Here is a 142914-nt window from a genome sequence, read left to right on the forward strand (position 1 = left end):
TCATCTTGAAAATATGAATAGGAGGGGCGCCTGGGTGGCTCCGTCTGTTAAGTGTCCCACTTTTGGTTTCGGCTCAGGTCATGACCTCAAGGCCATGAGATGGAGCCCCTCATCAGGCTCTGCCCTCGGAGGGGAGTCTGCTTATCTCTCTCTCTCCCTCTCTCCCTCTCCCAAGCCCCTCCCCCACTTGTGCACATACTCGCTCACTCTCTCTAATAAATAAATCAATCGCAAAAAACAAAGAAAATAAGAATAGAAAAATCTCTCTCTGAGGTTTAGTGAAACTGGGGACTTTGAGACACTGGAAATGTTCCTGCCCTCCTACCTGTAAAAAGATGCCCCTCCTACATGTTGTGTGATATACTTTTTATCACAGTATTGAAGTATCCTTAGAGATTGAACAGGCCATCCTCCACTTTTTTGAAATGATCTATCACAATCCTGAGAAATGTGATGACCTGCCCAAGACCATGCATCCAGCCAGGGATTGAACCCAAACCCTCCACAGCAGTGCTTTCCTCAGTGAGTGGGTAGTGTTTGTTGTTCTCCTTCATCATGGATTTGGTTGGGTAAATACTCAGAGAGATAGACTAATAATCCATTAACTACAGGGAAAAACCAATATATACCCCTATAGCTTTGATCCAACTTCTATTAATGCAAGGATCCCTGACTTCCGATGGGCTTACATCAGAGGACAATGACCTCAGGAACTAACTTGTTTTCACCCTTCTCGGTGCGGGCATTGGCCTCATGGGTGGGTGCTTCCAAGTGAGGCCTCTGCTGTGCTGGGTAGTAGAAAGGCCCAGGACTTCTAGCTGGGTAGGCCTGCTGAATGGAATCTGTCACTAACTGTGACTTCAGGCACAGGTACAATTTATTTTCTCCAATACTCAGTTCCCTCTTCAATAAAAATGGGGACATGTATATTGTCTAGGACTCAATGAGATCACATGTGATACATGCTCTGTCAATTTTAAGTCTTAATAGTTGGTAATCTTTTCCTCCTCTTCCTCCTCCTTCTCCTTCTCCTTCTTTTTGGTTAAAAAGTATTTATGCCTATTAATGGCGTTGGGTGAAGGGCTTAGAGAACTCACTACAAGTTATTTAAACTTTTTTTCTCATTAAAAGGATATGATCAAAGCAATTCATGCACATTACAGAAGAATCAAAAAGACAGAAAGTGAAAAAGATGACAATATTCCATTGCATGTTAGTAGTTGATGGATATCTTTCTAGACTTCCTTCTATGCACATATAATATACATGTTATATACAGATAACATCATACTGAGTTACTATATTGTAACTTGCTTTTAAAGTCCAATAATAGATCATGAACATCTTAACATATAAATGAACCCGTTTGCACAACTTAATTTTTAATTACTACACAGTAGTCCGTTGACAGTGGATTCAGTTATCCAAACCAATTCTCTTTGATGGATATGCAGAGTGTTTCCAATTTTCTGCTGTTATGAACATGCTACAGTTAACATTTTTGTGGGTAAGGCTTTGTCCGCACCCTTAATTATTTTCTTAGTACAAATGCCTAGAAATGGAATTACTGGATGAAGGCATTTCCTAATGTGAAAGGGTTTTAAGGACTTGGTTCTCATCAAGATCATTGAAGGTAGCAGTGATGAAAGGCCCCAGCTTCTTCAGGATACCCATGTCACCAGGGTCAGAGGCAGAAGAATGGACTTGCATGTCCATCCATCCTAATGGGGTTCCAGCTCATGTCTGTGGGCTCTAGCCTGCTTCCCACCCCCCCCCCACTTCACAATTGATCTTCTGTTCTTGAACACCTGCCCCATGGACTTCAGGCTCCAGTAGCAGATATGAACACAGTCTTACAGGGACTATTTATTCAGTCCCCTCAAGAAGGGAGGGGGGGACATAATTGCATAAGCCCATTCCCTGTAATACCTCCCACTGATTCCGTTCCTCTGGTTGAACCCTGACAGATACAATCATGAACAAAGAAGACCTATTGGAGGTGACGCTGCTGCAGAGACAGAAGTGACCGTGCATACATACAGAGAGGAAGGGATGGATCTGAGATCTATTAAAGATTGAGGAAGTCAAGACTTGGTGACCTATCAAATATGGCAGTGAGGAGGAGAGAGGGGTCAGAAATGCGCCCAGAGGTTTTAGGTGAGGTGACTTGGTGGAGGGATTTTGGATGGGGATGGGGGTTAGGGAGAGCTGGAGACCCACATTTAAGACTGTTAAATCGGAGAGGCTTGACAAATCTCTAAGTGGAGATTTGTAAGAGGTGTTGGATACATGGAACTGCAGCTTGTAGGGGATGAACAGGACCATCATCAGTACCACATGAAGGCTAACACCATGGGAGTGGGTGAGCTCCCTCTGGGAAAGCAGGTAAGGTAAGAAGAATCTGAGATTGAGAGGCTGTAGAGGAGAAAGCCAGATTCTCTGGATGAGGGAAGATTGAATTCAGAAAAGAAAGGGGGGTGGTCAGAGGGTCAGATGCCTCTTTAGAGAGCTTGAACCAAAAAAAGGGCTAAATATGGGTCCACTGGATTCAGTACCCAGGAGGTCCCTGGTGACCATTGCTGATAGAAGTTTCAGTGGGGTGGTGGGGGTAGAAGCCAAATTGCAGAAAAAAAAAAGATGGGACTTCAAGAAGTTGAGACAGGACCACTATCTTTAAAGTCTTGGCTGTAAATAGAAAAAAGTAATACATGAGGAAGAGGAATACAGGATTGAGGAAGGACTTTTTCAGAAATGGAAAAGATTTGAGTAGGTTTGCTGAGGGTACGGGCCCATTTGAGAGGGATGATTAGAAAGAGAGCAGAAGAGGGAAACTATGGAAGAAGACCACTCCATCGGTTGACTTTGTGGATTAATTTGTCAGGAGGAGCATTCAAAGTGAGGAGAGTGGAGAAGAAACTCCCTGGGATGCTTTGGAGATGGCTGGAGGAGATGGAGACAGAGAACAAACTCCACATGGGAGGTATACCAGGCATACCAAATGGGAGGGATATCACAGCCTCATGGAGAGAAGAAATCGTATAAGAAGGAGAAACAAACCAGTGCATCCGTGGTTTTGGCAAATAAGGAGGTTACTGACCACCTTTGTCCAGAGTAATTTCATTATATTGGTGTGAACCCCAGCCAAAGTATAGTGGATTGAGATGTGATAGAAATGTGATCAATTATCTTTTATTTACCAAGGCAGATATAAGTTAGCGCTTTGTGGGAGATCATGGCGACTGATGGCAGAAGGTCCATAAGTGGGCACTCTGGTGTCTTGGCAGTGCAATTTGGTAAACTCTGTTTGGAAAGCAATTTGACAGTAAATGCCAATAACCTTCAAATATTCATATTTTGGAGTACTCTATTTCTAAGACTCTACCCTTAGAAGGTATTCATAAATACTGGAAAATTTTATGCCTAATAATATTTATCGTCAGGCCACTTATAACTGCGAAAAGGTGGGAACCACCTAAACTTCGGCCAAGAGAGAAGAGTTTAAGTAAACTATGGTATGTTCGTTTGCTGAAATCCTGACTAGTTATCACAAATGACGTTTGTGAGTCCTATAACATAGAAAGATGTTTATGCTATAATGTTAAATTACAAAGCTGGATAGACCATCGAAACTACAGGGTAATTATATGGTGTTTATAAAGCATCTCTATGGCGGAGGCAGGGGGGTCACATGAATACAATACAGAAAAATGTGACTAGTCCCAGTGTCAGAGATACAGGACTATGTATAGGAGATCCCTATTTTTATTCTTTCAGTTTTCAGTATGTCCCGAATTCTCTTTAGTGAACATGTAACATTTTTAAAAAATTTAAATAAGCATTTTTTATTTTATTTTATTTTTTTAAAGATTTTTTTATTTATTTGAGAGAGAGAGAACGAGAGAGAAAGAACACATGAGAGGGGATAGGGTCAGAGGGTGAAGCAGACTCCCTGCCAAGCAGGGAGCCTGATGCAGGACTCGATCCAGGGACTCGATCCAGGGACTCGATCCAGGGACTCCAGGATCATGACCTGAGCCGAAGGCAGTCGCTTAACCAACTGAGCCACCCAGGCGCCCCTAAATAAGCATTTTTTAAAAAGAGGTTTGGTGGTAGGGGCGCCTGGGTGGCTCAGTCGGTTAAGTGTCTGCCTTTGGCTCAGGTCATGATCCCCGGGTCCTGGGATCAAGCCCCGTGTCAGGCTCCCTGCTCAGCGGAGAGCCTGCTTCTCCCTCCCCCTCTGCCTGCCACTCTGCCTACTTGTGCTCTCTATCTCTCTGTCAAATAAATACATAGAATCTTTAAAAAAAAAAAAAAAAAAAGAGGTTTGGTGGTAAAGGGAAGGGGAGGGATAGGGGAGTGGCTTGAGAGAGGGGAGTGGGTTTTTAGGATGGGGATTATCTGAAAGGATTTATGGTCAGGGGAAAGGGTGAGGCTGATTCAGGAGAAAAAAAGACTCCAGGAAGGACACAGTAATCACGGATGGGGTGGGGGAGGTGGTGGTGGGGTTGGGAGAGTAGCTTGAGAGAGGGGAAAGACATCTGTTTTGAGCAAGAGAGGAGGTAAGAACGGGCAACTCTGGAGATGTACTGGAGGGAAGTGGAGGGACTTTTCACCAGGGAACATTTATTTTATTTGGAAACTAGGAATCTCAATCCGTTGAGAGCCAAGATGTGGGAGGGAAGTGGTGTCATTTACCATGTGTCATCTCAACAAAGATTCTTATTTAAGCCTTTCTAAGGACAAGGCACCATTCTATGCAGGCTGAAGAATAAGAGGGTGAATTAAAATGAACCAGACAATCTGAGACATGCAAACAAATAGCCACAAAATAGAATAGAAAGGGCTCTGTGCCATAAAATAGGTCCAGAAAAGGGTGGGGCTTTTAAGCTGGGGCTTAGGGAAGGCTTTTTGAAGAAGAGGCTATTGGAGATGGGTCTTGGAATAGCACTTAGACATATGGTTTGGGGGCGTTGGGGAGAAGACAGGGAGTAGCATGAGGTGGTACAGGAATAAGAAATCCCAGGGTCTATTCAGATGAGATCTAGTAGCTGAATTTGGTTAGAACATAGTATATACAGGAAATAGGATATAGAAGGTGAGGGAGCCGATTTTGTAAGGACTTGAATGCCCAGGTAAGGAATCTAGACTTTATTCCATGCATTAGGGGTTTCTAAATTTTTTTAATCATGCACCCTATTAGTAATAAAATGTTAGAATATGTTTCCCTGATATATGTATGACTATTTATTATATGTGTTTATATCAATAATTAATATATTAAATATTAGCAGAGCTTAATTTCTTTCTTTGTAAGTAAAAACAAATAAAAACAGATGCCTTTAAGAAAATGAGAAAGCAAGTCACAGACTGGGAGAAAACATTTGCAAAAGATAAATCTAATAAAGGACTTTATCCAAAACATTCAGAGAACTCTTAAAAGTCAAGAGTAAAATAAACAACCTGATTTAAAAATGGCAGGAGCACCTGGGTGGCTCAGTCAGATGAACGTTGGACTCTTGATTTTGGCTCAGGTCATGATCTCAGGGTTGTGAGATGGAGCCCCGCATTGCATGGGCTCCATGCTCAGCGGGAAGTCTGCTTCTCTCCCTCTCTCCCTACCCCTCTTCCTCCTGCTCGGTGTGTGCACGTGTGCTCTCTCTTTCCCTAAAATGAATAAATAAATCATTAAAAATATATAAATAAATAAATAAAAATAAAAAAGGGCAAAGACCTGAGCCTCAACAAAGAAGATGTACAGATGGGCAAATAAGCATATAAAAAGGTGCCTCACATCATACGGCAATAGGGAATGCAAACTAAAACAACAATGAGATATCACCACACACCTTTTAGAATGCCAAAATCCAAAATACTGGTGAGGGTGTGCAGCAACAGGAATGCTCATTTTTGCTGGTGGGAATGCAAAATGGTACAGTCACTTTGGAAGACAGTTTGGTGGTTTCTTACAAAACTAAACATACTCTTACCATACAAACAATCCAGCAGGCATGTTCCTTGGTATTTACCCAAATGAAGCAAAAACAACATACACACAAAAACCTGTACATGGATGTTTACAGCAGCTTTATTCATAATTTCCAACACTTGGAAGCAACCAAGATGTCCTTCCACAGGTGAATGGACAGATAAACCGTGGCCCATCCAGACAATGGAATATTACTCAGAGCTAAAAGGAAATGAGCTATCACACCATGAAAACACATGGAGAAATTGTACATGCATACTGTTAAGTGAAAAAAGCTAATGTGAAAAGGCTACATACTGTATGATTTCAACTATATGACATTGCAGAAAAAGCGTAACTGTGGAGACAGTAAAAAGATCAGTGGTTGCTGGACGGTGGAGGGGAGAGAGGACTTTCAAGGCAGTGAAATGTATGTGTGATACCATAATGGTAGATACATGTCATCATGCACACGTCCAAGCCTATGGAATGTGCGACACCAAGAGTAAACCCTAATGTGAACTGTGGACTTGGGGTGAAAATAATGTGTTGACTTAGGTTCATAGATTACAACAAATGTAATACTCTAGTCAAGGATGTTGATAGTGGGGAAGGCTGTGCCCATGTGGGGACAGAGGCAGATGGGTATGCTCTGTACTTTTTGCTCAGTTTGGCCGTGACCCTAAAACTGCTCCAAAAAATAAAGTTTGTTTAAAAGGAAAAGTCACTGTCATATGACCAAATGTACACAGCCAATAAATATAGTAAAATATTAAAAACCAGAGAAATCGATTTCTGATCCTTTCCCCCCACAAGCAAATGATTTATCTTGTGCATTCCTGGGGGTTTGCACCCCCTACTTTGGAGACCTGTGGTCATATGAATCCTCCTTTGGCAGGGGAGTGCTGCAACCTGGTCTTCGTGCATAAGCCCCTGGAGCCCAGTATGAGACTGCTGGAAGGAGGCAAGATTGGTTAGGAGGTCAGACTTTTTTTACTTACTCATTGAGTTCTTCCTCTAGGCAATGCCCCCAGAGGAGGCAAAGTAAACAAAAAGGAATACAATGGAGGAGGCTGTAGAGATGATGAACACATTATTGCCCAGTCCAGTTACACTGGGGCTTGTCTCAGTGAGGACCAAAGGCTACAGAGCCATGGATGAACTTTGGGTAAGGTGAGACTGGGGGAGGAGGGCATGGCAGTGGCCTAGTGAGGAAAAGGCCTTGCATCCACCAGAGATAGCTGCTGTTTCTTGTATTGAAGGCCTGGAAGTGAACTCATCCCATGGCCTGCCCCTGCATCACCAAACTACTGCCTACGCATTCCCCACACTGATCCTTGCAGGACCCACATGCCCCCAACAGAACCCCTTTTGCTGTCTGTCCCCTCTTGGCACTGTCATCTTCTTTGTGCTATGGCCTCTCCTGCCAACTGATATACCATCAAGCATCCCTCTTTTGCCCAAATCTTTCTTTCCACTGTGCCTTCTGAAATTCCCTTTCCTTAGTAAATAAAGCTACCTATGTTATTAACCTCGTCAATTCCTGGGCTCAACCGAAGGCACAGCTGCTCCATAAAAACTGTGGAAGAGATGCTTCCATCTGGTAACATTTCCAGTGCTATTTCCAGGATGGTTAGGCCTCTCTGCTTGCATAAACCCTGTTTCTTTGAGAGTCATGCCACGTAGTTGCCTCAGCCTCCTGCTTCCGGTCACTGTCATCTTCTGACCTTCTGGTCACTCTCTCTCTGCTGGAAAGCCTTTAGCTCTTGCTTACACTCCTGCCCTCCACCCTCACCCTGCTATTGTTCAGACAAATTCATCATCCCCATGGCAACAGTCTAGCTTCTTTCTTACCTGACCACTCTGACTCTAGAGACCAGCAGCACCCAACTCCACATGGAATCACCCTGGCTCTAGGAACACCTAGAGTTTTTTTCCTCCCAATTCCATTTCTCTTTTTCTAAGACACTACGACCTGAGGGCCAGATGCAGCTCACTGTTAACTTTGTAAATAAAGTTTTATTGGGACACAGCCATGCCTCTGTGTTTAGGTACTGTCTATGGCTATTTCTTGCTACAATAGCAGAGTCAAGTAGCTGAGACAGACACCATATGACCCACAAAGCCTAAAATATTTATGACCTGGCTTGATAGAAGAAGTTTGCTAACCCCCATTCTAAGCACACAAAATAAAATAAAAATCTTTTTCTATAAAATTAATACCCAAGTATTATAGAAAGTTTAGAAAATACAGAAAAGGATACAATAAAGAAAAACAACTCGTTATTCCATAACTTAGATACAATCACTATTAATATTTTAGTGTTTTTCTTTCTGTTATCTTGTAGTTTTCATGCCTGAGTGTGTGTAAATATAAATATGCCTATATACAAAATTAGGATCATAATTTTAAAACCTGCTTTGTGATTTCAAAATATATTATGAATATTTTCCTATATGAATTATTATGTTTTTGTAACATGATTTAAACTTTCTGTGTAGTAGTCCATGGAATGGATGTAACAAAATTTAGTCAGTCATCATTGCAGAAAATTTATGATGTTTACAATTTCTGCTCTTTTAAATAATGCTGTGATGAACATTGTGAACATTCTTAGCTCTGGAAGGTCATGAGAGGAGGGTTAGAGTCATCACCTACAGAATGGACATTTTGTTTTCTCTCTCTCTCTCTCTCTCTCTCTCTCTCTCTCTATATATATATATAGTGATAAGAATGCTAGTAAGTCAGCATTGTATTTCACATATTCCTAGTGGTCCTTGGGGGTGTGGGGGCCTGGGTAGGGGGTGGGTAGGGAAAGGGCTGGAGGCAGGAGAAACAGTATACACTAGCACCAGCAGTATTTTATGAAAGCAATTAACTGGGAAACAATGTTAAGAGTGCTATATTATATAGGTTACATATTCTTGCTTTAAATCTTAAAGACAAAAAAAATAGAATTTTCTTTGTGATGAATAAAATTTTAATTGTTGGGTGACTGGGTGTTATGAACCAAACTGGGCAAGATGCAGGGATGGGAGTCAGTTGGGAAGACAAATGGACCACTTGAGGTTTGCACATACATATATCTTATGATAGTGACATTTTAAATAGTGGGATATTAAAATAGCAATAAAGTCTCACCTTATACACAAAATTAGAAACAACTTGAATTCCCCCAATTTTAAAAATTAGCCAAAGATTGGGGCACCTGGGTGGTTCAGTCTGTTAAATGTCTGACTCTTGATTTCGGCTCAGGTCATGATCTCAGGGTCCTGAGATTGAGCCCTGCATCAGGCTCTGTGCTGGGCATGGAACCTGCTTAAGATTCTGTCTCTCCCTCTCCCTCTGTCCTTCCCCGCACCCCCTATCCCCAGCTCATGCACACGCATGCTCAATCTCTCTCTCTCAAAAAAGAAATTTTTTTTTAAAGATTTTATTTATTTATTCATGAGAGACAGAGAGAGAGAGAGAGGCAGAGGGAGAAGCAGGCTCCCAAGGAGCAGGGAGCCCGATGCGGGACTCGATCCCAGGATGCTGGGATCTTGACCTGAGCCGAAGGCAGACGCCTAACCATCTGAGCCACCCAGGCGCCCCACAAAAAAAAAATTTTTTTTAAAGATACAATTAGCCAAAGATTGAGTATTTTTTAAGTAAGTACATTGTAAGCCTTATTTATGACATTGCTGTATGACTGTCCCATGGAAGGGAAATACCCAGCACCCTTTGTCAGTATCATGGGGATCACACTTTTTTTTCATGAGCAGCAAAATTTTGATGAGTGATTTTGATGACCGCTATTCCATTATTCTAATGTTCGATGTTATCATAGTTGCAAATATTAGTATCATCCTGACATTCATCAAACATTGTTAATTCATGGTGGTGTTACAAGTACTGAAAAATACACCTGAAATTCAATAACCTTGGAACATGAGTTAGATGTGATTAAAAAGCCACTAAGATGGCAAGTAAGTGAGACACATGCAATGATATTTATTTAGGAGAGAGCAGTCTGAAAAACATTAAAGAAGATGCTTAGAAAATATAGAGTAGTATTAATGCAAAAAATGTGCTATAATAGCAGGAGACTTAACAGCTCCATAATTCATCCTCTCTAACTTATGTTTATTCTTGTGAAGACAATTTTCTAGGATATGCACATTTTGAATAATGTTGAGTCTTCAGGTATGTATCTCTTAGATAAAATAAATCATATAGGAAATTGTTCTAGGTAAATTCAAGTGAGGAAATCCTAGAGACATTTGGAAATGCAATGTTGGAATTCAAAAAAGAGACCCAAACTGGAGCTGTAAAGATGGATGTTATCTGTGCAAGACTGAGAGTTTAAATCATGAGACTTGCTAAGGAGAGAGTACACATTTAAGAGAAGGTCAAGAACACAGTCTTCTGAAGCCACCAAAATCAGAGGACAGGAAGCAGAGAGGGAGGATACTTCCTGAGAACCTAGCACGTGTCAAGAAAGTTCCAAGCATATACTTCTAGCATCTCATTGAATCCTCGCTGTCGCCCTGCCAGGCTGCTGCCCACACCTGGTTGTAGAATGAGGGCAATGAGACGTGAGAGGTAAAGCAGCTTGGCCCAGGTCAGTCAGGTCTGTTGGATTCACTGCTTCCTTGAGAGGCATGAGATCAAGGCATGGGTAAGCCTGACATAGAAAAATCAACTGCAGGGGCGCCTGGGGGGCTCAGTCAGTTAAGCGGCCAACTCTTGATTTCGACTTAGGTCACGTTATCACTGTCCTGGGATGGAGTCCCACATCAGGTTCTGCACTCAGGGCTCAGGGGGGAGTCTGCTTGAGATTCTGTCTCTCTTTCTCTCCCTCTACCCCTTCCCCACTTGAGTGCATGCACTCTCTCTACAATAAATAAATAAATCTTTTTAAAAAAAAGAAAAGAAAAATCAACTGCACAATTTCAAGACAGAGAGGAGAGAAGGTGAGGTAACTCAAATGAAATGATCCAGTGCCCTCTGCCTCCGTGAATGGCACCACCATCTACCCAGTCTGCAAAGTCATAAATCCAGGAGTTATCTTTCACTTCCCTCTGTCTCACCCCTATATCAAACCTGTCAGGAGCTCCTAGGATATCTACCTGAAAATTATATCCTGGCTTCACCACATCTCCTGCCCACCACCTTACCCTAAGGTACACACTCCTCTCTCCCCTAGAAAGCTCTAGTCCTCTTCTTATCCCAGCTACAACCCATTTTCCCTACAACAAAAAACAAATGAATACCATTGAGATTTGGGGCATTAGCTAATCATTATTCATTGTTGGGGCTTCATTACTGGGGCTGACCTGTCCATTTCAGAGTGCGTAGCATCCTTGGCCTCTGTCCAGTAGCCCCCCAAGTGAGCGCCTCCACTGACTTTCAAACATCCCTCTGGGGAAAGGTGATACTGCTCAGCCCCACCTCACCCATCCCCAGGTTGAGATCCACGGAAGCTGGGTGATCATTTAATGTAAATCAGATTATGTCACTTACAACCTTTAGTGGTTTCCCATTTTACTGAGAATAACACCCCAGTTCCTTCCAAGGTTGGCAAAGCTGTTCATGACCTGGCCCCATCTACTTCTTTAACCTCACCTTCTAGAACCCTCCTCCTTCTCCTCTTACGTGCTTCGGTCCAGCTTCCTTTCTCATCCTTGGCCACGTCAACCTATCTCCTGCCTCTAGGCCTTTGTGCCTGTTAGTCCCCTGGAATAGCTTCTCCTTTGGTTCTTCTGGATTGGCCCTTCTCTCTTCCTTCAGGCTTAGGCACCGATGCTGATGTAGGTGTGAGGCTGCCAGTGGCCATCCTGGCTAAGACTGAAGGCAGGCCTTGCTGAGAGATGGAGGCCGGGGAGAGACGGTATCCTTTGAACTCCTGGATCCTGCTGCGCCTTAGGCAGGACTCGTCCATTTGAATTCCCAAATTCACAGAGCAGTAACATTCCCCTTTTACTTATGTTGGGTCGGGTATCTACCACCTGCCCTCGAACACTGGCACTAATACTCCATGTGTCCCCTCACGGCAACTCCTGTGTGTAGCAAGGGTGGAAAGCACATGAGTCTCTTTTAGTACCGGGTGAAAGTTGCCTTTTCAGGGTCTTCTTTCAAGTTCCCTTAAGGAAGAACCAGAGGTGCTCAAACCCTCCCGTTCCCAGGTCTCTACCAAATTCTCTCTCCCAGCATCCTGCCCCATTATCTCCTCTCTCTTTCTTCTTCCATCTCTTCTCATCTTTTGCCCTAAATATGCTTAAAAATCCTCTTTCCAGAAAAGGAAATCTTCCCTCGACCCAGTTATCCTTTTGGATTCCATCTTATCTCTCGCACCATTCACCATCAAACTGCGTGAAAGAGAACGCATGAGTCTCTCCATTTCCTCATCATCTACAACCAGTTGATCCCCTGCAAGTAGCCTTTACACTCATCCTCCCAGTGAAACTACATCTGCCATGACCTCCAAATCAGTCAGCTAACCCATGGATTTTTCTTGGTCCTATTCTCATTGCTCTTTCTGCAGCATTTAGCCCAGCCAACCATACCTTCCTCATCTTCCCTGGCTTCTGAAATACGTAGTGGTTTTCCTACCTTCTGGTTACTGGAATATTGGCAAAATCTCTAGGAAACAGTAATAAGGTATCAACACTTGATCCGGTCTCTTTGGTTCAAGTGAACCCACTCAACTGGTTGTTAGTCTCACTTCTTTAAAATTCTGTCTGAAAGGGCCTATCCTTTACATTGCTCAGAACAACTTAATGCTAGGAGGCAAAACAGTGAAATTGTCCAGTTACCATTCTATACTATACGAGTATCCCTCCTCTATTCATACTATAAACCAGAGCTTTAACTTAAGGTGTTAAAATGGATTGGCTAGAAAGACCAATCCTCTGTTATGAAATGAAGTGTATACAGTATAATCAACAGTTATTTTAAACATAAATAATGAAGAGGTATAATTAAAGTGAGGCTCCTGTGTTAATTACCAATTTTAATCCCCCCTTACCTGGACATTGGGAAAAACCACTGGTTGGTTTGTACAAAGTTCAGGCACTCTGTCCTCCTTTAACAGTATTTTCTGACCCTCATGAAATGAAAACAATGATTTTTCTCATAAGGAAATGGGCTCATTCTATGGCTTGTGAGCAGGTCCTGGTCTCATTTTTTTTCCCTGTGTATAGTAATACTGCTGATTTTTGTTCCGTTTTATTTCTATTTTCACTTAGATTTTGCCTAGGGACATTTGTGATATGGTTATTTTGAAGGTAGGTCACATGTGAGCTTGGAGGGAATAAGCAATAATCATAACCACATTTCAGCTTAGAACCTTCTTTACTAAGGAAGGTCCTTCAGTCGCTTTTATTAACAAGAAAATATGAGGTTGGCAAGAGCACCCCTCAAAGTCCCAGTTCCAGTTGTTTTTTTGAGGTCAAAGAAGGCAGAGAACACGATGGTGGTGACTTAGCATCAAAACAATGACCATCAAGTTGCCAGCCTTATACCTTCCGTGAGACCTAACATTGCCCCTCTGCTTCCATCCCCTGAAGAATGAAGAGAAGTTGGGATTGAAGACTTGATATTAATCTAGACGTGTGTAGCACCTGCTTTGAAGGCAAACAAGACCCCCTCCCATACCCAGACTTGGAGAAAATGGTGGCTATCTATGTTCCTGGGCCAAACCTTCTCATCTCTGACCTACATCTACACCTTGTAATATCTGATTCTCCCTGGGCAAGGACGGACCACTGGACCAGGACCAACAACAATACCAGGCTGCACCACCTTGGGGGCCTTGCCCACATGGAATGCTTCTCCTGAGGTGGACTCCACAGAGGCCACCCCCATGAAGGCATGGCGCAGGTCATAGTGTGTGCGGTGCCCTGGCAGAAGCGCCTCGGGAACTGCCACCACCATGGGTCCCACCACCAGGTCGGCTGCCGGCAGGTCAGCCAGGGAAGGTGCAGGCATCGCTGGGTCTTCCACGGGGGTGGGGTTCACCGCATCGGGGCTGTCTGGTTGGGGCTGCGGGAGCAAAGACTGGAGAGAGGACCACGTCCAGGTTAGCTACCTCTCTGCTCACAAGCAAGGCCACTCATGCTTCTGGGTGAACCCCACCCAATTCTCTCCCAGTAATAATTTTTATTGGCAAGGAATCTGACCAAAAAGAACTACCTAGGTGCAAAGGATTGTCATCAGAGCCAGAAGGAAGGGGTAACTGGCCTGTGGTAGCCCCTTTCTCACCAATTGTCTTGGGCTTGGTGGACTTATACATATATCCCACGAGCAAAAGCACCCCGCTTTATAGCTTCTACCAGCAGCGTCACCTGCTTGTCACCTACACCTGCAGCCACGGGGGGCAGCCAGGCAGATCTGGCCACCTGTGCAACTCAGAGTACCACCCCCACCCCCTGTGAATGGAAAGATGGACTTGTTAACCTCACACGAGCATTGGCCCTGTCCCGCAGTCACTAGTTTGCTGGAGGGGAAGGCATGGTGGAAGTATCCTTTCATTCGTTGACAATTCCATATACCCAGAGCTATTTAAGATTGTGGGGCTCACAAGGACAGGGCCCAAATGCCCTGTCCTTACTAACATTGCATATATGTTAAAGGATCATTGTATTCTGAGGATGAGGGCCAGTATACCCATGATGCCCTTACCTGTGGTTGGAACACGGTGCAGGTCACGGCCACATCTTCTCCACCAAACTTCTCCGTGAGTGTAGCCTTACAGAAGCCATATTGCTGCACGCAGAAAGAGAAGAGTTATTTGAACTGGTTTTAAGAAGTGGATTTTCTCCCCCAGTTTCGCTGATCCTCCAGGTTGAAGGAAAAAAACCTTCAATTCTTAACTCCTTAAAAAAAAATTTTCCCCTAAAAGTTTCCAGTTTCTGCTTATCGAAGATATACAATATGTAATTCTAAATAGAAGGCAGAAAATCCAGGTATGCTTTGAGATTGTAAGAGATCACCCATAAGGGGCGCCTGGGTGGCGCAGTCAGTTAAGTGTCCGACTCTTGCTTTCGGCTCAGGTTGTGATCTCAGGGTCATGGGATAGAGCCCCTCATTGGGCTCCATGCTCAGTGCAGAGTCTGCTTGAGATTCTCTCCCTTTCCCTCCCCACTGCCCCTCCTGCTCATGCTCTCTCTCTCTCTCAAATAAATAAATAAATAAATAAATCTTAAAAAAAAAAAAGAGATCACCCATCATCCCAGAAATTGTGGTGACCCAGGAAAACTTTTGTCAACATACATGTATTTCTTTTTTATTTTTAAACATATTAAAAATCATTTAAAAATTGGGATCATTGTGACTATACCATTTTGTACCCTGTGTTTTTCACTCACTATAATATGATAACATTTTCTTTTTTTTTTAAAGATTTTATTTATTTATTTGACAGAGAGAGACACAGCGAGAGAGGGAACATAAGCAGGGGGAGTGGGGGAGGGAGAAGCAGGCTTCCCGCAGAGCAGGGAGCCCGATGTGGGGCTCGATCCCAGGACCCTGGGATCATGACCTGAGCCGAAGGCAGACGCTTAACGACTGAGCCACCCAGGCGCCCGATAACATTTTCTTATATCACTCATTATTCTCTCAAAACCTAATTTTTAGGGTCTGTATAATTTTCTATTTATTGATGTACCATATTGTATTCAATGATGCCCTCCTGTTGGACACTCGGGTCTCTTTTGGGCCATTTTGAATCCATGATCAATCATCTCATTAGATAGATTTTGTCAAACATCTCTGATGATCTCTTTAGGCTAGATTCCTAGAAGTGGACATTACGGCATCAAGGACTTCAAAGATTTCATCTTAGTGGTGTATCTAGAAAATCTACAACGCACTCCTGGAAGCCGGGTATGACTTGGCCCAGTTAGGAAACAGCCTCTGTCTTTCTCTGAACCCCAGGGGCCTTCAGTGGGGCGATGACTTGGTGACAGCTCTTCAGCGGGGAGGTGACACCACGGAGGAAGGCCTGGCATAACCCAGCCCCACGGGGAGTGGGCATTTTTAACTGTTCTCTCTGAGGCCCCAAGATACTAACTCGATGTGAGGACGCTCTGTTCTACTGCTGGTTTTGCCGTCCGCACGGCGTGGCCCGCTCACCTTCTCTGCCAGCAGGTTGCACTTGGCTGGATCGGTGGTCTCTTGAGCAGCGCAGTCCGTGGCAGCCACGGCAAACTCCACATACGTAGAAGGTGGAAGAGGCTGAGGAGGATAAAGGAAAATGCTTAGGAGGCAACACGACTTCACGAAAAGGCAGGAAGGAGAGGCTGGAGGGGAGGAGCAAGGGCACTGGGGTTGCACGCTCGCCGAGAACACACTGAGTGGCCAGCAAACATGGCCCCCGTGGCCACGACAGGTCAGTTATTGGGGCTCTGTGTTCTGAAGGGCTTGTATACAGAGGTGAAGGAGGTAAAGGTAGCCACTGCCCATCATTCAGGGCAGAGATGAGTTTCCAGAATGCCCACCTTAACTGACCTGAGTGGGAGCCCAGGGCCCTCCCCTCCCTTGGCCTTTCCTCTTTTTAAAAAAAATTGTTTTAAAATTCCAGTTATTTAACATAGAGTATAATGTTAGTTTCAGGTGTACAATATAGTGATTCACAGCCTTCCCTCTTGGGGCTGCACTTGGAGCCCTAAGATTCAGGTTACTCTAAGATGGGGTGGGAAAGTGAAGAGATTAACACCTCTCCCACCTATCCTATCATAGAGAGCAGGATCCAGTGAAAAATCTAAAGAAAAGTAGAGAAGACACTTGTGCTTTTCTTTCTTGTAGCATTTGGATGCTTACAACAATAAAATATCTGTTATTTGGTGGTATCGTCTGGGGTGGGGGTTTCTGAGAATCACATGTTCTGGTTCATCAGAATCACCACCTATATGTAGAATGCATTTCCAAGTATGCCATGGCTGGTATCCAGAAGACCAGTTTTCTTAAATATTAGAATTCTGTTGCAATCAAATGTGCTCAATACTCCACTATACAATTAAATTTTTGTTTCGGTGATTCAAAAGGCACTTTAGGATCCTGCCATCTATATGCCTATCTGTGTAAGTAGGTTCACGCCTTTATAAGTATCAGTTATGAGAGTGCTGACGACCAGTGGTGATGGGTGACAAACACGTGCAAACCCGTGAACTTACAGCGCGTGCTTCTGGATAATGCCGGAACTCGCACCTGCTGCCCAGCAAGCCCTGGTGGTAACCAGAGCTGAGGAACCTGGGACAGGCAGCGGCTGGCTGTTTTATGTTAGGGTGACTCCCCATGGGTGAGGTGCTGAAGGTCCTCTCTGGATCCTCGTGACACTCGGTGTCCTCATACCGCTCATACCCCTAAGGACCCCATCTTTCCCTTTTCTCCTACCACCAGCCTTGCCTTCCTGTCGCTGCCCCTGCCCCTGCCCCTGCTCTGTCCCTCACCGCTGTTTTACCACCTACATTCCCTCAGTGCCGCCAGACTGCCCAAAGGCCTGTCCAAAGGTCTCAGTCTTACCACAAGTTGAGCCCGAGAGACTTCCACCAGCTGAAAATAGGAACCATTACTCTGAGCGTTGAAGGCGGTCAGCGCAACATCCACGGCGTGCACTACCTTGGTGTCGTTAAGCGGGGCCAGCAGGGGGCAGTCTGGGCACACCTTGTGCACGTCCTCGGCTGAGTCTACGCACCGAGAAGAAACCAGTATGGGTTGGAATTCTCCAGGGCATTCGCCCCGGCTCTAGCTTATTTTGAAAGGCCTAGGACATGCTCCAGATGGCTTCAGCTGCTTTCTCTGCTTCTTACTCAGCCTTCAGGTGGCTCCTGTCCTGCTGGCGTTTCTGCAGGAGCCCCTCTCGTCAAGGGGAATTTTCACCGCCAAGGACAACAACTCCTTAAACAAAGTTTTACGATTCCAGATCCCAGGAAATTGGGCTCCTTCTTTTCCTCACCAACAAAGTGGCTAAAACTGCTTACACTGAAAGCAATTCAGGTCCCTTCCTCACTCTCTCCACAAGGTAAAAATAAGAATAATCATCATTATCTCTACCTGGACTGGAATCGCATTTGGCAAACAACACGGAAAACTGGCCATCCTGTTTCAGCACCCGGAAATCACAGTCCCCTTCCACAGCCTGGAGAAATAAACCCACAGTGAGGGCTGGGGAGGGGAGCTGGCCTTTCATTTCTCACTGGGAGTCCGGGGGTGGGGGGTGGGGTGGTCCCTCAGACATGATGTCAAAGATGAGCCTCATGAAATCACCTCGACTGAGTGATATTCAAACATGATGCTCTCTGGTTTCAGAAAGGGCTACAAGAAAGTTGAGCTGTTGTAAAAATCCGCCCCAGGGCAGGAAGCATTAAATGGTCATTTTAGCAACTGCACGCTGGCTAGCCATGAAGAGAGCCTGGGAAGCTGGGTAAAATGGGCCTTCAATTTGCAGAACCACCGGGGAACTGGCTGGGGCACCACCTGCAGTCACCCTAGGAGGGGCACTCACATGCTCCACCACGGGCCTCACGGTGCAGTTGACCAGGGGGGTGGGGTCCAGTACGTGGCAGGTGGTTTCCAGCGTGTCTATTTCAAGCTCAAACACCTCTCCCATTGGCCGCTGTGGAGACACAGAATGAAGCGGTGAGCAGCCTATTCCTCTGATCCCGTTGAGCGGACCAAAGTGTGAGCCCCCATTGGGCTTGAAGTTAGCCCTGTCGGAGAGGTGAGGGAAAAGTCATTCCTGTTAGTCAGCACCTCCCCCCAGCTCTGCCCTGGCCTGTGGACAGGACAATGGCCAGGGCTTCTCAGGTCTTCTCCTGTTGGCTGGGCAAGCTCTTAGATGGTGTTTGCAAGGAAGAAAGGGCCATGGGCTTGGGCAGGTCGATGGAACCACAGTCATCACTCTGAGCTCTATTTGGAAGCTAAAAATGAGCATTGATACTTAATTTTTAAAATTTCACCCTTCAAGCAGTGCTTTGCAAAAATCAGCTTTGGACTTTTTTCAATCAAGTGGCAAAGTAGGGTGGCATAGGATTATATCTTAGTGTTTCTTCGTCTTTTCCACCCCTCCCTCTACTTCTTTCCGCCTTCCCTCTCATCGTCTCCTTTCCCTCCTTCCCCATTTTCTTTTCCTTCCCAAAGGAAAAGTTGTCCTTGGCTTTTGTCTTTGGGCTTGTAGATGCCTGGATGCGAAGTTGCTGCTCTCTACTGCCCCCTGCTGGGGATGAGGGGGCAGAGCGAGCCTCCCTCTGAGTTGAAACTGTAAGTCACTAGTAGAGTTGGGAAGGAGTAACAGTGAAGGCAGAGATAGGGGAGCTTGGGAAATCCTTGTAGTTGTTCAAAATATCATTTGAGGGCTTTTATTGTCTCACACACCTCCTCACCCCCTGTCCAGCCCCCTCCTGAGACCCTTGACTACAACCCAGAATGTCTCCTCTTTGTTCCCTGCCCCACCAACCCCTGCTCCTCCCCACCCCCGCTCCCTCCCTTGCTCCTGGGAAGAAACCAGAGAGTTTGCCCCTCTGCAGGTTCCTCGTGCTAGCAGATGTGATCTTTGAGGCACCCAGTGGAGCTCCACACGCAGCTTCTTTGGGCTCAGACACAGCAGGGTCACTTACCCGAGGCCACAGCCTGACTTTGTCAATCTGGTTCAAGATGTGCTTGTAGCCTCGAAGCACGTGGCTATTGATGTAGTCCACGGCCGCCAGCGCTGCTTGCTCTGTTTCCGGGTCATCACAGTTCGGTTCGTTATAAGCCAGAGTTGGCCCCACTGGGACAGAATGGCAGCCCCAGAGCTGAGCGAGGCAAAGGAGCAGGGCGAGGGACCTCATGGCTGCTCCGGAGAGGCCCTAACAGCTGAGTGGATGGCTGGAAGCTTCAGGAACCAACCCAGGTGCTCTGCTCCAAAAAGTAGGCCGGTGGAGGGCCGAGGGCTTTATTTATCTGTCGGAGCCTGCTGGAGGAGTTGCATAAGGACGTGGGATGACTTCTGTTCCGGTTCCAAGTAAACCCCTGCAAACATCAGCTCTGGAAAGGCAAACAGGTTAGGACATCACTGGTCCCCCAGAAATCTGCCAAAGTCAATGCTGCTGGGGGCAGGCAGAGGTGGGGAGGGTAGGGAGATGCTCCAAAGTCGGCTTGGAACATGGAGGGGGTGAGCTGTGCACCAAGGTGAGGAGGGGCCTGCACAGCCAGCCCTGTCATGCTCGTGGAGTGTCCCTTGCTGGGATCAGGGCCTGCCATGGGGTCTGTGAGGGGAAAGTGGGGATAGGCAGCAATTTGATAAAATCCTCTAATGTCAGAAAGAATGAGCACTGGGTGTTACACGCAACTAATGAATTCCTGGACACTACAACAAAAACTTACGGTGTACTATATGATGGCTAATTGAATATAATGAAAAAAAAATTTTTAAAAGAAAGAAAGAAAGAATGATCTCCTCCTGGAGGGAAAACAAGGCCCGCAGATGTAGCAAAGATACAGATGGTCTAGAGCGAGCAGGAAGAGCTACTGGAGATGCTAAGATCTTGGGTGAGAGCCTTGGAGAAAAGAAGGAAGGAAGGGAGTGATTTCTGCCTGAAGTGTGGAACAGGGGTGAGAGGAGGAGTTTCCCGAGGCAGGGTTGGGTGGGCTGCTTTGCTCCCTCAGACCACGCTGCCAGGGCCCTGCGCAGATGGGCACCAACCTGGGTGTGGTCAGTGCCCCCCCCCCCAGTGCAGCAGAGGGGCGCCCTGGTCTAACAGCCACTCCCTTGGCAAAGCTCTGGTTTTGAGTCCTTCCCTGCAGGCTGAGATGCTTTGGGGGCAGCTAAGAATACAGATGCCTCTGTAATGCCCTTCGAGGCCTAAGCAGAATTAGAGTCAGTCTTTATGGCCAGAGCACGGGGCCAGAGTGCTGGTTCCAGGCATTGCTTGTAAGTGGCCCTTGACAATCCCAGGTGTGGCCTACAGGAGTGTGGGCAGGATAGTGAGAGGCTTGGAAAAAATCATAGAAGGACCTGGCTTGGTTTAGCCTGGAGCAGAGAAGCCCTAACATGAAGTCCCACCTGTTCTTCAAATATTTAGAGGTCACCATTAAGCGTAGATGGATTTGTTCTGTTCTCTGATATTGAGAATAATATTTCCTCTTGAAAAAAGACAGAAGCTTTCTACAAAGGAGCGTAATCCTATTGATTTGCTGGGAGCTGAAAGGTAAGCAAGGGGGAAGTGCGATGAGGCCAAGGAGGTAGATGTAAGGACTGTTTTCATATTTACTTCCAGGTACTCCTATGGTCATATGGAATCTTAATGACCGAGGCTCAGAAGCTGTGGTTGGGGCTCCAGGTTCTCTCTGAGAGTGAGGTCCTGGCTCTTCGGGACACAGAAGCTCTGGTCATCTAGCAGGATGATCTTCAGGACCAAGGGTGACTTTCCATCCACCTTATGCAACTTTGTGTGGATGCAATGCTTTTCTTTTAAGTAATCTTTTAAGATATAAAATATGGTCATTACTAAAAATTTGAAAGTCACAAAAATATATGCAAGGAGTACATACTTCATAGGTCATAAGCTCAGGTGTATGAAATACAACTTTATTTTCCACACACACTTGAATTTCTGAGTCTGAGCCGTCTTTTGTGAAATTTAACCTAGTCACTTATAGGTAACCTTATCTCCCAGATGCTTGGTAGCAATCCAGTCCCATTTAGGTTGACCCCTTATGCTTTTTCTGCCCCCTAGGGTTAGAAGGAAGCCTGAGTGGGGAGGGGGAGACTTATGCAAATACCACTTTAGTGTATTTAGTGGGGCAGAGAGAGGCGCCCACCTCTGCCTGTGCAGCTGGGGTTTGCGCTGGCCCTTTCTGCCAGGTAACCATCTCTGCTGGTGCTCAGGTACATCCACCTGACATGTCCCCCCCCACACAAGCTAATGTCTCACTTGCCCCCATTTAGTCCATAGTAAGACATCCCTCCTGCATCCTCTGATCAGGGGTCCCTTTATCTCAGCCCTGGGACCCTTTCTATACCAAAAAAGGCCTTTTCTCAGCTAAGTACCACTCCCTTCTTTAACCTTGCGAAAATTTGGCTCTCGTGCCCACCCCTGGCATGGGGGGCTTCATGAAGCTGCATTCAAGCCCATCTGCCCAGACACTGAAAACATGGCCCCACCACCGTGCTCTGGTGCTATCCCGCCACACAGGAGACTTCTCCCCGTGATGTGATGTCTCCCCATGCTACCCATGCGCCCCTCCCCTGCCCCCCACCCCTGAAGCGAGATTCACCTCTCCTCTGCTTTGGGACTCCCACACTGGTCTTGGGGTGGTTCTGCTGCCACCCCAACCTGAGGGTGGGGAGGGGGGAGAAAAAAGTTCCCTTTGATCATTCTTTTTGATCATTTTTCTTTTGGTATCTTTGGTATTAGATCTTCCATGGGTGACAGTTTCTAAAGCATGAGGTATTGTTTTATTTCACTGATACTAGAAACACAAAGCCTGTAGTAAAGAGTAATTGATACCTCACCTGTCACCCTATCAGATATAAACAGCACTCGTCCACAATCTCATCATCCAGAGGTCAACAGTGCCCATGTTTCTTTTTCTTTCCTTCTTTTTTAATGGTGTCAATGGTCTGTCATATAGTCTTTTTTTCCATCTTGTCTTTTTTTTTCTATGCAAAGAATTGTTTTATATATAATTGAAATCATATGGCACATACAACTTTGTCTTCTTTTTTTCATTAACATTGTAACTTGAATATATTCCCATGTCATTAATGACTGCCTATGATTCTCTCGTGTGTGTCATAATGTATGTAACCACTTGCTTATTGCTGAGCACTTACCTTGTTCTCAGCTGATCATTATCATGTACAAGCTGCAATGAACTTTTGTATTTAGGAATCTTTGGCTATCTAGTTCTTTTTGCAGGATGGATTCTTACTAGAGGAATCATCGATTCAAATAATTTAGACATTTTTAAAGCTCTAGGTTTTTCTGGCCAAATCACTAACTGTGATCAGAAAGAATGTGCCGATTTATGTCTCTATCATTCAGCTGGTGTAGGTCACGTTGGGTATTGTCTCTTTTCCTCTGCTATTGTTTCCATGATGACTTTTGTGGGAATCACATATGGGAAAATCACCAGAACTCTTTTTAAATGTATTTCATGAGTATCTTTGGTTATATCTCAACTCTCCATATGTCTAATACTTACAAACTGAAATACCTGTAGAGTCAAGCTTAATAAAATGGTCCCTTAAATTTTTTTTCAGTTTCCTTAGGTAAAAATGTTGCCATTTACCTACGGACAATGAAGAAGAAAATAGATGATATTTTGGTATGTTTTCCAAGATACTTATAGCAAAGGGTGTCCAAGGGAGGCTACGGGTACTCACTGTGCCTGATGGCACCAATTTCAAACTGGGGAAGATTTTCACATGCTGAATGCATGCACTTATAAGTTATCTTGGGTTAGTTTCATCCACCTGGCTCCGACTTCTTTGCATGCCAGCAGGAGGTAGGTATTTACTTCATTTTCTGCTCATTAGTCTCATTATTTTATTACTTTTCTGTGCATTAATCTCTGAGGCCCACATCACTGTACTAAAACAATAATTTCCATTGACACTACGTCTGAGCATATTGAGGCTATCAGAGGTTTGTTCAAGTTGGTTGAGGAGACCAGGCCCAAGGGCCTGAGGGCCAGAGAGGGTCAACAACCTGCAGGGCATGGCAGCAGGGCACTGGGCAGAGCTTGCTGGCTGGATCCCCCGTGCGGCTGGTGGCGGGGTTCTCAAGATGGCGGCTGAGGATGGCACCAGGTCTTCTGAAGTCAAAAGTAGGGCTCTCTCCTAGGGCGGCGATGCATTTGAACTCTTCCGAGGCTGCCTCTGTGTTTATAATTACCAATCAGAAGCCAAGACGAGAAGGACTGTGGCAAGCTGGGGTCGGAGCTGCCGGGCGTCGGTTGTGTCGGGGGCCCTGCAGGCAGACGCGGGTCTCAGAGGGGAAGGGTAGAGCTAGAAGGGGCTGCAATACCAAGTCACGCTTTGAGAACAGAGGTGAAAGCTAGAAACCCAGCCTCTCACAAAGCAGAGCATGACAAGTGGACGTCAGCAGAAGCCAGAGGGACGATTGGTTTTCACAGGGAGGAAGTCACAGTGGTTGGTGCTTTAATCGCTGGGCTGGATTTCTGGCTCTGCCCTTTTTGGTACTTAAAGGGCCTAGCCCTGAGAGGCTGAGCATTAATTTCTGATAAGCCTGGTGTTTCTTCATTCATATGGGCATTGAACAAATGTTTATTGAACACCCACTACCTGTGATGTCAGGTGCCTGGACGCAGAGTGACAAGAAGACACCATCTGCCCTAAAGGAGCTCACCTGGACTCATGTGGCCCAGCAATGTCTGATCAGCCAAGAACTACAAACTATTATACAAAATTATCATAACGTTTGTCTTGTGGAGACAGACTGGAATTTATTTCTTCAATGTAAAACATCAGTCAGTGGAATGCAAATTACCCCTGTCCAAGGACCCATCAGGTTTTTTGTGAAGGTAACTTAGCACAGTTGCCCTGGGAGTAATCTGGAAAAGCCCTTTGTACTCAGTGCCAACACACCAAAATTGGGAGATGTGGGCAAAAATTATTAAAATTATTAAATTAAATTATTAAATCACAGTGACCAGTGGTGATTAAATTATTCCCTTTCTTTTGGTGGAGAGACGGTTCTACAAGCTCCCCACCAATCCTGCCCTCATAACCATGACCAGGTTCTGCAGATCTAAACCCCGAAAAGGAACTGCATTTGAGGGTATCAGTGGGGGGAGGAGTAAGGCCTGGATTAAGGTGGGACAAGGGAGAGGGTGAAGGTGCACAATTTAAGGAGGTGCTCATCCTCAGGGTTGCATCTCCTTAAATTTTATGCCCTAGGCTTAGCCTGTGTCACACTTTAGTCCCAGCCCTGGGGAAGAGGCTTTATCTAAACCCAGGACAGAAAGAAAAGTTTGCACTTCATCACATCTTTCTACTCTTTCAGGTAAAGTTCTTATATCCTTTGGGCTGGTGATGCTATGCGTGAAATCCGCCTCAAGCACACAGTGATCCTTGCAATAAGCTTTTCATTATCACAAAAGAATCTATGGGGAACTTGCCATTCTCTTTTGTTTGAAGGAAGACTTCCTACTATTCTTACTGTTCACTGTGGTCTTGACACCCATGCAAACATCCTGTCTCGCAAAAGACAGGGTTAACCACTGTAGGGTTAAAGAAAGGGTGGGGAAATTGGCCTTTCTGAGGCTGGAATAGCTCCTCCTCAGGGAAATGTCATCATCCTCACTAATGTTAGTGACTCCTTATTCTGTGGAAAGCGTGCTTTAATCGTCATAACTCCCTGGGAACTGTACTATCCTCATCTTTCCTCCTTTACAGGAAGAAACAGGGGCTCAGAGAGGTTCTGCAACTTGACCACATTACACAGCGATGAAGTCTGGATTTAGCCCAATCATTTTTTTTCTCTATTAACCCCAAACCAAAAGAGTAGAGGGCCCAAAGAGAGCTGAGAAGGTTGACTGCTGTGTATTGTCTATAAGGGAACAAATCATTATTCTTAATAGTAAAAAACATGGCTATGTGCTATAGTTGAAGAAAAGTGAAAAAAAGAGAAATGTACTAGTTTGGTTAACAATGAAAAGAATAAATAAATTAGCTTATTCACATAATTTCAGTCAGTGGAAAATATCTGGAAATCAATTTTGCAGAAGAGACTTTGACCTATTGACTTAAGTGATGACTCAGCTGGTGTTGAAATTATCTTGACTTCAGGTTTGGAAGGTAAATAAAAGGTAAGTTATTACATTATTTCTGGTTAAATGTTTTCCAGGGGAATGGGAGTCAATGCAGAAAATCACATCCATCTCTTCTGCTGGTTTCTGTCATCAACTTTTGATATCTTCAAAACAAGATGAGTGGTACTTTCAGACAAGAAGGAAGATGAGAGGTGAAATGGTCATCTTCTAACGGGCCCCGTGGTGTGCTTTCTGGGGCTCTCGGACAAGGAGACATTCAGAAGAGCTGTGCTTTACCATTGGAGGGTCAGATGGTTATAGTGAGGCCACTGAAGTCAAGTAACTCATTGCACCTTAGAAAATCGGGGTACTTCTTTATCTGGGTTTGGAATGGGTCCCTTCAACAGTGAGTGAATATTTTAGATTCTGTGGATCCATTTGTTGCCTTGTATTGAGTATTCTCTGGACACACATTCATTAACTTCAAAGCGATTTCTTGGACACTTACAGTGTGCGAGGTGCTAAAGGATGCACAGATGGGAGATACAGTTCTTGTCCTCAGATGGTCAGCAATGGATCTGGCTCTACAGCACTATGTTGGTTATTATGAACACACAAGAGAAGTGTTAGCTGTTCCTGCCCTCAGCCTGCATTAAATCCTGAGGAACATAATCCCTGAGTTGGAAGCGTTCTCACAGGACAGCAGTGTCTAAGTCATTTTTAATCTTCTATCCCCGGCACCTGCCTCTTGCCAAGTGCAGATCGGGCTCCCATACATGATCGCTGACCAAGAGGCACTAGGCAGCTTCCCACTCAGAGGCACCCTCCACTGTGTGGTGTCTGCTTGAAGACATTTAGATTCAGGAATCTCTCCACCCCGCTGGTAGTCCATTCCATTGCAGAATTGCTCTAGTTATCAGGAAACCTTGATATCAGGAAATATTGAGTCAACACCTACCTACCTTGTAACCTCACCAATGGCCCCAGATTCTCCCCTCAGGATCTACATAGACTAAGTCAATTCTCTGGTCTACATGTTGGACTTTAGGTATTTAGAGTTGTATCCCGCTACCCTTCTCTGACCTTCATCATCTCTTTCTTCAGGTACTTCTCAGGTGACTTAGTTTTGAGACCACCTCATCATCTTATTGAATAGGCAAGTCTGGCACCAGTGGTTAAAAATAAGATGGGGGCGACTGGGTGGCTCAGTCGTTGAGCGTCTGCCTTCGGCTCAGGTCATGATCCCAGGGTCTTGGGATCGAGCCCTGCATCGGGCTCCCTGTTCCACGGGAAGCCTGCTTCTCCCTCTCCCACCAACCCCCTCTCCCCCCGGCTTGTGTTTCCTCTCTCACTGTGTCTCTCTCTGTCAAATAAATAAATAAAATCTTTAAAAAAAATAGGATGAGTCATCCTGTGATTGGGGGTCAAATGAATTTCATAGAGATCTGAGTGGGGGTGGACTTGTGCATGCACCTGTGTGCACAGGTGAAGGACAATTCAGCAATTAGTAGGCAAAGAGATAGGCCACTTGCCACTCATAGGACAGGAGGATTTCTCCTGGTTTCCAGGGACTTATCCTGACTCTCAAAAAGAGTTACCATGAGACCAAGAGACAGAGAGGCCATTTTTCTCCATAGATTGCCTTGATTAGACTTCTTGAAAATTGAGAGGGGAAAATGTATGAGGTTAGTTAATGGAAGACCTCTAAGAGGGGAACAAATTTCCATTCATCTTAAATCTGACAAAGCTCTCAGCTGGTAGCATGTCTTCACTACTCGCTATCCGATCTCTAGAAGTTTGTGGTGATACAGAACGTCATTGCTTCTGGCGTTCTTGGTAGGACATTAGGAGGCCACAACTTGAAATAGAGAAGGTGCCAATCATACGGCCAGGGCAGGTAATATGGGCAACTTTCTCTTTCTGTGCTGGGATTGTGCAACAGGCAGCCAAATCATTCAGCGGGTTAAGCAAGAACTGAGCCTCCAGGACTCTGATTCTAATGGAGGCTGAGGCAGTGTGAGGATGGATGCTAGCGGGAAGGTAAGGCTGAGTAAGGTGGAGAGGGGCCAGATTTGCGGGGGGGGTTGCGGGAAGGGGATATGGGGAAGAGAAGACATGGGAGCAGCTTAGCTTGATTAGGAGCCCTGCATTTAGAGTCAGGACCGACCCCGGTGCCACGATTTACTAGCTATGTGACCTAGCGAGAGATTTAATCTTGCTAAGCCTTAGCTTCTTCATCTGTGAAAAATGGGCAGTAAAACCTGGCTAGTAGAGATGTGCTAAGGATTTAATGAGAACATTTGCAAATTCTCAGCCTAGGGCGGTACACAGTGAACTATCAATAAATGGGGGCTCTTAACAACCCCAATAGCACACTAGGACTGAATGCAAAGAGTGGTACCATGGGGAAAAGAGACCAAGATATGGTCTTTGCCTTCAGTTAGCTTATACAGAGGCTAAGAGTAAGCACTCCTTAACTATATCACCTTGGGCAAATTGCTTAACCTCTCTGAGTTGGTTTACTCATCTGTAAAAGGCATAATAATAGCAGCACGTACTTCAAAGGATTAAGAGCATTAAATGAGATAGTACACTCACATTCCTGCATCAGGTAAGCATCTATATTACCACTTAAAGAAATAGAACAGGTGGGGGGTGCCCAGTTGGCTCAATCGGTTAAGGGTCTGCCTTCAGCTCAGGTCATGATCCCGGGGTCCTGGGATCGAGCCCCGAGTGGGGCTCCCTGCTCAGTGGGGAGCCTGCTTCTCCCTCTCCCTCTGACCCTCCCCTCTGCTCATGCTGTCACACACTCTCTCTCTCTCTCTCAAATGAATAAATAAAATATTTTATTTTATATATACATAAAAAAATAAATAACAAATAAATAAATAAAAGGAAATAGAATAGGTAGAAGAGTGTGACTGCGTTTTTGCACCAGCATGCTGGCAGCGAGAGTCGTGTGTTGGCAACTTCTGGCAACAGGAGGGAACAGAAAGAGAAAGGGAGATGTGGTGGTATTGTGGAAAATAACCAATGGATTCTTCCCTGTTCCTGGTGCTAGTGGCCAATCCGGGAAATCAACAAGGCAGGACTTAAGGACAAGGGGCAGTAGGCATAGGGCAGAGTGGCTGGGGGTGCTCAGGGAGCAGTGCCCTCAGCTAAGTGCTGGAGAGGCGGAGAGCCAGGCATGTAGGTGCTGGGGCGACAAACCAGGCTCAGGAAGGCGGGCAGCTAAGGAGGTTCCCTAGGAGGGGATTTGAATAGGCATTTAAACAATCACATTTGTCCAGTGGGCCTCGGTTTCCCCTGGAGTGTCCCAGCCGTCGTCTGGCCATCTAGCTGGGCGAGGATCGGGTGCAGTGATGTGTGACTCGCACTTCGAAGGGCCCTGCACTTGGTATGATGCTCCGCTGTAGCCATCCTGAAAAGTCTTAGTAAGTTTTGAACAAGGGGCCCTGTGCCTTCATTTCACAGGGAGCCAAGGAATCCTGTAACCGGTCCTATTAATGATAGGTGGGACATAAGGGGAACCCAGTGCTATCAGCATTCACGGGAGAAGGGGAGACTTATTCCCAGCTGAGGGTGGGCAAGGGAGAGGAAAGAAGGAGTCATGGATGAGGACACATTTTGAGTCTAACCCTGAAGGATGGACAGGTTTCAGACAGGTAGAAATGAGAGTATGGCTGTCTGGTTGGAAGAAGTATATTGGCCAAGTCAAGAGGTAGAGACGGATGGGCTGAGTTCAGGGAATGGTAAGAACCCTTGTAAACGCAGATTGCCTGTTCCTGAGGGGCAATGCCGTGCTCAGCTGCCCTTTCAGGGGGCAGCCCTTTCCCCAAGGCCTTTCTTAGTCTTTCCTCCAAATGACATTCTGCTAGATGCCCGTCCAACTAGTAAATGAAATCGAGCCATGTTATTCATAGGAACCAGAAAGCAAGGGAGGGGCAGGGATGGGAGAGGCAGATGTAACAAATAATCGAATAGAAATTCTTTTTTTTTTTTTTAAGATTTTATTTATTTATTTCACAGAGAGAGACACAGCGAGAGAGGGAACACAAGCAGGAGGAGTGAGAGAGGGAGAAGCAGGCTTCCTGCTGAGCAGAAAGCCCGATGCGAGGCTCAATCCCAGGGCCCTGGGATCATGACCTGAGCTGAAGGCAGACGCTCAAAGACTGAGCCACGCGGTGCCCCTCGAATAGAAATTCTTAATTGAAAATTATTGCTATTGAAATAAAAATACTGAAACAAGTAAAATAATAGATGAACTACAGACCAAGAGAAAATTCAATCTGGAATCCCCATTGTCTAACTTGTCTTCTCTTTGTCTTTTATAAAGCAAATTCTGTGTAGGGATTTGCACAGCGGGCTAATGGTGGAGATAGAATTCTGACCAGGGTCCACAGCTTGTCCTCTGCCCACTAACCCCACACAGCCATGGCCCACATTTCATTCCATAGCGCTGGGTTACCCCAACCAGAAGCCTGGAGTGATCCAGAAAGCAATGCACATGTTGGCATTTATAAAATTACCCAGAGTCATACCCTGGTGACACAGATAAGGGACAACATGAAAGGAAAAACATCATTTCCTTTAAACATCTGTCTCTTCCTCGACCTTACCGTCCTAAAATTTAAAATTTTATTTCCATTAACACATGGATCATGAATGACATGCCAATATACATTTTGCTGTATTCCAGTGTGATTTGCATACAGACTGAAGTTTGCCACTGGATCAACATGCTTTGATTTTTCTTTTATTGACTGATTGATTTTTTGATTTTTCTTTTCCCATGGTTTCTAAAAGTTGGAGCTTCCTCTCCTAAATTCAATGGGACAGAGTTCCATAGATAGCTAGAAAGTTCTGTCGGGCCTGTGTGGCCCCAGAGCCTCAGCCTCCTCCCAGGCTGTGTTGCCGCACATCTGAAGACTGGTGGGACAGACACCAAGCCACCATCTGTAGGAGGGGTGGGGGGCCTTCCGGGGCCAAGCCCACCTCCCTGGAACAGAGCCAGGACTGAAAGGCCTGCCTGGTACTGAAGCCTCCTCCCTGGTCAAAGGGAACAACAAAATATTGTCCGTCACTCAGCTCTGTCTCCCGCCTGGCCCTGCTTTAAACACATTATCTGAGCCCTATTATGAGAAAGAACTGAAGAGGGGCTGTCCCTAGAAGACCTCAGGAAGTTCAAGCATTTCTGTTGTGATGCCTGTTGACAGCCTGTAACACAAAAGAGCAAAGAGATCTTTCTGCACTGTCTGCCCAGAACTCACTGGGGGCCTGGATGCTCCAGGAACAGAGCTGAGGCAGGAGCGGGCGAGGTCTAGCAGCCGGGGTGCCCCAGAGGAGGGCCAGCAGTGCCTGGGGGCAGGCGGAGGTGCGGGGGGGGGGGGGGCTGGGGGGGGGGGGTGGGGGGGAGAAGTGCCCTGCTCTCACAGACCCCATGTCATTAGATCACTTTTAGAAAAACAATGTCCACTCACTCCAAATCGCTAACAGACGGTATGTTTTGAGAAGTGAATAGAGAACAGGACATTCAGCAGAAGACATATGGGAGCATCCCATTGAAAAAGGGATAGGAAATGGCTACCCAGGACAGTTTAAACCAACAGAGACCACATGTCATCAGGAGATTGGAGAGAGAGGGGGGCGGCAGCATTATCTCTTTGTATAAAATCCAAAACTAACAGTTCAAGGTTGATTTACTTTCTGATGTAATAAGATGTAGGTCGAAAGTCAGTTTGTTATTCATATGTCTTCTGTCCATGAGCTCAAAGACAGGTGCAGGGGAAAGTTACTGCCCCAAGAACCTGGGACAGGGTGGGCTGCAGCGGGTGGGGGGGGTGTGGCCCTGACCTCCACCAGCGCAACCCTTCCTTTGACAGGCCTGAGTACCGTTTCCTCTGTAGGACTTCAAATGCGATGTGAGCGCCACTTCGTGACGTGTCAGTGGCCTTCCCTCGAGCCCCAGTCAGGCCACCCTGAGCCCCACCACTGAGTAGCAGTTAATCCCACCGTGCCTGTGAGCCTCCGTCTGGCCTCTGCTCTGCCCCTCTGCTGGTGTCACGAATGCCCCAGGGCCCATTTCCCCAAAGGGGGTGCAGAGAACAGCCGTAACCCCCGGGAGGAGTTTTTGTGCGGTGGAAAGGCAGCGGCAGGGTCTAGCTCTGAGCCACACGCAGGAGAGGCACGCGATACCATCTCCAAAGAAGGCGTGTGAAGGAGGAGAGAGAAGGTGATGGAGGCCATGGTCCAGGAGCGGACTCAGCGTGTCACTAGGAACGGTCTTCCCCAGAACCAGAACCATCTTCAGCCCTTTCCCCACGCCGGCCCAGGGACGGCCCAAGGTGCCTCCGTGTGTGGCCCTGGCCTCCTGGACTGGCAAGCCCCTCCGGAAGCTCTGTGTTGGCAGGGAGTCTGAGCTGAGGGTCAGGGGGGAGGCTGCGGAGGGAACAAGCCTGCACCCCCACCCTGCACTGGCTGGGCTCCTCCTCCAGGGCCAGCCCTGCACCCCACGGCCTCCAAGGGTCATCATGTATATAGTGGCTGCTTAATACCTGTGTAACGAATCAGTATTGTTTCCCTCTCCTGTTTCCCTTGGACAAAGTCTGCAATTAGTCCTAATTGTTTTTACACCAAATGAAGTCTGTGAAGTCTTCCACAATCCAGCTGTCTCTCTCTCCCTCAGACGTAATTTTGCCCACTTTTCCTCTCCACCAGACACCAGTGCGCTTGTCTCAGGCTTGACGAGAGCACACAGAGGCCCTGCCTCGGTCATACCGGGCGGGGCAGATGAGCTAAAATGACCCTAGAACACACCAGAACCTGGCAGCTAGTCAGTCCAAACTTCCGGGCGGGACTCCTTAGTCCTCCGGGGGTACCACAGGCCCAACCCCTCCACGGTAGACAGTGCCCTCCCGTGGAAACAAAGAACCTTGCGAGTGCTGGGCTTTCCCCTCTGGAGGGTTTTTGTAACCCATGCCCCCAAGCTCAGGCTGCGACCGGGCCTCTGAGACCAGCCAGCCGGCAGGTGCTTGCTGTCAGCCGTCAGAGCAGGATGCTGCTCAACACAATACCACTGTTCACAGAAACAGCTATGTAAAAGTAAAACCCTAATATGTGTCTTAAGCAGATGCCTGGCTCAAGACTCACACAACAAATAACCACACAACAAAGAACAGACAAACAAAAAAGAGAATAAAACAAGCCAAAGTGGGAGAACTGCGCCAACTTATAATCAGAACAAATAATTTAAAAGATATTTTTAGAGGACTTTAAGCCTAGCACCATGTAAGAAGAGGCCTATATTCTCGGCATAAATGGATAAAGTTATTCATTAAAGTAAATGGAAAACTGGTAAATGAAAGATAATGATGTCTACAATTTAATCATATAGTCAGTATATGCAGTAATTCCTTTACCTTCAAAGTAATAGGCCAGGTGAATATATAACTTTTACCAAAGAAGGTCACTTTCTCCCTGTCCCCTGTATAATCAACCAAAGTGGAATGTTGTTTTCAAGGCATGCCAATCTTTGAACAGGCTGGGAGTGACACTTGGGGCCTGGCCTGTCCCTGCGCGCACTCATCCTGTACTAGTTGACCTTGGCCCTGCTTCTCTGGGCCTCCGTGCACATGTCTCGTGGACTCCTCCTTCCAGGAGCAATCTCAGGACTCAGCCAGGATCTAGCCCCTCCAGTCCCATCAGCCGTCCCTCTGCGCTGGCCCACGACATAAATGACATGAGCTGCGGAGGCTTCTGTGCAAGTTGCTGGACCTTAGGGTGACCGGCCATCCTGGTTTGCCTGAGACTAAGGGGTTTCTGGGATGGGGACTTCCAGCGCCCAAACTGGAAACAAGTCCCAGGCAAATAGGGAGGAATTGGTCCCCCACTGGTGCTGATGGGAGTCACACCACGTACTGTGAATCTTGCCTGTCACAGCTGCGGGAGCAAAGGCCCAAGAGATCTGAGGCTTCCTGCTGTGTAAATGCACGTGGCAGGTGGGCTCTGGAGACAGCTGCTTTTATTTCTTGTAAGGCTCTGGGTGTGCTTTGCTTTTTCCACTTTTGCTACTTAGCACATGTCCCTCCTAGCACGTTCCTCTCTTTCTGTGCTTGGAGCCGACTGAGAATGCAGTGCCAGTTTCCACTGGTTCTCTCAGAAATCCTTCAGCAGATGCTCCTGTTTGTTTTCCACAGTGAGTGTGTTGGGGGTGGGGGGGGGGTTGTCACAAGGTCAGAAATCCACACATGTGCAGGTCAAGGTATGTTTTACACTGTTTGACAGTGGGGAAAGACAACCTGTTAGTGGTTCAAAAATAATGATGTTTTACCAGAAATGCAAATCGCTTCAAAAACAGTTTAGTCACATTTATTATATAACAGCAATAATAACTCTTGGTCAGCTCAGGCTGTTGTAACAAATTACCATGACTGAAGCTTTAAACAACAAACAGTTATTTCTCACAGTTATACAGGTTGGGAAGACCAAGATCAAGGTGCTGGAGGTCCAGTGTCTGGTGAGGGCTCACTTCCCGGTTCGCAGATGGCCTGTTGTGTCCTCACATGGTGGAGGGATCCTCTTTCTCAGGTCTCTTCTTATAAGGACACTAATCCCATTCATGAGAGCTCCACCTTTATCCCCTAATACCTCCCAAGGGCCCTCTGGATATACCTCTGAATACCATCATACTAGGGATTAGGTCCTCAACCTATGAAGTTTGGGAGGTGGGCACATTCAGTCCATAGCAACAACTAATATATAAAGAGTGCTTGTCGGGTGCCTGGGTGGCTCAGTCAGTTAAATGATTGATTTCAGCTCAAGTCATGATCTCAGGGTCGTGAGATCAAGCCCCGTGTCGGGCTCCAATCTGAGCCCGGAGCCTGCTTAAACTTCTCTCTCTCCCTCTGCCCTCCCCCCTGCTCACCCTCTCTCTCTCTCTCTCTAAAAAAAAAAAAAGAGTGCTTGTTACACACCAGGTACTGTGGTAAGTTTCAAATACATCATGTTGTTTAATGGTCAGAATATGAGGTAGGGGAGGAGACTGAAGCTCAGAGAGGTTAAGATATTTATCTGGGGTCACAGAGCTGGTAATTGGCAGAGCCAGGTTTTGAATCCAGTCTCACTGCACAGTCAACACTTGGACTCAGAACTGCAGACTTGGGGGCGCCTGGGTGGCTCATTCATTTGAGCGTCTGCTTTTGGCTCAGGTCATGATCCCAGGGTCCTGGGATCGAGCCCCGCATCAGGCTCCCTGCTCAGCGGGGAGTCTGCTTCTCCCTCTCCCTCTGCTGCTCCCCCTGCTTGTGCTTTCTCTCTCTGTATCTCGCTGTCTCAAATGAATAAATAAAATCTTAAAAAAAACAACAACTGCAGACTTGGGGCTAAGCACGATCACACTTGAGCAAACTGCTGAGAACCCTGTAGATTCACAGATTGCTTTCTGGGCAACTGTGGGGCACATCAGTCAGGGTGTCTTCATCCTGGACCTGAGTCCAAATCACTGATGGGGCTCTCGGTTTCTACAGTGAGAGTTAAATAAAAGATATCTGTGTACTCTAGGAATTACCCAGTTTGGCCAGATCGTCTGAAATACCATGATCATTCTGGATTCATATGCTGCCACCAAAATTCCAGGGACAACACGCCCATGGCTAGTAGCCCATAGCTACTTCTCAGCTCAGCCAGTTCCTCTTTAAAGTGAGCCACAGTGATAAGGTCTCAGCTTGAAACTTCAGATTCACCTGAAGGTTTGTGCTTCAGAGGCCACCGATGAAATAAAAAACTCATAGTGTGGTATTTTGTGACAGTTTGGATTTACATCCCCTTTGATCAAATTCTCTGCATGCTGGAGCAGACTGCTTGGGTTCAAATGCTGGTCCCACCGCTTGTAAGCTGTGAGATGGAACTAAATTTCCTCATCCGTACACCGAGGGTAACAGTTTCCCTTCCATTTAAATGAGCTCACCCATATAAAGTACTTGAACAGAACCTGGGCCATAGTAAGCACACAATAAATATTTTTTACTCAGTAAGAAGACAACTCTTAACTGTTCCTCACTTGACAACTCTGTAATACATAGAACCTTCTGGCTGAAGAGAACATATATATGATGGTTACAACCTCCCAAGCCCAATAACCCTCTCTGCAACGTTCCTGGACAGGTGTTTATCTTTAGTCTACTCAGGAGAGAGCTAGCTGTCTCAGGGACCAGGCACTCCAACTGTGGACGGCACGAACTTCTGGGAAAACAGTCATACCATAGTATGGGCAAAAAGCTTGGGCTCTGGAGCCTGGTTTTAAGATCTCCCATCATCTCCACCACCACCATTCTGCCCCAATGGTTTATAATGAGAAAAATCTACAGAACTTTGATACAAATCTTTCCACATTACAGTGTGCTTCAGATAAAGCTTAAAGTGAACTGAAGCTCAGTCAAATGATAAAAGAATATTCCTTTTTTAACTTCTCAAACCATGGCCGTCTGGACCGTGAATTAACAGGAGTGACAAAGCCCCATTAACATTCTTATTGTAGCAAGAACATTATCTCTATGGGGTCTTTTTAGCCAAGACTAGTAACTCTAGTTCTTAGGATGTGACTGACTCTTGCAAAAAACCTTAGAAAGAGGGGGATGAGCAAGTGCAGATAACAATCAAGAGTTCTCTTGGGCCACGGAATGTACGGGAAATGATTATTTCTAAAAACTGTTCAACGAGGTAACTCAGTACATAATGAACATCAAATGTACAAAAAGTCCACTAAACTTAAATTCGTATTTACATGGTTTCATTTGAATTCTAAAATAGATTTCCAGCATTTCAAATAAGCCTTTTGATTTTGTTCTTTTCCTTCACAAGGGAACACCCAGTTGTACTCAAGTCCAAATAGTATCTGATTGAGGTTAAAAGTGTGCTGCTTCTTTTCATCTTGTTCTTAACTGTTCTAAATTGATGAAATTTTCATTTTTTCCCCCTAGTCCACTCGTTTTTGTAAATCAGGGGCAAAATGCAACAAAAAGGCAAATAGCAGCACTGGCTACCTGAACAAAGGTGGGAATGCTGCCGTAACTCCACGGATGGCAGGAAGGTAGCTGCACACATCCTGCAACAGATATTGTTTGACACTATTGAACCGCTCACTAGCAGAGGCTAGAAGCCCAAACGTATACGAAGAGTAGTGTGACGGGCCTGTGGAAGAGTGAAGGAGGTTCAAAAGTCACGTGCCCTCTGACTCAGGGGCCACTCGGGGAGCCAAAAGTAATCCACAGGTCTACCTCACATTCATTTTCTAGACCCAGTGGTAATGCTCGTTCCTAACACAAACCAAAGGCTTTTTAATCATGAGGTCAACCGAGATTGTATATGTGAAAAGTGCTTTCTAAACAGCAAAGTATCCGTAATCAGATCATTCCCAAATTAAATGAGGAAATATAGTTTCTCAGGAATAGTTAGATCTTTGTGTAACCTTGACTCATGTTCCCCAATCTCTAATCTACTCAGTTTCTTCAAGCTCCTTTCTAGAAGATACTATGTGTGTTTAATTGGACATGGGGACTGGATCATTACCAGCCTTTGCAGATTTGTGTGTCCATCTTGCCTGAGGGGAGACAACCCAACTGGCCCACAGAAAGCCAGGGGGACACTGGGCGGATCAAGGCAAAGTGACCAGATGGAGACGGAAGGACAACAGGGCAGCAAAACCAACAAGAAACAGGAGTCAAGAAAAAAATAGCAACAAAATGTATTTAAAAACAGACTTCTCCAGTTGGCATTTTGAATGAAATAGCTAACAATTAACTCCAACCCTTTATATTGTGTTTCTTTTGCTCCTGGAGTCCTCTTGCGGCTTTAATTCTTGAAACTCAGGCAGCAGCACCAGACATTTAATCCCCAAAGGGAGAGGTATTATTAAACCTTTTGCTGGTCATTCTTTTCTGAACACAAATGGACAAATTCTTAAGCCCTCTTAATTCATCTCATGACAATCATTAGGAAAAAAAAATTAAGCCAAACTTGCATATTGAAAATAAGAACAAAAACACACAAAAAAAAACCCCTGTAGATAATAAATATCGCTGATTCACTTATTTTAAACAAAGTCCAATTTTATTCACTCTTAATATCCTTGCAGTCCATTGTATACCTTCTGCACTGATGCTTGGTTCAGTAGCTGTTTGATACCTGAAGAAAGAGGGAACAAGTGAATTTTATCAACAAAAATGTGATTTCTCTAGAATTTAAAGAGCAGGTTTCATGGGGAGGCTCACAAAAGGCCATATGACAATGGCAGATCCCAATTAAACAAATAACTACCCATGTTCAAGTTCATTGCGTGTGGATCCCCTCCAACCCCATGGACACATATATGTCCAAGACGGTCCCTTTTCTCTTTCTGTCTCTCAGGCACACAGACCACACACCTCCCACAAAACCCTATCAAATGAGAAATGAAAAGAAGCCATCAAAATGGAAATAAAGCTCTTCAGTTGTCTTCCGTTCCTTCTTCTTTGTCCTCTTTTCAGCTTTGACTGCTTTCACTGTTCTCCTTCCTCTTCCTATTTAGAATGCACCAACTGGGCCCTTGCCTCAAGCAGCCATCGCTAATGCCACCCCTCAGCCTCTAGCCCTTCTAATGTATACCTGATCCTTCCCTTTATGGTTTGGTCCAGCTAATTTGTTTTATGTGATTCCTTTTCACATTCACACCCACACATCGGTTTCAAAGCCCAGCTCACACAGCCTTCTGTAACATAGTGACAGAAGAATTTTGAATATCTCCTTTATAGAAAGTCAAGTTCATTTCCTGGTCCTGTGTTTGATGTCTGATGTCCCTGGAGGGTGTTGTTTTTGACCATCCTCTTTACCCGCGGTTCTCATACTCACATGCCACAGACATATACACATGCACGCACATACTCTCTCTCTCATTAGACTGCTCACCTTCTCTTGCTTCCTCTGTTAACTGTTCTTTTGGAAAATCCACATCGAAAGTGATTATCAAAGAGCCCTTGATGTTGTTGTTGTCAAAGTTGGGGAGCCCTTCGCCTTTCTTCCATAGCTTGGCTCCTGGTCTGGTGATCTTATCCCGGGAAATATGTACCTAGAAAGCAAAAGGGTATGGAACTGGACTAGGACTCTTGAAATACAACACACGGCTTCTAGTGAGCACTGGTGTCCAGAGCTCATGTCACAGCTCACACAGAAGCAAGGATGAAGGGACAAGGCAAACACCATTAGGATACTGCAAGCCAAAGAAATACATTTTCAAAATAAAAAGAAAAACCAAACACGTAATCTCCAAACCACTCACATGAAGGTTTTAAAAGGACAGGAAGCAGGAAAATTGATCTGTTTACCTTGTGGCCATCCAAGTGAGTAATATCCATATCAAAGCCCACCAGAGACTCGACTAGTGAGATTGTCACATTTGTGTATAAATCATCTCCTCTCCTTTCGAATATTGGGTGTCTAAAAACAGAACAAGGTAAAAATCAAAAACTTCCATCTTTCTTTGGAAAGTGTTCGAAAAGGTTTTAGAAAAATCTTGTGAAAGGATGAATATCACTCTTTCAAATAAGCATTTATTAGATACTCCTTTGTGTGTAGTATTAATCAGAACTATAAAGTTGTGTAAGATTTATTATAATCCTATGCTTAAGGAGCTTATGAATCAGGAGAAGGCAAAGCACATAAGTAAAACTACGAGTAATTAGATTATAGAAAAGAGAAAGACAACTTCTGGCAGTGAGGCCTGAGCAATGGGCATCGGGAATGGGTTTGGTTAGCTGGACCAGAGCTGGTCTCAAGGCCAGGTCAGCTCTAGAGATGCAGATAAGGTAGAAATGGGGGGGGGGGGGGCGGGGGTATGAGGGAATTCTGGCAAAGACCAGGACCTGAGAAGGTACCAGGTTTATTCAGGGAATAGCACATCTTAACAGTTTCTCTGGGAAGATGTGAGAAAGATAAAGTAGGTAAGGAAAGCTGGGGAAAGTCCTAGAGGAAAGTAGAAGGGGAAAGTCCTAGGCAATGGGGGCCCATTTCTCCATATTTATGTGGGAAACTTGTTTCAACGAATCCTTAGAAGCAGAGGTAATTGCTGCTTTCCAAGGTGGTAACAAGAGAGAAATAATAAACCAGAAAGTCTGAGTCCCAGGCAAAATTCTTATATAAGCAGCACTTCATGCTAAAGAGAAGCTGCATATTATATAATAGAAGGTTCTTTCTATCTAAAGTCTTCCATCCTTGTATGGTGCCATCCTTCCTAAGTCGAAATCTCAGGTCTCCTTGAGTCCCATTCGTGTTTGCCTCTCTTTTAAAACTCCTTACTTGTCTTATCAATTCTTTCCTTCCAACATCTTTTGGATCTGTAGGCCCTGAGTAAATATGTTAACAGCTCAATCCTTGGCCACACCCCCAAATTTTCAGTATCGTTGTAGAGTTACAAAGGATCATTTAGGGTATGAAGGGCACGAAACAGAGGGAAAACTCTAGCAGTGTCCTGGTGGCTATCCATCTCTCTCTAATCCAACTCATCTGAAAAGTGGTGGCTAAAGAGAAGGCCTCCAAAATCCGATCACTTACTTGACAACTTTGATTCGGAACCGCAGGTCCCCTGGCTCTCCATCCACGTGAGGCTCACCTAGTTAGAAGACATGATGGCATACTCTAAGTCACACAGGACACACGCTGCAAATCTATCTATAGTTTAGGAGAAGTTTTTAAAGCCACTACCTTAGGTGTGGCCTATCAAGTCTACCTGTGAGAGCAGTGTCTCTAACTGGTTATATCAAGTTTCGGATTATTAGTGAAGATCACCTGTATCTCAGGCACAGCAATAAATAACTTGACCTGTTACCTAAACAAAGAAAGATTCATTGATTTCTTGAACCTAAAGTCTTAAAGCTTCTTTTCTTTCAGAAACCTCAAAGGTGAGGTCTGAGAGCATTTTATTAAAGCCAACCAGAGCTACATATCTTCTTTCATTGCTGAGTTAAAATTAATCCATTAGGGTCTGAACACCCTAAATTTTGATATAACTTAGGCTACTAGATAAAAAGTTACTAGGTAGTAACTTTTGGCCGTGATATTCTAAAGATAAACTGTAGTGCTATGGTTTAAGGTGAACATCCAGGAAGGCCATGAAAGGCTTTCTGTGCACTAAAACTGACCTGAGAGTGTTGGAAATGATACATGCATTTACTACGTGGCCATTAGGATATGGTGTGAGGTGGGGGTTGCTAGTATTCACAAGCACACAGAGAACAGAGAATTATGACAGTAAAACATCAATATCAGTATTTCACCTTCTCCAATAAAGGGGTACTCCATGCCATCTCTCACCCCAGGTTCTATTTCTACCTCCAGTGTTCGTTCTTCATTCACTAGTCTGAGAGAGAGAATTTAGAAAGAAAAAAATGAAAATACAAACCAAATCCCACATACACATAGTTAATTTTTTCTGTTCTATCAGAGTTGTTTCTTAAAAGACTATTCCATACCTCTTGTTGACATAGCCATCTGAGATCTATTTACATCTCCTACATGCCAAAAGCCAGGGCAAAACTACTATATATTATGTAATCTTGTAACTGCTGCCTCCAAAGAAGCCCACAGTAGACTGATTACTTTGAGCTCAGTGATCAGTAACAGAGAAAACTACTCACTCTTACATAAATTTGCACCTGGAAGGACAGGAATCAGAAGCAAAGTTTATCCTGATATTTCTACTGATCCCACAAATAACTGATCAAGTTCTGATATATATAAATGTACAGTTCAATTGAATCGTTATGTTTATAACATAATCAGCAAATAGTACTTCTCTAATCTGCAATGTTAGCTGGACATGTATGACTGCTCTACTATTCCAAGTAGGAAAAATGAAACATTAACTTTTGCTAAGTATATTCAGAGTTAAAGGCACAGCTTATTAGTTCAGAAACACAGAAGGAGAGATTTAGAATATTTTTGGGAAAAATAAAAAGGTACATGTCTGGGATGTCTGGGTGGCTCAGTCGGTTAAGCCTCTGCCTTCGGCTCAGGTCACGATCCCAGGGTCCTGGGATCGAGTCCTGCATCGGGCTCCTTGCTCGGCAGGGAGCCTGCTTCTCCCTCTGCCTGCCTCTGTCTCTCTCTCTCTCTGATAAATAAATAAAATCTTTAAAAAAAAAAAAAGGTACATGCCTTTGCTCTATCCTCTGGTGGAACATGAGAGAGAGAGAGAGAGAGAGAGAGAGAGAGAGAGGAGGGTGTCGGGAGATAGAGGACAAAATCTCAGTATGGACCATTAGCATTTTATTAGACAAGTGAGAGGATGAAAGTGTCTCTTGGTAGAACAGAGAAGGTGCTCCACTTACTTGACATTAGGGCACTCGTCACAGACCACCTCCTGGGTCATCTGGAAGCGACCTGGGCCCAGCTGGGTAGTCCGCATCTCTTGCCGGCAGTTGCATTTTCGTTTGCCCGGAGCCTGCCTTGCCACGGGTTTGTTTCTAACTACCTAAGAAGTACATAAACAACATCAGCTTCTCTCTCTGTAAAAGAGCCTTTGGTTTCCTCAACTGATCAGGGCTGCACACGTACCAGAGCTGGAACGTTCCCTTCTCTGGCAAGCTATCCCCCAGAGAGACCTAATGCTGACAGAAGCCTTTGTGGAGTTACAAATCAGCCCCATACAGGAATGAAGCAAACGGATACTTAAATGACCCAACATCTGAAGGTGGAGAAGAGAGAGGAGATTAAGAAAGAAGAAAACCAAAAAATAATGTGTATGATATCAGCATTTCTAAGGCACAACTAAACACCACTGAGTTAAAGCAGTTCACAGAATTGCTATCTTTTAAGAAATCTGAGCTGTGCAAGCACAACCCCTGGAGAACCATGGCCTTGAAAAGCTGGTATTAGCTGCCACCATACCATTAGCTATGATAAATCTAATGAAAACACTTCCTTGTTTCAGGCAACTTGATCTAGGACTGTTTCCCACTGCTATCTCAATTCAGATACTGAACATGTGAGGGACACAATGATCATCTCTTTGTAGCTGCTTGCAACCAAACACGCTGCTCCCTCCAGGTATGTGGGAACCAAGACACATGAAGAAATGTATTCCCGGTTTTGTCTGTTTCATCAGTCAAACACCTAATCACAAGGCACATGTTCATGCAGCAGGAGGACACAAATGCTTGGGAGAAAAGCCCCTTAAATACATGAAAGCCTAGGTCAACGGAATAAATGACAACAACAACAGTAAATAGAGTAGACACTCTATAGCACTTACTCTGTGCCGAGCAATGCTCTGGTCACTTTTACATATATGAACTTGTTTGATCCTCGCAACAACCTCATGAAGTAGATGTTGATACAGTCTCCATTTTAGAGGGGAAGTAATGAAGGCACGGAAAGGTTCAGGAACATGACCAAAGTCACGTAACTAATATATGGCAGAGCCAGTATCTGAAATCAGGCAGTCTAGCTCCAAAGTCTGTGCTTTTAATCATTATGCTCTCTCAAGGTCATTTTTCCTTGAAAAAGAATTTTCCATGGAGTCATTTAAATGGCAAGGTCACTGACATCCTTTACAACGACTGGATTTTTGTTTAGGAACACACTAACTGCACAGAGTGATGTACACAGTGTATTAGTGATGACTGAAGACAACAGGTCTGGAGGGAACAGGGGAGCTCATTAGGTTCACCTCCTTCTCCCACCTCAACAACCTATCTTGCTTTTGAAGGAGAGACGGCCCAAATACTTTCAGTGCCCTTTCCCCCACCCTTCAGACCAAACCACAGTATTAGAAGCCAGTGCATCCTCTGTAACTGTCCAGTCCTCTTCTTTCAACTATTCAGAGCAAAATCACAACTAAAGAAAATGCTTCTTGTCAAGCAAGTATATGTGATATGCATGGGCTACTGGCTATCTGCTCCAAAATCCTCAAAAAAACTAAAAGAAGACATGGATTCCAGGAAATAATAATTATAACACTCCATTGGTTAGAAAACTCTAGAGATAGAAGGCTGTTTTGAACTGGCATGTGTACAGTGTGGCGGCTACACCTCGGGGTAGCAGCTAGTGGGGGCCACTGTGGAGAGGCGAGAGAAAAGTAGTTGAAGTTCTGCTCTCATCTCTCTCCTGAACTGCCTTAGGACAAGCACCATTTGGCGCCCTCCTCCAAAACAATAGACCCCAGACACCAAACGAAACCAAAAAAACCTCCAAGAACACAAACAAATAAAACACAGTTAAAATCACTATACAAAGGCTTGCCCCAAGACACTCTACCAGGGAAAGAGAGTTGCTGATACCCACGGGGGAAATACAAGCTCAAAGGCCAAGAAAACATCTAGACACCTGAGAAGTCCAACTATATGCCCCCTACCCCCCAGAAAAGACAACAAACTGGATAAAACATATATTTTAAGCAAATGTATTAGAGAAGACAGACCAAGAATTTAAAATAAGCATGGAAATATTTAAGGAGATAAGGAAAGACATTAGCAATAATGTAATAATATTATGTTTAAAAACGCGAATTGAAATAAAAACACAACCAATAGGATATTATTAGGATGGACATAGTTGAAGACCGTAGTGAGCCAGAAACAAAATAAGGCACTCTCCTAGAGGAAGCAGGGAAGGCTAAAGAACTAGAATAGTTTTGTTTTTTGCTTTGTTTGTTTTTTTTTATATTTAAAAGAAAGTTAAGAGCAGATAGAAGGAGAAATGCCAACAAAGAGGATTATGTATTTGAAAAAATAGTGGAGATAAATTTTCCAGAACTAAAAAGGGATGAATAACCTCAAATGAAAAGAACCCAAAGTTCCAGCAGAACTACAGGTGACTTGTTTTCTGATTTTAGGGCAGTAAAGAATTTCTTAAACGAGACACAAAAACTAACCATAAAAGTAAAGACTGATAAATTTGGTCATGTTAAAATTAATTACTTCTGTTCATTTTAAATAAATCTTCAATATAATGAAAACACAAGTTACAAACTGACTGGCTATATTTAGCCAACAAAAGTTAATAGTAAGAATAAACTATTCTTAGGAATCAATAAGAAAAGGGCAAAAAAAAATACGGGCAAAATATGAACAGATATTGCACAAGAGAGGAAACAAATATGGCCACTAAATATATGAAGGTGTCTATCCTAATTATGAACTGAGAAAATGCAAATCAAGACCACAATGAGATAACACTTCTTCCCACCTGATGGGCAAAAATTGAGAAATCTAATAATTCACAGTTTTAGAGAGGTGGCAGATCTATAGGATCTCTTATAAACTGCTGGTGGAAGTGCTGGTAGTAATCAACTGAAAAAACAATATGGAATCACCGTGTACAAATCAACATTGGTTCATATTACCCAGCAATTCCACCCTTCCGTATATACACCCAAGAGAAATTCTTGCTTACATGCACCTGGATATATGTACAATATGTTCATAAAAGCACTGTTAGGAAGTGAAAAAAAAAAAAATCTGGAAATAACCTACATGCCCACTGATACAATGTTGTCATGATAAAATTCTGTTCAGCAGAATTACAGTGACAGCAACAGGCACCAATCACTAACATAATAGTGAGTGAAAGAAGACGCCAGTCCCAGGAGATAAGGTATGGTATGATACCATTTTTACACAGTCAAAAACAATAAAAATACAACAATATATTATTCAGGTTTCATACATATATAATACAACAAAGAAACAAGAGTCACAAGGGAACAGTAAGGACAAAACTCAGGATAGTAGCTAGCTATGAAGGGAGGCAGAGGAACGGAAGAGGGAAGTAGCATGGAGTAGACATAAGTGGTGGTCTTCTTGTAGTTAGTTCTTGGGCTGGGTGATGAGTTCATGAAACAATAACTGTGTATCATGGAACCGAGGATTATGATTAACTCAACTCGGTACATCTGGTCACTCTCCTGACTCCCAAAAGACAGAGAAGGTACTCAGAAATTTCTTGTTTTCAGTCAAAAGAACAACTTCTGGGAGTTAATATGAATAGCTGTATTGTTTGAACTTACTTCCACAAAATTTCCTGCATATACTTCTTCCAAAGTGACTTCTAGATCTACAATAATATCACTGCCTCTTGGAATATTCCTGTCTTGCTGACGAGGAGTTCCTCCAAACATGAAACCAAAATCTCCAAAGAAGCTGTGGATAAGTGTAAAATCATCAGGAAAAGAAAGCAGAGTTCATGTCTTCAATTATTTAGTTTTCTTCACATGGCTACAATATTGTGTCCTACCAACATATTGTATAAAACCTGACATTTTTAATACACTGGGAGTCATACATCAGACACAACTTTTAATTAATACAGTATCAACTATATTGTCCCCTGCCACAAAAAAAAATTTTCCTTTTAATAAATATTGTCCAGGCATATAGTAAAGTGCATAAATACAGTGTGCCGATGAATTCAAAGTTGGGCTTAATCACTAATAATAATCTGTTTTAGTATCGAGGGATATCAGGATATAATGGACTTATTAAGAAAGGGCACAGTATATATAAACTCAAGTAATGCTGACTCTAATGGTAATTTTGAACATTTGTAGTGTTCACTTTGTATATTTAGGAACTAGCTTTAGTTAAGGAAGCTACTGTTCTGTATAAAACTCTTGGGTACATAATTAAATAAGCTAAAAAAGCATCAGCCTTAGTAGAATTCTGGACCTTAAGAAAAAGGAAGTTCTGTTCTCTACAGAACCAAAATCAATTTTTGTAAGTAACAAAAGCATCACTTTGAATTAATACAATGACCTTCAAATGTGCAGCTGTTCCTAATCTTAACGTTAATTTTTGATGTTAAGAAGCCTCAGGTGTGGGGCACCTGGGTGGCTCAGTTGTTAAGCGTCTGCCTTCGGCTTAGGTCATGATCCCAGGGTCCTGGGATCGAGCCCCGCATCGGGTTCCCTGCTCAGCGGGAAGTCTGCTTCTCCCTCTCCCTCTCCCCCTGCTTGTGTTCCCTCTCTTGCTGTGTCTCTCTCTGTCAAATAAATAAATAAAATCTTAAAAAAAAAAGAAGCCTCAGATGTTAGCACAGTGATGACAACTAGGTAACTCCCTCCCACCCACCAACCAATCTTGGTGAATAGATTCCCTGAATCTTAAACAAAACCAGAGAGGGAGGATTTGCAGGGGGTAGGGGGGCAGGTGGTTGGTACAGATGGGAGCATTCTCTTTCTGGTATCACTTCTAATAGCCAAAGGGAACAGGACACTTTCCTAGTAGGCTAAAACAACCAAATCAATCCCGGGGAAGAAAAGGATTTCCTAATCATATTACTCACACATCTTCACAAGGCCTTAAAAAACTACCGTCACCCCCAAATACTAAATGGGGGAAATCACTGTATGCAACAGTGATTCTTACCTCCTTTGGGAAAGGGTTCACAAAACCCTTTAAGAATCTGAAGAAAGCAATAAACCCTCTCTCCATAGGAAAGCATACTCGAACTTTTTTTTTTTTTTTTAAAGATTTTTATTTATTTATTTGAGACAGAGAGAATGAGATACAGAGAGCATGAGAGGGAGGAAGGTCAGAGGGAGAAGCAGACTCCCTGCCGAGCAGGGAGCCCGATGCGGGACTCGATCCCGGGACTCCAGGATCATGACCTGAGCCGAAGGCAGTCGCTTAACCAACTGAGCCACCCAGGCGCCCCTCGAACTTTTTTTTGTTTATAACTTCATTTGAAACCCCAGATTAAGATCTTATATGGCATCATCAGGGCATACAGAAATTCAATAAAGAGGGGTTCAAAGAGCATGAGGGAAAGATGTGTATTATTCCAGCCATTTAGCACTCCCAGAAAGTCATGTGCCACAGGAGATAAAGAGTCTCTACCCTAACTCCTTCTACCAGTGCTGATTACCATAACTGTCCCTTTCTTGTTGATAGAATGAAAAAGAGGCAATTTTGGGTATGGGAGTAGGAATTTCTCTCTCTCTCTGCTTATAAGAATTTTAGGCATTAATGGTTTGCAGATTCTAAGACAGAGAAGAGACAGCATATAGTGGTTTCCAACATACAGGGCCCCCAACACTGTCAGGGTAATTTGACTGATATGGTGAGCTGGATGGACAGCACTTTCAGTGCTACCTGTCTTTTTTGGAACTTTATGAAAATAGAAGAATGCATTCCCACAGGGAGGAGGAGGATTGGCCTTTTGGTCAAGAATCAGTTGAGTTTTATTCTTCATCAAAAGCTTCTGAACAAGGGAGCAAGGATGTATCTTTAATAATCATCCAATGATCCATTCTCAGATACTAACACTTTGCAGATGGGCAAATTACTTACTGAGAAAAAATGTCTCCATGGGAGCTCTGATGACCATCTTTTAATCCCTCTTCACCATAAGTATCATATTGTTTCCGTTTCTCACTATCTGACAGAACCTGGGGACAAAAGCGAGTTGAGGAATCAAGATTAAGAGTTGGTTATATGCGATTAAGGTACATTCATATTTATGTTTTTTTAAACTCTGCTACTGTGTCTAAGATTTTTGTGGAATGAAGTTTTCATTATGTATGGCATTAAGGCACAGATATATTTTCTTTAGCAGACTAAATTCTTTGATGCGCTGTTCATTTTGGAACTTCCACAGTGCTCAATTCATGTCTTTACCAAAATTGGCCTAGTCCCATAAAAATCGTATCTGAGATCAGCAATGTGGCTGTGAAGGGGAGGGCAGCAACAGGAAAGAGGTGAGATGAATTCCTCAGGTTTACTTCCCATGCAGCTTGATTCTTGTGCTTGTGCTGTTCACCTCTATGAGACAGTAGCTCTCTGAACCACAGACTAGGATATGACTATGACAGACTATCATTAGTGATAGAAGCAGTAAAATGGGACAGCCTTAAAATCTGTTCAGGCCTACATGTTCACACCATATAGGTGCCTCCCCCCATACACATTAGGAGACTCACAGGTCAAGGGAATCAAATGACAGGCCCTTCAGAAAGGTCTATACTGCTATATTTTCATATTCCCTTTTCCATTTTGGGGGTATGTAGAAATCCTTTTGTAGAAGAATGCTGTCTGCCATATATGTTTAAGCTTGTAACCTTCTGAGTCTGCATTACAGAGAGTAAAACAAACAAAGAAACCACTGCTCTATGAAGACTGCTCAAGGACAATTTCACAGCTTGAAAAGATAGGGCTCATTCCATTTATAATACTGAAGAATATAAAAACAAAATAAGCTTCCGTACTCTTTAAAATCTGCTTTCAACATGCCAAAAAAAGTAAAAGCTTCCCACATATATAATTTTGACAACTAAATAATTTTATACTTTGTTATTTTAAATCTCCTATTTAGACAGCAGATTAAAGGGGAAAGTTATTTCAAACCGATACTTGCATTGGCTCAGGAAAAGAGAGGCTGGAAGTAGATGGAGCTTGTTGACTCAGCAAAAGAAAGGGTAGACCTGCCTGGCATATATAAACAGGACACACTCTTGGCTCTGGGCTGAATGATGTGTAAGGAGCCATTGCAAAAATGTTCTTTTTCTAAATTTATCTTAAATGTTACAAGAAATTGAGTGTATGAGAGAGAGCATTCTTTTTTTTTTTTTAAGATTTTATTTATTTATTTGTGAGAGAGAGAGCGAGAGAGAGAGAATGAGAGCACACAAGCAGGGGAAGTGGCAGGCAGAGGGAGAGGCAGACTCTTCACCAAGCAAGGAGCCTAATGTGCGACTCGATCCCAGGACCCTGGGATCATGCCCTGAGCCGAAGGCAGATGCTTAACTGACTGAACCACCCAGGCGTCCTGAGAGAGAGCATTCTTAAAAGCAGAGACAAATGGGTTAGTTCAGAAGTGACCAGAGTACTTGACTAAAGGCACTATGATAGTTCACATGAAAGGATTATTTTGGTAAATATCCCAAAAAAAAATTAGCTACATCAGGGAAGTAGAAATGGGCAGAGTTAACTTAAAAAAACAAAAACAAAAACAAAAACAAAACTCTTATTATTAAATCTGGACTTCCAATATTTTTACTTTCAAGTCTCCTGTGGTCTTGTCTTGACAAAGAAATGAACCCCACATTTGGGTCTATAAAAAACACTTCAAAACCCCCAAACAGGGACACCTGGGTGGCTCAATGGCTTAAGTGTCTGCCTTTGGCTCAGGTCACGATCTCTGAGTCCCTTCTTGGCCTCCTTGCTCAGTGGGGAATCTGCTTCTCCCTCCAGCTGCCACTCCCCCTGCTTGTGTGCTCTCTCTGACAAATAAGTAAATAAAATCTTTCACACACACACACACACACACACAAAATAAAACCCCCAAAGACTATTTTAAAGTCAGCCTCTTTATGAAAAGCAGAGGCAGGCGCCTGGGTGGCTCAGTTGGTTAAGCGACTGCCTTCGGCTCAGGTCATGATCCTGGAGTCCCGGGATCGAGTCCCACATCAGGCTCCCTGCTCAGCAGGGAGTCTGCTTCTCCCTCTGACCCTCCTCCCTCTCATGCTCTCTGTCTCTCATTCTCTCTCTCGCAAATAAATAAAATCTTAAAAAAAAAAAAGAAAAGCAGAGGCTCCTGGAATAACCACCCCCAAAACTATCCTTAAAGTTATTTATTATAATTCACTTCCTCCTCAGTTTTCTTCTGTCCAAGGAATGCAATTTTATTCCATGGTCTTGGAAACTATTTTATTTTCAAGAGAAAATAAAGGTTCTTAGATGATTGGCCAATCAACCCAGAGTCTCAACTAATTAAAATGCCAGCAGTAATCCCAATTCAGTAGAGAAGACAGATTTGTATTCATAAAAGACTCTTCAAGTTAACTGGGATTTTGATTTGTGAACACTAATTTATCTAAGGACCAAAGGCAATGAAGTGAGTGATACAAAGAAAAAAGAAAATTTGAACTAGTGATGAGAAAGGTTCTTAGAGTTAAATAAACTGCAATCTCATGAATGATTTATGTATAGCTGCTTGGTATACTCTAAATATTTTTCTTTTCTTTTTTTTTTTTAGAGACACAGAGAGAGAATGAATGAACATCAAGTGGTGGCTGAGGGGCAGAGGGCGAGGGAGACAGAGAATCCCAAGCAGGCTCCACACTCAGCATGAAGTCCAATGCGGAGGCGCTATCCCATGACCCTGAGATCATGACCTGAGCTGAAATCAAGAGTCGGATGCTCAACTAAACCACCCATGTGCCCCAACATGGTAGACTCTTTAAAGAACATGACGAATTCTTAGCAACAGGTTCCCTAGAAAATATTTTGGACTATTGGGTTCCTAGCAAAAAAAGGGACTATTTATGGGAAAATAGTGCAAAATATGGAATCCATATTATCAACAAGATCCAAAATGTTACATATAATTTAAGAGAGTCCACCAACGCTATCAAGTTTATTTATGGGCCCTAGGTTAGGAATTTCAGTCCTATAGGATCTCTAAAAGTGTCAATAGAAGAAAGGGGAACCCTATTAGCTCTAGGTTTCCCCTAGGTATAAATCAGTTTTAGTTCAGTGGATTCTTTAATCTAGGCTTTGGGATCCCTTCTTTTGGGGTTTTTCCCACTACTAAAATATTTTTCAAATTTGGTTCCAGCTTTCTCACTATCCAGGGTTTTAACTTGAATTCAGAAGTTTTAGCTCCATAACTTTCAGAGTTAAATTATTTTTTCCTGTGCCCTCTTAGAAAATGGGAATGTTATCCCTAGAGTGATAATATTGTAATGTATAACTGAAATCTGTTAAGAAAGCAGAATTTAAATGTTCTCACCATAAAAAGAAGTAAGTGAGGTGCTGGGTGTGTTATTAATTACATGGGCAGAGTCCTTTCACAATGTATACATATATCAAATCATCATGATGTACACTTTAAACATTATATAATTTTGTCAGTTATACCTCAATAAGGCTGAAACCCCTCCCCCGCTAGATCTCTCATTCTAGTTCTAGAGGAAAAGTGAATTGCAACACAAAATAGCTATCTCCTAATCTAACAGACAAAAGATTATTAGAACTTATTTGTAAGATTTTTTCACCATAGTGTTGAAAGAATCTGTGTACAACAGTTTTCCAAATAGTAAATAATTTATTAAGCATTCAATAAATATTCCTCGGTGTAATTAAAAATTAAAAAAAAAAGAAAAAGAAAATGGGAATAAGAATATGCCCAGCTCTACTATATTTCATGGTATCCTAGTGCAGATTAAATGAGATGATACTGATGAAAGTGTCTTCATCTTCTGATTAGAGCCTACAAATTACAAACTGTAGCTGTGTTTTGTTTGATCTGTACAAAAAAGAAATTTTTAAATTGAATTAGTTACCAACATTTTCCAATCAAAAGAATTACAGAAAAATCTGGATTTCCACTTCTCTTGAAAAATTACATGATCTGGCAACACCGGGTTTCCATTTGTACATGGCAAAAACTGGCTGGGGTTGAGTAACAGCTGTCCCCTTGGAAATGGGCAAGAAGGCTTCAGTTTGTCACAGTCCTCATCAAACCCTGTTGATTCCCAACATGGAGGTAGAATATTCACTGTCATGTTTTATCTTATAACTGCCCTGCATGTTGTGCGTCTGATCCATGTAAACATGTTGATTTGCAATCTTCATTTAGATTTTGTTTCTATTTCTGGCTCTAGCTCCCAAACTGATTGAATGATGATCAATCTACTCATTAATCTATCAATCTTTCTTTCTTTCATCTTTTTCACCTTACTCTCCTTAAACAAAAACTAATATGAAAAAATTAGGAAATAGCATATACTAACATTAATATACAATATACCAGTAAACACTACTTTTATTTTTATCTATTGCCTGTTTTTAAAAAGAAGTGACCTGAAAGAAAGGAGTGTTACTCTGTGTTACACTGACTTTTCTCTATCCATAGGCTTTATTCATACTTCATCTTTTTCCCAACTCACCTCATAAGCAGCACCTAGATCCTGGAATTTCTCCTGAGCTCGAGGATCATCAGGGTTCCGGTCAGGATGAAGCTGTAGCGCTAGTTTCCTGTAGGCCTTCTTAATGTCTTTTATAGAGGCACTGCGAGGCACCCCTAAGATCTTATAGAAATCTCGCCTGGGGAATAGGGAGGAAGAGAGAGTACTTCATTAAAGAGTTATACATTACATTTTTAAAAGTGAAATTTTTTCCTTTACATTTAGGTTTGTGCATGAGCAAACAGTTAGGAAAATGAAGGTATACATGTGACACACAAAAAAGAATGACTAAAAAGAGAACACATCAGAATTTGTAATGAGTCTTATATATTGAAGTAGTTACAATGAGAGGCTATGCACTTTTTGAACTTTGCCAGAATTATTCAAAACATCTGTGGTACGCTTCTCTTAGAACTATCTTCAGGCAAGAAAACTAGTTTATTTATGGTCACGTATTATTTTCAACCAATAACCGTATAATCAAATTAACTCTCTCCTTTTTCCTTCCCTCTATTAGTGACTTCAAATGATTTCTGGCTGTTTCCAAAGGTCAAATAAAAACCAAAGGATGATTTTCTTTATCCAAAAAGATTACATCACATGAATGTTCTAATAGTAGCTTTGTTTGGAATGTTAAACATGAAGTGACTGAAATTAACGTGAGAAGTTAACATAGAGGCTAAGCCAAAACCTAGTAAGAACCCCAAAGAAAGAATAACATCCATTTGGAGTTATTTTGCTAAAAGTGAGAGAAAATATCAATCTTGCATTCATTGCTAGTGGTTATACTGGTTTGTCTTGGTCAAGTCTTAATTATAGACAGCTGCTGAAGCCCATATACAGGAGCCTAAAAGTCTCAGCAGCTACAAATATACATATGGCATGAGCTGGGAGATAAGGTACAGATTCACCGACCTCCTTGCAAGGGACTATGCTGAAACCAAATTAATTATAAAAGGAATCTTTGCAAGAAGGACCAATGGATGGAACAGACTATAATAAACTTTCAGGTCAGGGACTGTAGTCCACAGAAGACATCAACAAATAATCGTTGAATGAAATGAATAAATAAGCATGCTCACAAAAACCTACTCCTTTTACCAGAGTCACTTTAGCCATCAAAAATTACTCTGAAAATGCATTTCTCAACACAGGGGATGGGAAAGTTGTTCACAATGGACATGCCAATGTAGTAGTGATGGTGATTTTAAAATGCAGTGGGGATAAAATGCATTGGGGTGCCAGGTGATATAAGACAGAACACTGAAAAAATTATTTCATAAGCTCTTAGTCCCATTTTGGAAAGTCATTTAATCATTTCAGGAATAAGTTTGAAAAATTATCACCCCCAAGGGATTCCATGAGACTTAATTAGATGCTTTATCCTCCCCTCCAAAATCTGCAAACACCCTTGAGATCTCTTGAGACAAGGACTAAATAAATCAAAAGGTTCACTAAAATTAATAACAAAAGAGCTGTTTAAAGAATGAGGCTTACTTAGAATATGCTTAATATAAAAATGGCTAAGTAACAGCCCAGAAAAATCAGGGAAAAGATGGCTGGCAAAGTTCAGCATCAATATTACAGTTCCCAAAAAACTTCTTTATAAAAAGGCTGACATTTAAAGACAGAATTAACAATATTCATACTGACATTTTGTTTAAACATCTTAGGGTATGTGTTGCTTTAAGTGAAGGACTGACAAAAACATACTAAGAAAAACAATAGAGCATTACCTAGAAGAAATTAATTTTTTTTAGCAATTTAAACTGTTTCACAAGGAAAAAAAATGACAACAAAGTTTAAGCATATATGCACAGGGAAAAAGACTTTTAAGAAATAACAAGCACTTTAAAGTTTAAAGCTTTGTTAAGTAGCATCTCCTCCAGTTAGAGAAATGTAGGAATTGTTAGAAGCTAAGACTTCCCCACATTCAAAAATATGAGCCTGGCATATCATATCCTGTGGTCACCAGGCTTTAGGATCATGGATCTAAAAGGTTGGAAGAATCCTTAAGAGTTCAGGTGGTCCTACTCCCTTCATAGAGGGGGCACCTTATTATCTTCATGTTACAGATGAGAATTTAGGTGGTTCCTACAGAGGCACAGAATTTGTATGTGGGGTGGGGATGGGTGGTCTTGAATTCTACCTCACTACCTGTTGGTGAAGTGCTCTTCGCGTTCATAAGATCATAAAGCTTCTCAAGAATGTACCATGGCGAGAGACAGTGAAGCATGATGACATTTATAGGCTGAATTATCTCAAGAAGCTGGGAAATACAAGAACTCTCCAAAGAGTCTGCCTTGCTCCCTCAACCCAATTTCCTTCGGTCCCAGCATGGCTTCCCTATCTGTTCTTACTTCCTCACTCAGCCTCGCATCATAACCACCCACTTTAATATCAGCCCCCCCCAGTGGCTTGTTGCAGGCTCAAACATTGTATGGTCCTCTTCTGCAGCTCAGCAGCAACCCCACCCCCACGGTGCGTCTGGCAAGGCATCCAAATTCGACTCCTTTGGGCAAATCTAGCTCTAAGGGCCTCTGGACCTAAGCCCCTCTCACTCGTGCCACCCACTGCTCTCCTCTCCACCCCGCTAGCCTGGCCCACACGACCCATTCTTCTGCCCCCACCGCCTCACCTCAGCAACGCCCCTCTCCACTCCCTCAGTCTGGCAATGCTCCCTCATCCCCAGCCAAGACTGACAGACTCACGGGCCCCGTGCCCGCGGGTGCCTGTTCCTCACCCGGCGATCACGGCCCCGAGGAGGTACAGCAGCAACAGGCAGAAGGTGCCCAGGTTCTGCGGGGCCATGGTTTCTCTGTGCCGGTCCCTAGCCCACGCTCTCCTCACAGCCTCCGCCGCCGCCGCGTCGGCTCACCAGACCACCCGGCGCTGAGAGGCCGCCTCACACCGGGGTCTCCTCCTTGGTCCGGAGCGACAGCTAGCTCGCCCCCTCCTCTGCCCAGTCCACTTCCCGGGAGTCCCGAGTCCCCGTGAGAGAAGCCCCCAGCAGGCGAGAGCCAATCGCTGCCCGGGACATCACACGCGGCCGGCGCCTCGCAGCCAATCAGCGCAGTACACTTCACCTCCGAGGCGGCGCGGACGGCCAGTTAGGCTTCCGAATTGCAGCCGCAGCTCCGGGCCAATTAGAGGAGGAAACGTCAGAGAGTCGCGCCGCCGCAGGAATCTGCTCTGCCCCGGTAGCCGCGAGTCGTAGAAAATTACGTAAAAAGGCGGTGGGGCGAACTGGTGCCAAGAGAGGGCACTCGAGGTACATGAATTACCCCCGCCCTCCACCTCGGACTCTCCACCAATCACAAGGCTCCGCTTCCAGTACCGACCAATTACGGGAGGGAGGATTTATCTTGTTACAAGTCTGGGAATTTCATTCATATTGAACTTTACGCTGGATGCGGGAGCGGAGGGACACAGGAGAAATGGGCGGGGACAATTACTCTACGCCAACGGTAGGGCGACCGCGTTGCTTAAGAGATCTTATTTTACCGTCTTGGAACAAGCCCGGAAGAAAATTGCCTCAGTTTCACCGAGAAGAGGCCGTGGATTCAGCTTCCATCACTTAGCGGTGAGAACATCCCTCTTCCCTTACCCCCCAGTCTAGCCTAAGCTTTATTTACAAACCTGAGGCAAAACATTTTTCTGGCAGTGTTGTGAAATTTTAATGGGAGAAAAGCTGTAAACTGTCTAGCACAGCGTCTGGCACAGTAAGCACGCAGTGAATAACTATTATCACACTTAGGAGAACTCTTTGATTCCCCCATCTACTTGTTCATGACAAAATTCTAGGTGTCTTCCTTGATTCCGCCCCTGTATTCCCTATCCAAATCTTTGCCTTTAAACTATATTCTGAATCTGTCCACTTCTGTTCATCTCCACTACCTCTCTGGGCCAAGTCACACCATTTCTTACCTAGCAAGACCTCCTAAGTAGTCTCCCTGCCTCCACTCTTAATATTTTACTATCTCTTATTAATTCCTGACCCCCAACCCCATGATTTTTTGCAGACATGTCAGATCACGTCATTCCCCTGCTCAAAACCCACTAATGGCTTTTCATTGTGCGTAAAATAAAATCCCAACTCTTTACGCTAGCTTACAAAACTGTGTCTTAATAAAGCTGGTAAAAAATTTTAAAGCCTAGTATGATCTGTGCCCTCACGTAATATACTCCTTACCATGTTCCAGCAAAACTGGTTTTATTTTTCTAATACATCAAACCTGTTTCTCCCTAAGGCCTTTGTTCTAGCTGTTCTCTCTGCCTGAAGCACTCGTCCCTTAGTTTCTAACATGGGTGACTCCTTTTACACTCAGATAAGTTGAACTGTCACTACTTCAGAGAAGACTTCCCTGACCAATGAAAAATAGCCCCTGCTGAGTCCCTTAGTCTTACACCATCCTATTTTGTTTCCATCCTTACCCCCCACACTCACACAACTGTATGCCAGTTTCAAGAGAGCATAAATCTAGACTGTTCTGGTCACACCTGAATAGGACAGCATCTTAGAACAGAGCTTGCCGGGCCGTCTGAGTGGCTCAGTCGTTAAGCGTCTGCCTTCGGCTCAGGTCATCAGGATCGAGCCCCTCGTCGGGCTCCCTGCTCCGCGGGAAGCCTGCTACTCCCTCTCCCACTCCCCCTGCTTGTGTTCCCTCTCTCGTTGTCTCTTTGTGTCAAATAAATAAAATCTTAAAAAAAAAAAAGAACAGAGCCTGCCACAGAGTAAAAGTTGCTTCAACTGTGATCTTCCTATGCTGGCTTCTTATACGTCAGTCCTCAGATCAAACTTGGCATTGACCCTCCCCTCCCTCCAAATTTATAGCGTTTATTAAATTATGAAACTGTCCAATTTTTTCCCTAATATGTATTACCTATTCTCCCTATTAAAATACGCACTCCAAGAAAGCAAGGATCTTACCTATTTTGTTCACTGCTGTGATCCTAGTGCCTAGCACTGTGCCAGACACACAGTTGTGCTCAATAATAATTGCTATTGCAAAAAACAAAGGCATAGAGAGGTGACAGAATCTGTTCAAGGTCACTGAACTATTTAGTGGTGCAGCTTGAATTCTTACCCAGATCTGTTTGAATCCAAAGCCCCTATCTACTCTTGGCTCATACAGAGGTAAGGGGAAGACAAGGTTACTGCTTTCAGGAAGATGCCTACTGGAGGAGAGAGGCCACATAAAAGAGGAACTAAATTGCATTTTATGGTCTTATTTACCTTTGTAACTCCCACACCTATACAAGCCATAAACGAACTAAGAAACCAGAAAATGGCTAAAAATCATTAAGTGGAGGCTTCGAGGAAGGAGTGGTGTCTTCTGCAGGGTGGAATCCAAAAAAGCTTCATGAAAGCGGTAACGTGGCGGGAAAGCTAACAAAGCCTGCGGGCTCTTTTGTCAAGGAGCTAATAACCCCGGGGGCTCTGGCTTCAGACGGCCTGGGTTTCCTGGGTTTCGATCCTGGCTGCTCTCTTGCTGTGACCTTAGGGGTGTGTTACTTCCACCTCTCTACGCCTTAGTTTAGTTGTCGGTAAAACAAACATCCTTAACTTAAAGGGCTCTTGGGAAGACAGATAATACACATAAGGGCGCTTTACACAGGGCCGGCCCGCGGTGAACGCTATAAATGTAAACTGTCATTGTCATTACATTACTGATCAAAGCGTGCTGACCTTACCAGCAGCTATTGGCTGACCATAGATGTGTAGAGAAATAGAAAACTTCCTACTTCCCTGAGGTGAAAGGCGCGATACCCGAAGCGGCCGGGTCTGGCTCCGGGTCCCAGCACCGAGGACTCTTGGCCTCAGGCAAGTACTTCTCCGCTTGAGGGAGAAGCGGGAGGCCGCTCTAGCAACATCAGCCTCCAGTTCTCGGTGGCGCGAGGCCTGACGCTTGCGCAGTGGCTGAGACGGCGGGCGAGGGGCGGGCTGGGCGAGCTGGGCGCGGCGGCGCGCGGAGGGTGCGGCGGAGCGGCCCTGCCTTCGCAGGTAACCGCGCGCGGGCCGACGCCGGGGACGGAGGGCGGGCCGGGGAGGCTGCCCTTTGGCTCCCCAGGTCTCGGGTCCGCTACGGAGCCTGCCGGCTGGGGTTTCCCAGTTCCCAGAGTCCGGCCGGGGAGCCAAGGCGTCGGAGGTGGTGGCGAAGGACCCGGTGCCGGAGGACCGCTGGGCGTCTCACGCCCATCTCCCCGCCTGAAAAATCCCACCCCAGCGCTCCCAGGGGCTGCTTTTGAGAGGGAAAGAGCCCATGTTTGTTAGGAATTTAGCCCTCTCGAGTCTCAGAATTCATTCCCCAGGATCTGGCTTTCGATTGCACACTTCAGAAACAGGAGTTGAGGATCTCACAGAGCAGCCTCTTTCTATCTCGGGGCGAACTAAGATCTTCCTCACGTAACTTCATCTTTTTCCTCAGAGCAGCGCTAAGCCATTCCCACGAACGAAGAGAGCTGCGCTTTACCCTCACACACCCTTCTTTTGGGTTTCAGGCTCCCACGTTCCTTTACCTGGCGCTCTGTGGCCTCACATCTAAGGCCACTCGTTCTGGTAATCCTCTTCTGGATCCACTCCCATTTTCCAGAGATTTTCCCAAAACTGGGTTCCTAAAGTACATTTGTAAGTAACACAGTTCTCAAGTCAGACAGACTTGAATTCTAATCCAGGGTGGTGCCAATCTAAGTATGTGACTTTGGGTAAGTCCCTTAACTTCTCCAAGTCCTCAGTGTGCTCGTCTGAAAATGGGGACAGTCCTATCTCTAGATGGTTGAGAGGACGAAGGGTGAAGAACGAAAAATATTTAGCCTACTACCTGGAACATAGTAAGCATCCAATTGATGTCAATTATTTTTTCAGCAGATAATTCCTCAGAGGCATGACGTTCTTGGAATCAAATGGAATGTATAATAATAGCAATAAAACATTTTCCATCAGGCATATAAAGAAGGTTTTTAAGTGATGTTACTTAATGCTGAGGAGTGCTCAATGGTTAAGTGGTACTCGATGGTACCTTGGTCAAGTGATGGTACAGTTTGATACAGTCATCTTGGAAAGCGATGGAAATGTATGTCAGGAGCTTTAGAAATGTCATTTACTTCATTTCACCAATGCATATCTGAAAATTTTCTCAGAAATAGTCATAGTGCAGAAAATATGCAGAAAGATGGTAATTAGCATTATTTATAATTGTGAAACATTTAAACTTTTTGTTTTATTTTTAATTGAATAGTTGATATATTAGTTTCAGTTGTATAGCATAGTGATTTGACAGTTATATACATTACAAAATACCACTGGGGTGCCTGGGTGGCTCAGCTGGTTAAGCCTCCGGCTCAGCTGGTTAAGCCTCCGACTCAGTCTCAGCTCAGGTCTTGATCTCAGTTGTGAGTTCAAGCTCTCTGTTGGGCTCCACGCTGGGTGTGGAGCCTACTTAAATAAAACAAAACAAAACAAAAAAAACACACGCAGAGAGTATAGTTGCCATCCGTTACCATACAAAGTTATTAAAATATTATTGACTATATCCCTATGCTGAACTTCTCTTCTCTGTGACTAACTTATTTTATGACTGGAATTTTATACTTCTTAATCCCCTTCACTCTTCGCCTACATTTAAATTTTCTACAGTGGAAAATTTTAACATATACAAAAGTAGACTAGGTAAATAAACCACCATGTGCTTATCACCCCACTTCAACAATGATGAGTATTTTGCCTATCTTGTTCTTGTGAAAAATTTTAAACCTACTTAATGTCCGAAAATAGGAGAACAGGTGAATAAACTAGGGTACCTTTATTTAGAGTGCTATGAAGCTTTTAAAATAACAGAACTGTATATATGCTATTATCACAAGTTTGAAAAATCAAAAACTAACATCCAATCTATGTAGAAAAAGAGATGGAAAGGAAGTACAATAGAATATTAACTAGTTTCCCTTTGATGGCGGGACAGTGAATGATTTCCTCCCTTTCTATTTTGAGATATAAGTATTCCATAAAAATTATGTATTGTTGTTATAACAAAGAAACAACAAACAAAATCTGAAATCACTGCACCTGAACTAAGCACAAAGAATATGCCAGAGCAAGTTCACTGTTACAGAGAACAAAAAGGATCTCTTTCTGCAGCCCGCGCTTATGTGAGCATTTGTGTGCCACATCACATTAGTGCTCATATTGAACTATATGTCAGCTAACATGTCCACATCTTTAACCCCCCATCCTCTATGTGTAAGTGATTTGACTCAAATTTTATTCCCCTTATTTTGACTAGCTTTGTCCCTCAGGGTAGGCAGAGATTTCCTGTGAAGAGATGACTCTCCCATTTCTTCTTTTCTTCCTTTCCTGAGCAGGATTCCAACTCATACTTCATGCGTTTATACACTCTCCCTAAAACAACCACTTCGAACAATTCAAGTAAGATAATTTTGTTTTATCACACAGTTTTTCTTGTTCAAATCGATTGTAGTGACATCTGACCGAAAATTTATTCTGCACTTGGTTGATAAACTAGATCTGCTTTTTATTATTATTTGTATTGTTATGTTAATCACCATACATTACATCGTTAGTTTTTGATGTAGTGTTCCATGATTCATTGTTTGCGTATAATCCCCAGTGCTCCATGCAGAACGTGCCCTCTTTAATACCCATCACCAGGCTAACCCATCCCCCCACCCCCCTCCCCTCTAGAACCCTCAGTTTGTTTCTCAGAGTCCATGGTCTCTCATGGTTCGTCTCCCCCTCTGATTTCCCCCCCTTCATTCTTCCCCTCCTGCTATCTTCTTCTTCTTTTTTTTTAAACATATAATGTATTATTTGTTTCAGAGGTACAGCTCTGTGATTCAACAGTCTTAACACAATTCACAGCGCTCACCATAGCACATACCCTCCCCAATGTCTATCACTCAGCCACCCCATCCCTCCCACTCCCCACCACTCCAGCAACCCTCAGTTTGTTTAGATTTGCTTTTTAAACTGACATAGTACATCTTAAAATAGTGAAGGGAGGGGGCCACCTTAAAGAAAATGTATAAATGGAAAAAACAGACAAAAACACAACAACAAAAAGTACATGTATAAATGAGTTTTGTTTCAAATCAATGTGTGAAAAAACTTCTGTTTCCTAGGTATGCCAAGAAGCCTTATCACACAGATGTCCTTCGAGATAATATGGATCAGTCCGGAGTTCTCCTCTGGGTGAAAGCAGAACCCTTTATAGTGGGTGCCTTGCAGGTCCCCCCTCCGTCCAAGTTCAGTCTTCACTATCTCAGGAAGATATCCACATATGTGCGAACCCGGGCCACAGAAGGAGCTTACCCACGCCTGTACTGGTCTACATGGAGGCACATTGCATGTGGGAAGCTGCAGTTGGCTAAGGATCTGGCGTGGCTTTACTTTGAAATATTTGATAGTCTTGCAGTAAAGACACCAGAGGAGCGCCTGGAATGGTCTGAGATTCTGTCCAACTGCATGTCTGAGGATGAAGTTGAAAAGCAAAGAAATCAGGTATGGATTTATATGTATTTGTATGTGTGTTTAATTATTTTGAGAAATAAACTATCTTTAATTTTTGTACTAGCTGTATACAGTGTGTGGTTTTAGGTTAATGGCTATTGTGATCCCAGAGTGCCATTTTTTTTAACTGTTCCAGTTGGGCAGTATTTAATGAATTAGCCCTTACTTAGCAATCTCTATTGACCTACTTCCAAAGCAGTAATGTTACAAGAACCCTGTAATTGAAAGAGGGAAATGCTTTCACTGACTTTAAAAACATTTTAAGGTGAGTGAGTGATTATGAGTCATTGATACATTACAGTCAGAGAATCTGACTATTTTTAAGTGGGCATCTGCTATGTGCTGGGATTCAAAGATGACTGGAACAGCATCTCTGCCCTCCTGGAGCTCATAGACTAGTAGGGGAAGTTGGTGTGTAAAAAAAGTGCTATTTGACAGTGTAGAACGTATAGTAGTGAAAGTGTGCATAAAGTACAGAAATAGGATAGGGAAGAGAATGGTTAGTTCTGGTGATCAGGAAAGACTTCACAGAGAAAGTATATTAATCAGAGTAGGCTCATTACAGTAACAAACATTCCTGCCATTTCAGTGGCTTAGCACAGTAACAGTTTATTTCTCATTCATGCAGCAGTATAACACAGAGCATCTGGTTGGATGAGTCTCTAGGCTGCTGTTGTCCAAGCAATGACTCAGGGAGCTAGTCATCTTCTATCTCTTGAAGCCACAATTTTATTAGCTTTGTTGCAGTTAAAAACAAACAAAAATGAAATTCCAGTGGCCTACAGTAACAAAGGTTTGTTTCTTGCTTATTTTACATGCAGCCTGTACTTTAGCTAGAGCTAAAGGTTATGGCTTGACTCTATGTGTCTACTCATTTGGGGACCCAGGCTAAAGAAACATATTCTTTATAGTTAACGCCTATTCTGTGACAGAAGAGAAGAGTAGCAGAGCAGGAGAAAACTCATGATGCTTCTTTTGCTCTGATGGGACATAAACTGTAACTGGTTTCATTCCATTGGCTAAAGCTTTGTTATATGTCTGTATCTAAAATCAGGAAGATGGGGAGGTAGACTACCTCACAGTAGGTAGGGCAATCCCATGGCCATGGATAAGCCTCCTAGAGGATGTGGAAGTGCATAATTGCAGGTATAATACAGTTTGCCCCAGTCATGCCCACTAGGGCCTCAGAGTCCTTCACTTCGTGGAGTGTTTTTGGGAGATTTGAAGGTGGCGTATGTCAATCCACCCACATTCCATTGACCGTAACCCAGTTATACCATGTCTAACTTCAAGGGAGGCTGAGAAATGCCATCTAAATGTGGGCCCAGGAAGAAAAGAAAAGGTATTTAGTTAGTATCTAGCCACTCTGTGCCACATGGGGTAATATCTAAACAAGGTTTGGAAATTGAAAAGTTTGGCAAGAGAGGAAGGACATAGTTACTCATTAATTAAATATTAAGTGCTTACTATGTATGAGGTACAGTAGTGGATGCTGGATACAGAGATTAATAAAACCTTCAAGAAGCTCCAGATTTTTTGAGTCTTATTATGTGCAGATTCTATGATAGTTATTAGGAATATAAAAATGAAAAAGATGAGGATCTTATAGTCTCATGAAGAGGAAGGTATATGAATAATGATAATATAACAAATAATTGTTAAATGGAAGTATGTATAAAATGAAGGAATTTTGCTGAGTAAAAAAAAAGCCAATTCCAGAAGGTTATAGACTGTATAATTCCATTTATATAACATTCTTTTTTTTAAAAAAAATTTTTTTTAATTTTTTATTTATTTTTGAGAGAGAGAGGATGACAGAGAGAGAGAGAATGAGAGGGGTGAGGGTCAGAGGGAGAAGCAGACTCCCTGCTAAGCAGAGAGCCCAATGCAGGACTCGATCCTGCGACTCCAGGATCATGACCTGAGCCGAAGGCAGTCACTTAACCAACTGAGCCACCCAGGCGCCCCTATATAACATTCTTGAAATAACAAAATTAGAGAGATAGAGAACAGATAAGTGATTGTCAGGGATAAAGGAAGGGGTGAGGGTGGGAGGGAAGTAGGAAGTAGTTGTGGCTATAAAAGGGCAACATGAGAGATCCTTGTGTGGATGGAAATGTTCTGTAACTTGGCTGCATCAATGTCAACACCCTGATTGTGCTACTGTATTATAGCTTTGCAAGATGGGAAACTGGATACAGTGTACACAGGATCTCTCTATTAGTTCTTACAACTGCATGTGAATCTACAATTATCTCAAAAAATTTAAGAAAGCAGCATTTTAAAAAATATGTAGATTCATGGGGTTCTGATTGACAGTTGATTAAATAGATCTAGGTGGTCCTGAGAATCTGTATTTTTCAATTCCTTAGTTTAGCAATTTTTAGCCAGGTTGGGAAGCAGGGTGAATACAGCTGTAGTACCAGATGTATTACATTTTTGTGTCTTCTGTATGTGTATGGGAATGGGTATATGAGGATAATCATGAGCTTCAAATCCTGAGCTTCAATACCTTTCTTCAAATAAGAAATGACTTATAAACATCTATCAGACCAATAGTATTTTTTAAGTCAAACATTCTTTTAAGAACTTGATGAAAACCTGAGTCCTCCTCCCCCACAAAATGCACATACACCAAAAAATGACATACAATTTCAGATGTTGCATTGATACCCTAAATTTTTTTTGATAAGTCTGTGAGCCTTAGGTTAGACTAAACTGAATATTTTGGTGAAATTTTCTTCTTCCTTTCTTCCATTTATTTATTCAAGTGACTAAAGTTTGTCTTTTTTATTTTAACTGCAATTTGAAACTTCTGAAATACTATACTTTTAAAAAATATGTACTTCATCCTCCTCTTCATCGATTTTGGGGAGAGAATGTCTATGGCCATAGATGCTACATAGCTTTCTGAGAAGGTAAGTGACTCCAGTTTAATTAGTTTTAGAAACTCCTATATCTGGGTATCAGAAACATACATATCAAACGCTAGCAAGTTTCTACATTTTTCTTTTTAGGATTTGCAAACTGTTGTGAATTTATTTTACTGTATCTACTTAGCTGTAGACTCGGAACTGATGTGGTTTAGGACATGTATTCATCATCTCTTTTCTTTTTGGCCAGCTTTCAGTGAACACCCTACAGTTTCTGCTCTTCTTATACATACAGCAGTTAAACAAGGTCTCCCTGAGGACATCTTTGATTGGAGAAGAGTGGCCTAGTCCCAGAAATAGATCTCAGTCTCCTGATTTGACTGAAAAATCCAGTTGCCATAATAAGGTACTGTTTAAATTTTGGTCTCCTTCTTTGAAAGGGACAATTTATGAGGAAGATGATTTGCCTTCATTAAAAATTGTGTTGGGATTACTTATATAAGCCAATCATTTGTTGGTGTGGTTTTTTTTTTTTTTTGCTTTTTTGTTTCTTTTCCTTATTATAAAACAAAATAAATATTTGCAATCTTAGTCCAAGTATAGAGAAGTAATTTCCATTCATTCCTTCAATGACACAAAAATCTCATGATCCGGGGGCAAATTATTCACTGTACTCTCATTAGCATTCTCATTTTTGCAAATGTTAATGAATTTGAATCTACTTTAGACTAAGTTAGGATAAATGAGAAGATGTAGTGTTTACAAAGTCTGTTGAAATCTACTGAAAAAAATTTCTATAAAAATATGTTCTCGGGGCGCCTGGGTGGCTCAGTCGTTAAGCGTCTGCCTTCGGCTCAGGTCATGATCCCAGGGTCCTGGGTTCGAGCCCCGCATCGGGCTCCCTGCTCAGCGGGAGGCCTGCTTCTCCCTCTCCCACTCCCCCTGCTTGTGTTCCCTCTCTCGCTGTGTCTCTCTCTGTCAAATAAATAAAATCTTAAAAAAAAAAAAAAATATGTTCTCATATGTTTAAGTGATGTGCTTTGATATACTTAAGCTCAGCATGCTTGTGTCATATTATATGATGCAACAACATAGAAGTTAACTACCTCACATTGTGAGTTTTAGAAATTGTGTTATTTCTTCTTTCTCTTTTTGTAAAGAAAACTGAAATGTTTTTACCTGTTTATGTAAAGGTATTCTAAAAAACCTTAAGTAAAACATAGATCTCAGTATTACTGCCATGTGCAGGTTCTTTAAAAATGTTCTGAGGCAAACAGCGACAACAAAAACCTTTCTGATATTTGGCACTTTTATAATCTCCTTTTTCAGGTAAACCCGTCCACCCTTACGTTCCATGATACGATTCCCTCCTGGTTGTGCTTCTCATTTTTTCTTCTCACTCTTCATGAGCCTCCCCACTGGCCCCTACAGGCCACTATTCCCCCAGGATTCTGCCTGGGGCAATTTTGTCTTCTCGCTAGACATATTCTTAAAACATAATTCTTCTCTTCCCGTGACTTCACATATCTCAATGACTCCTAAGTTTGTCTCTCTCCTAGATTTCCCTCCTCATGTAGATGCCCTCTCTATACCTTAAATTCAGAATGTCCAAGTCCAGATGTATTAGGCCAATTATTGTCTATTCTTTCCACACTTATTTCCTGTTGAATGGGCACCATGCAGAGATGGTGTTTTGAACTAAGGTAGTCTGCATTCAAATTGGCTCTGCCATTTAATATCACATGATTTTAGGCAAGTCGGTTAACTTTTCTAGGCCTTGGCTTGTCTTTTGTGAATGGGGATGATAATTCCTATTTCTGAGTGGCTGTGAGAATTTAGTAATACATTAGCATGAGACTTGTTGCTTAGTAGGCATCAGTAAATGGTGACTCTCAGTTTGTGCTATAACATGACCTCTCCCAACAACTGATTAGACCAGAGATGGACACTTGACTAGAGTAACCCATTCACAGGTACGTATTTGAAACTGGTCTGGTTTGAATTGATGACATGGCCCAGTCAGTGCCCCCAGGAACTGAAGAAATTACCAGTTTGTGCTGGGTGCTTGAGCTGGTGGCTCAGGTAGCACTGGGACCAGAATAGCCAGCATGTTTATAAGTGACCTGGAGTTAGGAGGGATTAGAAACTCTGAGGTAATCAGAGAAAAAGAATAGAATGGAACAGACATGTAGAGACACTGGCGAGAGAGTACCAGGCCCAAGGTGGCCTTCCAGTTCCGGTTCTGATGAGGCCTACCTGTACTTCAGCTTGGGAGATGACTGTGTGTCTCTACAGTAAAATCTCCCTTTACTTGAATTGACTTATATTCCCGAAGCCAGAGAAGGTTACCACCAGCTACCCATGCTTATTCTCTCAGCACCCATACCTAGTTTTTTGTCAAGTCTTACTTATTCTGCCTCCAAAATAACTCTAATTTAAAAATCTGTCCCTCTTTGGGTGGCTGGCTCAGTTGGTGAAGCGTGCAACTCTTGATCTCAGAGTTGTGAGAGTTCAAGCCCCACAGTGGGTGTAGAGATTACTTTAAAAATAAAATCTTTAAAAATAAAAATAAAGTCTGTCTCTTTTCTTCCTCTTATATAGGCCATACTGACATTCTGGGGGAGGGGGGGCTTGATTTCTATAATTAGGTCCTATATGGTCACCTGCTTTTAGTCTCCACTCCACCTACTACACTGGACTTTCTAAATGCAGAAGGATTATATCTGTTTCCTGTCAAAACTCCCATCAGTAATTATTATTGTCACTGTTGTTTTCATCTTGTGCTCCATGGAGCCACCTCAGAGCCTGCTATGGGTGAGGGGGATGCAGTAAGAGAGATGAAGAGCGACAGCCCTGCTTTGACATGTTCTATGGTATCCAGATGAGAGTTTATTAAAAAGAGAAAAGGTATAGCTATTTAGAAAATAGTTTTAAAGTCCCTGGCACACAAAATAAGGCCCAGATGCTTTAGTGTTTCATACAGGCCTTTCATGATTGGTCCCTACCTCCAGTTTTCTGAACACGGCAGGTACTTTTACTGCTATGGATCTTTGCATATGGTATTCCATAGGCCTAGAATGCCTTTTTTCCTTGTCTGTTTGTGTAACTAACAACATTAATCAAGAACCTGTTCAAACAGCACTCCATGATGATTTTTTCCCCCCAGAGGGGTTCCTTACTCCTCTCCGGCTCATAGCATATCTTTACAGATCTCTGCTGTAGTTCTTATCTCATTGTGCAACAGTTGCTTGTATTGTCTTTTCACTGCATAGGCTCTGAGTTCCTTGAGGACAAGAACTATGTCCTATTCAATTTGCCTAATTCATCACTTAACACTGCTCATACCACATAAGAGATATTCAAGAAATATCTGTCAAATGAATGAGCCAAGTCATTGAGACACCTGCCAACTCAAAGCTTATTCCAAAAGTGCTAACTTCTCTTAAATCTAGCTACTGTAAGGTCAGTTGCATTGTTCCATCCAGTGGAATTTGAAACTCCTCCTGTAATACGAGAAGGTAAATAAAGAAACCCAGTGTTTCATCAAATGAATGTCCAAGGTAGCTATTTTTATGTTAGATCTGAAACTTAAGAGTATTTACTAGCTGTGTGACCTTGAGCAAGTTTCTTAACCTTTCTATATCTCCATTTCCTCATTTGTAAAATGGGCATGGTAACGGCATCTATTGCAAGATGGTAGCTAGGATTAAATATGTTAAAGTTTGTACAACACTTTGTGGTTGGCACACACTAAGGGTTAGCTATAGTATTACTTTTGAACTACCTAAGGAAGGGAGAGAATCTATTTATACCTATCACATAATATTAAAAAATCTTTATAAGGTTTATATTGTTGCCTTAAATGCTGTTTTAGGAGGTGAGGCAAAGTAGAAATACAAAATAATTAAAATACAAAATTTTCAGGTCTTGTAAAATCTGTTCTGTTAAGAGTGCTTTATTTTGATATTTTTTAGAACTGGAATGATTATAGTCACCAAGCATTTGTCTGTGATCATCTGTCAGATCTCCTTGAGCTGCTTTTAGATCCAGAACAACTCACTGCATCATTTCATTCGACCCATAGTAGTCTAGTCTCTCGCGAAGCTGTTGTGGCCCTCAGCTTTCTTATTGAAGGTACAGTGAGTAGAGCCAGGAAGATATATCCACTTCATGAACTTGCTCTGTGGCAACCACTGCATGCAGAAAGTGGCTTCTCAAGGATCTCTAAGACCTTTTCTTTCTACAAGCTGGAAGCCTGGTTGAGAGCCTGTTTGACGGGGAATCCATTTGGTACATCTGCTTGCCTTAAGTCTGGAAAGAAACTGGCTTGGGCTCACCAAGGTATTTTTTCAGTATTTTAATCTATATTAAATTGAATGACAAGTTAAGGAACCTAGTGTTTTCTGGTGTGTTAATAATCACATCTCTTCTGGAGACCTACAAAATATTGCTACCATAAGAGAGGAAAAGGGAACCACTCTCTTTTGTCTAGGACTTTTTCCATCAAGGCAGCAGTAGTGTGAGAGAGCTGATTTCAGAGTCCAGGTCATTCTGTTGGCAGTTAACGGAACTCCAGCTTCAGTCAGTTGTCACTTTGCTCTGCTTTTCTCTGTTCTTACTTTCTCCCTCACCCTCTCACGTGCTCATTTGTTGAGGGCCTTCCTGTCTTCTCTGCACCACAGCCGGATTTGGCCATTCCACAGTTACAACCTCAGAGAGGTAAACTGTAAAACTGGGGTCCATTTTAGGTACACAGACACAAACAGATTAACTTGACATTTCCAGTTTAGAAAAATCTAAAGTAGAGAAAATCTGGCCTTGGTTGCATCAGATACTTACTCTTGACAGTCCAGCGATGGCTAACGGGTTAGGTTCAGGGGCTGTATGACTTCTGGGGCCCAAGTATAAGTTTAAAGAGAAGTAGATGCCTACACTGAGACAAATGCCAGCCAAAATTAATGAAAAAAGGAAAAAAAAAAAACATAGAATGTACTTCCACAATCTCTGAATTTCAAGGATAAAGAAAAAATAAGTTCCATGTAATTAAAAAAAATCAGTTTTTGTGTCAAATTTTTATAATGCTAAAAAACAAAATAGTTGAGCAATGTCTACAGACTCTCAAGCAAAAGGACTGTGATCCAAGAATTCTATATCCACCCAAGCTATTGCTCTAGTAAGAGGTCACAGACTTCCAGATATTGAAGGGCCCCATAAATATATAGGATATACTGCATAATTCTTGATGGTGATAAAAGAATATAGGCTCAAACAAGTTTTTAAATGTTGTTACAGTAGTCACTAGTAGGAAAAAGGATATGTAACCTCTTAGGATTATACTGAAATGTTAGTGGAGGTGGATAATAGGATCACAGATAATTTGTATCTTCTTTTACCACTAGTATTTAGAAATTGTCTACGATAACCATGTATTACTTATTTAATAAAAGGAAGCAATAAGAATTGTTTTTATTTTTTTTTTTAAGTAGTAGCGTACTTACGCGACCTCCTCATATTTGGCCAGTATTCTTTACAGGGGTGTCCTGCTGGCTTTCAGAGAGGTACAGTGTGAGAAGCCAGTCACATAACGGCGAGACTGTATTGTGGGAACAACCCCTGCACAGTTTTTGAGTGTCAGTTTCTGCAAGGCACTGTGTGTGAAAGGAAGATGTGCTCTCAGTTACTAATGATGTGTAGGGATTAAAGGCATGAATCCAAATAGAATTCATGGAATGATGTGATAAGTAGCTTAGGAGGGGTTTGAAATTAGTATTATGGTGACTTAAAGAGATTATTTAAGGATTGGGATGATAAATTAGGGCAACTTGGAGAAGATATTTGAGTTGGGCCAGCTCTGTGACTAGCCATATGACCTTAGGCACATTACTTGAAAGATACACATGAAAAAAAAATCTTAGATCTGTAGGCAATCTTGAATGGACTAGAGGTTTTAAAAAATTTTTATGACAAAAAATTATGAAATATTGCAAACATGCAGAAAAACACAGAGAACAGTATAGCAAACACCTCTTTACCCAATGCCCAGATCTAACATTTTTCCAAACCTTACATGTATCTAATTTTAGACACTTACACACCTAGACATATGTAACCTCATATGGTTGTTTTTCTTTGATTTGAAACTATCTCATTTATTTATATTTTTCTTAAATAGTTGAAGGGACGACCAAAAGAGCTAAGATCGCTTGTAATACGCATGTGGCCCCTAAGATGCACCGCATGGTGGTGATGAGCCAGGTTTACAAGCAGACCTTGGCCAAGAGCTCAGATACTCTGGTGGGGGCACATGTAAAGATTCATCGGTGCAACGAATCTTTTATATATCTGCTCTCTCCCTTACGGTAAGCACAGTTCTGATATTTTGATCTTTTCTTTGGACTAGGATTGATCCTTTTTTGCCATCAGAGAATAATTTTGTAGTCAAATATTCTTTTGATCTTCCTCTCATTCAGAGGAATTTACCTCATTTTTTCATTTTTCAGATCTGTGACCATTGAGAAATGCAGGAATAGCACCTTCGTCTTGGGCCCTGTACAGACTGCTCTTCACCTCCACAGCTGTGACAACGTTAAAGTCATTGCTGTTTGCCATCGTTTGTCCATCTCTTCTACAACAGACTGCATCTTTCACATTCTGACGCCTACACGCCCACTTATTCTCTCTGGAAACCAGGCAGTAACCTTTGCCCCTTTTCATACCCATTACCCAATGCTGGAGGATCACATGGCCAGGACCGGCCTCGCTACGGTGCCTAACTATTGGGATAATCCAATGATTGTATGCCGAGAGAACTGCAACACAAGTGTCTTCCGATTCTTACCACCTTGTGAATTCTATGTATTTATTATCCCCTTTGAAATGGAAGGGGACACAACAGAGATACCTGGGGGTCTTCCATCTGCATATCAGAAAGCACTGGGTCAAAGAGAACAGAAGATACAAATCTGGCAGAAAACTGTGAAGGAGGCTCGTTTGACAAAGTGAGTGTTTTCTAGAGAAGAATTTGTCTTATGTAAAACTCCATGGGAAAACAAATTAATCTGTACATGTTTACAGCTGTACTAAAGTAATAAAAAAGATGTAATGTGTCTTTTGTTAAGGTCAGTATTCCAGGTTGTTTGGTTGGGGGATGGGAGCAAGTAGCTGCTCAAGAATTAGACTCCCTTCTTTTTGGAAGCTTTAGTTGATAGATAAACAACTTGTATTTATGAAAGATCATATCCACTTGATCTAATACTTACATGAATTGGTTTTAGTTTTTAATTCTCTAACTATATCGGTGGTTCTCAACCTCGGTTGCGCATCAATCATCCAAGGGGCTTGTTCGAAATACAGATCTCCTGACTCCTCCATACCACAGACAGACTCACCGAGGGTGGATTCCTAATGCTGCTCCGTGGACTACTGCTAGTTTTTGTCCCAAGTTTTCCCTAATCCATGGTAAAATGTGAAAAATAAGCACAGTGTTTTAAAACAAAGCTAAATTTAGTCCGCTTAAAATTTTGTCTTTTATTCTGAAATTATATGCTTCCTAAACTTGGGATGCCAAAATACCTTATTTTTAAATTACATGCTTGTGATAGTAGATGATTGTGGTTTATTATGTTTACCACAATATTTTATTTCAAGGGTACTGGTCTTTGAACTCTAGAAGCCAGGGACATGGTTAACAGTTACTGTTAATAGAGATTCAGAAAACATCAGTGTGGGTAGTCAGGGAATATTTATGGAGGAAGTAGAATTTGTGTTGGACCTGGAAGAATTAGCAGTGTTTGGATAGGAGCTGAGGACTGGGCAGAATACTTTTATATTGTATCTAACCGACTTTTTTTTTTTTTTTTTCGGGGGTGGGGAGTGGTGGTGCTGCAATGTACAGAACTGAACAGAGCAGTTATTTGGAGGGAAGAAATGGATAACTAGAAATAATTTAATGTCTATCCCATTAAAGTGCTTTATAATCACTTGGAGTAAAATGAACATGAATGAGTGTTCTTACATTCTTTTTGCTCTTGATGGCACTTTTAGGGATCAAAGGAAGCAGTTCCAGGTACTTGTGGAGAATAAGTTTTATGAGTGGTTGATTAATACAGGACATCGCCAACAGCTGGACAGTCTTGTGCCCCCTGCCGCAGGCTCCAAACAAGCAGCAGGATAAGACTTCTACATGGAAACACTGGTGGGCATTTATAACGTAGACCACTTAGAACAAATTTTCTTGGGAAAATCTTACAAGCATGCAAAAAAGCTGTGCAGAATATTATGTTACTGGCCACTGCCTCTTTTTCTACGCCAGACCCACTAGCATATACAGACTTTATATACCCATTTTTGCCGCATTTTAGGGTGAAGACCAACCAAATTATTCCATAGGTGGAGCCTATGGAATAATGGGCAAATGTAAGGGCCAAGTTTTGTCTTCTTTGCTTCTTGCCTAGTATAGGTTGTACTGTCCAAAGATACTACTTTCCCCATACATAGCTTTCAGCTGTATTTCCTCTTTCTAACACATCTCTCATCTTCCCCATCACCCACACACAAATCAACTAACTGATCTTTGTTAATTGTACATGAGCATTAATAAATTACCAGAATTAATCCAAATGAAGATTTGAATACGGAACTCTGGAAGATCACAGATCCAATAGAAGAGAACATGGATACAGACAAATTTACTAGAAGTCATTTAATCCAAATATAAAATATTCTTTTTTCAATATAGAAATTAGTTTACTTTTCTGTTTTGAAGTCTTTTAAAAGACTAACAATAGAAAAACAGACAAAGGATATCAAATAATTCACAGAAAAATACTTACAAACACAAAGATACTTTTACTTACAATTAAAGAAATGTAAGATACTATTTTTTCTCTATCAGATTGGCAAGGATCAAAAGCTGGTATACAACAATAGAAAAAAATAATAATAAAAAAAAACTTAAAAAAAAAAAGCTGGTATACAACACTGGTAAGGCGTTTTGTTTACCACCGGTAGGTGCTGATATTGAATCTAAGCTGGGGGTTTGGAGGGGTGAAGGCAGAAGAGGAGGAGTAAAATGTTGCCTTGTGTGTTTGAAAAAAGAGAGGGGTTATCGCACATATGCTAATTATATGCCTTAAAAACTTCTGAAAGGACATAAATTATTGAAAGTGTTTGTCTTTGAGGAATGAGACTAGATGTCTAGGGTGATTAAAAACTTATTCTTAATTTTTATTGATACAGAATTTACATACCATGAAATTCACCTTTTTAAAGTGAAGGATTCAGTGGCTTTTATTAACATAGTGACAAATTTGTACAACCTTCACTACTGACAAATCCAGAACATTTCATCACCCTAAAAACAAAGCCCATATACATGGACAGTCAGTCCTCATTCCTCCACCCCCAGTATCTTCTCTTTTCTCTAGTCCGTGGCAACCACTAATCTACTTTTTGTCTCTTGATTTGTCAACTCTGGACATTTTCTATAAATGGAATCATTGGACATGTGGCCTTTGTGCCTGGCTTCTTTCGCTTAACATCATGGCCTTAGGGTCATCCATGTTGTAGCCTGCATCAGTACGTCCTTCCTTTTTATGGCTGGAATAGTCCATTGTATGGATATACCACACTTTATCTGTTCATCAGTTGATCTGAGATTTGAGTTGTTTCTCCTTTTCAGTTGTTTTCACTTCTATTGTGAATAATGTTGTTAGGTACTTCAGTGTACAAGTTTTTGTGTAGACATATGTTTTCAATTCTTTGGGTATATACCTAGAAGTAGAATTGCAAGGTTATAGGTTTAACTTTTTGAGGAAATGCTGAACTGTTTTCCAAAACTGCAAAAACTTACTCTTTATTGTTTATAGATTGTTTGCATTTTAAATTGTGTATTACTTTTTACAAAAAAAATTTTATAATACTTATTTAATAAATGCTGAGATTAAGAATTAGGAATCTGATGAGGATTATCCAAAGGAAATGGGAACTATAAGAAGGTGAAATTTTAGTTGAGGCTAATCCCGATAGCCTGCCACTTTTTCATGTCTTTTCTTCTATTATGAACTAAAGTGACCCTCAGAAAAAAAGGAATATAATTAACTTTAAAACCTTATGTATTTAACACTCTAAAATCTCACGTGGCCTTGATTTACATGATATTGTAAATACAAGTTTTTTCCTATTATTTGCATGAAAGCAGTAGAAAATTAAGTTACTAATATTTTTCTCTTATTATCTTAAGGGGCCTGCAAACAGGAGGATGATGAATGGAAGATGGTACACGTCTTGAAACTAAATTGGGAAGATGCTCTTGCTGCTTAAGAGACATTGGGGCTTTTTCCTTCCTATTTAACACCATTCCTTGATTTCCATTCCATACTGATGTATTACTGTTTAGGTCGAATTTTAGATGAACTTCTGACTATTATATAAACGTATTGTTTATAGAACATCAGAAAGCTCATCTTTGTGTTGCCAAAATGAAGTTGAGGAAGGCAGTTTCATTGTATATTAATATTAAAGTGACTGAGCGTAGATTTGCAATTAAATTTCACATTTTAATTTGTATGATGAAAGGGTCTCATCCTTTCTAGAGTTAAATACGAGTTTTATAGTTCTTTGAAACTATTTAAAAGGAAATTGCTACTCCTTTTAAAAAATAATTGGAATGAAAGTATAGTTTGTTGGTGTATAAATATAGCAGAAATAGTTTTATACAAAGATATTTTAGTCCTTAAAAGTATGAAACAATGAAATTGTGTATTTTTCATTTTCTGCTTCAAATTTTCAATAAGCAAACTCTAAAAAGTAATTTTCTTCTTTTGATAAAAAGATAAAGATTTGCTTTTAATTTTAGAAAAGGTTTTATGGGGGAGGAAATAATTTTTCCTCTATCCTTCTAGATTCTTTTGGCTTTAGTCTATTAATTAAATTGACATAAGACAGATTAACAGGAGAAAAACAATTTTAATTAGATATCTATGGGAGCCTCATAAGAATATGAGTCCAGGAACAAGTCAGGCAGTTGGCTTATATGCCACCCTGAGCTAAGGAATGGAATATGGGCCTGGGGTTCCAAAGGGTAATTCACAGGATGTTAAGAAGAGCAGATGTGTGGCAGTTAGATGTTTGCCTTGTCATACAGATGGGTCATTCAGATTAAAAATTCCCTCTGGTGATAGCTCTCCTGGGCCAGGTTCCCTATCTGAATTATTTTAGGTAGTTAAGGGAATGTTTTTCTTGAATCTGCGGGGTCTTCATTGCCTTTAGCTCAAAATAATCCACATGTTAAAGTAGGGCATTTTGGGGTCATGTATTCTTCCTCTCAGTTACGAATGTCACTTTGTGATGTTATATCAAAATAAAGTTTACATTTGATTGGGAAAGCTGTATTCTTTAAGATAAAGGAAAAGAATTATTAAATTATTAAATAATTATTAAATTATTAAATGAATCCACTAATAAACACTGTTTTGTATGCTCACTGGTCATTGATTTAGTAATTATATCAAAAAAAGGGCTTGATCTGAAGTGAAAATTAACTCTCAGAATGTGTGTTAATTCTAGTTGAGGTTTTCATAGTTTTTATTTTAAGATGAAGTTCAAGAGAGAATTCAATAAAGAAACACTGGAGTAACAAGTGTGTTTTGGAAATTGCTATTGCTTAATGAAATTAATGGTATCACTTAGATACTTTCCAGTTTACCAAATTCAGAAAGCTAAGCACATAACTTACTAATTTGTTTCTCAATAATCTTCCTATCAAGGCACATTTACCATTTTCTGAATTGACCATAATACATCTTGGGGGCACCCTATTTGTTGGATAGTTTTATTAGTGAAAACATGAGGAAGATGGACTTTTAAGAAGAATATACTTGACCAGGAAAATGAAAATGGAGAAGGACTGATTTGTTGTTTCTCTGAATTTACATAAAATGTAATCTCATTCCAAAAGTCAGAGGTGTAATAGGTGCCGAGAACCTCTGAACAGGTTCCCATAGGCTATCATGGCAGAAAAAATGCCACCAAGCAGGCGGCAAATTGGGCTTAGCTCAACCTTGGTAGGACCGTAATTCTCACAGTAGCTTTCTGTCCCTCAGGCTACATATTGTAGAGCCCTTTCTTGTGGATTAGAACTTGTGTGTGTGTGTCCTGAAAATTTTTCAAACATAAAGAACAGTTGCGAGAATCTGAATCCCCACAAACCCCTTGTCTAGATTTACCACTTGCTAATGTGACGTCACATTCACTTTACCACTCTGCACAGTAGTAGTATTTTCACTCAACAATTTGAGAGTAGGTTGCAGACATCTTAAACCTTTACTCCTAAAGACATTAGCATGTATTTCCTAAAAATCAAGACATTCTCCTATGTAGTCATAGTACAAATTATTAAATTGATTAAATTCAGGAAATTTCACAATGGCACCGTATACAGTCTGGATTAAAATTTTTGCTAATCCTCCCAAAAATGTCCTTTGTAGTGACATTTTCCAAACATAAGATCATGCATTGTGTTTAGTAGTCACTACATTTTGTTGCTTTGGAACATGTCACTTCTGTTCAGAATTAGAGGGTAGCCTCTTGACTTTCCCGCAAACTCTATTGAAAAAAAAAAGACACTGAGGATTTCAAGGTGGCGGCTTGCTAGAAAACCAAATTGCCCAGATAAGGGGGACTTCTTTGTTTTTAACTTGGAAAACTTTGGCTGGGTTTTGGTGCCTTGACTCAGCAAAGTCTATAATGCAGCAAGGCTTGGTAAGCATTAGAAGGGGTACTGAAGCTTTCCTTTATTTCATAATCCCAATTGTTTTTCTAGAAACCATCAATAGCCTCTAAATGACTGACTCAATTTTTGGATCCTATTCTCATGACTAAGCTTTCCCTACTAGTTTGATTTGAAACCAGCGCACTATAAATGTCTCTATGCCTCTCTCTCTAGCTATTCCGGATTCCAGCACTGGGGAAACCAATCTATGCACCAAAATGTCTAAGTCTGGAAACAAGGTAAGTTAGCAGTCATACTGATTTATAGCCTACCACTTTCTTTTCCTTTGTACCTTTCTTTCCAGTGTTTCCTTTCTTTCGGAATGTTTCCTATTTTCCAATGTACCAAAAGATACACTAAAAGAAAGGTGGAGAAAAGCTTTTCTTTTTTGCCTGAAGGTGAGTATGATAGTGGTTTGAAGGCTGGGATTGGGAGAGAAGATTAAAAAACGCTCATTATATTTTCTACTCGGACAGAATTCCCCAACAGTTTATTAAGGGCTTGTCTTTGTGTGGGGGGGCGATGTTCAGTACTGCGCAGGTATATAACAGGTAAATATCATCATGATTTCTGCCTTCCAGGAACCAATGTTCTGTGACTTTCCCCAGGAATAGGACACGCTGATAAAAGGAGTATGTGGAGTAGAAAACTTTTAGTGTTTAGTTAAAAACTGCTCTGTGAGGGGCGCCTGGCTGGTTCAGTCGGTAGAGCATGCAACTCTTGATCTCAGGGTTTTAAGTTTGAGCCCCATGTTGGGTGTAGAGATTACTGAAAATTAAAATATTTTAAAAAAAAAAATCTGCTTTGTAAAAGTTAGCCTCCACCAGTAATGTTCTAAAAGACCATTCAAGTGAATTAAATCCTACATATCCATTTCATTCAAGCAGTTACTCTTACCCATCTCCTGAAATAAAGTGCTTACTTACATTAGGAAAATTGCCTCTCAAATATTTGATTCACAGTTGTTGGACTGGAAATTGATCTCTTAAGCAGAGCTTTAGGAATGAGGGATTCTACTTTCATTTCTCTATTTTAGCTCTTCCACTGACGAGTGAGTGTAAGGCAAAGCCATTGGTGCCTGATTTCCGCACCCCCACCCCCAGCTCTTTACTTTGAAAAGTTTCAAACCCATTGAATCTTAGAAGAATAAGAAAGAAGTGTTAAATACTTGCATATCCCTCACTTATATTCTCCAATTGTTAGCCTTTTGCTATATTGGGTGTCTGTCTCTCTCTTTGTACTAAACCATTTGACAGTAAATAGACTTAATTCCTTGGCCATATTTAGGCATGTATCTCCAAAAATAAACATACTATCATTATCTTGTCCCCCAAATTTGTAATAAATATAATACCTAATATTCAAACTATATTCAAATTTCCCCCAGTTGCTTCCCCAAATGTGCTTCATGGCTGGCTTTTCCCCTGATAAAGGATCCAGTCAGGGATCATGCATTACCTTTGGTTGCCATGTTTCTTTAACCATTTTTTCCTTTAGCCTCTTTTATATGGAACAGTCGCCCTACCTTTCTGTTGTTGTAGTTTGAGACATTAACATTTTTCAAAGTCCAGACCAGGTGTCTTGTAGGAAGTCCTGAAATCTGCATTTGTCTGATTGTTTCCCAATGTTTAGATTCAGACTAACCATCTTTGGCCAGAAAGTTACATAGGCAACCTCAAATATTTCCCATCACATCATGTCAGGAGGCACCTGTTAATTTATTCCAGAATTGGTTAGTGCCTGATTTTTTTTCCACTTGGAAAATAAAACTAATAATCATACTCGTCATCTAAAAGATTTTGGGAGAAAAATGAGACAGTGTTTTTAGTGCTCTGAGGTTCTTGAAAGCATGCCATGCAAATCCCACTGAAAAGAATTGTAAGTCCTTAGAGGAATAGCCATGTGCCTTGAGGGAAGACTGTTACAGAACCCTCTTTGGGGCGGCTGGGTGACTCAGTCAGTTAAACGTCTGCCTTCGACTCCAGTCATGATTCTGGGGTCCTGGGATTGAGCCCCGTGTCGGGCTCCCTGCCTGGCGGGGAGTCTCCTTGTTCCTCTCCCTCTGCCCCCACCCCTGTTTGTGTGCTCTCTCTTTCTCTTTTTCTTTCTCTCAAATAAATAATAAAATCTTTAAAAAGAAAAAGAACCCTCTTAGATGAAAATGCCCCCACTTTCAAAGATTTCCAGAGTAGTAATAGTGTGCTCTCTTATTTCTTGTAGCTGCCCTGTTCATGGTGGTTAGCTAACTTGCTTACTAGGCCAAAAGAGCAAGTTAATCTCTTTCTCTATTGCTTCTCCCTTTCCCGCCATCTTACTACCAATTTAATCAGAGTTATAGGCTTGGCAAAAACGATGCGTTTTACGAAATTTGGTTTTGTTACCTCTGGAATACTCAACATTTTTCTTTGTGCTATATTGGATTAATAGGCTATTTTTCAAAAACTAAACGAAAATGAGAGGAATTTTGTAATAATTTCTAGGGAAATCTCCAGCACTATTTCTGAGCTTTCTCTACAAATTTTTTTTGCCCAAGAGTCTCAGCTCACCATAGAGTAGATTTCATGGTCCTTCTGCAAATGGAAATTGAGTAGAAGTTCAACATTCTCTGGGCTTTGAGATTTGGAAGGTGTCCCACTGAAAGGAGAGCTTGGTTCTGGAGCTCAGTAATGGCTCCATGGCAACACAGTACTTTGTTTCAGCTTTGGAATGGCTGGCTAGTCTGCTGGAAGGGTGGCCAGCAAGGTGACCTTATAGAACATCCTGTATATAGATGTTAGCCAGGCAAATGAGCAGGGGGCACTAAGTGTGAGAAACATTCAAGTAAAAAAGATACTAACTTTATTTCCTATAGCATATCCCTTGCAAAGCCTCCTTTTTGGGTGACAACTTGACCAAAAACCAAAGGTAATTTGAATTAAAGTTAAATTAAGGAGTTTAGAATCTATTAATTCTTAGTGAAGTTACCTTAGTTTTCCTAAAGATCTTTCCACAGGGCTTTGGGGAAAGCTTCTCAGACTCAGAATCAGTGTTGTTCCATTACTAAGAGAGTAAATGGTGTTTGTGGAACAGAGCTGTGCAGGCGGGAAGACAGCAAAGGGAGAGAAGATAAAATGAATCACAGGTCACTAACCAGGAGTTTTGCACAGCAGTCCACTCACTTGCCTGCAGCGAACTTGTAACTAGCTATTGACCTTAGGCAAGTCACTTAACTTCTTTATCTGTAACAACAGTAGCAAAAGTTTATTGGCAATTATGAACCAGATTAAACTAAGTGCTTTATTGGATTATCCCTCCTCAGAACAGTCCTCTGCAGTGGATATTGTTACCCAGTTTTACTAATGAAGAGCCAGAGCTTTAGAGAGAGGTTCAGTGGCCTATCCAAGGTCACAGAGCCAGTAACTGGTAGTGCTGCAATTTTGTTTTCATCCGTAGACTGGGATGCCATGTAGCTCTCAATCTGCTATGCTGAAGTGGGAAATGGAGCTGGAAGAGAAATTTGGGAGGGGAAGAAAGGAAATGAAGTAGATGATTTAGTGCTGAGCAGGGGTAAGGAAGCTCGTAGGGAACAGGAAACAGAAGGAGAGAGACAAGCAGGGTAGATTAAGGTGGAAGGAAATAACCATCAGTAGGCTATGATCTAGAAAGTCTCCCCTGGGGTAGAAAACACTGAGGTTTTATGGCCTTTTGCAAGTCATTCTTGGTTTCTACCTCTCCATCATTACTTACATCTGATCAGTCACCAAATCCTCCATTCCTTTTGACTGTTTGTTCCCTCCATGTCCTCAGCTAGCAGTTGGCATTTGGTTGGCCCACACCATCTCTCACCACACCCATAGCAACCACCTGCTTCCACGCGCATCATCACCAGAGGGATTCTAGCATGGCATCCGCAGCAGGCTGCTGGCTTTATTTCCGAATACTTCTTATATGCGCAGACTCTATATGCGCCAAGCTTGCGGAACTACTTGTCCCTATAGTGGGCCATGTTCTTTCATTCCTTTGAACAGGTAATCCTTTTTCCTTTGCCCCTGGACAGAGATCCTCTCAGGGCCACCTGGCTCTACTCCTTTCCTGTGAAATGCTTGACCTGGTTTTCTTCTAAACCGATAACGCAAATTAGCCACAAGGTGGCAGCATAACGCCAGGGAATTAACTGCTGGACTCCATGACACCTTGCTTTCCGTTTCAATGCTAAACTAGCATTTATCTTGGATTGTGGAATTATAGAACAAGAAGGGGCAAACTCTACAGTCTATTTGGTCTGGTGGTTTTCAGAAACTGCGTCACGAAGCCCCAGGAGTGCCTGAGAACTCTATTTCCTGTTGCAAATAGGAACGTTTTATTTTTACAGCCAGGGCTTCAATCTAGTCCTTCCTCTGACAAGCGGGAAGCAGGAGCCCAGAGAGGCGGCTTGCCTAAAGTAGTGAGTCTGACGGTAGAGATGCAGCTCAAGAGCCCAGGTTTATTATTTCCCGGTTCTCAGAGCTGCGCACCGCCATGCCATTAGAGGTCTCAGGTTTACCCCAGAAATTGTGGGAGAAAACTCGGTAAAGGGTTTGAGGCAAAGAACATTCTTGACTTGTCATTTTGTTGCTTTGTAACTACTCTGTTGGCAATAAAATAATAATACAGAACATAAAATATTGTCATGTGTATGCTCCACATCCATCTAAAATAAGCTCTCTAAGGCTAAGGTACGTTTTATTTTTCTCTGTATATCTTCCATTATCGCCTACAGTGAATGCCTGCATTTGGAACTCACTCATCGTCATCCAACATTTATTGTGGGTTTGTCCAGTGCAGGATACAGGGGTCCATAGCTTAAATAAGGCTTGGTCTTTGCTCCAGGAAGAAGTCTAGGAGTCTGATGGGAGAGAGATATATAAGTGAATAATTTATTTTCTTATGTGATGAGTACCATGAGTTATGGGAACAAAAAGGAGGAAGCCATGAACTTGGGTCTGGCTTATCTTAGGGCACTCTTTTGTTTTGCTTCATTTTAAGCCTTCAGAAAGTTCTCATTCCTGTTGTTGACAACTAAAGTTGTCTGCCAGAAGGTAGGTGTTGTGAGGTGAGGTAGAGCTCTGTATTTCCTCCTCAAAATCGAAGAGAAAGGAATTTTCAAAGTGGGGATTATGTTCTTGGTCTTTATTTTTTTATGAATAAAGCCTCCTGACTCCCCAGTTCTTCTCTTGGTCCACCCCGCCCTTCAGATCACTTTCTATGAGGACAAGCACTTTCAAGGCCGCCACTATGACTGTGACTGCGACTGTGCAGATTTCCACATGTACCTGAGTCGCTGCAACTCCATTCGAGTGGAGGGAGGCACCTGGGCCGTGTACGAAAGGCCCAACTTCGCGGGCTACATGTACATCCTACCTCGGGGCGAGTACCCCGAGTACCAGCACTGGATGGGCCTCAATGATCGCCTCAGCTCCTGCCGAGCTGTTCACCTGGTGAGTCTGGGGCCCGCTGGATTCCGCTTGCTTGCTCGCTCGCTCACCTGCTCCGGCTCTTCTCTGTCTCTCTTGCCCCTACTCCCCCCCGCCTTTTTGTTTTTTTACTTTTATGTGGAAGCATCTTCTTAACATTTTCCTACCCTTTAATGCAGTGTTTTCTTCTGTTGCCTGCTGAGGCTTACATAAAACCTAAAGTCAGTTCATCACAAGACTGAATACACGAATTATTTCCAGAGCGCACTCTCTACCTCCTGAGTACTTTAAGGCATTAAGTTTTTCCTACCGAAGGTCAGCTGTTTCGGTCAGTGCACAGCGGGGATGGGAGATCAGATCATCTGGCTTTCAAGATGGTGGGTTCTGAACCCCAGCGTTCTGGGAGTTCTTGACATGTCGGTGATTTTCATAATCATCATTGTTTATTTCCTCCCTTGTTTTTCCAGTCTAGTGGAGGCCAGTATAAGATTCAGATCTTTGAGAAAGGAGATTTTAATGGTCAGATGTACGAAACCACTGAAGATTGCCCTTCTATCATGGAGCAATTTCACATGAGAGAGGTCCACTCCAGTAAGGTGCTGGACGGCGTCTGGATTTTCTACGAGCTACCCAACTACCGTGGCAGGCAGTACCTTCTGGACAAGAAGGAGTACCGGAAGCCCATCGATTGGGGTGCAGCTTCCCCAGCCGTGCAGTCTTTCCGCCGCATTGTGGAGTAATGATGTGGATGGGGCCACAGGCTTCTCCCTGGGGGCCACATGCTGGCTAGCCTTGTCATCCAAGTAGGCATCATAAATAAAACAATTGGCATGCATTCCACTGTTGACTGTAATGCTTCTCCTTAAACACTCTTAGGGACCAGTAAAATAGTGCCCACCACAGTGGGCAGTTACACAAAGCAACTCATCCTTCAGATGGCCAATCTGTAACTTTGTGCCAAGCAGGGTGGGGCTGCACTGAAAGGTTAGAAAATCATACTGCCAAGTGGTGGTTCTCATTGTGTAAGTTTGGTATAGATTCAACAGGTACAATAAGAGCTACTGCTTATTGAGTGCCTTCATTATTCCATTTTCTCCTTACAACAACCCTGCAGATGAGGTGGTTTCTTTGCATTTTACAAATAAGAAAACAGAGGCTTAGAGAAACTAAAAAACTTGCCCAAGTTCACTAGCTGGTGATTGGAGGAACCGGGGTTTGGTCCAGGATATTTGTTTCCAGAGCCCCTGTTCTTTTCCTTTCATTTCTAACTCATTCATTCAACACCTGCCGGCTGGGGGTCCATGTGCATAATAGAAATACAAGACCCTGAGGAATTTAAGAGGTGGAAAGGGCAGGGTCCCCTGAAGGTCTCATGGAGGAGACAGAATACCTCTCAAGAATGGACAGTGAAAATAGAGCCATCATTTGAAAATGGTGGAGCCATTAAGTCACCTGAAGGCCTTTGTTTAAGATTCAGAGTTTGCTGGGTCAGTTACTTCTCAACTTTAAGCTCCATCTTTCCGTAAAAAGCACATATCAAATAATTTGTCCCGACTTTACAATAGTTGAAATGGAGTTTGAGTTTTACTCAGAGTAACCCCTGAGATTTTCTCTGTTTAATCTTGATGAAGAGGAGAATGGTGAAGGAAACCCAGCGTCATTAGGAATACTTAATGAGCATCTGAGTCAACCTGGGGATGTTCTGGACGTGCCTGTCTTTAAAAGAGAGGGCAGAGCCCAGGTCTCCTAGGAGCTTTTCCAGAAAAGGACAAATTAGAACTGCTAAGGATATTCCCTTTGTGTACATTTCAGTCCATACACTAGTGTATAGTGCATTCTCTCCCCCAAATATTTTTCTTCATTTTGTTAACTTCCCCTGCCTTTTGTCATGTTCTCTGTTTTGAGTGAGGGACCTTGAAGGATTTGAGTAAAAGTAAGGGAGGGAGACAAGATGAACCATAGACGAAGAATGGGAGGCCACCCACTGAGCCACAAAGAGCTCTGGCCCTCGTCACCCTCCCATGAAGGGAATTTGCTCTATCTTCAAAATGAGGGCATCCAACCAAATGCTCACTCAAGTCACACTGAACATAAACATCCTAATTCCTTGGAGGTCAGGAGGAGGGTGCAGAAAGGCTAGCTGATGACCAAAGACTACTGACACTTGCAGCGGCACAATTGCTGGAAATGACCTCAGAGATCTTGCCCCTCCTCTTCTGCAGAAGAAACGGAGGCTCTGGTAACCGTGCGTGAGGGCCAGCTTCTGCTCGCGTATCAACTGCCACCATGTTCCAGGCCCGGGGGAGTCAGCCACGGTCTGTTCAAAACAACCAGAAACGCACTTCTGGCAGCAGGGTATGGAAAAATTGTCAGGATTGCTTACCCCAGTCTCGGAGAAGTAGAAGATGGCTTTTGACAGATAAAGCAGAATCACCTTTTGGGGATGTTATATGCCTCTTGGTTCATGTCCTGATCCAGAAAGGGATTGCCACCATTGTCCCCGGCTATAGACATGTCCGTCAACTTGCACTTAACAAGCATTTTACTAGCAATTGACATTTGAGGTCAAAAACACTTTATGTTTTTGTATCTATCCGTCAATCCAGTTCTGGTAGAACATTCTGCTGTTCCAGCAAAAGCCAGCATCCCACCTGTCACGCACACCAGAATAGCACCCGGGGTTGTTATTTAGAATTATTATCTCCCTCTAGCTTTTATTGTTTTGTCTCTCTGAAATGGGGGATCTCAAGAAAATAAGACCATTTAGATCATTTTAGCCCTGTTTCCATCCCTAGCATTCCTCTGAGACAAGTCTTTGAATATTTCCCAAATACAGAACACGCTTCCTCAAAATGCAGCCTCCAGGGCTCCTAGTTCAGGCCTCCAGGGTAGGGCTGCCAGATTGAATGTGGGACACTTATTAGTAAATCACAAGTACTGGGACATAACTAACTATAGACACAGTATAAGTATATCCCAAGTATTGCATGGGACATAGTTACAGGAAAAAGGATTTGTCATTTGTCTGAAATTCAAATTTAACTCTGCATCCTGTATTTTTATTTGCTAAATCAGTCAACCCGATACTTGAAGGGCAAGTCAAGTTACACATGAGTGACGGGGGACTCAAAGCACAGGGAGCGGCACAGGCTCTGGAAACTGGAGACACACGTCCCACAGCAGGGCACTGAAATACAATTTTTCAGAAACGCTGTGAATCAACACAACGTGTCTGCAGCCGGATTTAGCCTATGGACCACCAGTCCCCAATCTTGGCCTGTTGGAGAGCTCTGAGTATTAGAAAATGGTGCTTACACCGAGTCACAACCTGCTCCCTGTAACTCTGAACCTGCTTTCCTTCCAGTTCTCATTCCCAAGATAGCCCTCTAGGTATTTAAGGATCCCTCCTGTAGGCCCCCACACTCTCATTTCTAGGCTGAGCCATTCCTGTTCCCGCCATTGCTTCTCTCTTGGTGTGGTTGGCACCCACTCCTCATTCTGGTGCCTCTCTTCTGTGTTGGTTGCAGATGATCTTTTCCCCCCTGCTCAGCCAGAGCCTGACCAGACTACATCTGGATGATCGTGTCCAGTTCTTTCCCCTTCCTTTCTCAGATAAGCCATGTTCTTGACTACGCTCAGCTCTCCTGGTGCCCTCCCAACAGCCCTGATACACGGGCCTGATCAGCCTTTTCTAAGAACTGGCATTCAGGCTCCCAGGCTAGAGAGTTCGCTTCCTCTCTGGAGAGTGGGAGAGGAATGGATTCAAATCCTCCCACTTCCACATGGGAGCTCTAAGTCAGGTTAATACAGATAACCTCAACTTCCTTACCTGTAGCACAAAAAGAACACCTACTTTGTGGGTGTTCAAATGAGAACATGCATTAAAAACACATAGCATGGATGGCCAATGCTCATGTTTGCAGTAGTGGTGGTCTGTAAAGACTTGAGTACTGGAGAGCAGATAGTGGTTCCTGGAGAAAATATAGGGTTAGGTGCCCGTGAACTTCTGGTCACAGCATTTTTGTCAGCTGATCAATACTTAACCTTTTTTTAATGTGTGTTTCAGTTTAAAGAAACTTTATTTGATGTGGATTGTTGATGCATTAACATTGCAGGCCTGAATGAAGGTTGACAAGCAGATTCTCTCCGTAGGGCACATGGCAGCTTTCTAAGGAAAGCTTGCTCAGAACTCCAGACAGCACTTCAATGCTACATCTGGGGGTCGATTTATATAGTGAAATCACCAACCAAGAGGGAAACAAGGCAGAAAACACAGCACTACATAGACGGCAACAAAACAAAACAAAATACTTGTTTACAGTAGGAGAGCTGAAACCAGAAGGCAGAGCCTTCGTTTGACCTCAGCAGGGAACACAAACACGGGGTGACTCAAATTTTTTACTGCTCTGCTCATGTCCTTGAATGCCCTCAAAAGTACCATGAGGAGTGATTTTGGAATTAACAGTAAATTTTAGTGAGTGGGCGAATTCATAAATCCGGAACTTGTACTTTACCACTATGTTTAGCCTGTTAGTACCAATTTCCTAGTATTTAAGAACCTCTGTTACCTAACTGTTGGGTTTTTTTGCTTTATTTTTTACTCGTCTAGCTCTTTTTTATACCTCTTTCTATCCTCCAGTTGTTTTCAGAAAAGCATCTCTGCATTTTTGGCAGATGTTTCAGAGTTGAGAAGGCATACATCAGAACCATCCAACCCATCCCACTGCCTTGCAAAAGAACTACATTTCTATGGGAGTCTGGCCTCCTCTTCACTCTCTCATTTCCCTCACTTCCACCAGTTTCCAAGGGCCACAGGGCTGTCCCTAGAGCTCACATAAATCCCTCTGCTTTCTAACTTCTACCTCATCTCTCTTATTTGGGGACATGACAGGGGGCAGTGAATCCCCAAACCGCCCTTCTAGCCCTCTGGCTGATCGGCCTGTGGTCCGCACAGGAGAGAAGGCTCCCTCATGGGTGTGTGTGACTTCAACGCAAGGCAAACCTCTCTGTCCACAGACAGACACCACCCACCTCTCCCTCTTCACTCAAGCATCACACTTCAAAATTGGGGAATGTTAGAACTGCAGGGGCTGGGGGCTTTCCTCTATACCGCAACAACTTGGTAAGGTGGGGCTTACTAACCCCAGTTTATAGACAGGAAACCAGAGCCGAGACAGGCTAAACACGTTGTCCAAGGTCACTGGTTCCAAAGCTCTTGCTCTTTCCACAGCACCGCACGGCTTCTGCTTCTCAGTCTTCATGAGACAGAACCACCATAGGACATATGAGAGCCTAAGAGTCAAGCTAGGCCAGTCATAGCATGGGCGATTTTCTCTTTAATTGCTCTATTGAGATATAATCCACGTGCTGTACAAGGCACTGTTTAAAGTGTAGGACTCACCAGATTTTAGTATATTCACAGATTGTTCAACGGTCACCACAGCCAATTAGAGAACATTTCCATCACCTCCGAAAGAAACCCTATACCCTTTAGGGATTACTACCTTATCTCCCCATTTCCCCCCCGGTCCTGAGCAATCACGAATCTACTTTCTGTATCTGTGTATTTACTTATTATATAATAATTCACTTATTGTATATATTCACATATAATTACTTCTATATCAGTATTTACATATATATACTTACTCTAGACATTTCATGTAAACGAAATCATACATTACATGGTCTTTTGTGGCTGGCTTTTATTTTTTTAAGATTTTATTTATTTATTTATTTATTTGAGAGAGAGAGAGAGAGCACAAGAGCAGGTGAGGGGCAGAGGGAGAAGCAGAGTCCCCACTGAATGGGGAGCCCAACGCGGGACTCGATCCCAGGACTCCGGGATCATGACCTGAGCCGAAGGCAGAGGCTTAACTGACTGAGCCACCCAGGTGCCCCTGGCTTCTTTTATTTAGCAAAATGTTTCCAAGGATCATCCATGGTGTAGCATGTATGAGTGCTTCATTCCTTTTTGTGGTCAGATCCTATTCCACCATATGGATGCTTTACATTCATTAGTTGATGGACATTTGAGCTGTTTCTACCATTTGAATATTGCTATAAACATTTATGTACAAGTTGGCATGTAGACATATATGTCCTTTTTCTTGAGTATATAGCTAGGAGTACAATGCGGGGGGCACGAGCCCTTTCTTCTTAAATGCTGACAGCCCCTGGGCCTTGAAGCCACACAGACTGAGTTTCGATTCTGATTCTCCTGTTTTCTAGTTGCAGTATTTAAGGCAAACACACCTCTCCTAGGCTGAGCCTTCTCCTGTAAATAGAGGTATAATTATACTTCCTTCCCAGGGGTTTTGTTGGCACCGGACGAGATAATAAGGAAGAATTCTTAGCCCAGTGAACAACCCAAAGGAGCAGGTGTAAAGGTAGCTATTTTAAAGTCTCCCAAAGATGGGACCCCTGTAGAATGGGGCTTAAGAAGAGTTAGTTGGTGGTGAAAAGTTTGGGAACCAGTGGGCTGGTGGTGTCTCCAGCCCCTCCCTGCTTTAATGATCAATGACTTAGGTGCCCCCTGGGTAACTGTGAGGTCCTGCTTGGCCAGCAGGTGGAGGGGAGGGAGGGGGAGAGCAGAGGGAGGCAGTGGTAGGAGCTGCCTGCGAGCAGAGAGCTCCATACAGCAGAGGGGAGTAGCTCTTTGCACAGAAAGGGGAATTTAGTTTCCCTCACCTCATTTCTGCCAGGGCTTGGGCTGTCCCCTTGGTCCTCTCTTATCTCTGCTAAATGATCTCATTTCCCTTCCCTTTGGTGAAATGGCTTCTCATTTCCCCGGCACCAGTGTGGCCCTTTGTGAGTCAGCGACCATGGAGGCTCAGCACCCTGGTTGAGTGGTTCTGGAATTGATTAGCTCTGGGGGAAATCCTGCCAGCACTTTGCCTCTTGGGAGCACAGCCGGCAGAGATTGTTCCCATTGTTCGCGCCCCACCTCCCCGAACAGGCCCCATTAGCCTGTTCGCTGACCCGTGGGGCCAGACAATGGCAGGCCAGGCTGTAGTGCTGACCCGCACGGTTTCTCGGTGCGCACTGGTGGCGGAGCCCAGCGCACGGTCAGCTGGGGGACCCTGACGAGCCCCTGCTCCAGGATCCCGTACTCAGGACAGAACGCGGGATCCCTAGACGGTGTTCTTGGAAGCAGGAGGAGGGCAGAGGGGGCTGCCTGCGGTTGGTTCTAAACCAGAAAGAAAAGGATCCCCACCACAAACAAGCTTTGGGGGCCTCCTCTAAGGGCCAGGGGGCCTTGCCATGGGTGGGGGGGAGTCACATTTTTGCGCCCAGCTGCCTGTGACTCACAGCAACTCTGCAGCCACTCCCACTGGCTCGTCCTGTTGCAGAGTTTACGAAGCCCTCTCCCATGTGCCTCTGCCCCTCACCATGGTCGTGTGAGGAAAGGAAGATAGTTCTGGCTCTTCCCATTTGACATATGAGCAAATCGAGTCACTGAAAGGCTTTGTGACTTCAGGCAGGATTATAGACTTCCTAGACCCCCAGAGACAAGAGCAGCCCTTTGGTGTAACAGGTGTTCATGCCGAGAGTCGTACCCGTGGCATGACAATTTTTAAAAACCCATTGCTCTCATTTTTATCCTAAGTGTAAGGCATACTTTCAAAGCAAGTGGCTCCTAGGATTTCATGAAATTTAGTGAAATATAAGACTGGGAGGAAGGTGGGAGCATCTGCGAGCCCACATCAGAGAGACAAACAGAAATGCACCGTGTTTATCGTTTGTTTCTTATTATCTTCTACCCTTCTGCCGTCCATTTTTCTGGTTTTCAGCTGGGCCCCGCCACAGTGAAAACACACTCACGGCAAATCCATCCAACAAAATGGAGGCGCGATGGCTTATCTGTCAGGTGTACTCCTTATAAGCAAATGCAACCCATGAAAAATTTCAAATTTGCAAAACCAGTAAATTGGGAAAATAGTCATTTAAAAATGACTACCTATGGCACTCTTTAAAAACACTCATTTAAAATTTCAACAAAAACTCAACATTCATAGAAGGTTTACTATTAAAGAGTTGTGTGGGGGCGCCTGGCTGGCTCAGTGGGAAGAGTATGCGATTCTTGGTCTTGGGGTCATGGGTTTGAGCACCACGTTGGATGTAGAGATTACTAAAAATAAATAAACAAACAAAATAAAAAGAGTTGTGTGTGAAGTGAGAGAGAATTCACTGGGTGGTAGAAGTTGAAGTATACCCAGGCTCATCAAAGGAGGTGTTCTTAGTCTGTGACATTCCCCTGCTGTTCTTAGGTCCTGGAAAGATGACCCTTTCCCTGCCGTGGGCCTGCTCTTAGGAGGATCCTGCATATCACAGACTGCAAAATATGAAATGTTTTCTATCTAAATCTCTGTCTCTGTCTGTCTATCTCTCTCTCTCTGATTTGGTAACTGAGTGAAGGGTGATTACAGGAGAGGGTCACTTGGGTTGAAAGGGACCCCATAGACCAGGGAAGATGGAGAAAACCACAGCCTCTGTCCTGGGAAACCAGAGAAAGATGGTCTGAATGATTTACTTGTTTACTTAGTTGGGGGGTTAGCTTTATTAAGGTATAACTTATAAACTATAAAACTCACCCTTTTCAAAGTGTTTCTTTTGGTGAGTTTTGACAAGTGTATACAGTTGTGTAACCACCAACACAATCAACACACACAACATTTTTTTTGAAAGATTTTTTATTTATTTATTTGACAGAGAGAGAGACAGCCAGAGAGGCAACACAAACAAGGGGAGTGGGAGAGGGAGAAGCAGGCTCCCCAAGGAGCAGGGAGCCCGATGCGGGGCTCGATCCCAGGACCCCGGGAACATGACCTGAGCCGAAGGCAGACGCTCAACGACTGAGCCACCCAGGCGCCCAATAAATTTTATTCTTTTCTTTTTTTTTTTTTTAAGATTTATTTATTTATTTGAGAGAGCGAGAATGAGAGAGAGTACATGGGGGGGGGAGGGTCAGAGGGAGAAGCAGGCTCCTCGCTGAGCAGGGAGCCCGATGCAGGGCTCCATCCCAGGACCCTGGGATCATGACCTGAGCCGAAGGCAGACGCTCAACGACTGAGCCACCCAGGCGCCCCAACACATAGAATATTTTTATACCCAAATTCCCTTCTGTCCCTTTGCAGTTAATCCCCCCCACCATCTACTCTGGAAGCCACTGATCTGCCTTCTCTCCCTGTAGCTTGCCTTTTCCAGAAGGTCATATAGGTGGAATCATGCGGTATGTAGCCTTCTGCGTGTCTGGCTTCTCTCACTCAACACAATGCTTTGGAGTGCTTTATGGGTTTCTTTTTACACGTCATTGCAGATACTCATGGTTTATTCTCATTACTGAGTAGTATTCTATTGTCTGGATGTAGCACATTTTGTTTTACCATTTACCAGTGGAAAGAGACTGGGTTGTTTCCAGAAGGCCTGCCTTGTTTATAATTGCTTCGAATTATGCAAGATGGGGATCTAGCCAGAGAAATCTCCACAGGATAACTCTGTTCTTTCCCTTCTCTCTACTCGGGTGATGTAGTATCGGGAGGTGCTTAGAACTGCCTGGAAATCCTGAGTTGGCAAAATGGCACCGAGCGAGGGGTACATGCCTGCCTAGGCTTCCCGGGGACCTTGATTGTGTCAGCCCCTGTCCCGAGTTCAGAGGGTCTAGTCAGAGCTGTCCTGGCCTGAGCCAGCAGATCTGAGTCACGCCCTGGCTCACAGGCGGTGTGCTGACCGGGGGAGGGCTCAGCTCCTTCAGCCTCTGGGGTGCAAGGGTGACGACTGGGAAGACCTTTCAAGACCCTGGCTGGGAATGCAGGCCGGCTATGGGAATAGCTTAATTTATAGTTTCTAAATATTTCGGCATCTGGAATATGCGCCTCCACTGATACCCTTGCTCAGGCCTTCAGAGGTTATGGAGGGCACATTCCTGGTTGTAACTGGGGAGGGCATCTGGGAGCTTCTTCCTACACTCCTATAACACACCCTGTTGGCCCCAGTGGCCCTCTAGGGGCTCAGGGAATAAATTCGGTATCTAAAAGCACCTGCTTTGCTCCCAGAGGGTAGCTTCTGTGCTGGGAGAATCTGCCCTCATTACGGTCCGTGCCTGGCAGCTCTTCTCGGTGTCCCCAGTCTAGAACCTCATGCAGCCACCCCCATGGCAGCTGTTTCCTTCTCTCAGCCCCCGAACAGCACCCCCGGCCCCCCACTCCATGCCCTGGTCTCTACAGATACCTCTGCCTCAGACCGCGTGGGGACAAGAAGGACCAGAGGGTCTGGGCTGTACCCAGCACCCCCGGCCCCCCCACTCCATGCCCTGGTCTCTACAGATACCTCTGCCTCAGACCGCGTGGGGACAAGAAGGACCAGAGGGTCTGGGCTGTACCTAGCCTCCGCTCCCAGCACACTGGTTTCTGTCTCAGGTTCCCGGACATCTTCTTCTGGGTCCTCTGGATGGGTTCCATTTCTTCTCCCTCCCTCTGTAGGAGTCTCACATCTATGTCCCCTGCGCCTGAGAACCAAGCCGCCATCCTGTCCTCACCCACCCTCTCTTCTCTCGAGTCCGCTTGGATTTTGTAACCAGTCTACCCTCCAGGCATTTGTCAAAGCCTTCCTTTGGCTCCACCTCCCTGCCTTGTGCCTCTGCCCGAGTCCTCCATGGACTCCCCCTGCCCCAGGTCCTTCAGCCTTCTCTTCAATTCCTCACCATTGGGTCAGCCTCCCTGCTTCCAGAGTATTCTCTCCAAAACACAGTTATGGTCATGTCACTTCCTTGATTTAAACCCTTCTGAGGGGGCTCCTGGGTGGCTCAGTCAGTTATGTGTCTGACTTCAGCTCGGGTCATGATCTCAGGGTCCTGGGTTTGAGCCCCTGCTCAGCGGGCTGTCTGCTTGTCCCTCTGCCCCTCCCCCCCAACTCGTGCTGGTGCTCTCTCTCTCAAATAAATAGAATCTTAAAAATAAACCCCCCTCATTAATCTTTCAGATTCTGGATGTTCTGAACAAAATCCAAACATCTAGAACCATTGACACATGTCCCTGATGATAGAGTATATACCATGCCAACGGCCTCAGTGTACAGTTGCGCAGTGTGTGCACAGAGCCATCCAGCCAAGGAGAGGTGCTCAAGTGCAGCTGGAGAAAGGGGCACCTTCCTTCAAATTGGGACAAAGCCTTATCTCTTTCTATTCCCCCAGATCCCTCACACACTGTCCACCCGCCCCCCCTTAATATACTGCACTCCTAGTGAATTGCTGGGAATTCTTCAAAAGTGCCATGCTGTTGCCCGTCAGAAATAACCCTCCCTGCCTTTTGGCCTGTGAGTCTTCTCCTCATCCTTTATAACAGATGTCCCCTTGGGGGAGTCTTCTCTGGCATCTCCCCTCCGAGGATGGTGACACGCACTCTTCCTTGCTCCTGTAACACTCCACGCTCTTGCCTCTGTCTCAGTTCTAGCATCTTGGGTCATGGTTATCTATCCATGTTTGTCTTCTTTAGACTGAAATTGCCCGGGGTCAAGGATTGTGCCTGTCCATATGTCACCAGGGTAGGTGTTTGTTGTTACATGGGCATTTATCATGCACCTACTATGTGGGGGGCTTTGTGTTCTCTTGCCAGTACTGGTGGGCTAGGAATTATGAGAAAGATTTCTCTTGAAGACTTAAATTTGAGCATAACTGAGGCACCTGGGTGGCTCAGTCGGTTAAGCATCTGACTTTTGATTTCTGTTCAGGTCATGATCTCAGGGTCCTGGGATTGAGCCCGGCGTTGAGCTTCACACTCAGTAGGAAGTCTGCTTTAGGATTCTCTCTCTCTCCCTCTCCCTCTGCCTCTTACCCCACTTGCATGCTTTCTTTCTCTCTCAAATAAATAGATAAATCTTTAAAAAAAATAGAAAAAAAAATAAATTCGAGCACAACTTGTTAAGAATCATAGCAGAGATCTCCGAGGTCATCTCAGGGAGACAAAAAGTTTTACTGTATCCTCCAAGTTTTACTGTACCTTGATAGGAAGCAAAAAGACTCTTATGTGAAAAAAATGAGTTAATAAACAGGAGTGGATTGGCCAGCCATGGAATCCGAGAAAAGTCAAGTCCCAGGGACAAATGTTGGGCGAGAAGGGGGCATCTGTCCATATGCTGTCCCCAGAAGAGGAAGCCTCGGAGGACCTTCAGATCTCACCGTCCCACAGGTGAAGGGGGTAGGGGCACACCTGTGGAGCCCGGGTTCACCAGCCTGCAGCCGCCAGCCACTGAAATTCTTGAGCGCCCCTCATTCTGAGCCCAGGTTTTGCAGATAAACTTCTGATTCTGACTTGGCTTCCAAGTATAACGTGACCGCCGTTGGTCATGAGGGCTCAAGGGTTCTGGTTTCTGTGGTGGTCAGTATTCACTGTAGATTAATGACTTGGATGGGCCCACCTTCACTGTGTGTGCACAGAAGCTAGCCTCTGGACTTGCAAGGCTGGAGGCCAGATCTGGGGCCGTGACAACCTTACCGAAGCAACGAAAGAGACTCTGTGAAAATCTGGGGACACAGACAGGATCCCCGTGGGGGGATCTGTCAGTGTAACTGTGTAGCTACAGATGAGGACCTTGTTTTGTTTGGACAGGCAGCCCAGTGTACTGGTCGACCAGGCAGGCTCTGGAGCTGGATGACGGGTTCACGTTCTAGCAAGTCACTTCATCTTCCTGGGCCTCAGTTTCCTCATTTACTCAACGCAAACAGTAGAACTACCTACCTAGCTAGCGTCATTTTCTCCACACCTTAAGCTCATTCCATCCTTGAAACAATCCTCAGCCAGAAATGCTGAGAAGTTACAGGCCAGGAAGAGAAAGCTGGGAGAGACCCACCCTCACAGGGCAGCAAGCGACAGAGCCCAGATTCAAACCTGGCCTGCCCGGTCTTTTTCTGCTCTACCTGCTCCTTTAATATGCAAGACATCCGGGCCCCCTCTCTCCAGTTCTGGGCCTTAGACCCGGCAGCGCCCCCTTACCGAGGGGAAGCCCCCATGGGCAGCCCCCCCCCCAGATGTTTCCATCAGCTCAGGGGAGGTGGGGCACATGTGGGCTGGCTTATTTCTGGTGCATGCAGTGTTCTTCCCCCCCCCCCCCCGTATAAACACTGGGATAGACCTCTCTGTTTCTAAACCAAAAAGGGTTGATATTTTAATAAACTTAAATATGATAAAAAAAAATCATCTCAGGCGGTGGTAGCAGGAGGGGCAAAGCCCCCAGGGTGCTATTAGCAATTTGGCATTTCCATTTCCGATGGGGATGTTAACGGCACTCTCCGAGCAGTGTCAGTATGATTAAGACACCGTAACTGTGGAAACTTGGAAGTGTGAACTTCAGCCTGGGAACAAGTGCAAATATCTCGCCCAAGCCAGCTGTGTACACAAGCTTCTGGTGGCTTCCCTTGGCAACTAAAGTTCTAATCTCATTACCAGGAACACCTAGACGCTTCCTAGGATCACAGACTATTTGAGCTGCTGGGGACGTGAGACCATTTAGTCCATCACCCCACCTCGCAGATGAGAAAACCATCTGCCAGAAAGGATGCAGAACGTGCCCAAGACCCAAGGGTCACTGGGGGTAGAGCCATGGGTAAAAGTCAGGTCTTTCTGCTCCCAGATTGGTGCTTTCTCTCTTATACCACGCTGCCTCCATGTGTCCATCTCTGAGCCTCAGTTTCCCCCCTTAAAATGGTGTCTTAGTCGCTCAGGCTGCTCTAACACATATTATAGACCGGGTGGCTTAAACAGCATGTATTTCTCAGTTCTGGAGGCTGGCAAGGCTAAGATCCAGTTTCTGGTGGGAGCCCACCTCTGGTTTGCAGATGGCCATCTACTCCTTATCTTCTGGCTGCAGAGAACGGAGGAGAGGAGGTCTCCAATCTCCCTCAGGAGGGCTCTGCCCTCATGACCCAGTCACTTTCCAAAGCCCCTCCTTCCAAATGCCATCACCTTGAGGATTAAGCTTCAACATATGAATGGTTTGGGGGAACACAAACATTCAGTCCACTGCAAATGGGAATGAGAAATAATTCCCAGATTTCAGTGTTGTGAGGATGAAAGGGGGTAGCTCATGTGAGTTGCTTTGTAAGCTGCAGATATCCTACCCATGTAGGAAGGCAGCAGAGTAGGGTGGAAAGAGCATGTGTTTTAGAGGGGGGCGGGGGGGGGGGGGGGGTGGGGGTGGTCCTTGCTGCCCGCCTGCTTGTCTGAGCCCCGATCTCTATAAAATGGGATGATCCATCTCCTGCCTAGAGTTGTTACGGCTCTTAAGTGAGATATTTTATGTAAAATTCTAATTCTCTGTCAGAAATAGAAAATACTAAATCTCTCTCTCCTCTGCTCCCCACCTTTTGAAAGGAGCACTGAAATGGGACATCGGGAAATATTGCTAGAACTGGAAGAATGTTTGTTGTAATGAGAATAGGACTTTTCCTTTTCTAAGGGTGCCTACCCTTTCCAGCGGTGTCAGTGAAATCAGCTTCGTGGAGAACAGGCAGAAATGACTTCCCAAGAGGTTGACCAAATGTCAAGGGCTGGCTGTCAAAATGAAAGCCTGTTGCATCAGTATTCAAAGCAAGTAGGCTGTGCTATTTATGGGAGCCTTATTTGCCTATGTCGGGAAAAGCTCAGAGCTTGCCATATTTACAACCAGGAGTGGAGGAGTCCCCCCCACCCCACCCCGCCCCCGATGCCAAGCAAAGGGGGAGCGGGGACTGCTTATCCTCCACATTCCCCTTTCCTTCCCCATGGCAAGGGAGTATGGGATCAGCAAGCGACTCTTGACCAGATCTTACATTTTTTCAACCTGTTTTTAGGCCCGGAGTGTCCTGCTTTCCTATTCTTACTCTTTATTTTCTTTTTAGAGGTAGTACACAGGTGCAAAAACAGCACACGATACACAGTCGTATTTGGTCTCCAGGTCCCTCCTTCACGCTGATGCCCTCCCCTATCCCCACCAACAGGCTCCCGCCTGTACCCCATTCCCACATAACTCTTCAGGGATATTCTTTCATTCTGTTCTCTTACTCACTTAATAAATACTTACTGAGTGCCTATTCTAGGCGTTGGGAATAGAGCAGTGATAAAACGGTAGAACACTCCTGCCCCCAAAGAGCTCACATTCCAATGGTACTTCCATCCTTGCCTTTCATGTATGTGTTCTATGTTTTCTCAGCCTCGTCTCCTGCTTCAGTACATCAGTCACTATTCACTGTACACACTTCTCCGTGCCTTGCCTTTTCCACTGCCTACTGTACCTGGGAGGTTAATAACAGCCACGTGTAAACCTAGCCCAGAGGCTTTTCTGTTTGAATTGCCTGGGCCCCAGACATGAGCCTCAGCCAGAAGGAAGGTAAAGTCCACAAATGACTCCTGACCAGACAGAGGTGAGAAGGAAGGGCTAGCTTGACAAGGCTGTTTTGAGGGATAGGCCTTGGAATCAAGTCCAGATTCCTGCAGGAGGTTTAGTGTTGAATTAATCAGGGTTCTTTATGTTCTCAGTGTCGGAAGCCCAAACCAGCTTTTCTCTACTCTCCGTCCTCATGCGGGAACATGGCATGGGGTGGGGTGGGGGGCAAGTGGTGGAGGCAATACCAAATGAGAGAACAAGATGGAGAGCCAGACAAAGGCTAATGGAAGAGCCCAGAATTCCAAGCTGAGAACTCCTGCATGAGGACGGACTTCATGGAAGCCAGGCCATATAAGCCTGCCCAGGAAACAGAATGAGGCCAACTGGCCCCAAACGGGAGTCTGTCACCGCCAAGGGAGGGACAGTTATTTCTGAAGGAGCAGGAAGGGAAACATGACTGACCTCAAAAGAGGAGGAGGATTTCCACCGGAGGGCCACCTGGCAGAAGAAGTGTCCCAGAGAGCTATGTATGGAAGGAAGGATGAATCAGAGTGACCAAAGGGGCAGAAGGTGTGCCTCCCTCTACAGAGCATCTATTTGTACGAGCCAGTGAGTCTTGCTCAGAGGGAAGTGCAACAGAAAAAAGAAAGTCCTTGCAGTATGAGTTGTACACCCACAGAGCCTGTTTTCCTGGAAGCCCAGGCCCCATGGGCTCTGGGGTCAAAGATTAATGGGAAGAGTTTCCTCAGTAGTCCCAAGAGCTGCCCCTGCGGGAGGGAGCTCACCAATTACAGTCCCAGCTCCCAAGGGGCAGAAAACTGTGTGCACGGCAATGCTCAGTGACAGATAAGTGAACTTAACTTTTCTCTGGATTCACTAAGTCAGTGGCCTGGAGAAAGCTATGATGCAAGGTCCCTTCCATGGGGATGTCACCCACCCCTCAATTTGTTTGTTTGTGGCCTGGATTCTGAAATCACTAACACTACTAACATCACTAACATCACACACATACACCCACAGAGAAACACCACATGTGCACACACACACATGACAGGTTATTGTATTTTCTCCTTACAAATAGCTCCTCCCCTCCAGGCTCTGTGGGCTTTATGAGTTGGGACTCTGTCTTATTCACATCCCAACCTCCCCCCCTACTTAGTACCTGGTACATGTAGGTCCTCGGAAGGAGTTTGATGAATGAAACACAAATGACCATCTTCTAAAGCTGTTTGAACCACACTGGAAAATCCCCAGTTCATTGGACTCTTCCCACAGGCCTGAATCCCCATGTGGGTTGTTCCTCAGTTTTCTCAAGGTGATTAGTGTGGGAGGTGTCGAGATAAAGTCATCTGTAATAACACCGACTGAATAAAGCAAATGCCCTAACTGGATGATGTTCCATACTTGGGCAGAGCAAATCCACGTTAGGAATGTTCCCAGTGGCTAATGCTGCTACCTGGTCCTACCTGAATACTGGAGCAGGGAAAATGCTCATCCACTTTCTAGATCATTCCAACCTCAAAGGCAGAGGGGTGAACTGGGTGTTCACATTTTATTTTATCTATACACTAAGTATTTCTGTATTTTCTTTGCATAAATTCTTCCCGCCTCTATTTGACTGGAGCAAGGATCGGGTGGCACGGGGCAGAAGGAGTTGGGATGTAAGACCACCTGTTTCAAGAGGCTCTGAAACTATCCCACTCTCCCTTGGGGTGAGTCCTTGGGTGGGTGGTCTCATTTCATTTCTTTTAAATATTTCCTCATCCCACCTCATCCCCTTGCATGGGACAACCTTGTTTCTGAGAACAGAGAGGAGGTGATACATCCAGAAGTAGAAGACTGGGGAGCGGGTGGGCTTTAAAATGAGATGTGCTCAGTATGTGTGTTTAGTCATTACTTTCTTCAAGCTGGGGCTTTGGAGGGCATTGCTGGCACATGGAACCCAGTGTCCCAGAGGCCCACGTGAAGGGGCAAAGCAGATAAACTCAACACGTAGAGAAAGCCATTTTTGAGTACCCGGAAGAGGGATCTGGGTTCAGATCCAGCTAAAAAGGATAACGTGCATTTATAGAGTGCAAATTCTGTGCTAAGCATTTTCATGGATGATGTCCTTTAATCCTCGTACATCAATCCTGACAAATTAGGATTATCACCCCATTTAATAGAAGAGCAAGCAGATGTTCAGAGAGATTAATAATTCACCCAAAGTTACACACTTTGTGAGGGACAGAGCCAGATTTCAAGTCCAGACAGTTGGAATTTAGAGCCCACACTTCACATTGTCTTACCACTTAGCTGTGTGTTTGGGAGAAATTATTTTGTCTAGGCTTCCATTTCCTCACCTACAAACATGGTCATAATAACAGTACCTACATCCAGATTGTTGAGAACATTACATGGGAGAAGGAGTCTGGAGCAGTCAGCACACAGGAAGCAAAGGGTGACAGAGATTAGGATTATTGTAAAGGACAAGCATCCCAGATCCACACCAGATGAAGTTTCTTCCCGCTTGCTCAGCGCTGACGTCTGGGCTGTGCAGTCTTCAGCTCTCGGAGCTCTCCAGGGTGGCTCGGGCTGGACCTTGACCCCTCAAGTCTCCAACAGTGAGATCCAGGAGGTCTTTATTAGGTGCCGTGTGGGGCCCTTCGTCCAGCCATGACCGATGCTCCCACCTCTTGCTCCCTGGAACCAAGCTTGCTGGGCTCAGAGGGGACCCCTTGCCCAGCACCTGGGGGACAGCAGTGGGTGGTGGGTGGTCCTTCTAGTTGGCATGCTCCCGCCGAACAGATGGGGCTCTCAGAGCTGTTTGAAGGTGGCAGCTTGATGTATATTAACTGGCAAACTGCTCATCCTGTAGGGGCGGACTGGAAGGAGGCCTGCAGTTGTGAGTAGGCGAAGGGGACCACAGAGGGAAGTTGGCAAGCGGGGTGGATGGTGTGGGCGGAGGCTAGGGCCGTGCTGTGGGCCGGGCCAGATGCACTCTGAGGTGAGGAGGTGAAACTGCTCAGCAGCAAGCCTGCCTGCCCACCGCCCCGCCCCCCAGCTCCTCACCAAGGAAGCCTATTGGCTAACGGTTGCTTCGGTGGTCTCCTAGAAACAGCATCACGGGAGCCTGAATCAGAGCCTGGTGCTGTCAAGAGGCCTCGCGGGCCCCTTTGGTGCGATCTGCAGACAGGAAAACAGTGGCCCTAGATGGAGGGAGACTTGTCCAAGGTGCTCAATTACCTCTCTTTATCCTGGTCAACAGTTACAGCAGTCTCTATAAATAAATCCAAGTGTTCAGACTTTATTTTGCTTTTTAAAAAAGTTTTAAAAGTATGGTGACCAACACAAAGGAAGTTTTGAAAGAAAAGGAAAAAAAAATCATCCAATACCCTAATTATGATCATTTTGTGCTTTCATTTTCAGGCTTTCAAAAATAAATGTTTTTTTGTTTTTTTTTTTTTTTATGGAGTTGCTATCACAGAGGAGAGACAATTCAGCTTTCTCACTTAATGGAGTGATTTTTCCTCATGCTGCAGTCTTCAGAGTTGTCACAAAAAAACCATACCCTGTAGTTGGACAATAAATCAAATTTCCAGGCCACAAAATTGAACTCATGCAATTTGACTGTTCTGAATTTAATTATGACATCCTTGGTGACATGTTAGGGTCTGCCTGGTGTCCCTCCTATGCTATAGGGATGGACCAATTTTATGAAAAGATAATTTGTAGCCAAAATGAGATATAGGACTGGGCAGGAAACTGCCTGGGTTTGCCTGGAACCCCCAGGCTAGAACGAGATAGGACCAAGGCAGAAGTAATTTTTTCAAAGCTCCCCAGGATCTTAACATGCAGCCAGGATAGAGAATCCCTGGCATAACAGGCAAATCCTTAGAAAAATCCTCACCACCATAGGGGATAAGGGCAAATTAATTAGAATCCTGTCCTACAACAAAGTTGAGACTTTGTCATCTGCATAGTGGGATAGCTGCCGTTTGAATAAAACATACTTAAAATTGTTTGGCTGAATATGGCCAAGAATAATGGGAGGGTTGTGTGATGGGAAGGGGAATTAAGGTGATGGAGGGAGGTCTGGGAGTGTGATTTCAAAGGAATGGGTGGTTACCTGCAAGATTTATCCCCGGCCCACCAGAGGGCTCAGATGGCTTTCGAGTTCTGAGGCTCCACAGCAGTTCAGAGGCCTGGGTTGGCATTGTCCAGTGAGCTAAGTGTGTGCTGTAGCTGTCTCGGCTGGGTCCGTGGTGGACGCCCAGGGCCCCCCTCCTGAACCAGAATGGGTGGGAGCCTTCCAGGCTGTCGGGGAAGTGGGCACTTGGCCCAGAAGCCTCCGGTCCTCAAATGTTTGTCTTGTGTCAACGAGCAAGGAATGACAGCCACCTCTAGCCTCTTCTGTCTCTCTCCCGTTCGGTTTTTTGAAATTGTCTCCAAAGTTTTCCTTCCTTCTGGTTTGGAAAGCTTTTTACCAACACTGATTTGGTACACTCAACTTCCCTCGTCAATCCTGTGTGCTCGGGGGTTTCCCCGATGCTCAGTGTCTGGGCAGCCTTGAGGCTGGCTGCCTTGAGCAGCTGGGGAAGGGAAAGGAGATCAATTCGATTCAGCAAACACTGTCTGAACATCTACTCCATGCCATGAACAGTGATTGGCACCAGTGCCAAGTGGATGAGTGAGCAAAATCTTTGCCCTTCCTCAGTTGTGCGCCAGACTGTGATATGTCCTTGATGGTCACAAAGAGTTGTGAGCACACGGGAGAGGGCAATTCATTCTGTCCCAGGACCCAGCAGTCTCTACACTGAAGAGGGGGGATTTGAGCTGTGCTTGGAAAGAAATCGTTCCAGAAATCTATTATTGTGTAACAAACACTCCAATCCTTAGTGGCTTAAAACAACAATTGATTATACTCTCTCATAGTTCTGTGGGTCGTCAGCTGGGCTCCCTGGGAGGTTTTCACTTGGGGTCTCATATGGGGTGACAGGTTGCAGCTGGGGCTGGAGCCATTCAAAGGCTCCACTGGCACCCAAAATGGCTCCACGGCGCACATGCCTGGCGCACCTTGTCTGAGATGTCTGCAACAGCGTGGGCTGACAGGGTGTCTCTCTCTCCGTGGTTTTCCAACTTGGCTAGCTTGAGTTTCCTCACAGCATGGCAAACAGAGTACTTGAACTTCTCACATGGCATGTGAGCATCATTCCAGGAGACCAAGGGATAAAATGCAAGGTCTTTTTTGAGCTAACCTTGGGCATTACACCACGGCACTTCTACTGCATTCTATTGATAGGCCAGATCCAAATGGGAGGGGATGACATGAGGGCATGACGACCAGGAGACAAGGCTCACTGGGGAGGCTGTTTTGAATCTAGCTGCCACAGAGGATAGGATTTCAACATTCAAGATGAGAGGAGGAACATTCCCGTGGCAGAAGGGACTGCATGAGCAAAGCACAGGAATACGTGGGGAAAAAAGAGTGGTTTTAGTTTTGATCATTTTTTTCTAAAGTGAAGATAAGACCAGAAAGGTAGGTAGAGGTCAGATCACAGAGGAATGTGGACATTATTTTATAGGCAATAGGGAAGCACTGCATATTGCAGGGCTGGGAAATCCACATAATTAGATCAGTGCTTTGTTTTGAGCACTCTTACAGGAATCTGGAGGACGATTTGGAAGGTGGGAGAGTCTCTGTGGGCAAAGGGACCACTCAGAAAGCGAATGCAATAAGCCAGGTGAGAAAAGATGAGAGTTCCCCCCGGGGCAGGGCGGTGGGGCTCAGTGGGACAAGGGGAGGGGATGGATGCAAGGAATGGTTCAGGAACAAAACTAACACAGTGGGGCTATTAAAATGAGGAAGAGGATGAGACTGGGGTTTCTAGACTAGGTGATGGGTAGGAAAGAAGGCTTGAAAGCTGCAACAAATCTGCAGTATTCAGAATCATCACCCTGCAGGTAGCAGGTGGAAGCTTTGGAAAGGAAGGGGCACTGGGAAAGCATTGTTACTCTACGGATGTAAGAATCTCCTGGGGAACTTACTAACATGAAGAGACTAGATCTGAGAGTTCAGCAGGTGTGGGTGGGTCCTGGGATCTGCATTTTTTTTTTTTTAAAGACCTCTTTATTTATTTGAGAGGGGGGAGGGGCAGAGGGAGAAGGAGAGAATCCTAAAGTAGACTCCCCTCTGAGCGTGGAGCCAGACCTGGGGCTAGATCCCAGGATCCTCAGATTGTGACCTGAGCCAAAATCAAGAGTTAGAGCTTAACCGACTGAGCCACCCAGACACTCTGGGCTCTGCATTTTTACCATATACCCCAGGTGATTGTGATGCTGGTCACAGGGCCCCAGTCTGAGAAATACTTATGTAGATAATGAAGATCGCACTGCTTAGTACATGGAAAAGGTGACATTAATTTTGTAGAAGGGGGATGAGGAGTCAGAGAAAGAGAGAAGGCAGTTTTCAGATGAATCCATCTGCCCAGTCAACGGGAGAGAAGGCTCCAAGAAGGTGGCAGGGGGGGCGGGGGGGACAGGCAGCGGGTCACGTGCTGCAGGGAGATTACATGGGGTGGAGAACATTCTCCAGGGTTTTTTTAAATGAGGTCTCTTTTGGCCTTGTGGTAGAAGTCAGAGTACAAGGGACTAAGGAACAAATGGGGGTGAGCAAGAAGGTAGGTAAGTACCGATAACTCTTCCTAGCGATATGGGGAGGGAAGAGAAGGAGAGAGGAAGGACCATGCTCCAGAACGGTTGAAGGGTATGTCCTAACAGGATGAAGCGGGCCAGAAGAGGAGGGAGATGATGAAGGAGAGAGAGAACACAAGAGGGAGGAAGGGGGAAGACAGTAGCAGAGCTTAGTGATAAAGACCAGGGGCTGTTGTATCTGACTTCTAATACTGATTGTCCCAAACTGGCTATGTGACCTTGAGTGAGTGATGATCTCTCTGAACTCAGTTTCTTGTCTGTACGGTGAGGATGACAGCACCTACCCCACTGGACGCTGGTGGGAATTAGCACCCGGTACGGTGCCTGGTCTCGTTCAACTGGTGTTGGTGCTGCTGCTGCTGAGGATGGAACGAGGGAGCCAAGGTAATAACACAAATAATCATGACATCTGATACTGGAAAAGCAAAAAGGGCCACCTTTGTAAAAGCTGTATTAGAAAATATATACAAAAGTAGAGAGAAAAACATAATGGAACACCCATATTCACTCTCTCCGGATTTAATAATTCTTAAACTTTTGTCACACTTGCTTCGACGATGGTTTTTTTGTTGTTGCTGAAATATTTTAAAACAAATTCCAGATCTCCTATCATTTCACACTTTTACACCTAGATGTAAACATTTCTTACACTGTTGCAATGTAATTACATGCCTAATAATGAGGCATTCCCTCTTGGTAGCCTCTAACGTCCAGTCCACAGTCAGGTTTCCCCACTTGTCTAAAAAATGATTTGTTTAATTCAAGATCTAAAGCACATCCATGCACTGCAGGTGGTTCTTAGGTCTTTAAAGTCTCAATCTAGAACAGCCCCTCCACCCCCCTTTTTAAAGCCACTGAATTATTGAAAACATGACATGAGTCAGTTGCTGGGCAGAATGAGTGGATTTGTCTGGTTGCTTCCTCACAGTGCCACTTAACTTGTTTCTCTATCCCTTGAAATTTATTTAACTAGAGATTAACTTGAGAGGCTTGAGTAGGATCCACTTTTGCAGGGGAAGCACAATTCATGGTGTACTTTGTGCTTCGTGGGTAAAGCTTTCTGAATCGTGTGGCAGAGATCCCAGCCTTGGCTACTCATTAGAATCAGTGGGGGCACTTTGTAAACATCTCCTTGGGTAGGCTGCACCTAGACCTTTTAAATCATAATTAGTGGGGATGGATCCAGACATCAGTACGTGTTAAAGCTCCCCCAGGTGATTCTAATGTGCAGGTGAGGCCCCAGCCCCCACGTTTCATCTCATCAGGAGGTGTACATGTTGTTGGCTCATTCCCAGTGATCTCACTAAGATGCAACAGTGAGGGTCAGGTGCTGGTAGCCTTCTCTCTCCATGTAAAGTGCCCCATTAATATGCCTTCTGATTGTTTCATCCACTGGTAATTTTCACCTGCACCAAATGGGATTGCAGAAAGATAATTTTCTAATTCTCTATTCCATTCACTTTTTTTTTTTTTGCTGGAATTCTTCTATCAAAAGGAACTCTCCCTTATTCACCTGGGCTATTTGGTTACCCCAAAATATAATCCACTTAGGCAAAGGAAGATAAATGGTTAATCTTAATCAAGAAGAATGATCGCATCTCTTCTGAGACCATGTGAAGGAGATGAGGGTTGAAGATGTGAACGTCCTTCAGGTGGAGATCAGGGGCAAGGAGGTAGAGTTCCCATTGTACCATGAGGTCGGGTCACCTTGCTGGTGAAGGAAGCAGGGAGAGAAGGGAAGCTTGGAGTTTGAGCCGTTGGGAAGGTGGCAGGCAGTTAATTTCCAGGGAAAGGAGTGCTGGGTGGCCAAGGGTCCAGCTGGGATTACAGTGTAAGTTTGTGTTGGAACCAGTGGTGGCAAATTTGTACAGTGAGGTTCAAAGGCCAGCGCTGGGGTTGGCAAGGTGGGCACTGAAAGACAAGGGGGTGAGGGAATCAGGGTAGAGGCAAGACCTTCACTACAGTAGTGTTGTGATTTCTCTGTCCACGCGTGTGGTTCCCCATGGCTAGACCCCTGCTTTTTCAGGTCTCCTGTCACACGCTACCTCCTGCAGAAGCCATCCCTGACTTTCTAGGCAAGGAAGCCCCGGCTCACTGGAAGCCCCTTTTCTGTGCTGCCACAGCCCCTGGTTCACCCCGTCCCAGCCTGTGTCAGCAGCGATGATTTCTTTAGTCGTGTCCCTTGTTGGGCCCTGAGTTCTAGTTGAAGTCTGTGGAGACACAACATGGCTGTGAGGGGAGGGAGTTGTTGAGAGAAACAGTGGGAACAGAAAGCCCTTGAAGAACCCCAAACATCATTTTCCATCTGGGTAACTGGGTAACACACACAACCCGAGCTTTCCCATTTTTAAAACCTGGGTCAGATTGTACCCACCTCTTCGGGAGTTTCCAACACAGTTGGAATAAAACCAGCTATGGCCTGAATGTTTGTGTCTCCCCAGATTCATATGTTGAAATCCTAATGCCCAGCTGCTTAGGTGAGTGGGATTCATGTTCTCATAAAAGAGGCCTCACAGAGCTCTCTCCCCCCTTCCACCAGGTGAGGATACAACCACAAGTCTGCGACCCAGAAGAGGACGCTCCCCCAACCATGCCCATGCCGGGCCCCTGATCTCAGACCTCCAGCCTCCAGGACTACAAGAAACATATTTCTGGTGTTTATAAGGCACCCAGGCTGTGGTATTTTGTTCAAGCAGTCCTGACTAAGACAAACCTCCTATCCTCCTCACAGCCCACGAGGATCTGTAGGATCCACTGCCACCATCACAGTCATCCGCTCTGCTCCTCACGTACTAGCCATCGCAGCATGTGGCCCCGGTGGTTCCCTCGGCCTGGAACTTCTTCCCACAGGTGCCAGCCTGTCTCCCTCACTTCATCAGGTCTCTGCTCCAATATCCTATCTGCAGAGAAGCCCTCCCTCCCCATTCCATCTCTGTCTCTGTCTGCCCTTCCCTACTCTCTTCCCCTTTCTAGCGCCTGCCGTCCCTTGGCACGCTATCACACACCCCGTTGCTCTTTGTGTGCCCCTTGTCTCCCTCACTGGAACGTAACTGTCATGATGGTAGTTGCCAGTATATTCTCAACTCCTAGAACAGTGTCTGATTTGAGGTAGGTGTCCAAGATTAATTGTTGAATGCATGTATATGTACACAGTGCTTTTGAAAGGCAAAGAAAAATTGAACTAGGAATGGGGCGCATGCTTGTCTGTGTTCCCCTGCACCCCCTGGCCCCCACAGGATGAAGCACTGAGCCCCTAACAGAGAGGCAGGGCCCGGACTGAGGTAGCACCAAAATCCTTGGCACAGAGAACAGGTCCGGGACGTGCCCCGAGGGGGTGGGGCGGGGGGGGGGGGGGACTGAAGAAATCAGAGGCAGGAAGATGTGTGGAGCCAGGGGAAGGGGCTGGTGGCCCAGGGCGTCAGTCAGCAGTGTGGAGCCCTGCTGTGGTCCAGATGCTGAGCCCAGCATAGGGCCACTGGAGGGAGAAGACACAAGCCCTCTCCTCAAGTAGACCACGGAATGGGGGGAGGGGGCGTGAGGTGGGAACTCAGCAAGTAAAACTGGGCGTGACTGGTGCCGGAGCCCATGGGGTACAGGGTAGGAAGAGGGATGTGCAGCCTGAAGAGACCCAGATTCTGGCTCTGCTGCTTACCTAGCTGGGTGATGGCCAACAAATTATGTAGCCTCGCTCTGTCTCAGTTTCTCCGTTGGTAAAATGGTGATAACATGGCATATTTCATAACTTCACATAATTGTGAAGATTAGATGAGCATCTGTGTCTATACACACACACACACACATACGTACACAGTATATACACACACGTATCTATGCACATATGTATCTTAGAACAGTATTGGTACAAGGTAAGTACTATATAAATGCTGGCTGGTATTTATTCTTGTGGGAAGAGACCTGCATATGGAGATATTGAAGTCACAAAGTGAGGAAGGGCCAATGCATAGTAATGGTGCAAGGGGAAGCAGAGTAGGCTCACAGAGCGGATGCCCTGGAGCTGAAGCCTGAGAGGTGAGTAAATTGGGCCACCCTGGGGTGGGGGGGTACTTCCAGAGCACCTGCTCTGACATGCAACATCCGTTCAGAGGAGACGCGGGTATGACAGAATGTCACTGGCTGGAGCAGAAGGTCTGGCCAGAAGCAGAGTGCAGGGCTTAGAGACAGCTTCAGGGAGGCCCCCCCATTCCGGGGGTCCTGACTGTAGCTGCCATCCTGTCCAGGGAAGTGGCCACAGGATGGCTCTATGTCTCCGAAATAAGCCAGGGCCATTTGTAGGCTGGTTGTGATTTTTTAAAGGAAGAAATACAATTTGCTGGTGCTGGAGAAGACATTAATTTTGTTATGTGGGCTGCATGAGTCATCCAGGAACAAAGCAAGAGATGTAAGCACCCTTTCCACCAGCCCTCTGTGTGTCATTTTGTGCCTGCCCAGGGCTGGTCATTACTTCGGGCAGCTCAGATCTCTCCCGTGGGAAGGTCCAGTGCTAGGCCCCTTTAAGCTGGACAACTAGGTCCTAGAGCTCCTGGGTCTACACCATACCTCAGCGCATTTTGCAAGCCCAAAAAGGGGCGGGGGGTGAAACACCTGCCTCCTTCTGTTCTGTGGTAGGATTTGGGAGACAGCCAGCTGTGTGTCCCTACCTTGGCTTCTTCTCATAGGACCCTGGGCATGTCCCATGATTCCTCAGGTCATTAGATTTCTCATCTAGAAAATGGGGTACTGGACGCCGAATCAGGGCTGTGATGGGGATGAAATGTGATAGTACAATGCCCAGGATAAAACCCAGCTGGAGATGTGCTCCGTGAATCTTCATTCTGCCCCTCCCAGTAGCTGAGGAGCATGAAGACAGTGGCTCTTCGGCTGTCCTTTCTTTCTTTTTTTTTTTTTAAGATTTTTTTTTTAATTTTTAAAATCTATTTGAGAGAGAGAAAGACAGAGCACAAGCAGGGGGAGGGGCAGAGGGAGACGGAGAAGCAGACTCCCCGCTGAGCAGAGATCCCAGGCCGGACTCAATCCCAGGACCCTGAGATCATGACCTGAGCGAAAGGCAGATGCTTAACCCACTGAGCCACCCAGACGCCCCTCAGATGTCCTTTCTCAAAGCCCCTAGGCCAGCTCATCCCATCTCTGAACCTCAGTATGGGATCTGTAGGAAGAAGTACTTGAACTCGGTTCTTATCTTCCAGCACTAATCATCTAAAATTCTATAATTGGGGCAAGAACAAACGTGCCTGAAGGGAACATAAAGGATGTGTTTGTGCTCAGCCAGTTAGAGTTGAATAGGTTATTAATGGTGTATCACCGTGTAAAAACTCCCAGCAGGTGTTACATCAGTCTGGGTTGATGGTTCCAGTGGACGGACAGTACCACTTGGGTTGACGGTGTGGTTATTTATTTAGGGTGGAATCACAGGTGGAGGCTGGAGACAAGAACTAGAAAGGTCCTTCACCAAGCCTGCCATGAGTCTTCATCAGCCTCTTGTGGGAAGAAGAGGGAGGATATGAGCTGTATCTCAGAGCAGGCAGTTTGTACTCCTCTAGAAGGAATGCCCAACCCCCGGCAAGGAAATATCAGCCTTCTTCCAGCCCAGGTCAAATCCAGCCTTCTTTAGGAAATAGGCAGCCTGGCCTTCAGGAAAAAACATGTGTTTGGAACTTAGACTGTGGTTCTGATTCTACCTCTCAATGGCGATATAACTTGGGTAAGTCATTTCACCTTTCAGAACCTCATTTTCTCCATCCGTAAAATGGGCATGATAATAATCCCATTCCTCACAGACTTGTGTAGATCAACTGAGGTAAGGGAAGTACGCTGCACACAGTAGGTGCTCAACAAATGGCAGCTGTAATAAGCCTCTCAAGGGCACCCGTGGTTGGAAAGTCTCTTCTCTATACTCCCACAGCAGTCACTCCGTGCTATCAAGGCCTCAGGGCTCTGCGTGGATCTGCCTTCACCTCCCGCTGAATTATAAGCTGCTAGGCAGTGAGAACGGCTTCAAATTCCCATCTGATCCCCTAGAGTACCTGGCACAGAGTAGGTGTTCAATTAAAGCATCCTGAACTAAATGGGAGACAAACTCTAAGAGAAGAAATAGCATTTCTCTCTTTGCCAGCCTCCCTCCTACCAGCCAGCCAGGTGCCTGCGAGCATGTGTGACTGGGCAGGCCTGGCCCTTGGAACAGAATGTGCCAGAGGACCCAGGTCCGGGAACAAAACTAAGCAGTGGGGGAGAGGCAGGCCAGCTGTGACATGCCCGGGGGCCCATCCTCTGTCTCTGTGGCAGTAAATCATGAGGTGAGACAATCCCACCTGCCAGACCCTGGTTGAGGCCAAATCGGCTGTTCTTCTCATCATTTGTAACGGAAGCCGCCAGCAGAACATCACAGTTAATTGCAAAGAAGGGTGAGTCACACAAGGCAGCCTGAAAGGAGAGGGTACTCGTTGTAAAAGGACAAAAAGACCAGCCACAAGGCTGCTGAAGACCAGTTCTGGTGTCTGGGGAGCCACGGGGCTTTCGGGCAGGAAGGGGGTCGAGGTCCTGTGTCCTCTGCCCGTTACGTGGCAGGGACTATACATCAGTGATTGTCCTTTAAATACCTTTCGTTATTATTTTTTGAGATTTGAAAAATACAAGAAAAAGTGCAAACCATAAGATGTCTGTACACATGATGATTTAATCCTCGTGTCAGCGTGTGGAGTGAGAGACCTTAGCCTCATTTATGGACATTAAAATGGAAACCTGCAGATTTTGTGGTTTGCCCAAAGTCACAGTGGTCGCTGTGTGATATGAAACAGAGCCATCTGCCACCTGAGCCCATGCTCTCTTTTCGTAACGTGGCCTGGTTCGATCTCCACGGACCTGAAGCTCGTCGTCCAGCCCAGGTTCGACCGCTCCCAGGAATGAGGTCTCGGCACCTCGCAACATAATCCTCATGTCAGTGTATGTAGGCTCCATGCCCTTTACCAACTGACTCGAGCCCTAACAGTAGCCCCAGGAGGTAGGTACCGTTATTGCCTTCATTTTGCAGCTGCGGTCAGAGAGGTTCAGAAACTTGCGAAGGTCACACAGCTGTTGCTAGAGCTGGGACTTGACCCAGGTGGCTGCCCCCTAAGGGCACACTCTTGTCCCCCTTCCCGAGAGCCTCCCACAGGCAGCCCACCGTGCTGCGTTGCCCTGCTTAAAAGATTTTCCTTATTCTGATCGAAGTCTGCTGCCCTAGAAGGTCTGGCCATCTAGGTAGAAGGCTACCTAGAAGGTCTTAGTTTTGTCCTCCAGTGCAGAAAAATCCCACCCCCTCGTAGACACAACGGTGCTTTAACTAGCTGCCCACTTTGCTCTTTCACCGCATCTGAATCTAATCTTGCGCAGGTTCTGAGTTCCCTCCACCTTCGGCTGTTGATGTGCCTTGGTGGACCCTGAGCACAAGAGCTTCTAGACTACTGTTGGGGGCCTTGACCTTTCTGGGCTTCCAGTTGTCCTGGGGGCTCTATACCGGGCGTCCTTTTGGCTGAGAGCAGAGCAGTGGTTCACAGCAAGGACTCGGTGTCACCCGGGGCCCAGAGGCAGAAAGGCAGTCCTGTCAGCCTCCTGCCCCTGTTGTGCTCCAACAGCCACTCGAGTGGCAGTCCCCTTGAGTCCGAAGTTGGGACAGGCTTTGTGCAGCTCCACAACGGCAGGGCTGTGATTATTGTCCCTTTAGGGGCCACCGGGGGCGGGGTGGGGGCTGCAGGCCCGTGCGGTGTGGGATGGGCGTGGAGCCACAGAGGAGCTGCAAAGCTGACAGGGCTAAGTCCAGTGCTCTCTGTGCCTGCAAGTCTGGCACCTCCCACCCTCCCAGCCGAGAAAACAGCCCAGAGGCAGAGGAGGCCCCGCGGGAGGCGGGAGGCGGGAGGCGGAGGGACAGGCTTCAATTTTCAGCTGGAGACCCGCGCAGCAGCTCCAATCGGACCTATTGTTCGGGTCCCTGGGAACCATGGGGTAGGGGTGGGAGTTATCAGAGGCTCTTGCCCGAGCTGCAATCTGTATTTCATTTTATGGATTTATATTTGCTTTGTTCCTTTCCCTTTGTTTTCCCAGAGTTGCTTTTGGTGTAAATGTTTTTTTTGAAAATTTTTCAATAACACAAAGGAGAGAAGGCGGCCTCCTCCAACGCTATTCCACCCTGATGATTCCTAAACCGCAGATCCTAGGCAGCCACACCTTCCCCTAAGTAGAAGGTGGGCAAAAGCGAGCTGCAAGAAGGAGGGGAGGAGCGGGATTACTGAGCCCCTTTTAAGTGCCAGGAGCTCCCGGCAGGTAATCAGATTTTATTCTCCCCACGTGCTGAAGGTAAACTTGATTTTTCTCATTTCGTTTTTCTGATGAGAAACACTGAGGCTCAGAGGAGTTGAGTCACTTGGACTACCCACCCCCTGGTAAGCGGCAGAGTCAAGATTGGAACTCAGGTTTGACCCCAAATCCTCTCTCACCTCTGGACTCAAAAGGGAGAGGCAGGACCGCTCTGGCTCTCCGGCCCGGAGCTGACTCCCCTAGGACCTTTTCTTTTCTCATCCCTTGGAGGATCATGTGTTTTGTGTCTATGGGCTCATCCCCTCCCAGGCAGGGGGTATGAGAGAGCATCCTCAGAAGTAAGACACGTCAGTGGGAAAGAAGATGAAAACAAAATGGCGGAGTCTGGAGGGTCCAGCCCACCTAGGCTGATGGGCCCGTCGGCCAGGCTCTGTTCTCAGGGCCCCTGGGAAGGGCACATGTGATGGGAGGTTGTCAGTGGGCATGCGGTGTTCTGACTGAACCAGGCACACATCTCTAGGTTCATCTTCAGGAGGGAGTATTGTCCAGGGAGCCCCATGCAGGTGGATTTAAGTGTGACCCGCACCCCCAGTAACTCCACGTCTGTCTGCTCAGCCATGCCAAGGGGTCCGAGTGTGTGGGACTCGCCGAATGACACCACCCTGGGATGTCAGAACTGGAGGGTCCACTGGGATCATCCCATCCAACCTCCTTATGTAACAACACAGGGGGAAGTGAAGTCCCACAGCTAGGCCATCCAGCCTGCTCCAGATTCCAAGGTTCTGGGAGAGCAGCCCCGTTCCTTTCCCAGGGGCTTAACAGCTTGAATGTCAGTCACATCACCTGGTTCTGGCTCAGACTCTTTGGGAAGGGTCCAGGGATTCATATTTTAACCCCCTCCTCCAGGCGATTCTTATGCACGGTAGAGTTGAGCCTGGTGGCTAAGCCATGCAAATGAGATTAAACAAACTTCAGTTCTTAGGGTATTCCACTAAGTAGGGCTAAGGGACTGGACTTAACCACCCCCCTGTGTTCCCACCTGCAGGGTGTGGAGTGAGGAGGAGGGGTGGTATTCCAGCTGGTGGCTAAGTAGGCTGAATGAGGCATAAAATGTTACCTTTAGAGGGGTCTATACCCTCCGGCTCAACACAGTCCCTGCTCAGCCACGTCACTCCTTTAGGTCACCTGCCTGGAAACCTAAAGTTTGCCCCTTGGAATAGAATGGCAAGGACCTGGCCAAAGAGTCTAAAGAACCGGGCTCTAGGTCCAGCTCTGTTGCTCATTATGGAAGCCGGAAGAACTAAAGACATGTCCCTGCACAGGCCTCGTTTTCCCAGGTGTAATGAGAGCTTGCACTGATGGTCTCCTGCCCTTTCTTGCTTTCACATTCCAGAATCCTGTGACTCATCGGTGGTAGACCCATCTTAATCAGCTGGTATCCTCCACTGCACCCATGGACCTGCAGCAGGGACCAGTGCCCAGGGACCTGCTATAGGGGAGACGCTTAACAGAGGTTTGTTATCAGAAGAAATTAATTTGGAGGTTTGAGCAAGACATGTGGGAGTTTGTTTTGGTTGGAGACTGACTCAGGGGCCATAGGCATGCAGGAAAGATGTTCTCCCAGGGGACGTGTTACATGAGCAGCTTATTGAAAAGCAGTATCTCAGAACCTTCTTTTATCACAGACACGCGGCCCTCTGCAAGCATGTGCTGAACCAGCTGACTTGAAATGAGCTGTCGAAGCTGGTAGGGGGAGAGTGTGGGGCCAGACACCAGGCAGAAGTACGAGCTGGGAGAGAGGAAAACGACCTTCCAGTAGACACTTGAGTGTGGTGGGCTGGCTTCAGAGACACATACTGGGGCTATCCTGATTTATTTATTTTTAAATTTTATTTATTTATTTGAGGGTGGGGTGGGGGAGAGAGAGAGAGAGAGCTTGAGCAGGGGTAGGGGCAGAGGGAGAAGCAGAGTCCCTGCGGGGCAGGGAGCCTGATGTGGGGCTCGATCCCAGGACCCCGGGATCACGACCTGAGCCGAAGGCAGAGGCCCAACTGACTGAGCTACCCAGGTCCCCCGGCTATCCTGATTTAAAAAAAGCCACGGACTTTGGGGGTGTCTTGCATGAGACACATGGAAGGAATTAACTACAGCTGCTGTGGTGAAGGTGGAGACGGCTTCAAGGAAGGATGTGCTTGATTTAAGGCCGGGCTAGAAGGGATCCAGAGACATATCTGGCTGCTGAGTCAGTGCTGCAGTTTTCCCGGAGAAGGTAATTACTGCTTTCAGGAATAGGGACCATTATTCCGGAGCTCTGAGCAGATGCTGGTGAGTGCAGGATGCTACTGGGTGCTCATGGGCTAATTGAAGACCACCAAGTCTGTCGCTGGCTGCCCAGGCAAAGGAACTCCAGACGGGTTTCCTCTAAGCCCTAACCAGCCCTCAGCTCTGCCTCCCCAGCTCTGGGACCCACCTGAGGGGAATCACTAAACAGCTCATGCTGCAATATGCTTTCCAACTATGCAGTAACATTAGTCTTTACTTTCTTCTGTATTCTTTTATGTCTTCTCCAAGTTCTCTACCTTGAAAGTAAAGTTAATTTAGATCCAGAAAATAATCCGTATATTAAAAAACTTGTTTTGGGGTGCCTGAGTGGCTCAGTTGGTTAAGCGACTGGCTTCGGCTCAGGTCAAGATCCCGGAGTCCTGGGATCGAGCCCCACGTTGGGCTCCCTGCTCAGCATGGAGTCTGCTTCTCCCTCTGACCCTACCCCCTTTTGGGCTCTCTCTCTCTCTCACTCTCTCTCTCTCTCTCTCAAATAAATAAATCTTTAAAATAAATAAATAAATAAAAATTAAAAACTTGTTTTCAAAATAAAAACACCAAAAGAACCCAACTTGTTTTCAAATGAGAGTGACCCATTCAGGTAAGAGAAGGTGGCTTAATATTCCACCCAATAGTGGAAAAGGTCAAGAAAACAACCGTGTTCCTCCTTTCTCAGGCAGCCATGCTCCTTCCTCCAGCTACTGATTGAAAACTTGACACTAAGGAGCTTCCTACTGTCAAAATGTGCGTCGGGTTCAGGATAAGAGATCCTGCTCTCAGCCCTCGGCCCAGCCTGCAAGTCAGACCTACGTGTGTCTGTTGTACCAGCTGTTATCTAGGAAGTGAGGTAGAGACCTCCCTGGGCGTTGAGTTTGGTGGCTCACATCCAGCATATCTGGGAGTCAGTGATGGCAAATTGCAATCCCCTGGCACTCACCTCTGTGAGGCAAGATCCTTGCCAAAGCAGAGCTGCTAGGAACACATGGGCATAGCAAAGGACGATTCTAAAGTCTGCATGGACCCAGGAAGTCACCCATGTTGCGTTCTTGGCAAACTAGGAACGAGGTCCCGATATCCATGATTATTTAGGGAGTTGAAGTTACAGTCACAGTCAGCAAACATGTCGGGGACGTGTGTGTTATCTCAATCCCCACACAGTCAGTCACAGTAAGCCCATTGCACACTTCCACACTGGTGGATAAAGAGCCCCTGGCCCAGCTGTCCTGGGACACTGTCCACAGTGTGCACCCCAGTTCTTGTGTTAGGGCTAAGGTCCCTTGTCATTGCGGGCATGAATCAACTTCCTCACAGTCCTGCTGGACACCACCTTGGCTTTCCCAGGTATCCAGAAGACCAATCTATGCTTTGTTTACTCCTGACCCCAGGAAACCCTAGGTAGGTGCCTCGTGGGAGTTACTCTGGTATTCCCCAAACTGTTAGCCCCGTGAGCCAGCCTGCCATAGCCCTCATCTCTATATCTTCCCTGGCAGAAGTGGGCCCAACCCAACTGATCCCTGAGGCTGCAGCTGGACATCATCAGCCAGTGTTCTCTGGAGTCCCCCTTAGACGGCAGCCGATTGCACAACACACAGCCTCTGAGAGACCTGAGCTCTGGGAGGACTGGGAAGAGAGTTTCCGTTATTACCCCGGGATACACGGGATGTTGCTAGTGCAGGGAATAGAGAACTGTTGACCCCAGCTCAGGTACAGAGGATTTATGTGGAAGATTCAGGGGAGCCTCAAGGCAACGTAGGCACAGGAATCATATTAAGGTTTTGCCTCCGTCATTCTCAAGGTCTAGGTGGCTCTGTAGTCAAGGCTACCCTGGTTTCTGAGAAGCAGTCATCCAAGAACTTTCCCTCGAACTCAGGGGTTGCAAGCACTGATCCTTACATTTGCCAGGCAGGTAGCATAAGCATGCAGCTGGCCAGATGGTGCATAGTAGGGCCTGGTGGAGGCTGGTAGGTGGGAGGACATAGGGCCCCCCGGAAACAGGCCACCGCCCCCCAGCTCCCGCTCGCTGTGGCTGGACAGGCCCCGTGTTACAGACTTTCTGGCTGTGTGTCTATGTGAAATCCCCCCAGTTGTAAAGACTGGCAACAGATTCACAGAAATGTGGGTCACTATGTGGTCATACACCATGATGGTCTTATTTCATGACTGCCCGTTAGGCAGCTTTTTAATTGCTCCACCTTTGACCTGACTCGTCCTCTCCCAGCTGCTGAGTTCTTTATTTAATTGCCACTGAAGCTCCTAAGAAAACAAAGCTAATTGGCCTGGCTCGACCTTTTGGATCAGATCAGGCCAGGCCATTATTGGTTGCCTTTAGGTCAAGTGCCTATTCCTGCCTAGTCCAGTCAGCTGTAGCCAGCCAGCAAGAGGGGATCTGGGGACAAAATGTGGTCTCTCAGGAGGGTTTAGACCAGTTCCCCCTTTATACAGGCTGCAGTTGCGGGGGGCAGGGTGGCTAGCAAACATGTCGGGGACGTGTGTGTTATCTCAATCCCCACACAGCCTGTATTTGTCAGGGTTCTCCAGAGAAACAGAATACACACCCACAGAGACAGATTTATTTTAAGGAATTGGCTCATGCAATTGTGGGGGCTAGCAGGTTCAAAATCGGGTGGGCCGGCAGGCTGGAAACTCAGGCAGAAGTTTTTGCTGCCGTCTTAGGGCAAACTTTCTTCTCCTCCTCCAGGAAACCTCAGCTTCTGCCCTTAAGGCCTTCAGCTGATTGGATGAGTAACCTCCTTCACTTAAAGGCGACTGATCATAGATGTCAACCACATCTACGGATTACCTTTGAGGCAACACCTGGATGCGTGTTTGATTACACACATGGGCACTAGGAGCTAGCCAAGTTGCCACTCCAAGCTAATCGTCACACAACCCCATAAGGTAGATACTGCTTCTCCCATTTTACAGATGGAAAAACTGACGCTTAGGTCAAGGAACATGCCCATGGTCAAAAGAGTGGTGTGTGTCAGAGCCAACTTGGCTCTATGTCTCCAAAGATGACTCCTTAACTCCTGCACCCTCTGTCTCTCGGGTGGGAAATCTGAGTAAATCTGAGCTGGCTATGGAGAATTTCTATGTTCCGAGAAGGGCCTTGGGGAAGAGGCATTTCAGTCAGCTTCCTTCTGAGGTAGCATTTGCTTCTCCCTTTTTTTCTTTTTTCCCACGACTCCTCGCATTTCTCTTAGTCCCCGTACCCAACTGGCAAAGTGGTTGCCTCGTCTACTAGTAAAATGATAAAGAGGATTTACACTGCTCTCTTCCTCTCTTGAAAAAGCTTTCTCCCCATCAGTTAGAAATGGGAGGAAGAATGAGAGAAAACAGGTCAGCATTTCTAGCTTTTCAAGCTGTTTTTCAATAATGAGGAAAGAGGCAAAGAAACCCTCAGAGCTGGGCATGAATTGTGCTAAGGATATTTCCTCCTGGAGAAAAGCCTCTGCTTCCCAGAGGGGGCTCAGTTATTTAATCAGCTTGCTGGAGTACCTTCCCTAGTAAAAGATTTTGAGTTGGAGTGGCCCTGAAATTGGGGTCTGCCATGGAGTGCGTGCTGCGCTAATAATGGGGTTCTCCACGTGCATGTTGCGTCCACGGCTTTGAAAAGCACCGACTCATGCAGTGGAGGCATGCTCCATTTCACTGCTGGACTTCTCTCATCCCAAGGTCCTGAGTTCCCAGCAGGCAGGCCAAGAGAAATCTCTGGTGTCTCTGGGAGCTGGGAGATGCTGCATTCTTGATTCATAAAAATTCCTAGAATGTAGGAACCAGAAGGACCCTCCACTCAACTCTTTTTTTTTTTTTTTTTTAACAGATGAGGAAGCTGAGGCCCAGAGAGCTGACTTGTCGACGTGTCCTGACTGGGAGCTGTACTTCAGGATAAACTGGTCTTTCTTTCCCGTAAAACTCTCCTGTCAGACCTGCTTTGGGCTGACCGAGGAGAACATGCACCCAGTCTCCAGGGGCAAGCAGCAAGCTCTATAAAAAGGCTGATCTGTGTGTTTACTCTGTCTCCTGTTATCTTTGGCATGGCTTTGCATGCCAGTCCTTAACCCTTTAAAAGAGCTCGGGACAGTGTCTCCACGGTGGATTAGGGAAAGGGCAAGGCAGGCCCTCGGAAGAGCGGGAGCTATGGAAAGTTCTTAAGAGAGTGTCTAAAAGGAGGTGAGCCAGTGGAGACTGAGGAGGAGTCAGAGGGAGAACTGGGGGCGGGGGGGAGAAAGCCATTTCTCGGGGCTCCCCCAACCCCGGCAGAACAGCCTCCTGACAGATTTTCCTTATTTGTCTCTAAAGGGGATTTCAGATCATTCAAGATGGACTCAAGTGGTTGCCAAGGCAACAGTGTTGCAGTCGTCACTGCCATGGAAACCCTTTCTGTGGCATAATATAAATATTTTCCTTTAAGAACGAGACGGGGAGCTGAGTGGGTGACAAGTCATTTTCTAATGCTCACGGGCTGTGGCCAGAGCCTGCAGTGGATGGGAGGAAGGAGAGGACCAAATTAGCTCAGATTCTATATAATTCATAGAACAGCCTGGTTTTATTTGTTTGTTTTTAGAGCTAAGAGCCAAAAAAAATGGGGGGGGGTGGCAAAAATGTCGACAAAAATAGTCCATAGTTCTGAAGTAGAGAGAGGTAAAGAATTTCCCATTCTCTCTTATTTTTTCTCAGGGACAGTCTATAAGACTAGATCCTCAGAAGAGGTGGGGAAGGTGTTTTAAAGAGTTTGCAAAGCCTCCTCGTCCTCCTCAGGAGGGATGAAGCTTTAGGGGAGAGTATAGGAGTACCAGAGACTTCTAGGGAGCAGGAGCTCAGGTAGTGACCAAAGAGAAGGGACGTTTTTTGCCCTCGTGTGCTGTGTCAGAAGTGAGAGCCACAGAAATGCTGCTTACGTTTGCTACCCTGGGCCTGTCCCCACACTCACCAGGTAACTGTGACCACGCCGTCACTGCACTCAGCTTCCTCGGGAGATATACCTGTCACCCATGTGGGGAAACAGGACCAGATGATCTCCAAGGTACCTTCCAAGGCAAATTCTAGGAGTCCCCAGTTCTGCCCTCAAGAGTTTATGGTGTAGGGGCGCCTGGGAGGCTCAGTTGTCAGGTCATGATCCCGGACTCCCGGGATCAAGCCCCGCATTGGGCTCCCTGCTCAGCGGGGAGTCTGCTTCTCCCTCTGCCCTTTCCCCCTCATGCTCTCTGCCTCTCATTCTCTCTCTCGCACATAAATAAATAAAACCTTTTTTTTAAAAAGAGTTTATTGGGGCACCTGGGTGGCTCAGTCGGTTAAGCGTCTGCCTTCGGCTCAGGTCATGATCCCAGGGTCCTGGGATGGAGCCCCACATGGGGCTCCCTGCTCAGCAGGGAGCCTGCTTCTCCCTCTGCCTTTGCCTCTCTCTCTCTCTCTCTCTCATGAATAAATAAATAAAATCTTTAAAAAAAAAAAAGAGTTTGTGCTGTAAGGGGCATTGGTTCTGTATTCAAAGATGCTCTGAGTTTACTCTGCTGATTGATTGCCTGTTATTTTAATCAAGTGGCAAAATGAGCCCCGAGGGCAGCAGCTGGGGGCCGGATAGAACAACCGGTCACTAGCCTGCTGCTGGGCTGCTCTCTCTCACGTCCCTCCCTCCTAGAACACTGATGTCAAGGCCCCTGCCTGGCTCTCCTCCAGGTGGTTTCTGCTGTGGGAGATTTGCTGGCTTCCGTGACCTGAAAGCAGCTAGCACCATCCTTCCTGAAAGCTTGCCGGCCGGCTGGTCTGCATCGCTTTGCCCTGGGCTACGAGGAGGAGAATAATAGTGGTTCTCTCTCTAGTCAGGGAGCATTTGCGGAGGGGCCTGGCCCTGCTCCTGACCTTGCCTCTGCCCTCCACAGAGGGGCGGAGGGGGAGGCTGGGTTTGCATGGACACTAACGCTGTAACAAGGTGAAGAAATCAGCCGAGAATGTTCAGAATGGTCATTCCAGTTATCTCCAGCTCCCGGGGTGGTGTCCGGGAGTGCTCTCAATTGTGTGGTATTGGGAAGGGGTTTTCATCCCCTCAGCCCTGGGTTCCTGTCCGCACTGGGGGAGGAGCAGACAGTAACCAGATCTATGAAATGATTTCGGGTTGGGAAATGGGCCCTGTATACTTCTTTAGCAATTCTCAGAATGCTGAGGAACGCTCCTCATAGCAAGAATGAGGGAGTATTAGAATATATAAAAGAAGAACTACCTCTTTCATCACGTAGTAAAACAAAGGACCATGTCTGCTCCAGGACACGGCTGATTTTGTTTTAAAGAAATCATCAGGTAGATTCATGGGTGATGGATCCTTGGCGAGATTTTTTTTCCCTCCCGGTGACAACGGCTTTTTTTTTTTTTTAAGATTTTATTTATTTATTTGACAGAAAGAGAGACAGCGAGAGAGGGAACACAAGCAGGGGGAGTGGGAGAGGGAGAAGCAGGCTCTCGCTGAGCAGGGAGCCCGATGCAGGGGGCTCGATCCCGGGACCCTGGGCTCATGATCTGAGCCGAAGGCAGACACTTAACGACTGAGCCACCCAGGCGCCCCTGACAACAGCTTTATTGCTGTTTTTTGGTGTATATAATTAACACATGCTCTTTGGAATAATTCTAACAACATACAAAAGTGTAAGAAAAAATTTAAAAATTACTTAAAATTCCACCACCCTGAGAAGATCCCATTAACTATTTGTTGGCAATATTTTGCATATACATAAACATGTATCATCTAACCTAAATGAGACTGTTTCATGCATGCTGTTTTTATTTTGCAGATTTTTTTTTTTTAATGCAGTCTTTTGCTAGCTGACCTCCCTGCTTCCCTTTCGCATGCCTCTTCTGCATCAACCTTCCTTCCCGTTCCAGGTAACCCTTGACAACCAGCTTGTGTACCAGGCCCTAGGATACAGACCGGAGAGGGGGGGAAATATGAAAAAATATACCCTAGAAAATTCCCCCAAGTCTTCTGATAAAGATCTAACTCCTTCTTTTATTAACTGAGTTTGTGGTAAATTGTTATTTTTATTTATTTTCCTTTTGTTTGGATTTTAAGTGTGGTTTTGTTGGCCACTTAAAAAAATGTCATCAAATATATGGTTATTATATCCCTATGGATTGTTCTATTTCTATCAGATAGATTCGAGGGGGAGGGACTGTTGCATAGAAGAGAATACAGATTTCTTATTTTAGAAGGTAGAGCAAAGTTGATCTCCAAGACAGTTACTATCACATTTCTACTTACAATGAAAGACAGCATGTGGGGGGAGACTCACCTCTGACGTTCTCATAAGTAGTAGCTGTTTTCCTTCTCTTCTACTTTCTACCATTCTGGTGGGGCTAAGGCGATATAATTTTTAAATGCTGCATTTCTCTGATTTTTAGGGGTACCAGACATATGTTCATAGATCTATTGGCCACTTTGCATTTCTGCCAATTGCCTTTTCACAGATTTTGGCTTTTCTTCTCTATGCTTTTTAAAACCCTTCATAATTTGAAATAACTTTAAACCTAGAGGAGCCCATCACATGATATGTTGGGGATGTCAGCCTCGATCACTTGGCTAAGGTGGTAACTGCCAGGTTTCTCCCCCACAAAATTACTATTTTCCCCCAAGTTCAGGGTTTCTTTTGACCTCAGCTGAGCCACAGTGGCCAACTCTCAAGTCAAATCTGGGTATTTGTATTGTATTTTATTGTACAATTGTAGTGTAATGTAAAACTGACACTCCATATTTCATTATTTTGGCTATGCAAATATTTTTCACTGTTGAGCCAGGTAGTGAGTTAGATTAAGTTTTCATTCTTGTATAGCCCGTGGTTTTTCTTAGACTTTATAATTAATTTGTTTTGCATTTGCCTATTTTACTACAATCTTTCGCCATCAAATGTGCCACCATCCCGAATTATTCCACTCAATCAAAGTTCTTATTTCTAAAGTTCTTACATTCTTATTTTGAGATGTAATATCATTTCTTATGTGCCCTGCATTGTCTGTTTCCTCCAGTTTCCTTTTGTTTTCTGAAGATTTCGTCTCCCCCATGTTAGAAGCATTCCTCACATGTCATATCCCGGGCTATCTATTCCTCCTAAGAGCAAAGCATTACAAGCCACTATGAAGCTCCGCAGTAAATGGATAGAGCCTGTCAACTGATTCGCTTTTCTTTAGGATTTTCAAACACTGAGTCAGATTTTTGCAGGCTTTCAAAGAATCTCTCTTGTTTTCAGACCAGAGTCCCATCCCTCTTTCTCAGCAGAGCCTCCAAATTCTGAACCTTTCAGGAGACTGCAGGTTCTACCTAATTCCAGAATTGTCTATGACAGACTCGTAAGTTATAATTTACTCCTTTCTGCTAAGTCAGTGATCTGCTACCCATCTTCCAAGAATTCATTTAAATGTCAGGTCTGATGTTGCTCTCCTGTCCTCTATGCCCTTGTATCCATTTTTATTTCTTTACTATCATTTTGGCAATGTTTTGGTAGGGTAAAGAAATGAATACCTGTGGCCAAGCAGCTTTATAAAGCTGAAATTCATCACGTGAGTTCTAAAAACACTGAGCCTCAAAAAATAAAGCAATCAGGTTTTGATTCCTTTCTCCCAGAAAGCTCCTTGCCACTTGCACAAACTTGTCTATTTACTCCTCAAGGAGATGATTTCCCTAGACCAAAAGCTATGAGTGGGAAGATTTTTAGCAACTCAGAGACATATGCTGTTATATTGACAAACGGAGGGGATGGGGAGGGGGAGATGGGGAGGAAGCAAGATGTTGGAAAAGGCACTGGAAGGAAGGGAGCCAAGGAAGCAATGAGAGATTACATAGACAAGAGGAGATGAGAGGAACAGAGAGGTCAGTACCGCCTTTATTGTTTAAATCTCTCCTACTTTCCATTCTTAATATCACTGTCTTAATTTACTCTTATATTGTCTTATACCTGGACTGTCACAATGGTCTCCCAACAGTTGTCTCTCCCTTCACTCTTGGCTCTCAAATCCATCCTCCATATGGTTGTGTTGCTCCCTTGTTGAAAATCGTTTATTGGCTTCCATTGCCCTCAGGATGAGGTCCAGGTCACTCCTGTGACATACAAGGCCTTCTGTTACCTGGCCTCTGTTTGCCCTCCAGCCTTATCTTTCTCTACTTTTTGCCATGAACTCCTTATAGTTTTTCCTTACCCAAGTCTGCTCATGTTTTCTCTCCAACTTGGGATGCTCCTTAACTGGTTAATGCCTATTATTTCTCTAAGGTGCTCAGACATTGCTCACTACCCTCAAGTCATTTATCCCTGGGCTGCGTGCTCCCCACTGGGCTCTCAAAACAACCACTGCATCTATGTCCAACTTGTGTGCATGTGTGTAGGCATGCACATGTGCATGTGTTTAAATGGTTATCTGTTTACTGTGTGCTTTCTGGTCTGTGGGGTTCTCAATGGGAAAAACTGCATCTTGGTCTTTGAGTATCACTTAATAAAGTACCTTGAACATAACAGGCACGGTACTGAATAAATGAATGAATGAATGAGTGAATGAATGAATTCTGGAAGGAGTCATCTAAAGGACATCTAAAATCTTCCAATCAAGGGGTTCTCTATAGGGGAGTTCAGCCCTAACTGGTAGAGCCAAACATGAAGAACCTTGCTGAATAAAATACAATAAGAAATTGCCATATCTTATTCCAAAATAAATTTCTGATGGGTCAAGGACTTGACTTAAAAAGAGAAAAAGAGTCATAGCAGCACAGAAGAGACCATGTAAGAATATTGTACATTAGAGAGGAAAATGTTTTTCTAACCATGACATAATATCTAGAAAACTTAATTCTGATGGTTCACCTATATACTTTTTTTTTAACTGCATGGGAAAAAATGGCATAAATAAAGGGAACAGACTAGCTGGGAAAACTATTTGCAACATGCATAACAAGCCTAATTTCCGTATTACAGAAAGAGTCACTACAGTAAGACTTGTCATCCAATAGAAAAACAGGCAAAGGTCATGTACAGATAGTTTACATAAAAAGAAAACATAAAGGACATTTGAAAGATGCTCAACTTTATTTAAAATAAGAAAAATATAGATGAAATATTTGGAGATTCCATCTTCAATTAAGTTGGCAAAGATCAAGTTGGCTTGGCGAAGATGTGGAGAAACAGCGTTCCCACACATTGTTGGTAGGGATGCAAATTTATATAACTTTTTTAGAGGACAATTTTTATCAATATCTATTAAAATTGAAAATGTACATACTTTGGATCTGTCATTTGTACCACTAGATGCACCTTAGAATCGAGGAGTATAAATTTAGGGACACCAGAATATCTAATTAACAGATATTGATTAATTAACAGATATTGAGGGCATGGCACATACAGAGCACTGTGTTAAGTGCTAGAGATATAACAATGAGCAAAAACCACAAGGCTCCCGCTCTCGGGAAACTTGTAATCTATCGGGGTACAGAGACATCGGTTAAATAGTTGTATTATCTAGATGAGTGCTATAAGGGTCTACAAGAATGTACCTAAAAGGAAACTGACAGGGGTCCTGGAAGGCTTCCTGTGTAAGATATGTTGGCACTGTGAGCTACATTCAGAGGGCTCAAGTTTGGTGGGACACAAAGCCAACAAACCACAGCACGCATTTTCAGTCGTGGTTTGACATAACTTAAGGGGCTTCGGTAACACACATTCTTATCCTTACCCTTTTCTACCTTTTGTACCTTGTCAAAAATTAATGCAATTTAAAGAAGGAAGGAGGATAGGAAGGAAGGGCACTTAGCTTCTTTGAGCTTCAATTTCATTATCTGTAAAATAGGAATAATAGCACCCTGTAGGGTTATTGTAAAGGTTAAATAAAATAATGAGTGGGTCTCTACCAAGGAGGAGCAGTGCAAAAAGACTGACTTGTTTATCCAAGCCGTTTGAAGCTGGACAATTAATTAAGAACTAAGAACTCATCCTGTCCTTAGATAAAACCACATTTCAACCATCCCACGCAGGGGAGAAATTTTCTTTCTTTTAAGATCTGAAAAGAAAACACACAGCACTTTTGATAAACCAATCCAGGGTTTAAAAGTAAAACAATTTTCTGTGTGTTAGCATAATAGGATCTTAGACCTAAAAGCCTAGGAAATAATAGAACACGGGGAGCAAATCCAAGGCCTTGCCTGAGGTATCCCCCTTGGTGAATGGGGGCATTCTTTCTCCATTAGTATCTGTTTTCCCTCATAGTTGGCCTAAATCCTTCTGCCTCACATTTTTTCTTTTGTTAGGAATATCTCCTCACCATTCCTGTAACCCTCTATATGCCCAGGCATTGGAGGAGGCTGGGGGCTGGAATAAGATTAATATCCTACATGCATCCTACCTTCAAAGGCTTTAAAATTGCAGGTGCAAGAGGCAGACATGCCGACAATTAGAAATAAAGTGCTTTCTTCCATGGCATGGGAAAAATCTTTGAACATATTTCTCTGTGGAATGAAAACTATGTTTATATGTTGAATATGCTAACTGGATTTAAGTTAATTTTTTAAAATCTTGCTTAATTTATTATTTACTTCATCTGCCTGGCCCTTACAGACATTTACATTTGTGCTCACAGCTAATAGCTTCTTACTGACAGGGCACAGGAAGATCTGCAATTTCCCTCTTCGATCTGTGAGGCAGGGAGGGAGCAGGTATGACTAATAGCTACCATTTCACACAGCTCTGCTGGGGCCAGAGAGAAAATGGGGGCGTTCCGTGCACGGTGCACTGGGAATAGCCCGGGCTTTGAACCCGGCCTCCCTGGCTTGAATCCTGGCTCCACTACTTACTCTGGGATTTTAAGCAATTCTCTGTCTGAGCCTCAGTGTGCTCTTAGGCAAACTGTGGATGATACCACCTATTCTGTGGGGCCGATGCAGACTAGACAGACATATTAAAAGTGGAGCGGGGGAGGCGTTTGGTGGCTCAATGCAGCTGTTCCACAGTTCCGTGCTGAACGGGCAGGGGCAGCTCGGACCCAGGCCAACACCGCTGCGTGAAGCATCTTCCTTGCCGTGTTTTGAATGCTCTGGCGAAAGCTGCTCGTACCTTTTCGTGCTTGGGATGGTTTGGATTGACAAGAGAGCTTTAAAAACATCTTGAGAGTGTTTTTGTGAAAATCAGGTTTAATTCATGCTAAAAGAATCAGGAGGAGACTCACTCCTTCTCCTGCTCATTTTCCTCCTCTTTAATGTTCAGGCACAGGGGACCTGAGTGGGCAGCAGCCTCGGGGATTCTCTGCAATCGTTGCTGGTGCTTTTTGCAAGGGCAGGGGGAACAATGCTGGGCTGTAGGCATCAGGGTTCAGGGCTGCAAAGTCCTTACTAAAAGGTTCTCAAACTTGAGTGCATATTAAGATTGGGGGGTGGCACGTGTTAAAGATGCAGATTCAGACCTGCTGAATTAGAAATTCGGCGCGGGGGGGGGGGGGGGGGAACCATGAATCTGCATTTCAACGCCCTCTCTGCAGAGTGCATCTGATGCAAGCGGGTCTTCCAGCCGCACTTTGAAAAACACTCCCTTCCCTCCCCTACCCCCATCCCCTCCTTGCATCTTCCACAGAAAGGTTTTGACCTACAGTCACACCGTCTCTGCTGGAACTGCTTCGAGGCAGCCCATGCCCGTGCTGGACTGCTGTGACCCTTGGAATGGTTCTTCCTCACACCCACACTTGCCCACTACTTCCCCAAGCTGTTCTTGCAGAGCTGGTCTTTCTTTTCTCATCGGATGGGTCTTCAAATACTCAAAGCCAAGATGCTATCTGCGACGCATCCCCCCAGGCCTCAGCTGCCTATGGGTATGGAGTCCCAGGAGTGATTCTAACCCAATTGTGCTGGTTCTTGTCCCTTTGCAGGGCATGTCCCCCACCAGATCCCAAATTGTCCTCCATTCCCACAGGCTCCTGCAGGTGTCTTTCCCTCCCTGCCTGACCCCATCAGAGCAAAGAGGGAAGCTCCTTGAGGTCAGGATACCCCGTACCTCCCACTGCTGGCGTCTGCAGTGAAGAGCCAGTACCAGTGGCCCAGACCTGTGGTCCCAAGGGGCCAGAGCAGCTGGGTCTTCCTGGAGAGCTTGGTGGTCTAGCAGCTGGCTGATTTCCCTTCAGAACGGTTGGCGGACGGGGGCCCTTTGCCATGCAGTCGCCTGAGCCCCACACAGCTCAGTGGGGTTCTCCACATCTCAGGGTCCCTGAGAAGAATGGCTCCTTAGGCTTCTGCCTGCAACCCCCTCCCCCCTTTGCCAGGGGCTGGGTCGGGTGCCTGTCCCTGGGGCGGAGCTGGGTCCAGGAATGGATCCATCTCGTTCTCCCCCGCCCTTCCCTTCTGAGGCACTAGTTTCTCTGTGCACTGATAGAGAAAAACCCAAGCAAACTGACGTATGGGGACCACTTTACCACTCGGTTACGCATGCGCAGACTTGCCGAAGTCCAGCCTGGGGTCCGCATCGTGTACCTGACCCTCCCCCGCAAGCAGCGTGTGTGACCCGTGTAGTCACACAGGACCCACCTCACAAGGGGCTCTGTGTTAGGTTTAATGCCCTGTTGTCACTGCTGTGAATCCTTAATCATTTTTTCCCGGAACTCACGCTCTGTAAATGAAGTCTGATGGGACAGTGGAGCAGAGCGTGTAAGCAAGAGGAGACACCCACGGAGGGGGCAGTGGGATGTGCACGGTCCCAAGTCCGCTGCCCCCATGGGCAGCGGGCAGTGTGCGTGCTGGGCAGCCTGGGGAGGGACCTGGGCCAAGACTGGTGGCGATGACAGTACCAGGAGTAGCAGAAGCAGCAGTGGTGGCCACAGCTGCCAGGCGCAGGGAGGGAAGGAGGGAGGACTGCCGGTGGGAGGCCAGCTTGCCTGTCTGGCCCCGGACCCCGGCCCGGAACATCTGCACGAACGTTCAGTCTCTGGCCTGAACTCGAGATAGGAGCTGCCAAAGCTCAGGCAGTCAACTGTCAGTAAATTATTACAAAATAAAAGCACACACATTGCAAGAAAGTGTATCACAGAGTTACTAGAATTCTTCAGAGTTTGACAACTCCGGTTTTGAGAACTGCTACAACATTGCAAAGTAGATAGGCAGGCAAGCCCTCGAGTAGAAATTAAATCTAAAGATGGCACATTCGATGGAAAAGAACACTACTTTCATATGAAACTTTAGATGAACCAATTTTCAACAAGGAAGGCAATTGTAAAATTAATTTTCCTTATAATTGAAGATACAGTGAGAGAATGCATAAACAGATGTTCTGAATTGTATAAAATCATGAGGCCACTTTTAGTTTCTTGAATGACTTTCACGAGTTACAGGAAATGTCAGAGGAAACCTTCAAATTTCACTGTATAAAATGACTTCAAAATTAAACTCAGACTACATGAAACTGGTTTGTATGAAGAGTTAAATTTCTTTAGAAAGATCGTTTGGTGAGAATCGTCAGTTCTAGGTGTACTAACATATAGATTTCCAAAATAATTCATCAGAAATGTATCCCAATGTTGCCACAGCCTGTAAAATCCTCTTAATAGCTCAGCAACAGCTGTATCATCAGAAAGATTATTCTCAAAATTAAAAAGATCGGTTGTCAGCTTGTAGTCTTGCATTTGCCAAGAGTAATTCATTGCCTTTAATGACATTGAATGGAAATGAAATCACTGAAAGTATAAATGAATTTGCAGAAAAATCTTATGATCGGTCAATATATCACAGTAATAAAGTATTATTTATTGTATTACATAAAATGACATCAAAATGTTATTTTTGCACATTATAAATTTATGGAGCTACTCCCTGTTATTTATCACCCTAGTTATGTTTTATGTTTGATATGTAAAAAGAATCTTAAAGGAAAAAGCTTTATATTACAGTACCTTTAATGGCCCTTTTTTTTTTTTCCTGCTCTTTGAACAAGTGGTGCATTGTGCACAGGGCGCTACAAATCCCACACACCGCCCTGCCCACAGCTCTTCCCTGCAGGCCCCATGGCCGGCTCCTCTGGGGCTCCTCTGGTGTTCCCGCTGGTGGGAACATCCCGCTGGTGTTGAATCTCGCTACCACCGCCATGCTTACTAGCTCTCTTTTGTGGAAGTCCTTCCTAAAGACCTGCTCGCAGGCCCCTGCGGGGCTCCTGCCGGCGTGGAGAAGATGCACACTACTAACTTGCACCCACCGAGCAGCACACTTCCCATTGACACACCGGGGAGTCCAAGCACCCTTGCTGCTTGCTGTTGAGCCATGCCTCGTCCATTCTTCTGTCCGTGTGACTGTGGGTTTGGACCCTAGTGACGGCCTTTCCTTTATCTGATTAAAGTCCAAATATTCCTAGCTTGTTGAGATGAATTTAGACGCAAATTCTGCTCTCTGATGCCTTGGCTTTTCCTCGCAGTTCCAAGGTGTCTCAGATTTGATCAGTATGCCTGTTTTTATTTTGGCTGCTGATAAAAATGGACTTGCTAGAGGGTGCTACGGAATACAAGAGAACACGGTATCTGCAATCATTTAACTTGGCTCAGGCCCTTTGCCTCTCTCTTCCCTTGTCTCCCGCTCTCACGGTTTCCATGAAGCGAATCTGCACAGAGCCTCCTTGAAGGCACCTCTTTCATTATCTTCCCCCTATTAGGCATTCCACTCAGGATGCCTACACTGACAAATAGCTCAGGTTAAAATGGCGAAAAGTGCAGAGCTCTCTCTCTTCCTGCTTCCCTTGTTTTCAAACCTCTAAAGTCACAGGGCAGACAAGAGGCCACTGCTCTCAGCTGTTCCCCACTATTGGAGGCACCCTGGGTCTTCTCCAAAGTAGGATACCACCTATGAAATCTGCAGCAGCAGGAAGAAAAAGGCAAATCAAATGCTGAGGTCCTCAGGATTTAATTTCCCTCCTAGGAGAACTTCCTTCAGTCCAATAATGTTGAGCAGAACACATGGCTTTGGGAAGACCACGTTATCTCTCGTATTGGATCCCTGACAAGTTGGCTATATATCTCACGCAGCTAAAAAGATTACAGAAAAATGATGTGGCAGGGTTGCAGGGTTGAATTTCACAGACATTTCAAAAGGAGGAAGTGAAGTGAGTTTATTAAGTGAAGGTAAAAACAGAAAGGAAAAGGAAGAAAGCTCTCTAGAGTGACAAGGGTCCTCAATGGGTTGCCACTAAGGGTTTTTATGGTCTTTCTTTTATAGAAAACTGACCAGGGAACTTGGTAAATATCTTGTCTTTAACATTTAAGACAAAAAAGACAGATTGTAAATATCATGAAAATATCCCATCTATATTTAGAACAAACAAGGTGGATTTGTTATGTTCCCTTCTCTCTGGTTAATATCTCATCTATAACATTTCTCCACATCTGAGATTTCTGAGCCTGGTTAGTAGCTCTCTACCTATCTCTACCCCCCTAGCCTTGCCTGTCCTTTACTCAGTAGGAGCTTGGGCTATAGATAGACAGGGAGGCAGGAGAGAATAAGATTTAATTTCCTGTTCCTTTGGATATTACACCACCAACTCTTCCAGATAGAAGCCATTGCATGTGAGTCCTTGCTTCCAGCCTGACTTCTGGCTCCACCTTCCAGACAAGCAGTCTCTTACCTCTGAGTTGGGGGTTACCCACACCTACCAGTTCTGGGGTTCCTTGGCTAGAGCTGATGACCACTCCAATCTTCCTGCTTCCCTATAACTCCAGTTTTTGAACTATGCTTGGCCAAAGCCTCAGAACCCACGAACCCCCTAGTTCACTGACCTCAGACCCACAGCTCTGCTTTATAATTTGGCTTCCATGGATCCCCTGGTTCTTAGCCGCCTGTCTGACTCCTGGATCATGACTCCTCTCCAGGTGTAAGCGTTGTTGTGTTGCAGCACAAACCTGTCCCCACTGTCCTGGTCCGCCTCCATCATCTTCCACGCTGGTGTGACAAAATCGCAGCTGTTCTTCCTCGTCATTTTACTTACAAGCCGCACAAGCTCCTCGGCTACCCTGGTCAGAGTGGTGAATTATTGGGACAGTCTCTTAGAAAACGGACTCTGCTAAGAATTCCAGGAAAGGTGCTCCCCTGGGTCAACGGAATATTACCCTTGCCATCCTCCAATGAGCAAGCGATTCTGCTTTCTTTTCTAGCCAAACCCACACCACTTCACTTTTACGTTGTGTTGCAAACAGATAGGCTTTTTGTAAATCAGACTATATCGTCAGTGATCCAGAACGACTCTGTCAAAAGGGGTCCTGGGAAACATCTTACAAAATCAGAAACTTACCTGCAGTTATTTAACTGTTTCCCAAAGCTGAGTTTTCAGTTACTGGTGTCCTTTAAGTGGCACGTGGGTTCTCTGCCACCTGACTGCTCCACTGGCTGTCGGCAAGACTCTGTGGTATGTCCACGGTAAATGTGTCCCACCCAAGCCGCATGCCTTCGCTACTGCACTGACGTATTTAAGGAAAACCAGGGTTTTGGATGCCTTGTTTAAAGGTTGAAGGTCCTTACAGAAACATAGCTTTAAAAATGTTCAAGTTCATAATAATTTCAGATGGAGATTTTGCTGTTGTTGTTCAGCACCAGAAAAAGAGAAGTCACAGGTTACAGATGAAATCTGTGCGGAGAAAAGGCAGTGGCTGCGCTGCTTTCAACACCCCCCCCCCCCCTTGGGGTTGGTACTATGTGCTCTTGGAAGAACAATCCTGAATCCGGAGCATACATGGAGGCCGCCTATTTGGTACGTCACCTCTCCGCTCAGGTCCACGCCTTGCAGTCTCTAGCAACCCTGGGAGAGGGGGCCTGGCTCTGGTCAAGCCGTCTGCTCTCAGTCTTAACCTCTTCTGGGGCTCAGACTTAGAAGGGCCCTGGAGGGAGCCCAAGGGTGCTGTTTAGAAATGAACAGGGAGTCACAGACTGTGCCTCTGGCCCAAAAGGCTGATTTACTTGGCAACTTTTTATTCTACTCAAATAATACCACCTTTCAGAGGCTGGCCCTTTCCCGTCCTTCTCCTTCAACTCAGAGGCTCCTCAGACTGTCCTTGACATTCAGGGCAAGTGGGGACCTTTGGAGCCAGCATGGGGGTGAAGGGAGCCGGGGAGGCCCCCCGTTTGCATAGAACCTCTGAGCAGGTGTATTTATTTTAAAGAGTCCCAGGGAAGGAGCAGAGGGAGGGCTGAATTGCTAGCTCTTCTTCTGCACCCTCCCGCTTCTGATTTTCCTCCCATCTGAGGGGCCATCAGAATCACGGGGCTTAGGCTTCCAAAATAAAAGCTGAGAGCTTCCATTCCTAGAAGAGTTTTCAAGAAAACACACTGGAGTCCTCCCATATATTATAATTTTCCAAATGGGATAGCAGACCTCTGCTCTACCCCTCCCCTCAACATATGCACATGCATGCACACACACACACACACACACCCCTCTTTTTTTCCTTACAGTGCAAGAGCATGACCATTTGAAGGAGGGGAGGACTGGTCTGTGCTGGTATCGAGAAGCCTTAGTGGTGCTGTTCTCCCTCTAAGGGGGAAGAGTGAGGTTCTGGAGAAATCCAAGCAAGCAGCTGCTTCCCAGGATATATCCAGGTTTTATACTTACTAGCTGTGTGATATTGAACAAGTTATTAACGCAAAATGGGAAAAATAGTAACAATAGCTGCATATATTGATCTCTTACTATAAGTTAATACCCCGGCTAAACTTTCTCCAATTATCTCATTTAATCCTCATAACAATCCAGCGAAGAAGATACTATTTTGATCTTTTACTTTTTTAATGGTGGAAAAGTCAAGAAATAAAAATATATTACCAGGGACAAAAGTATATCAATTAATGTTTCCAAATATTATCTCACTGCACACAAGACAGAAGAATAAATTATTTTCGTGGTTGACAGGGTAGGTTCTCATCCATCCATCCATCCATCCACCAACCCATCCACCTAGGACCCCACAAGCCCTGTGTTACTGTTCTACAATGCTCACCCCACCAATTAATGCTGTTGAATCCTAGTGTTTTAGGTTTATGGACAGGACTGAATGATCCAAAGATAAACTTGACATTTGCCTCATGACCAGGCCAATTTATGGACACAAGAGTTCAAGGAGAGGGCTAGAGTAGCTAGCTCCCCCAGAAATTCCACCTGTTGGCCTGGGGCAGCAGGAATTTGCCACCAGTTGGGAAAGTCATCCCTCCTGCCCTCACACTTAGAAAAGCTGCCTAAGTCTTGGCCTCTGTATGTGCGATGCCTGGACTTAAAAAATTCTTCTTGTCTTCTCTTCATCTTTGCCTAAATCCCTAGTGGGAATGGAATTGTGATAGGCTTTAGATAACAGCCTCACGGCCTTAATTTTATTTATCTGACAAGCTTGACTCTGGAGACACCAGCTGTAAGGTGATGTAAAATAGCATAGAAATTACTAACTTTCCAGCCAACGGTTCTGCTACCCTCGTAACAGGACTGGAGAGCTGACTGTGACAATGCTGTCTTCAGGACTTTGGGGCAAAAAAACTCACGCAAGCCATGAGAGCACTGAGCTGGAAACCGAATCTCCCAGGAAAGTTTTCTCCACTGGCTTTGCAGGCCTCTCCGTGCTCCCAGACCAGTCAAGGGCGGTGAGTCAGCTCAGAGCAGACACCTCTTGTGGTGGTTGTGGGCGACATGCTTCTTCCACTATTTATTAGACTTTCTGTTGTCTCCTCTGGGGATGGCAGGCCTAGAGCAGGAGAAACAACTGAAGACTAAAAAACCTTAAAAGGAAGATAAAAAACAAAGGTAAGGAGAGAGGGATGAAAATAGAAATAAGCAGGGTTCTTGTTTCCTGGGTAGGTTGAAGTGCCTAGATACAATAATTAACGAGCCCATTATGATCGGAGGTTAAAGGAGCTTGAGTTTAAGATGCTCTGATAAGGATTGGTCAGAGAAGGGTTAACCACCAAGACAGGGAAGGTGGCCCAGCTGCTGGGGAGAGGTTGGAGGCGGGGAGTGAAGGGAGAGCAACCAGGCTGGTAGATCCAGGGATCCAGAGAATCTGGAGGACCTGGCAAAGAGGTGGCAGGTGTCCCAGCAAGTAGGAGAAAGGGTAGAAGCTCCAATAGATAACTTTCGGTGGAGGTGGTAGGAGAGGACAGTTGGGGGACAGAAAAGAGACCAGGGCAGGCCCAAGACTAGAGACACGGGGCAGATTCCTGGACCAAGAAAGCCTTAGGCATAGGAGATAATAACAGTGAAGGTAGAGTCAGATTTGTGAGAGCCAGGGCTGGACGGTCAGAGTGGGACCAGCAGCCAGGCTGTGCATGCCAGGTGTGATGACAAATACCCTGGAGCTCCTCAGCCCAACTTTCCAGACCGAGGTGCCTGGCCCGGAGCCTGGGGCCAGGGCTGAGCTTGCAGGGGGGAGAGAGCAGAGGTCAGAAAGCGGGGGTGGGGGAGCTTCAGGCCTGTCACCTTGAATGATCTGAAGACTTTGGGTACAAGGTGCTATTGTTTACACTGTGTTACACATTAAAATCACCTGGGGAGCTTTCAAATATACTGACACCCAGGCAACCCCTCTCCCCAACCCTACCCCACCCCCACGCCAATCAAATGAGAATTATGATTCTCCGGTGATTCCCATGATAGCTAAGGTTGAAAGCCACCAACGTACATTCGAGATTGCTCTGTCAGTGTCCACTAAATGTGTACCGTGCAACACGGCAATCCCAACCAACACGCAGTTTGCAAAGAGACTAGTTTGAATTCACATCTCCTGTAAGCCTTAAAAACACACTGGATGTTGAGGACCATCTGAAAACCTGTAAAATATTTCATCAACAATGAGATGTTGTTGGAATGGTCTTTTGGACATACCGTTGAGTCAAATATATTAACATTAATCTCACCTGTTTGTTTTCACCCACCCTAACGCTGCTTCTAGAAGCTGGGCCTGCGTCTGCAGTCTGCATAATACACGTCTGTTTCTTGCGAGCAGTGCTGTGCTGGAGCTTCTCTCAGTTGCAGTTCACAAACCACACAACTGACATTCCTTCTCCAGTATTGCTGCAGATGGGAACGACTTTGGAGGGAAAAAAAAAGGCCCTCCGCACAGCTTGTAATTATGTATTTATTGGTGGCTTTCCTTGGTTAGTGTCTGATTTCCTCAGTGTATCCCCTGTTCTGTTGACCTATTTCAGCACTTAGCGGGGTATCTGGGTCAGAGTAACAGTTCAATAAGTATTTGGGAAGTGTAATGTGCTGCCCAAGGGAGCACAGATGTTTCAGTGAATGGATTGAGAATAAAGGAGAGAATGGAGGAATACACAGATGAATCAAGTAGATCTCTTTTCCACTGCTTTGTTCCCTAGACACGTAGGTTGATCAGCAAGAGTCTCCATCCAGCGTGGGCTTGTACTACAGAGGAGGGGCTGTTTTGCAGAGAAGGGAAGGGCTACAGCAGAGGTGATGTGCAAGGGCTTGGGAGGCAGAAGGACCAGGGCTCAAGACCAGGCTCGGCCAGTGCAACCCACCAGTCTCTTGGACTCTGATTTCTTCCATCTGTAAAATGGAGATAAGCTTATCCTGCAGGGAGTATTGTGTTCTGATGGGCTTAGCAGTGTCTGTAAAGCAGTCATTGGTTTAAGAAGGAAAAAAGAAGAGGATTAGTCTCCGAGATGCACTCTGTTCTCCCCAGGGGGGTGCAGCCGCCCTTGCCTCCTGTGGGGCAGACCGCTGTCCCCACCTGAGCTGGGGACACTTAGTTCTTCAAAGCAGGACGCCTACTGTGCCTTTGGGCCATTTATGACAATGGAAAAATTAAAAATTTCTGGTGTCTTTATGTGATAGAAAAAGGTGTTTGCTTTGGCTCATAGCCAAGTAGCCTTGGCCATTGGCTACTCTCGGTCTGCTGCTTCTTTCCAGTTTCATGAGCCTGGCACTTTCCTCAGTCAGCACTTTGGGATGAGGTCTCAGATTCACGTCAGAATCTTTGGAGATGGGCAGAGGGTCTTGTGTACCCCTATTTTGCTTGGTACAAACAGCATTGCCTCCTCCCCTTGGTCACATAGCCCATGACACCACCCATGGCCACAAAGATGGGATGTTAGGAAACAGGAGGCTGGACCAGTTTGTGCACAGTGTTCTTGTTTGGCCGAACAGTACACCAGGAGCTGCCCTATTTATCAGGCTCACAACTGAAGAGGGAGCACGGGGCGACTGTCAAAAAAGAGAAAGCAGGGGGCGCCTGGGTGGCTCAGTTGGTTGGGCAACTGCCTTCGGCTCAGGTCATGATCCCGGAATCCCGGGATCGAGTCCCGCATCGGGCTCCCTGCTCGGCGGGGAGTCTGCTTCTCCCTCTGACCTTCCCCCCTCTCATGTGCTTGCTGTCTCTCATTCTCTCTCTCTCAAATAAATAAATAAAATCTTTAAAAAAAAAAAAAAAAAGAGAAAGCAGCTTATTCCCTCCTCTAGGGACTATCTGTAATTAAAATTAAAATTCAAGCTCGAGTTATCCAGATAAGGAAAATGCTATCCATATGGGCATGTTTTAGTAATTTATGGTCTCTTCAAGATGGGTAGAAGCATATCTGTATGCCAAGGCTGAGGCAGTGGTGATTAGCCAAAGACTCTATAAAACTTCATTCCCAGATTTGGAAGACTCTCCAACCGTAGGGACATACATTTGACAGGTCAGGTTTCAAAATTGTAAAGCCTACAGAATTATTCGTGCTGTCAATGCCCACATTGTCGGCAGTCAGAATGGAATATCAAAATGGGATTAAAAATAATAAACAGGCCAAGATTTGTGCAGAAACTGGATGCAAGAGGCCAGATGCACCGCCTGCGGCTCTTAGGTTGATTAGATCGACAACACAAATTCCCAAGACTTGACTTCATGAAATATTAATGAGCGAGACTCTGGCTTTTCCCTCAGCAGCTACAGCAACAGAACATTCCTGAGCCAGGTACCACTGTGTTATGTTGCAGGGCATTAACAAGGCTGTCAAGGACACATTCACGGGCTCAAGAAACTCTACCCCCTACCTGAACAGAGACAGGGCCATGATGTAAAGCCTCGTGACTAGTCAAGTGTCATCAGCAAAAATCATTGCTGACACCTCTTTGGAAAGGACTTTATCAAGTTCTCTTGTCTATGAGTGCACTGTCAAGTGTCCAGACCTTTGTCTTAGATCCATGCCTCCCACTGGATGAAGACATGGGACACAACAACGAAGTATTCATCTTTATTTCTCTCACAGATACAGGCATTGACTCACTTTCCACTTGAGTCCAGAAACATCTGGACTACCCACAAAAAGCTCTTGGCAGTGACCTGAAACCACATGGACAGCTGGCTAACCAACTCTAACCATGTCCTGCTGACTAGCAATTCATCCTCATGTTCCAGATTTACCCAACAACCACCACAAGTTAGGAGGGGGTTAGGGATAGCCTCAGTCTCTAAGGAATTTGGAAGCAAGGTTTCCAGGACCTTGAGGGGGCTAGCTATTGTTGGGAAAGTTCATTTATTACTGTCTAATAAAACCAGAGTCATAAGACACTTCAGATGTATATCGGTGGGTCATATGCTTGGGGGATGATTGCCAATGTGTATCTTGGGGGGTAGAGAGAAAGGGAGTTTCCAAAGGAATGTTTATATGTTCAAGTAAACTTACAGGATCCTGGGGGGTTTGGGCTAAGATTGTCTTTTGCCCTTAGCAAGTGTTAACATGGAGGCAGCTGAGTTCCTAGAGGATGGTCACTCTGCCTGTTTCGAGGACTTGTCAATGGGTTGTAGGTAGTAAGGAAATGTAATAATTTTTCTTCTTCGTTTCCCACACCAGTGTAGTTTCCCAATTTGGGCACATGGGAAAAGTATATTCTTTTCAGGAAAAAAGTTAATAGAAGAAGAAAAGCAATGAAATATATAGAAATTCTGATTCAAGGATAGAATTATAATTAATCATAGCAAAAGCAATAATTCAGTAGGAGACATAACTTTCAAAAGAATAATAATGAATAGACTCTTGTATTGTTTAATAATCCAGTTAATGATGAGGAGTGAATCATATGAATACATTGGGGAAAGATTTACATTTCTTGTTGATAAACTGACACCCATGAGGATAGCACACAACTCATGCTACCCTTCTCCAATGAGGACATGGATGACTAATAAATAAATCAATGAGTGATTTTCAATTTAAAGCGTTTTTAAATGGAATCGTTTCTCTAATTTCTCTTTCTACAGTTGCATTATTAGTGTATAAGAAAGCAACTGACTTGTGTGCATCGATTTTTTTTTATCCTGCCACATTACTGAACTGTCTGAGTTCTAGTAATTTGGGGGTGGAGTCTTTTGGGTTTTCCACATAAAGTACCATGTCATCTGCGAAAAGAGAGAGTTTGACTTCTTCTTTGCCAATTTGAATACATTTTATTTCTTTTTGTTGTCTGATTGCTGTTGCTAGGACTTCTAGTACTATGTTGAACAATAGTGGTGAGAGTGGGCATCCTTGACATGTTCCTGATCTTAAGGGAAAGGCTCTCAATGTGTTCCTGATCTTAAGGGAAAGGCTCTCAGCTTTTCCCCATTGAGGATGATATTCGCTGTGGGTTTTTTATAGATGGATTTTATGAACTTGAGGAATGTTCCCTCCATCCCTATACTCTGAAGAGTTTTAATCAGGAAAGGATGTTGTATTTTGTCAAATGCTTTTTCTGCATCAACTGAGAGGACCATAAGGTTCTTCTCTCTCCTCTTATTAGTGTGTTCTATCACATTGATTGATTTGTGAATGTTGAACCACCCTTGCATCCCAGGGATAAATCCCACTTGGTCGTGGTGGATGATCCTTTTAATGTATTGTTGGATCCTATTAGCTAGGATTTTGCTGAGGATTTTGGAATCCATATTCATCAGGGATATCAGTCTGAAATTCTTTTTGATGGGGTCTTTGCCCAGTTTGGGGCTTAAGGTAATGCTGGCCTCATAAAATGAGTCTGGAAGCTTTCCTTCTGTTTCTATTTTTTGAAATAACTCCAAGAGAATAGATATTATTTCTTCTTTGAATGTTTGGTAGAATTCCCCAGGGAATCCATCAGGCCCTGGACTCTTGTTTTTTGGGAGGTTTTTGATCACTGCTTCAATCTCGTTACTGGTTATTGGCCTATTCAGGTTGTCAATTTCTTCCTGTTTCAGTTTTGGGAGTTTATAGGTTTCCAGGAAGGCAACCATTTCATCCAGGTTGTTCAGCTTATTGGCATATAGCTGTTGATAATAATTTCTAATAATTGTTTCTATTTCTTTGGTGTTAGTTGTGATGTCTCCCCTTTCATTCATAATTTTATTAATTTGGTCCTTTCTTTTTTCTTTTGGATAAGTCTGGCCAGTGGTTTATCGATCTTAGTAATTCTTTCAAAGAACCAGCTTCTAGTTCCATTTACAATAGCACCAAAAACCATAAGATAACTCAGAATAAACCTAATGAAAGACATAAAGGATCTGTATACTCTAGGAACTACAGAACACTCATGAAAGAAATTGAAGAAGACACAAAAAGATGGAAAAACGTTCCATGCTCATGGATCAGAAGAATAAACATTGTTGAAATGTCTATGCTACCCAGAGCAAGCTATACCTTCAATGCCATCCTGATCAAAATTCCAATGACATTGTCAAAGTGCTGGAACAAACAATCGTAAAATTTGTATGGAATCAGAAAAGACCCCAAATCGCCAAAGAAATATTGAAAAAGAAAAACAAAGCTGGGGGCATCACGTTGACCGATTTCAAGCTATATTACAAAGCAGTGATCACCAAGACAGCATGGTACTGGCACAAAAACAGACATATAGACCAATGGAACAGAATAGAGAACCCAGATATGGACCCTCAACTCTATGGTCAAATAATCTTTGACAAAGCAGAAAAAAAATATGCAATGGAAAAAAGACCATCTCTTCAATAAATGGTGCTGGGGAAATTGGACAGCTATATACAGAAGAATGAAACTCGACCATTCTCTAACACCATTCACAAAGATAAACTCAAAATGGATGAAAGGCCTCAATGTGAGACAGGAATCCATCAAAATCCTAGAGGAGAACATAGGCAGTAACCTCTTTGACATCGACCATAGCAACTTCTTTCAAGATACATCTCCAAAGCCTAGTGAAACAAAAGCAAAAATTAACTTTGGGGACTTCATCAAGATAAAAAGCTTCTGTACAGCAAAGGAAACAGTCAACAAAACAAAGAGGCAACACACAGAATGGGAGAAGATATTTACAAATGACACTACAGATAAAGGGCTTGTATCCAAGATCTATAAAGAACTTCTCAAACTCAACACCCAAAAAACAAATAATCAAGTCAAAAAATGGGCAGAAGACATGAACAAACATTTCTCTGAAGAAGACATACAAATGGCTAACAGACACATGAAAAAATGTTCATCATCATTAGCCATCAGGGAAATTCAAATCAAAACCACATTGAGATACCACCTTACACCAGTTAGAATGGCAAAAATGGACAAGGCAAGAAACAACAAATGTTGGGGAGAGGTTGTGGAGAAAGGGGAACTCTCTTACACTTTTGGTGGGAATGCAAGTTGATACAGCCATTTTGGAAAACAGTGTGGAGAGTCCTCAAAAAATTAAAAACAGAGCTACCCTATGACCCAACAATTGCACTACTGGGTATTTATCCCAAAGACATTGATGTAGTGAAAAGAAGGGCCATAGGCACTCCAATGTTCATAGCAGCAATGTCCGCAATAGCCAAACTGTGGAAAGAGCCGAGATGCCCTTCAACAGATGAATGGATAAAGAAGATGTGGTCCGTATATACAATGGAATACTACTTAGCCATCAGAAAGGATGACTACCCAACTTTTACATCAACATGGATGGGACTGGAGGAGATTATGCTAAGTGAAATAAGTCAGGCAGAGAAAGTCAATTTTCACTTATTTATGGAACATAAGGAATAGCATGGAAATAGAAGGGAAAAATGAAGGGGGGGAATCAGAGG

General features: G+C 44.6%; 4 protein-coding genes and 1 long non-coding RNA gene across 8 annotated transcripts; 3 read left to right on the forward strand and 2 right to left on the reverse strand.

The window, feature by feature from the left end:
- Nucleotides 1-837: 837 nt before the first annotated feature.
- On the forward strand, nucleotides 838-3277 carry LOC110582706. Its single transcript, XR_002480461.1, has 3 exons — nucleotides 838-870; nucleotides 1968-2385; nucleotides 2882-3277. It is a non-coding gene; the product is annotated as an uncharacterized LOC110582706 (long non-coding RNA).
- Nucleotides 3278-12640: 9363 nt separating this feature from the next.
- Nucleotides 12641-20002, reverse strand: AHSG (alpha 2-HS glycoprotein). Of its 2 annotated transcripts, none has more exons than XM_021692353.1 (7): nucleotides 19565-20002; nucleotides 18454-18564; nucleotides 18003-18087; nucleotides 17472-17635; nucleotides 16083-16184; nucleotides 14631-14714; nucleotides 12641-13991 (listed from the first exon to the last, which is right to left on the reverse strand). In XM_021692353.1, the coding sequence occupies exons 1-7, from the start codon at nucleotides 19775-19777 to the stop codon at nucleotides 13671-13673; spliced, it is 1080 nt and encodes a 359-aa protein (XP_021548028.1). In that variant the 5' UTR covers nucleotides 19778-20002; the 3' UTR covers nucleotides 12641-13670. The 2 variants fall into 2 exon arrangements, with proteins under 2 accessions (XP_021548028.1, XP_021548027.1); XM_021692352.1 differs by having other exon boundaries at nucleotides 12641-14006.
- Nucleotides 20003-37430: 17428 nt separating this feature from the next.
- On the reverse strand, nucleotides 37431-55606 carry DNAJB11 (DnaJ heat shock protein family (Hsp40) member B11). 3 transcript variants are annotated; one of them, XM_021692325.2, is made up of 10 exons: nucleotides 55379-55606; nucleotides 52618-52774; nucleotides 48020-48117; nucleotides 45739-45871; nucleotides 42062-42204; nucleotides 41009-41091; nucleotides 40287-40344; nucleotides 39062-39173; nucleotides 38646-38805; nucleotides 37431-37886 (listed from the first exon to the last, which is right to left on the reverse strand). In XM_021692325.2, the coding sequence occupies exons 1-10, from the start codon at nucleotides 55444-55446 to the stop codon at nucleotides 37822-37824; spliced, it is 1077 nt and encodes a 358-aa protein (XP_021548000.1). In that variant the 5' UTR covers nucleotides 55447-55606; the 3' UTR covers nucleotides 37431-37821. The 3 variants fall into 3 exon arrangements, with proteins under 3 accessions (XP_021548000.1, XP_044770475.1, XP_044770482.1); XM_044914540.1 differs by having other exon boundaries at nucleotides 37469-37848; XM_044914547.1 differs by lacking the exons at nucleotides 42062-42204; nucleotides 45739-45871 and having other exon boundaries at nucleotides 37469-37886.
- Nucleotides 55607-56169: 563 nt separating this feature from the next.
- TBCCD1 (TBCC domain containing 1) lies at nucleotides 56170-75716 on the forward strand. Its single transcript, XM_021692324.1, has 8 exons — nucleotides 56170-56218; nucleotides 61774-62152; nucleotides 65285-65440; nucleotides 69009-69375; nucleotides 71207-71393; nucleotides 71535-72032; nucleotides 73078-73228; nucleotides 75275-75716. The coding sequence occupies exons 2-7, from the start codon at nucleotides 61817-61819 to the stop codon at nucleotides 73205-73207; spliced, it is 1674 nt and encodes a 557-aa protein (XP_021547999.1). The 5' UTR covers nucleotides 56170-56218; nucleotides 61774-61816; the 3' UTR covers nucleotides 73208-73228; nucleotides 75275-75716.
- Nucleotides 75717-77988: 2272 nt separating this feature from the next.
- CRYGS (crystallin gamma S) lies at nucleotides 77989-84070 on the forward strand. The gene is made up of 3 exons (XM_021692722.1): nucleotides 77989-78042; nucleotides 83017-83259; nucleotides 83703-84070. Exons 1-3 carry the CDS (start codon nucleotides 78022-78024, stop codon nucleotides 83973-83975), a joined length of 537 nt encoding a protein of 178 aa, XP_021548397.1. The 5' UTR covers nucleotides 77989-78021; the 3' UTR covers nucleotides 83976-84070.
- The last annotated feature ends 58844 nt before the right edge of the window (nucleotides 84071-142914 follow it).

Source organism: Neomonachus schauinslandi, chromosome 1 (genome assembly GCF_002201575.2).
Source record: "Neomonachus schauinslandi chromosome 1, ASM220157v2, whole genome shotgun sequence".
NCBI lineage: Eukaryota > Metazoa > Chordata > Mammalia > Carnivora > Phocidae > Neomonachus > Neomonachus schauinslandi.

Bases quoted from the DNA above. Each gene is read 5' to 3' on its own strand.
- AHSG (XM_021692352.1), bottom strand. From the start codon at position 19,777: ATGAGGTCCCTCGCCCTGCTCCTTTGCCTCGCTCAGCTCTGGGGCTGC. The intron at 17,636-18,002 runs GTAGAGATAATG...CTCGGTGCGTAG, and splicing joins CAAATGCGATTCCAGTCCAG to ACTCAGCCGAGGACGTGCAC. The intron at 14,715-16,082 runs GTGAGCGGGCCA...TTCTGCGTGCAG, and splicing joins GCAACCTGCTGGCAGAGAAG to CAATATGGCTTCTGTAAGGC.
- TBCCD1 (XM_021692324.1), top strand. From the start codon at position 61,817: ATGGATCAGTCCGGAGTTCTCCTCTGGGTGAAAGCAGAACCCTTTATA. The intron at 62,153-65,284 runs GTATGGATTTAT...CTTTTTGGCCAG, and splicing joins TTGAAAAGCAAAGAAATCAG to CTTTCAGTGAACACCCTACA. The intron at 72,033-73,077 runs GTGAGTGTTTTC...TGGCACTTTTAG, and splicing joins AAGGAGGCTCGTTTGACAAA to GGATCAAAGGAAGCAGTTCC.
- CRYGS (XM_021692722.1), top strand. From the start codon at position 78,022: ATGTCTAAGTCTGGAAACAAG. The intron at 78,043-83,016 runs GTAAGTTAGCAG...CCCGCCCTTCAG, and splicing joins TGTCTAAGTCTGGAAACAAG to ATCACTTTCTATGAGGACAA. The intron at 83,260-83,702 runs GTGAGTCTGGGG...TTGTTTTTCCAG, and splicing joins CCTGCCGAGCTGTTCACCTG to TCTAGTGGAGGCCAGTATAA.
- DNAJB11 (XM_021692325.2), bottom strand. From the start codon at position 55,446: ATGGCCCCGCAGAACCTGGGCACCTTCTGCCTGTTGCTGCTGTACCTC. The intron at 52,775-55,378 runs GTGAGGAACAGG...CCTATTCCCCAG, and splicing joins CTCGGGGCCGTGATCGCCGG to GCGAGATTTCTATAAGATCT. The intron at 39,174-40,286 runs GTAAGTGATCGG...TTCTGTTTTTAG, and splicing joins TTCCGAATCAAAGTTGTCAA to ACACCCAATATTCGAAAGGA.